Source organism: Enhydra lutris, unplaced genomic scaffold (genome assembly GCF_002288905.1).
Source record: "Enhydra lutris kenyoni isolate GAN:26980312 unplaced genomic scaffold, ASM228890v2 scaffoldscaffold42, whole genome shotgun sequence".
Taxonomy (NCBI): domain Eukaryota; kingdom Metazoa; phylum Chordata; class Mammalia; order Carnivora; family Mustelidae; genus Enhydra; species Enhydra lutris.
Genome location: NW_019154126.1, coordinates 1,987,790 through 2,131,968, shown reverse-complemented (window position 1 = coordinate 2,131,968; position 144,179 = coordinate 1,987,790). Strand labels below are relative to the sequence as shown.

The following is a 144,179-nucleotide window of genomic DNA, read 5'->3' as shown; positions in this document are numbered from 1 at the left end:
CACCAGGCTCACCCATCCCCCCACCCTTCCCCTTTAAAACCCTCAGTTTGATTCCTGGAGTCCATAATCCCTCATGGTTCATCTTCACCTATGATTCCCCCCTTTCATTTTCTCCTTCCTTCTCTTAAGTCCTCCATGCTATTCCTTAAGTTCCACAAATAAGTGAAACCGTATGATAATTGTCTTTCTCTGTTTGACTTATTTCACTCAGCATAATCTCCTCCAGTTCCACTCATGTTGATACAAATTTTGGGTACTTATCCTTTCTGATGGCGAAGTAATATTTTTTTTAAAAGATTTTATTTATTTGACAGAAAAAGACACAGCAAGAGGGAACACAGCAAATACAGAAGGGGAAGTGGAAGAGGGAGAAGCAGGCTTCCCACCGAGCAGGGAGCCCGATGCGGGGCTCAATCCCAGGACCCTGGGATCATGACCTGAGCCAAAGACAGACGCTTAACAACTGAGCCTCCCAGGCACCCTGGCTGAGTAATATTTCATTGTATATATGGAATCTTCTTGATCCATTTGTCTCTTAAAGGGCATCTTGGCTCCTTCCACAGTTTGGGTATCGTGGACATTGCTGCTATCAACACTGGGCTACATAGGGCCCTTCTTTTCACTACATCTGTATCTTCGGGGTAAATGCCCCTACAGAAAACAAACGGGCAGAAGACATGAACAGACACTTCTCTGAAGAAGACACACAAATGGATAACAGACACATGAAAAAATTTGTAATATTTTTAGAAGACAATGTAGGGTTAGCTTTATAAATTCAGAGTAAGAAAAATTTTTAAAAATAGATAATAAAGAACAATTCATAAAAGACTAAAAAATAAAACTAAGTAAAACTTAAAAAACTTTGGTTCAACAATAGACATCAAAAACAAAGTTGAAAGACACGCTACAGACAGTGACAAGATATTTGTGAAACACATAACTGACAAAGGGCTAATATTCTGAATTTATAAAGACTCCTACTAATCAACCAAAAAAGGAAAAACCATGAAATAATATAAAAATGGTTAACCACTAAAAACAAGCAATTCGCAGAAGAGGAAGCCAAAATGGTCAATACACACAAAAAAAATTATTCTCAATGGTTATCAGGGAATTTCAAATTAAAAAATGGGAGATAACTTCACACCCATTAGATCAGCAAATATTAAAAAGTATGGGAACCTCAAGTGTTAGTAAGAATATGAGACAATGCAAACCCATAAATTATTTGTAGGAATCGAAATTAACATAACTGCTTAGTAGCAGAGTTTGACAGCATCTAGTAAAGTTAGAGAGGCATATATGCTTCAATTCAGCAATTCCATTTCTAGGAATTTACTTGAGTGAAACTCTCCCCCTTATGACTATGAAAATGTACAGGGATGTTTATAGCAGTGGTGTTTTCAATGGCAACAAGTTGAAAATCTTCTTAATTCCCATCTGTAGAAGAACGAATATATTGTAGGATAGCATACAATGGAATATATTAAAAACAGGTAAAATAAATGAACTCAAGATATAGCGAAGTACTGTAATTGGATTTTAAAAACCTAACATTCATGAGGAAAAAAGAATCTATACATTCTACTATCATTTATATAATCCTTGAAAACATGCCAAATGACATTATATGTGTGTGTGTGTGTGTGTGTGTGTGTGTGTGTGTGTGTGCACGTGCACACACGTGCATGCAGAAATATAAAATTTACAAAATCAGGGCAGTGGTTAAATCTGGGAAGGGAAGGAGGGAGGGGAATAGTTACCAGGGAGCTTCAACTCAATCTTCATTTTTTTATTTCTTTTATGAATCAAGCATGGCAAAATCTAACAGAGCCAGGTGTAATGCAATTTTATGTTTTCTGTATCTGTAATATTTGAAATATTATAAAGTAAAACTTAAAATAGTTTCTACATTAGATATGTCTATGAAGAAATTAAGGCTTTCCTCAATTAGTTCTTACTGATAGGGAAACAAAAATAATAAAATCATTTTATCATTTTTTTGCTCACCTCTCTCTTACATCGTGTGGAAATTAATAGCAGACAACACTCTTCTCCCTATGACCTACTTTTTTCTATGTGCTTGTTTCTTTTAAGATGAGAAAACTACATGAAAATAGTTGTCCTCGCTAGGAACGTAATTAGCTGAGGACTGGAGTCCACTGCTATTTCTTTTCTTTTCTTTTTAAGATTTTATTTATTAATTTGAGAGAGACAGCCAGCATTGACAGAGCACGAGCCAGGGGGAGGGGCTGCCAGAGAGGGAGAAGCAGACTCCCTGCTGAGCAGGGAGCCCTATATGGGGCTCAATCCCAGGACCCTGGGATCAACTCCCCTATCGGAAGACAGATGCTCAACCAACAGCGCCTCTCCACTGATATGTCTATACACTGATGCAAATACCCGCCTTTTTAATCTTATTTATTCCCTCAGTTTCCAAACTTGGGGTTCCTCCAGTTGAAAGTAATATTCGTGTGGTACCTTTCTCACTCAAAGGGGTCATTTCTAGCTCAGTAAGGGTGCACGTGATATGGCCACAAATTTGCATGAATCTATTCACAATAAGTTGTAACATTTTGTAATTTCTGTAACAGAACCATTCCTAAATTTAAAAATTAATACCCACTGTCTCTGCACTAATGAAACCCTTTCTCAGTATTTCGTTATCACCATAATGGCTTATATGGTTTATAAGACCCCTTAACTAACAGGGCAGCAACCGGGCAGCCAAGGTGTGGGATGAAATTAGTGGACAGGGGTTCCTGAGAGGCTGCTGGCCTCCTCCCGTGGTCCAACAAGTGAATAACAATGGATACTAGAAACCGGTCTTGTCTCCTGCTTTACGCTTTGAGGACCTCTCAGTACCATCTGGGGCACAATTAGGAATGTGTTTAGTGGCATTTATTAAATGAGACATTGCCCACAAATACTTAAAAGTATCACTAGACCAAATTAATACAAGACAGTCCTGATATCAAATTAAGAAAGTACTTTTTAAAATATGTATATGTCTTAACCCTCTTTTCGGCTCCGTTTTTACGATCTTACAAATTCAATTTGCCTGCTTACTTGTTGAAACAAGTCTCTGAAGAGACTAATACTGTGTGTTCAAAGGATAGATTACTTTTCATTTTCCTTTTTCACATTTTTCCATCCTCTCTGACCAACAGAAAGAGCCTCAGTTAGATAGAGAACCTCTGATTTTTGTGATTAATTTTCTAACCCAATTGGTCATCTTGACTCTTTTCTATGTTACTGAGAATTCACGGTATTTGGAAAGGTGTTTTAAAGGACGCGCTGCTGATACCCTAGGCTTTCATTACCATCTAATATCCTAAATCTCATGGCTTGAGGAGAAAATATCTCTAGAATATAGGTAGAAAGAACAAGAAAATTTCCTAAGGATAGGTAGTTGAGAATCAGCCCAAATCTCAAAGACAAGGATGCCATATAGTAACTTAGAGATACACCATTTGAATAATAGGTAATTGATGACAATAGGGAAATCGTAGAGAAATTGGGACCAGTGATATTATCAACACTTACAGACTCCTTAATGTATTATGTTTAGTAAATCAGCTTAGTCCTGGTACTCAACTCATATTTATGGATTAGTTCTTTCTTCTAACATGTTTAATAGTGATCAATTACATGCTAAATGGTGTTATCATTTATGCATATATGCAGTATATGTGATAATATTATAAAATACACATTTGAATATGAATTTGAAAACATCACTAATTACATTAATTACAGTAAAAATCTAGAAATGATATATAAAATGATGCTACCCCTATGCCTGAGATTTCTTCTACATTTTATCTTTTATCTAAGTTCCAATTTCTTATGTGATTTTTTAAATTATTTTTGTGTTAGAAACAGGGGCCACTGAACTCCACTCTTAATACTTATGTTTACAAGTTGGTGGAAAACACATGTAGAAAAAAATTACTTTTCAAGTCCAGAGCTTCAAAGGGTGCAAAGAAAGGTTTTGGACTTATTTCAAATATGTTCCGATTGTTCCACTATTTTTAAAAGCCTTTACAAATCACCTGTTCGATGTGTCTTCCCCCAACAGCTCAGAGAATGAACAGAACAATGTAATCTAGGTTTAAATTTGGGTTTCTCCTGCTCTTCAGATACTTATGTTTGAGCTTTCTCTTACTGACAAGCTACTTAAAGGGTCAGTGTTACTTTGAGGTTTTATCTATGAGGTTTCTGTCTTTGTGGCTCATTAAGAACATTTCCAAAGATTACAATGTCAATAGCACCTAATTACTGGACTGTGAGAAAGGTCTTCTTGAGTACATAAAATCCGTGTCAGTGCCCCGCACACAATGGGCAGCTCAGATCCCAAATTTTATCACAGTTAAGTAGCAAACAAATTAATAATGTTACCTGGGCTCTCTTGGGATCATTACTACTGTGTCAAAACTGCTTTGAAATTTTGCAGATAGTATCATACCTCATTTTTTATTCCCTTATATTAACAAGGATATATTTGTCTCTCTCTCTCTCTTTTTAGCTATTTATCTCTTTTTCCACATTGCATGAGTGACTCCTTGTTGTTCTCTTTTGAAATTTTTGGATTCAAGCTTGAAATAACAAAAAGTCATTTTTAATCTGCTTAGAAAAGATGTATCCCCTGATACGACATTGTTTGAAGACTCTATTTTACCTTTTATTTCACTGTTTTCAAAATACCTATTGCATATTTTGATACAAATGATCAATTTATTCTTCTACATATGTTGGGAGAAAAATAATTACTGAAGAAGCAGAGGAGAGACCCGTTCTTTTAAATCACTAGACCCTCCTACTGCTGAGGACATTATGACCCTTGCGCGGTGTGGGCTAAAAGGTAGGTCTGCGGGCTTTACTGGGGGGACTTGGGAGTAATAGAATCAATAGCTCAGAGGAAATAGGGGTTAGCTAGGCACATAACATACATCTCACGTAATCCTCCTCACAAAGCTATGAGGGGGGGTCACCATTTCCATTTCCCCAGCGAACGGACTTGAAATAATATCAGTATGTGGTAGAGCTGGGATGGGAACCGAAGTCTGCCAGCCTCCACGACCTCTCTGTTATGTCATGGATTTTCCCCTTGCATGTGGTTGAGAATGGGGCGATATACCATGCATGAGTCTTGGGGGCAAGCCAACATAATCCAGTGGTGACCGGCCAGGGCTCTGGGGCCACACTGTCTGGGCTTGAACTCTGCTGTGTCACCCGTTTGTGGTTTTACCCTCATAGCCCACTAACCCTCTCTGCATCCAACTGTCTTTTCCGCAGACCAGGCGAAAACAAGAGTGCCAACCCCCTCGGGTTTTGTGACGATTAAGGCTAAAACATGGAAGACATTTACAGTAGTGCCTACATCCACTAAATGTTCTCCATACGTGAGTTGTAGAAGAATCTCGTGCGAGAGAGAGAACCTCTCTTATATTCTTTGAGACAACACTAAGGATCCTGTTAGCAGAGAGACTATTCAGTAATACTTAAAATATTAATGTTCTATTTACATATCCTAAAAAATGGAACCGAAAACAATGGTGACTTCAGAGAGTTCGATTTGGGGTCCATCACCATAGTGATCATAGTAATCCCCCGTGCTACAGAAAGAATAGATATTTGTCTATAAATCAGGTACACACTAACCTCGTGGCCAAATGCCTCTTTAATAATGTATTTATGAATTAGTGCTTGAAAATACTAATAATGAATTAAACTATTTCCTAGGGGCCACAAGGGGGTACTCAAGAATGTGAGGTATCTAAGAAAGTTGGGGTGACTTATTTCATGAAGATGATTTGGCCCTTTGAATGTCTAGTGTGTAACCCATCCAGTAGCCATAACCCATGGGTTCATAAGATTCCCTTACTCCCCGAATTAGCACATGTGTAATTCTGCTTTCCTCCTGGCATTCGTGTATTCATTTCTCTTCATTAAAAACAGAAAATTTATTCCTAGTAAATTTTGAATTAACTAAAATCGACTTAACCAGAAACTTTTGTTCACTGGGTTATTCCCCTGCAACACACCCCACCTCCCCCGCCGGACACTACCTTTCTAGGGAACAACATGGTGTGTTGAAGTTGTATCAGAGATTTAGTAAAAGAAATTTCAGGGTTTTGCCCAGAGGCGCTGGGTGTGACCACCGTCACAGACATCTCCTCTACAAAGCGGATTAACATTAACAGATTAACAAAGCCCCCCAGATAGGGCTTTGTGGGGACTGCAAGATTATGGATCATGAAAAAGCATTTACATTTGCTTTTATTTCGTAAGGGGAAGGAGCAGACTAATGAACTATAGGATTTTCAGTAGACAGGGTAGAAGTAACCATCTTTGGCATTTTCAGGGCGGAGGAAAGGGAGTGACGCTTGTTTTGGCGGCCGGGGTGGGGGGGGCTGTACCTCAGGTGACCATCAAGTTTCATCTGTCCTAGTTTGGACCTTTGAAAATGGTTTGCTCGGCTATGGAAAATCAATTCTGGATGCAAAACCCTCCACTGAATCTTTTGGAGTATGGAATGCTGCTGCTAATTAAACTCTCTCATTAAAATGTCAGCCCAACCATAGGTTCCAAATTCAACCATCTAGATATATTTTTTAAAGGTTTTATTTATTTATTTGACAGAGATCACAAGTAGGCAGAGAAGCAGGCAGTTGGGGGCGGGGAGGGGGCGAAGCAGGCTCCCCGCCGAGTAGAGAGCCCAATGCAGGGCTAGATCCCAGGACCCTGAGATCATGACCTGAGCCGAAGGCAGAGGCTTTAACCCACTGAGCCACCCAGGGGCCCCAACCATCTAGATTTTGATGATAAATCATAAGAGTCTCTCTTCTCCTAATACATTACAGTGTTTTAAGAAATCACTTACTGCCTAGGTTAGAATTTCCAACAACTCAACAGATCTAATCTTATTTCTCTACACTTATTTAACTGTTGATACCTTTAAAAAGTTTCCAGAAAAATACTACCTATAACGTAAGCAGTGCAGAAAAAGCTTCTCTGTTGCATGGAAACCCAGAAGAAAGGTTTCTCTCTGCTGAAGCAGCCTAGCCTTTCAGTTTAGGCGCGACCCATATTCAGAAATGCATATTAATGTTCTTGGATTCAGCATATCTGTGTATTGGTTTTATGAACTGGCTGAAAAAAAAAAAAAAAGCCATGCATTCATCCAGAATTCCAAATGCCTCAGGATAACAAAAAGAAGGAGCTGTCAATCTAGACCAAGCACCCATTCTGTGTGTGAACCATTTCTTCCAACAATAAAGGTCCTTACCTTTTGATAAAGGGGAAAAAAATATCTGGTCACTGACTACATCCATGTCTTTGTCCATCTGAAGGCAAAGCAAGAAGTTTCATTACTAAGGATGGAGAGTAGCAACCAATTGAATGTTCAATAGCAAAAAAATAATCTACCTACCAAAGGCGTATGATCACTTCCAGAAGATGTAGAACCTGTTACCAAGTTTGTTTTAGACTGCACAAATAAAGGTTTTAATTTCTGAAAGACACAAAAGGTATGTACTGTGTTATCAAGGGGAGGTGATTATCAAATGGAACGGATGTAGGAGGCTCTCTGGTCCTTTATTAACCAAGATTTGAAAACTAAGCTCCTGATTTATTTGTTTAAATATGGCTAGGGAAATCCTTTCCTTGAAACCCTTGGAATAGACAGATCCCTTCTTTTTGGGGGCTACTCTGAGAGAAAATTCAAGAAAAATGTTTTCAGTGGCTGTTCTGACTCTACCTTTTTCTTTTCTTTTTATTTAAGTACCGTTGACACACAGTGTTGCATTAGTTTCATGAGTATAACTTAGTGATCTGACCAGTTTGCACATTATGCTATGCTCACCCCAAGTACAGCTACCCTCCATACCCTGATTCTACTTCCTGTTAATAATCTCCAGCCCGTTTGGGATTCACAACCCGTCACTGGCCAGGAATCACAGTGTTGTCCCCAACATCTCCTCGTTCCGGGAGGCTAGGGCAGTAGTGGTCCTGATTCCCAGGAACTGAATGGTGAAAGCCCGGGACCATGTCTTTCAGGAGCCCCCGCATGCAAGAATTGTCCCCAGCATCATTTGTTGAAAAGTAAATGACAACAGTAAACATGTGTGGGGGGAAAGGAGGAAACGTACCCTAAGCATGTTTATCAGAAAGAGGCCTGAGGTCCGTTGATATACACTGGAGATGTACGTGAAGTTTTCTGTCTGCAAGGCTTCCGTGTGTGCCTACACGCGTGCACACGGGGCTGTTTGCATGTATTTTTCTATTCTCCGTAGCCCACTCCCACTCTCTTTGTTACCACCCCAAGGAAACGATTTAAATATTTTATGTGTATCTTTAATTTGGATATGTTCCTGCAAAAATACATACTTTTGTGCCTGCCTTTTAATTTCCGCTAGAGGCGTTATGTGCTATCCCATTTGTTGATTCTCTAAAGCATAGCCTTCTGGTATTTTAACATCCTCTAAACTGGGATGCATTTCACAGTAGGTGGACTGGCACAATGTAATTGGCAGCACTTCTCTCCTTTAGAGACTTAGAAAATCTTGAACCAGTGTTAAGCACATTTTAGATTCAAAGTGAAACCCAGTATGCCTTATGTGTTCCCGCTTCTCTTGCTAAATACTAAGTACTATGTGTTTAAGCTCCATCCATTCTGCTATGTATGTAAAATCTAGCACTGCTCAGTACACAGTCACCTGAAGGTTAGGTAAGGTTTTAAGGCAGGAAAATATGAAGGTAAAAAGGAAAATGTTATTAATTAAATTAACATCAGGATTGAGAACCTTTGTTTATGAAAAGATACCAGAACACCATCCAACTGAAAGAAGACATTTACAACACATATAACTGACAAAGGATTAGCTTCCAAACTATATAAAGAATTCCTTGAAAAAATTTTTTATTCATAATAAACTCTTTTTTAAGATTTTATTTATTTATTATGTTCAGTTAGCCAGCATATTGTACATCATTAGTTTTTGATGCTGGTGTTCAACAATTCATTAGTTGTGGAAGCTTGGTGTTTGTTTGTTTAGATTCTACATATAAGAGAGACCACGTGGTATTTGTCTTCCTCTGTCTGACTTATTCACTTAGCACAATGACCTCAAAGTTCATCCATGTTAATTCAAATGGCAATTTTTGTTCTCTTTTATGGCCAAAAAATATTCCTTTGTATATATACACCAAACTTTCTTTACCCATTCATCTATTGATGGGAACTTAGGTTGTTTCTATAACTTGGCTATTTTAAATAATACTACAGTGTCCATGGGGTATAAACATTTTTGAATTAGTGTTTTGGTTATCTTCAGACAAGTACCCAGAAGTGGAATTGCTGGATCATATGGTAGTTCTACTTTTAATCTCTTAAGGAACATAGTATTGTTTTCTGTATTGGTTGCACTAATTTACGTTCCCCCAGTAATGCACAAGGATTCCCTTTTCTCCACATCCTCACCAACATTTATTATTGCTTGTCTTTTTGGTAACAGTCATTCTAACAGATGTGAGTTGATATCTCATTATGGTTTTGATTTGCATTTCCCTGATGATTAATGATTTTGAGCATTTTTAAAAAAGATTTATTTATTTTAGGGACACCTGGGTGACTCAGTTTGTTAAGCATCTGCCTTCAGCTCAGGTCATGATCCCAGGGTCCTGGGCTAGAGTCTTTGCTTGGCAGGGAGCCTGCTTCTCCTTCTGTCTGACACTCTCCCTGCTTGTGCTATCTCTCTCTCTGACAAATAAAGAAATAAAATCTTTTAAAAGATTTATGTATTTCAGAGATAGAGCGTGTATAAGCAGGGGGAGGTGCGGAGGGAGAGGGAGAGAATCTCAAGCAGACTTCCCGCTGAGCATGGAGCCCATCACTGATACCTTGTAGTTTGCAATATGCAGGTCTTTCACATCCTTGGTCAAATTTATTCCTAAGTAGTTTATTCTTTTTGATGTAATCATAAATAGGATTGTTTTCTTAACTTCTCTTTCCAATAGTTCATTATTAGTGTTAAGTAATGCAAGAAATTTTTGCGTGTAGATTTTGTATTACAATTTTTATTAGTTCTAACAGCTTTTTTTAAAAGATTTTATTTATTTATTTGACATAGAGAGACACAGTGAGAGAGGGAATACAAGCAGGAAGAGTGGGAGAGGCAGAAGCAGCCTCTCCGCTGAGCAAGGAGCCCAATGCGGGGCTCGATCCCAGGACCCTGGAATCGTGACCCGAGCTGAAGGCAGATACCCAATGACTGAGCTACCCAGGTACCCCCTAACAGCTTTTTAAAATAGAGTTTTTAGGGTCTTACAAATATTTTATCAAGCCATCTGTAAATAGTGAGAGTTTTATTTCTTCCTCTCCAATTTGTTTGCCTTTTATTTCTTTTTCTTGCCTATTCCTTTCGTTAGGACTTGCAATACTGTGTTGAATAAAATGACAAGAGTGGACATCCTTGTCTTGTTCTTGATCTTAGAGAAAAAGATTTCAGCTTTTCACCATGGAGTATATTAGCTGGGGGCTTGTCATATATGCCTTTTATTATGTTGAGGTACATTCTTTCTATACCTGCTTTGTTGAGAGTTTTTAATCAAAAATGGTTGTTGATTTTCTTCAGAAAAAGGAATGTTTTTTCTACATCTGTTGAGATGATCATATGAGCGTTATCCTTGTGATGTTATCAAACTGATTGATTTGAAGATGTCAAACCATCCTTGCATCCCTGGCATAAATCCCATTGATCATGGTGACTAATCCTTTTAATTACTGAATCTTGTTTGCTAATATTTGGGTGGGAATTTTTGCATCTATGTTCACTAGGGATATTTGGCTTGTAATTTTCTTTTTTTTTTTTTAATGGTATCTTTGTCTGATTTGGTATAAGGGTAATGCTGGCCTCATAAAATGTGTTTGGAAGAGTTCTTCTTCTATTTTTTTGGAAGAGTTTGGGAAGGATTAGTATTGATTCTTCTTGGAATGCTTGGTAGAATTTACCAGTGAAGCCATCCGGTCCTGGGTTTTGTTGTTGTTGGGAGGCTTTTGATTACTGATTCAATATCCTTGCTAGTAATCATTCTGTTCAGATTTTCTATTTCGTTATGATTCAGTCTTGATAGGTTACATAGTTTTAGAAATTCATCTAATTCTTATAGGATTTCTATGAATAAATAAGTAAAAGAGAATTCAGTAGACACAAAAGGCTTAAACTTGAACATAAATTCAAAGAGAAAACGTGAATGGCCAATACACATATGACAAGATGACCACATTTATTAGTAGTGAGATAAATGGGTAAAAAAGTTACACCCCCCCCAAAACCACAAGAAGAAGCCATTACACAATCACAAGACAGACAAAAATTATAGTCTGACCATGTAAGTGGTAGAGACAATGAAGAAAGTAGAAACTTTCATCCATTCCTGGTTAGAGTGTTAATTAGCAAGAATAATTTGGAAAACGATCTGGCTTTACCTTCTATAGCAGAGACTGTTCATCAACCCTCAACACCTATTCTCCTTTATCCTTTGGCATTATTTTCATCGGGTATTTGGCCACCCCGTTTTCTCAGTCTTTTGCAGTTTGATCAGCCCAGTGGGACATGAGTGGAAGTGAGGTCTGCCATTTTAGGTCATATACTTAAGAACTAACATGTTTGCCCTGGACTTCCTCCTCCTGCCATGTATACCCACAGACACGGAATTACTCAGCCTTCTTGGTGTGGATGGGGAAACATCCTAGGAAATGGCAAAGCAATGACTGAAGAAACCTGTGTATCATCATGACTGTGGAATACTTCTCACTCCCCTGCCTGGGGGCTGCTCTTTTCCTCACTGACCTGAGAGAGAGGTAATCTTCAGTCTTATTTAAGGGAGCGTATTTTTGTTGTAGCAATCATATTCGTTCTTCCATAGACTTGAACATACCAATAATTTAGGACCAGCAATTCTATTATTACTATAAAGCCTGGAAAAACTGGGATGCCTGGGTTGCTCACTTGGTTAAGCCATCTCACTCTTGATTTCAGCTCAAGTCATTGTTTCAGTGTCTTGAGATCAAGCCCTGTGTCAGGCTCCACACTGAGTGTGAAGCCTAATTAAGATTCTTTCTCCCCTTCTGCCCCTCCCCACCTGCTCACACTCTCTTTCTCACTCTCTAAAAATAAACAACAAAGCAAAACAAAACAAAAACCCTCGAAAAATTGCTACATATGTTCATCAGGTGAGAATAAAAGAATGTTTGGGGCAATGATGTTCATAATAGCAAAAAAGTGAGATCTAACCCAAAGGCTGATCAGCAGCAGAGTGGGTAAATAGTTGCGGTATAGTCAAGCATTAGAGTACTCTCAGTGGGTCAACTACAACCACAAGCATCGACGTGGATACATGGATGAGTCTTAAAAGCATAATGTTGAAACAATGGAGCAAATCACTGACGAATACTTTTTTTTCAATTATATTCTTTCATTTATAAAAAGTTGAAGAACAGGCAAAAGTCAGCAATATGTTGCTTAGGAAGACAAGCACAAGTGACAAAACTCTCAAGAAGAACATCAGGACGGTGGTCTCTGGGAGGGAATGGAGACAAATGCAATGGGTGGGCTTTTGCAGTTTTATTCTATTTATGGCTTGTGTCCTGGGAACTCAGGTATTCATATGATCGTTATTCTTTAAGTTGCACACATGTATTTTCACTCATCCCTTTTGTGCACATGGTTATTTCACAGCAAACGAAGAAGAAGAAGAAGAAGAAGAAGAAGAAGAAGAAGAAGAAGAAAGGAAAGAAATAAGAAAAGAAAAGAAAAGAAAAGAAAAGAAACCAAAACAATTCAGAGTAAAGACAAAATGGATTCTTTCTTTTTTCTTTTAAGATTTGTTCTTTTTTTTTTTAAAGATATTTATTTATTTATTTGACAGAGACAGAGATCACAAATAGGCAGAGTCAGGCAGAGAGAGGAGGAAGCAGGCTCCCTGCTGAGCAGAAAGCCTGATGTAGGGCTCAATCCCAGGACCCCGGGATCATGAACTGAAGGCAGAGGCTTGAATCCACTGAGCCACCCAGGCGCCCCAAAATGGATTCTTTCATACTGAGCCTTGATACCAAGTTAAAAGTGTAAGAGTATGGAAACTTACACTGGGGATGAACAGGCCAATATAAGCAGATTTGCATATAATCTGAATAGGTTGCTAACTACACAATAACAGATTTAAAATCAGTATTTGAGATGATAATGATTAGACCCAACATGGTACACAATAGAATACTTATATAAAGTAATAGTTCCTAAACTTCAGGTTGTCATAGGACACATACAAATGGTATCACTGGCAGGAGCACGGGGGGAAATGGACAAGGTTGCTCCTGGACTCAGTCAGTGGGATGGGAGTTTCAGGCTACCTCAGTCATGGCCCCATCCCTTCCCCCTAGGGGGCCAAGGAAAATCATGATCTCAGCACTCTTTTTTAAAATTATTATTATTTTTATTTTTTAAAGCAGATTTTATTTATTTGAGAAAAAGAGAGAGATAGCAACAAGTAGGGAGGAGAGGGAGAAGCAGTATCCCTACTGAGCAGGGAGCCCGAGGCAGGGCTCCATCCCAGAACCCCAGGATCATGACCTGAGACTATCTCAGCACTCTTAAAATAAGTTTGGGAAATTCTGATGAGAGGTACAAACTGGAAGGGTTTCCTAAAAATGCCGAGGAAAAGAACAAAGAGAATAGCATTACATTAAAGAGAATGTGTCAGTTATGGAGGACAGAAGACAAATTTTCAACTTGTAATAGTGTTTCTGAAAAAGAAACAAAAACAAATCCTGCCATCGTTAAAAGTATACATAAGAAACTTGTCTAAGTTGAAAAAAAAAGATTTAGATTTATAGATGAGAAAGGTTCATTTTATTCAAGAGAAATTAATAAAATAATGTGGTAACTCATTTCCTGGTGACATCTTTAAATTTCAAGTTTCAAGAAAATAGCTTATAAATATCTACTGGGGGAAGATAAGCCAGGTTAATTAGCAAAAAACAAATACTAATCTGGCTTCAGTCAGGGTGAGGCATAGAGAAGTAAAGATACTGTTCCTTTCACTTAAAAAAAGAAAGATACTCAAAGACAAGATCCAATTTCTAAGAAATAGATCAACATTAGGAACTAAAGAATGGTAAAAGTCATGATTTTTGAAGATTTTATTTATTTATTTGGGAGAGAGAGAGAGCCCAAGGGGTGGGGGATATATTGATTCAATTAAGGCTGAAATGGAACTTGGAGGAACAAAATCATTCATAACCCCCTCTTTATCCAGAGTGGGTGAAGACTCAGACTTGTTTGGTTCATGTTGTTGTAACTGCACAACTGCAATTCGATTTTACATTAAAGTTTACTGTTACAATACAGATAAAGCAAGTAAAATGTGCTTCATAATACATAAGCCAGGAAACAAAGAAAAGAATAAGCAGTCACAAAATAAGGTGACAAAAGCCCCAAACATATCAATTTATGCTGATAAATGCATGTAGTTTCAGTTTTCATATTGAAGGTAAGTGAGCGTCAGGTTAGGTTTAAAGAACTAACATCCAATCTTTGTTATTTCTAAGTTTGCAACTGAAGGCAAGTGACATAGCAGTACACAGTTTGAGCAAAGCTAGCAGCAACATACAGAGAAGACGACGGAATGCGTAACAGAAGTGATAACAGACACATTAGAATTCAAGGCTAACAGGAACCTCACAGGCCATGGGTGGAAGGTGTAATCCGTAGCAAACACACGACAGTGAAAAGCCTCCCTGAGCTGAGTGAGAAAACATAGTAACACAGAATATAAAGCAAAAACTGCAATCATGGTGGGCTTTTACCTGCTAACTGTATCTACTACCTTGCTATAAGGCATAGCCTCAAAATTTAATAAGAAACCTTTGTCATTTACATATTTAGATTAGATATTTGGTAGCTATATGGCTCTTTGGATTCTGAAATAAACCACTGGCTAAAGAGATTCAATCAAAAACCTAGTGGATATTTTTTTTTAAAGATATTGATTTGCTGATGAAACTGAACACCCCAAAACTAAATAATCTGGTTAAAAAATGGGCAAAGACACGAATAGACATTTTTTGAAGAAGATATATAAATAGCTAACAGATAACTGAGAAGATGCTCCACATCACTCATCGTTAGGGAAATACAAGTCAAAACTGTAATGAGATACCACCTCACACCTGTCAGAATAGTCAAAAAAAAAAAAAAAGGGAAGAAAAAGAAAGAAAGGAAGAAATTGATTTGCTGATTCTAAAACATATATGGAAGTACTAAGGATATAGAGTTGCCAAGACAGGGTACCTGGGTGGCTCAGTCAGTTAAGCGTCTGCCTTCAACTCGGGTCATGATCCCAGGGTCCTGGGATTGAGGCCTGCATTGGGCTCCCTTCTCAGTGGGGGTTTGCTGCTCCCTCCGCCCCTCACTCCACTTAGGTGCTCTCTCTCTCTAAGTAAATAAATAAAATCTTAAAAAAAAAAAAAACAATAGAATTGCCACGACAAGCTTGGAGACAAAGAATAAAATGGCAGAACTTACATAACCTGATTTCAAGACTTATTATAAAACTACATTAATTAAGATAATATAGTATTGGATAAAGGACAAATAGACCAATGAGATAAAATAGAGGGCTTAGGAACAGACTCCTATATACATTGTCAATTCCATTAGAATAGAGGAACCACTGAAATGTGAAATTCAATGGGAAAAGAAAGATCAAAATCACATTGTAAGTTTATGAGGAATAGGAGATATAGTCCAGCCACAGAAAACACAATCTCCCACAGAAAAAAAAGGATCTTCCTTAAAATTAAAACTTTCTAAAAAATTTTTTTAATTTCTGACCTTCAAAAGGCACTGCTCTGAAAATGGAAGGAAAAACTACAGAGTGAGAATAAATATTTGCAATATATATGTATGACAAAAGACTCCTATCCAGAATATATAACAAAATGCTATAACTCAATAATAATTAAAAACAGACAGAAAGGGGAGGGAGGGGAATGGGGAGTTATTATTAAATGGGTATACAGTTTCATTTTATTTATTTATTTTAAAATAGTATTGGGGCGCCTGGGTGGCTCAGTGGGTTAAAGCCTCTGCCTCCAGCTCGGGTCATGATCTCAGGGTCCTGGGATCAAGCCCTGCACTGGGCTCTCTGCTCAGCAGGGAGCCTGCTTCCTCCTCTCTCTCTGCCTGCCTCTCTGCCTACTTGTGATCTCTATCTGATAAATAAATAAAATCCTAAAAAAAAAAAAAAAGATTATTTATTTTAGTTGGGGGGGGTGGGCAGTGGGAGAGGGAGAGTCTCGAGCAGACTCCTCACTGACAAAGAGCCTGACGTGGGGCTCCATCTCACAACCCTGAGATCATGACCTGAGCCAAAATCAAGAGTTGGATGCTTAACCACCCAAGAGGACCTTAAGTTTCCTTTTTCTAAGATGAAATGAGTTCTGGAGATTAGTTTCACAACAATATGAATGCACTTAACATTATTAAATTGCACAGTTGAAAACAGTTCAGATGGTAAATTCTAAGTTATATGTATACACCACAATTTATTTAAAAGACTTGGATAATCCCTTTTGGAAAGAAGATCTAAAATTAGCCAATAAGCACAGCAAAAGATATTAACATCATTAATTACTACAGAATGCAATTTTTGAAAACTTCAGTGAGACATTATTTTAGGGTAGCCCACCTTTTTTTTTTTTTTTAATATTTTATTTATTTATTTGACAGACAGAGATCACAAGTAGGCAGAGAGGCAGGCAGAGAGAGAGGAGGAAGCAGGCTCCCTGATGAGCAGAGAGCCAAATGAGGGGCTCGATCCCAGGATCCTGGGATCATGACCTGAGCCGAAGGCAGAGGCTTTAACCCACTGAGCCACCCAGGCGCCCCAGGGTAGCCCCCCTTTAAAAACTGACAATATCATGTCGGTATATGAATATCACGCCGGTGACAATATCATGTCAGGACATAGGAACTCTCTAGCATCTTTGGGGGTACAGTAATGGGATACAATTGCTTTGGAATATAAACTTAAACATTGATATTCTTGCGTCCCAGCTATTCCAGTCCTACCTGAGAGTTATACAAACATATTTCTGGAAATAACTAGTACAAGAATGTTTGTAGCACGTTTTCCCCCCGCCAAAACAGTTCCTAACTGGAAACAGCCCAGGAGTCCATTAAGAGGAGAAGGGAACAATAATTTGTTAATTATTGTTTATCCATACAATAGAATGTTATTCAGCCCAACAGAGAAACAGCTGGTAGGCATGCACATAATAAGGGTCAACCTTTTTTTAAAAAAAGATTTTATTTATTTATTTATTTGACCGAGATCAGAAGTAGGCAGATAGGCAGGCGGAGAGAGAAGAAGGGAAGCAGACTCCCTGCTGAGCAGAGAGCCTGATGTGGTGCTTGATGCGGGGCTTGATCCCAGAACCCTGAGATCATGTCCTGAGCTGGAGGCAGAGGCTTAACCCGCTGAGCCACCCAGGTGACCCAATAAGGGTCAATCTTAAAACACTATACTGAGTTAAGATAAGCCATACATAAAAGAATGAATACTGTATGATTCCAACTGTGTAAGTTTTAAGAGCAGGTAAAACTAATCTGCAGTCATAGAGATCAGAGCAGTATTTGTCTGGCATGAGGATGTGACTAAGGTATTGTCTGGAAAGGGACACCGGAAAATTTCAGGGAGGATGGAAATGTTCTACCCTTTCATTTAGGTGACGGCCGCACAGGGCAAAACACTTAATGATACACTTAATCATTTGTGAACATTCCCATACCCACACCCATATTACCTCAATAGTAAGAAAATACTAACCCTTTTCTTTCATAGCATTTATTCAAATATGTCGTTTAAAGTTTGTGACGTTTCCTCATTAATATCTATTTTTTCTCCTCCGCAATTCAGGCGCTACTCTAATCTCTGCGAGTAAAACAGTTGACAAGACAGACGGTCCGTGCCCTCGTGAAATTTATAGTCTGTAAAGGAAGGAGCCCTATTTGTCACGGGCACTATCTCACAAGCATGGTGCTTGGTGAATGTTTACACTCCGTAAATATTTGCGGAGTGGCGTAGGGAACCAAGGAAAAATTAGTTACCTAAAACTCACTCACTCATCACTCTCCCTTTCCCACCTCTCCACCTCCCACCCCCATCTATTTTTCTTCAATATTTGCTATCCAGTCTGACAAGGGTCTCGAGTGCCTATATACTTGTGGACGTATCAATAAGGGTCATGAGCCTGGAATCCCACAGAAGTAATGGCACATGGACGTATTCTAGGCTGGACGGAGCACTAGCCCTTCTCCACGGGAAGACAGAGCAAGGGCGAGGCAGACATTTTTCTCAAGACAAGGACTAGATCTATTAATGTACCTGCACCGGGGTAAATTTTGAGATTTTAGAACTCTGTTTCATTAAACCTGGCCAGTTCACCTTTGGAACAGACAGTTTTATCAGGTAATCCTAAAAAAAAAAAAAAAAAGCCTGATTTTTGAGTTAGCACAACATTCTCATGGGTCTAATAATATTTTATTTGTCCAGCTGATTAAATATCGGAAATGAGGATTACTCCCGTTGAAACTGTAACCTTCAGTCGGAAGAGGAAAAATCAAAAGGAGAAACAAGACACTAGATAGTCTTATCTATGGAAACCAGTCTGGGAACATTTCAGGAGAGTCAAGTATTAAAAGTTCATTCAGCAAGGTTCAGATTACCAGGTAACTTCGTTAAAAATTAGAAATTATTTCTTGTTATCATACTAACATTCTTAAGTTCTTTCATCTCCTGCAGCAACTTAAAATTTAGAAAATTAAGTCAAAGTAAAAAATGTTGAAAAAAATTTTAAGAGTAATTTTAGATTGGAAGCTTCCTAAAGCAAGAGCCTGGATTTCATATTTCTTGTGCTCTTTCCCGCAAACCTTGTCCCATAATATCTGGCATCACGACAGGAACTCAATGGCATGTATAGCACGTGATTTTTCTTAGTATTTGAAATTTCCTGGATATATTTCTCCACTGGATCTCATTTACCTTTACAACCACAGCTCCCAAATAGAAACATTAAGTAAACAGGTTAAAAAAAATAGTCTATTTTAAAATTGGGCTTTCTCTACAAGTGACTTCTAGTATGAAAATGAATGGCTTGGTACTAGGAAAAGGTGCTTTTGCCTCCTTTTTCCCCTTTGAAAGTGACTGACACTTGGATCTTGAGCTTCGATATTTCCTTTTTATTCCATCTATGCCTACCAGTGGTCAGATTGACAAACGTCCCAGCTAGTGTCACCCCACCTCTGAAATTTTCACTTTGCCTCTATTATAGCGCAACCACATTGCATTGAAAAACCCAAAGAGCTCAGTCTGGTACGAGATGCATCTCTATCTCGTACCAGACTGAGCTCTTTGGGTTCAGGCGCTCAGACCCATGTCTTTAGTATCTAGCAGGATACTTTCTCCAGACAGGGGCTCAATAAATGTTAAATAAGAACAAAAAGACATGTACAAGTAACGAAGAGACAATATCGAAACATTACAGGTACTTACAATATAATTGAAGGACGTGTCAGTAAGCACAGCAAACTGACGAAACAACGTGTGCCTGGTAAACATCTCATCTTTAAGGATGTGAAAACTACAATAAAAGAAATGGTGAAATTAAAATGTATAGAGATCATAAGAGAAAGCAAATTAATATCATATTCATGTGGTTAGGAACTACAGTTTTCATTGTGAAAGGGATACAAGTAAAAAATTTGAAATATTATGAATTTGCTACTTCTTTCATTTTTAGCTATTTTTTAAAGGCTTTATTTTTAAGCAAGCCCTACACCCAGCATGGGGCTTGAATGCACAACCTTGAGATCAAGAGTGGTATGCTCTACTGACTGAGCCAGCCAGCCAGCTCTGCTTTTTTCATTTTTAAAATGACATATTTCCCAGCCCTGAAAAGGCACAGAAGCAATGAATGACAACCCAGTATCAATGAGCATCTTGACCCCAAACTGTGGTTTTGCTTTTTTTTTTTTTAATTTTTTCAAGATTTTATTTACTTGAGAAAGAGAGAGAGAGACAGGAAGACAGAGAGAGAATGACAGCAGAGAAGAGGGAGAGGGAGAAGCAGACTCCCTGCTGAACTCCAAGCTAGATGCAGGGCTCCATCCCAGGACCCTGAGACCATGACCTGAACTGAAGTCAGACGTTTAGCTGACTGAGCCACCCAGGTGCCCCCAAACTGTACCTTTAAAAATATTTCTTCCTAAAAGGAGTCAGGAAATCTTTCAGAAATGGCTGTTTCTAGATCTAAGATGATACATGTCCAAGCTGAGCCTGGAACATTTTATTGTTAAGGGAGTCATCAAAGACTGTACCAAAAGAACACAGTAGTAAACCTTGAGCAATAAACCTTGAGGGAGAGGGCTCCTACTAACTTACAGTTGGAGAAATTGAGCATCAAAAATAATTATTATAATGTAGTCAAACACAAGTATATTAAAAATTTGGGAAATTCGCAGCCTATCCAGATTGCAAATCTTGTTCAAAGTAGGAGATTCACTCTCAGAAAAGCATATTCTGAAGATAAAGTCAAGAGTATGCTGGACAACTTTTGGGTAGCCACTAGCAAGGAACAAAAAAAATCCCAGTGTTCTGTCATATGGAGGGTCTTAGAAGAGAGTGGGTGTGTCTCAGGGGCCAAAACCACAATGAGGTATCATTGCATAACTGCCCCCGCATGACTAAAACCAAAAAGACAGACAATAGCAAGTGTTGGATAGAACACAGAGAAATGGGAGCCCTCATCCATTGGTTGTGTAATTGTAAAGTGGTGCAGCCACTTTGGAAAACAGCTTGGCAGTTCCTCGAAATGTTAAACATAGAATTATCATATGACTTAGCAATTTCTTCCAGTATATGCCTAAGAGAATTAAAAACATATGTTCCACACCAAAACCTGTACATGACTGTTAATAGCAGCATTATATACAGTAACCAAAAATTGGAAGTAATTAAAATGTCTACACATGGAAGAATGGGTAAACAAAATGTAGTATATCCCCCCACAATGGAGTATTATTTGGCAACCAAAAACAATGAACAGATGAACTTGAGAACATTATGCCGAGTGAAAGAAGCTAGTCACAAAAGGTCACATAGCATATGATTCTGTGTAGAAAAGGTCACATAGCATATGATTCTGTGCATATGAAATGTCCAGAACAGGCAAAGTCATAGAGACAGAAAGTAGATTAGTTGCTAATGGCTGGCAGTGATGGCCATGGGGTGTGGTTGCCAATAGATATGGAGTTCCTTTATGGGTTGATGACATGTCCTGATTTAGGAAGTGGTAATTGTTGTCCAACTCTGAATACACTAAAAACCATCCTTTAAAAGGGTGGTACATAAACCATAAGCCAATAAAGTTGTTATACAATAATTTACTATGTGCGCTTAAAAAAATGGAAACTTACAAATAAAGAAGAAAGAAAAAGGCAGAGCAATGATGACTTTAATATCACTATGATGAAGAAAACAGAGCAAAATATTGGTAAAAATAGATAAAAAAGTGGCGAATTTCAGCACAGAATTGGAATCCACTGAAAAAGATGACTAGTCATCTTAGAACTGAAACCATCATATATGATATTAAGAAGTCACTACATGGGCTGAATAGTAGGATGGATTCAGCAGAGCACAGACAGGATTATTCCTCTCAAAGGCAGATCAATAAAAAATACATATATTCAAAGTGAAGCCTATAGAGGAAAGAGTAGGAAACCAGACAGGAGTGTAAGAAACATGTGGGTTGGAGTCAAAAGGCACAACTTACATATAATTAGAATCCTAGAGGAGGAGACATGATAGTTGGTAAGTCTCAGCATGCCTGGTAGAAGCCAGTACTCGATGCACTGGCATCATGAACAGGCTGAGGGAAAAAAACTACTAGCACAGAAAAATTCTACACTCAGAGAAGTTATTCTTCAATCATGAAGGTAAAATAAAGACATTTTCCCACAAAGGAAAGCTGACGGAATTAGTTGCCGGCAAACCTATACGAAAAGAAAAACTAAAGAGAGCTATTGGGACAGGAGGAAGATGATCCCAGATGGAAACACATTGAAAGCAGGAAGAAATAAAAATCTCAAAGAGTAAAAATGTTAATGGAAGTGAATACTGACTACGCCTAGCAATAATTATAATGTTCGATGGTGTTAAACATTTGTATGGAATTAAAATGAAAATGTGGGAGGAGGTTAAATGGAGCTAAAATATTCTAAGGTTCTGGAATTCTTTCTTTTTTCTTTTTCATTGAAATACAATTGATTTGCACTATCCTGTTGGTTTCAGGTGTACAACATGATGACCCTAAGGTTCTAGAATTCTTGAGGAAGTAGTAAATAAATATTTGTAGAAGACTGTGGTAAGCAAAGAATGTGGGTTAAAATTTCAAAAAGAGTAAAGAATGAATAACTAACAAGTCCGTAGAAGAAAATATGGAATAAAAATACGTTGATTAGTCCAAAAAAAAGGTGAAAAGGAGAGAAGAAGAAACAGGTTGGCTAAATAGAAAAAAAAATGTGTTATGTGGTAGATACAAACCCAGGGATACCAGTAATCTCACTAAAAGTAAATCAAGTAGGGCAATAAAAAAATTAGGCTGGCAGTCAGATGAAAAATGCAGCTCTACGCTTCTTACAAGAGACCCATTCAAATATAAAACAAGATAGGTTGAAAGAAAAAAATCTGGGGAAAAAGCACCATGCAGTCTGAATCAATGAAGAGTGATAGAGCTATATTAACACCAGATGAAATAGACATTAAGCAGGAAGCATTTTACAGATAGAGAGGGATGGCTCATAATGATATGTACATATGATAGCTTCATAATAAGATACCAGGATTTAAATTTGTAGGTATCCAGCAATGAAGCCATAATATATTTAAAGCAAAAACTGACAGAACTGAAAAAGAAATAGATAAATCTATAAGCACAGTGGAAAACTTAATACTCCTGTCTTAATAGTCAGAACTGTAGCAAAAATTTAAGGATTAAAAGATACAAAAAATACAATGGTTAAACTTGGCCTAATTGAAATATATAAAACACTGTACCCAGTGAAAGAATTCCTCTTCTTTCTAAGTGTACATGAATCAGTTTTCCAAAATCAACAATATGCTGAGCAGAAAACAAGTATCAAAAATTTTAGCAGATTGAAATAATTCAGAGTAGGTTCTCTGAGCCCAGTAGACTTAATCTAGAAACACAATTAGGCAATCTTCAACTACCCGGAAATAAAACATATCACTTCTAAATAACCCATGGATCAAAGAGAAAATAAAATCAAATTTGAAAATGTTTTCTACTGAACAATAGAATGTAACGTTGCAATTTGTGGGATGCAACTGAAGCAGGAGGACTGAAGCAGGGCTTAGAGGACAGTGTATAGGCTGAAATGTTTGTAGTATAAGAAAAAAATCTGAAAACCAATGATCTCAGCTTTCTTTTCAGGAAGGATAACAAATCATACTCAAAGGAAGTAGAAGGAAGAAAACAATGAAGATAAGAACAGAAACTAATGAAAACAAAAATATGAGAAAAATTCAACAAAGGAAAAATGATTTCTTTGAAATAAATAATAAATCTGTGACTGCACAGTTAGTATCCGTCCCACACCATGACACGGTACGCGGGATTACACACTGTCTCTGTTGTATATCACCTTGAATGAGTGTTTGCTGATGCAACCACACAAGAGAGATGATGGGTTATGTCCCGGCATTATGTCCCAATTAGTCAATTAAGTGAGAAAACATATAGAAAGTAGGTAATCATACTTGCTGCTATTCCAAATGTTTAGATAACAACTTAAAGTCTGCCTAGACCAACATGATGAAATGAACATAGACCATCTTGATGAACAGCAAATCAACTGGAAGTAAAACTGAGACATTCTTGTAAACGGTCATTGAAATATGGGATGAATCCCACTGGGACAGAGGGAAGGGTAAACATTAAGGATCAGAGTGATCCTTAATCACTCTGGGGCGCCTGGGTGGCTCATTTGGTGTATCAAGCCCCAGAAGGAATCCTGCTACCGGCTCCCTGGCGGGGGTCTGCTTGCCCCTCTCTCTCTCTGCCCACAACCCCCCCCCCTGCTCATTCTCTCTCTCTCTCTCTGTCTCTCTCTTTCTCTCAAATAAATAAATAAAATTTTATTAAAAAAAAAAAAAACTGAACCCCACAGAAATAAGTCAGGGAAAGAGAGTCCTAGTTTCAGAGAGAGTCCACAATCCATGTTTGGGGAAATTAAATTCAGTGCCTGTTTAAGCCCGTTTCAGTCTCCTGTTTCTCACCTGTGTCTATATTCTGCTCTTAGAGTACCTGTATGAGGTAGTTAGAGCAAGAATTAAGATGCACGTTTTTCAGAGCACAGAGCGTTACCAGCATAGACCTGAAGCACAAGCAAGAGTGCAAAGCAGAACATTTTACCAAAAGGAGGAGATCTTTCTCTCACCACCTGGTGGTACTCCTGCTAGCACGAGGATTCTCCATGTCCCCCCTGGGATTACTTCAGGGTGATGTATGCAGCAACGTATAGGATTTTATGTTTTTTCTCCCTCTCATATGCCCTCACGGTCATAGTGTATGCTTATGGGGTGCTGTGCAAATGTAAGGCATTATTGTCCCATGAAGTCCTGTGTGAGTCTTGTGCTTGACCTCTGACATCAGATCAACCATGAATCCATCCTGTCCTGAATGCTCCTTGATTGGGAGAAAATCTTAAAATGGAACTTCCAACGTGTGATAAGAGAAGAGAATCTGGGAGACATTATGGCCAGAATATAGATGTTTTAAATTAACATGTTAGGACAAGGGGAAAAAATAGGCATTTTCTCTACTTGGTGTTACTTTTAGCCTTTCCAGAATTTTACAGTAGTCACTTACTCCACTTTTAAAAAGACAAAGGTGACATAGGGAAGATAAAATGATTATGTGAGCGAAGGACAGATCTGAGAATTTAAGGAATTGGTACTGTTTTGTCTGTGAAAGGATAGAGGATCCAGTATATAGAACAATTTTACAAAGAAGATCTAGACCAGTTAAATATTATCATGTACAAATGAACAGGAAACTGTTTTAATAGCCCCATGAAGGAAGATGACTAGGTAGGTCTGATTAAGCCAGAAACCAAGAACAGGTTGTCTGTCCTGTTGATCCTTTAAAACTGAAATACAGAGTTGGGGGAATGAAATAGAATCTTCCATCATTTTTTCTTTGAAGCGACTTTGACAACTCTTCTATTTTAAGCCAATTACTTTGCATTTCTTGTTAAAGGTGGATGCTGGCATTCCATATTAATTAATATACACAGAAAAAATGCAAGGCTCCCAATCACCTTAAAAGATGATTAGTCACATTTTTATAAATAGAATTTATATATATCCCCACATACCTATTCCTGAGAATATAGAACTTCTTTTCCCAGTTTTTGTTTATCTGTTCTGATTCTTTCTTAAATCTGTAATAGATTTATAGATGGTTAAATGTTGTATTAGCCACACATGAACAATTATGCTTCATTATTACTAGTACCTTTCTGTCTTCTTTTTCTCATTTTCTAAATCAGCCTTTAGTATTTGTATTTGCTTCTCCAAAACACGTGTGTCTTCAGCCTTTCAATAGAAAATGCATCACCAAGTGAATGAAATGAATAATATATTCTGCTTCTCCATAAATCTGAAAAGCTATTTCTATTACATAGCATGCATAGTCTACCTATCAAAAAGAATTTGAGGGAATAGTGAGTTACGTTTACTTGCAAATCCCCATAAATTATAAGAATTAAAGATCCATCCTCCATGTCTTGTAAGTGATTCTTCAAAGGCAGCTGGTTCTAAACAATATTATAAAACAATCAAAACGTATCTTCATCATGCCTCCCCCTACCAGGTATCCCTTTTTCTAAATTTTGTTTTCCCTCTCTCACTGTGACCTCTCCAGCTCATTAAAGGCAGGAGCTGCTTCAGTTACTCTATTTATTTCCTTCCTTCCTTCCCTCCTTCCTCTCCTTTCTTTCTCTCTCCTTCCTTCCTTCCTTCCTTCCTTCCTTTTTCTTACCAAAACTGTTCTCAGGAAAGGATCTGATCAAATCAATCCCATGAGAGCTTTATGACATCCATTTCTCAGGACTGTTTATATTTTACAAGGGGACAAAGTTTAGGAAAAGGAATGAATCTCTAACAGTGGAATTGGAGGCATATCATGAATGAGAGAGATTTCTTTGGATCCAACGGAGACGTACTCCAGAATCAGACTACAGTGGGAATCAGGTCCTTTGTCTCTTCATAAGACTGACTCTCGGTGTAGCTTTCAAAGTCATTGCCACTTTTGCAGAATAGCCAGCATCAATATAAACAGTAAGCATGTTAGTAGTAATGGTCATATTAATCAATAATATACCTTAGCCACTGGCAATTTCACCTTTTCTTCTTGCACCGCAGCTGGTTTTGCGTGCTTCACCTGGTGTGAAAATAAACCAACGTAAATATAACATTTCAAATCAGTGCATAAAGATGTGGTTTTTCTGCAGCTTAGAGACAGGCAACTGAGCCTTAGAATATGCAAACCATAGTCCCACAGGGGTCTTCTCGGCCTTCTCTTGTACGAAGTCCAGGGCTTTTGTACATTGCCTTTACAACTGCATAATCACAGCCCATCAGGCCATTAAGACCGACTTTCCTACTACTATCTTTTCAAAGTACATTCTCTGCACTCATATTGGCCAAATTTTACTATTATAGTTTTTTAAAAATGAAGCGGTCAGTTATTATTCAGTGAAGTCAAAAGCTTTAAGAAGACTTTATTTTAAATGATGATTATAATGACTTTTCACCACTGTTATCTCTCTGATGATAGGAGCACATGACGGCGAGAAGACATACTGAATATAAAAATCTGCTTGGTTAGCTATCTCTGGGTTCCTACACAAAAGACAGAAGAAGGGACTCCTTATTACTACCACTACCTCTCGGGTGGGTTCTGTAACCCAAAAGACCTTGAATCTGTTGCCTGCCTTGGTGAGGTGGGCCCCACCCAGGAAGGTGTAGAGCCAGGTCCAGAACTAGAGAGTTCTGCAGAATAAAGTAAAAGGAGAGCTAGCTCCCCTTGAGTAATTAGAAAGACTGGGAAGAGAGAAAGACCAGACAAGGCCACAAGGCTTGGTGGTGTTAGAACTTAGAGATAGCTCCCCTTGAGTAATTAGAAGGACTGGGAAGAGAGAAAGAGAGAGAGAGAGAGAGAGAGAGAGAGAGAGAGGGAGGCCAGGCAAGGCCACAAGGCTTGGTGTGGTAATGTCGCCAGTGACCAGTTCCAGGGGTGATGGCCACTATTCAATTTGAAATGGCATCTTGCTGATGCCTGGTCACTGTCCCCTCCCTTCTTCAATCTCCCCAAATTTACATATACAAAAAGGTCCTGAGAGTGGGTTTTTTTAGTAGACATCACAGAATTGGACGGAATTCAAGGTCTGATTAAACAAAATGGCAAGCAGAGCACAGTGAAACTTGGGAACTGACTTAGTTCTATGGAAGAAGGAGCCAGACATGGAGACAACCACCAGAAGATGCTATGGGCATCTGTGGAAAGCCTGGGACATGCTCCAGGCTGCCACAAAGCACAGAAGGTGGGTTTGAACCAATTTTATTTATATCTGAAGGAACAGAGGGAACACAGCTGACATCAACTGCCACAAATAAAGAAACAAGATTTGCAGTAACAGCCATAAAAGCTATAGTTTATTGAGTGCCGATTCTGTGCCAGGCACTTCGCATATATTATTGTTTATTTCTATACACCACCCTATTGACTTATTCATATTACTTTAGTTTATTTTAAAGATTTTATATATATATTTGAGAGAGAGCACGCGCATGCTCAAATGGAGACAAGGAGCAGAGGGGGAGGAAGAGGGAGAGAATTTCAAGGATACTCCATGCTGAGCATGAGCCCCAGTAGGGGCTCAATCCTATGACCCTGATATCAGGACCTGAGCCGAAATCAAAAGTTTGCCTTCAACCAACTGAGCCACCCAGACGCCCCTTGTATTACTTTAGAGTTTTTGTAATAGATAATACATGCATTTTTTAAACAAACTGCAAATAGCATTCACGAACCTGAAACTCTCACTTCCCAGAAGCCAAAGTTTTGTTTGCTCATTGTGTTTTGTTTTCATTTTTCTCATCATTATTGTAAATAAATAAAAGCCCTTATTGATTTGGGCTTCTCCACAAATAAAGATTAAGAATTTAAAGCATTCACATTACCTTCCACCTTCTATATCTCCCTCAGATGCCTTTTTTTTTTTTTAATTTGTAAATGTTTAGCTCATATCATAGTTGCCTTTATTATCATTTCAAAATATATAAACTTCTATATTTTGATTTATTAACTCCCTGCTGTGAAAGATGGGAAGTTTATTTAATCTTTTGTCCCCCCTAACACTCTTCTCTCTCAACCTCCCAGTTTTTGGAAGCCATGTTATTTTTACGTTGTTAATGTCTATAGGATTTTTCTTTTTTTTTTTTTTTAAGATTTTATTTATTTGAGAGAGAGAGAGAGAGAGTGAGAGAGAGCATGAGCGAGGAGACGGTCAGAGGGAGAAGCAGACTCCCCATGGAGCTGGGAGCCCGATTCAGGACTCAATCCCAGGACTCTGGGATCATGACCTGAGCTGAAGGCAGTTGCTTAATCAACTGAGCCACCCAGGTGCCCTATAGGATTTTTCTTAAACTATAATTAGATACCCCACACTTTGTCTACAGCCTGATTCTAAAAAGTGAAATGTGTTTCTGCAGCTATTACTTACCGTAGGACCAAGAAGTATAATTGGCTCCACAGGGAAGACTGTAAATGAACCTGTAACTAAGCTTTGCTACTGAAAGGAGGCTCTTCCCAGTGTGCTCTAATGTTACAACTTTTCATTTTCTAGCTCCCCTTCCTTCTGAGTCACACTGACTTTCTCCTTCCTCTTGCATCCTTATCATCCTGCATATTGGATTCTCTCTACGTTCTTGAATAATTTTTTTAAACAGGTTCCACGTATAGTAAACTTTTTGATTTTCACACATTCAAAAATATCTTTATTTCTCTTACATACTCAGTTGAGACTTTAGTTTGGATATAAGAATTAGGATTTGAAATTTTTTTCCTTTTGAAAACTTTGTTTCATTTTCTTGTAGCAACCAGTGATGCCAATGAGAAAATTAGTTTCCTCGTTTGTGTTCCATTACAGATAAACTTTTTTTTTCTCTTCTTAATTCTTAGAGACAAAGTTTCACCAGGATGTACCTGATGTTTTCATCAATTCTAAGACATATTTTATGTCCCACTCAATGTTTTAACATTTTTGAAACTGAGATGCCTTATAACTGGTGTGCACATCATAATTTAATAGGCAATAGTTTTGCTCATGGTACCTAAAATAAGGATGTGCCTTACAACCTCTGGCATCTGAGATTTAATGAAATACAACAGATTCTCTGCTTTTCTTTTTAATCCCATTTAGCACTTAATGGGGCTTTCCCATCTGAACCTTAATGTTTCTTCGCTTTAATTTATGGAAATTTTCTTTTATTTCTTTTATTGCTGTCTTACTTCCGTTGTACCTGTCTTGCTTCCTGAAAACTCTATTAGAAAGGTATTAGATCTCTTAGATTCATCCTCCATAGTTTAACTTTTCTCAAAATTTGTCTGCCATTTTACACCATGTTCTAAGAGACTTTGTTCACTTAACCTTCCAGATTTTTTTTTTTAAAGATTGATTGGCTGATTGATTTAAAAGAGAGATTGCGTGGTGGAAAGGACAGAGGGAAAGGGAGAGAGAGAATCTTAAGCTGACTTGGTGCTAAGCAAGCAACCCAATGTGGAGTTCAATATCACAACCCTGAGATCATGATGGGGCCAGAATTAAGAGTCAGACACTTAACCAACTGAACCACCATTCTTCCAGATTATTATCTGGGTCTTCAGCTGTGTCAGTCTTATTATTCAGCCCTGCCCATTGCTGTTTTGTTGTTGTTATTGTTGTTACTTTCAAGAAATTATTCTTTTCCTTATACTATTCCTTTCCCATAGCTGCCTGTCCCTCCTTCATGGAGAAGTTTCTCATGAATGTTTCCCCAAATATATTTATTTTAAAAATGTCTTTTTTGTTCATTCCCTGAATTAACCATATTTCTTATGGAGCCAATGGCTGTTTGTTCTCTTTGTTCTTTCACTCACTAAATATTTGCTGAATTCTTACTTTGTGACAGGAAGCATTCCAGGAACTAAAGGTACAACAGAAAACAGGACAGGGTTGAAGCAGAAGGGACATATTTGAGAGGCATTTTGAAAGAGGCAGAACTTAGGGCACTCTGAGTGAGAAGGCACCTGCCTAGAATTTCTTATTTGGGCAACTAGATGGACAATGGTATCATTCACTAAGACAAGGAAAAAAAAAACAATTTTGCATGCTAGTATTCTTTTCTTATTTAATGAAGAAGAATTTGGTAATTTTGGATTCAGATACTTAGAGTTTGAGAAACCCAGGGCACATTCAAATGATGACATATAATAGGCAACAGAGACAAGGGCCTGGAATTTGGGAGCAGGGTTAATCCTAGACATAGAATTTGGAGTCACCAATATTTTAGTTGAAGCTGAACACTTAGACAAGACCATTCATAAAATTTCAAAGAGAGTAAAGCAGAAGGTCAGGGATGAAGCCTGTGTCCAGGTGTAGCTGACCTACAGTTCTGATTTATCCTTGGCTGATAGGGAATTTTCAAACCTGGAACCCTAACCCATCGCTCTTACCTTAGTTCTCAAAACTCTAACTCCTATTCCATCAGTCCTCACAGTCCTGGAGAGCCCTTTGGGGCCCTAGAACTACCCAAATAAATGCTCCTTTACTTGTTGACATGCTATCTCAAACTCCCTAGAAGAAACCACCAACTACTGCTACGGACCATGACTCAGTCTTCCCGTGGCTCATGTGACAGGAAGCTAAACAAAAACAAAGCCTAAGATACAGGAACACTAACAAAAACCAAAAACCAAAAGTGTTTGTTATCGTTAGCCTTCCATGGATTCAAAACCGTGAAGATGACCAAAGTGAGAGGCGTGCACTTTTTAGAATCTTTCCACTTCTTTGTTCTCAAAGGGCACAATCCCCTGGAACCCCCTCTCTCCCTCAGGCACAAGGAGTACAGAGCATGTTCACTGCCATTTGGTTAACAATGGATGGAGGAAATCACTGGGGTTAAGAATTCCAAGCTTTGGAGGGCACTTGCCAGTATGCTAATGGAGAAAAAATTAACCCAAATTTTAAAAAGTAATCCACAAAAAGTTAGGAAAGCAATCTGGTAAAAGAAAATAAGTTCCCATGTAGAAAGACCTTGTATTTATTTACTTCACTATATCCAAAGTCATATCCATAATTGAAAGTTTATCAAAAAGACTCTGTTTATATTCACATATAGTAAAAACGAGTTCCAATTTTTCAAGGCTCCCTTTTCCTGCCTCTCACATAATGACCAACTCTTTAATAACTAAAGATAAGACTGTTGCTATACCATATCTTCTATAAAGCAAATAATTATTCAATCTCTCCAAAAGACAATACTCCTGCAAGGACTAAGATAGCTTCTCTTTTCATTAAAAAAAAAAAAAAAAAAAAGCACCACATGTAGACTAGAGTGTTTGCTCTCCAGTCTAAGTTGAACTTTCAACTCTACTAGAGCATGTTATATTGAATCCTGGCTCTGTGCACATTAAACCGTCATTTTGTTTTGTCAGCTGCTGACATTCCACTTTCTCTGGAATACGCATGCTGGTCTTTATGTGGCTGCTTCATTGACAGGTGCAAACATTGGACTGCTAAACAACAGATAGAGGTGAAAATGAATGGTAATATTAATAGAAAAGCAGATAACTTCCTAAGTAGGAAAATGTAAATTGAATAATTATAAAAATAACCAAAATTGTGATTAGAAATAATTTGTTATAAGTGGTTCTCATTTTCTGTTGAATTTATATATATAAAATCAAAAAATCATAAAATTAAGAAATCAGGTTCATTTATAACAGAGATTATAATTCTTAAGTTTGTTCTTCATTTTTAGCACTGCAAACATGTTAAAAACATGCTAACTTTCTAAATTAGGAATCAACAGCAAGGTTTGTAATAACAGAAGATGTGAAATTTTGTTTATTAATCGCCATTAGATTAACCATATTTCTTATCAGATACACTTTCTCCTTTTCTTGTCCATGAAGGAGTCATTATATTCTCTTCTTTCTGCTAATTTCCACCAATATCCCTCTTCTGAAACTTTGGCCATCCTTTGTGGGCTTTCCTCCCTCCTAAACTCTCTCTCCTTTAAGCCATTAAATATATTACTATCAAAACAACCTTTCTATCTCATCATGAAGAAAGATCATCTTCTGCCCCTAAAATTTCATTAATCTTAACTTTTACATTAACATTCCTTTTTTTTTTTTTAACCCAAACACCTATTTTTTAAACACTAGTATGTCCCAGTGCATGCTGGTTGGTAGAGGAGTGGGGGGAATGACAAGCCCATGAAAAGAGGAGAACCAGTCTGTGTGCTGACAATTTGGAGAAAAGAAACTGGGGAATTAGGAATATTGAAATAAAATATGAGACTGTATGCAAGCTAGCATTAATCATTGAATAGGCCAAAAGTAAAAATAAAACATTTATCTACATATATCACCGTGAATTTTCTTCTAACAACATTGTTAAGCTAGGGAATTCTCTCAAAAATAGGACAAGTCTTCATTGGATGCAGCCCAAGGCTCATTTGATGTGCCTCAAGGGGCCACTTCCTGTCTGCCAGGGGGCCTTCAGACATCTTGGCAGATGATGGGGGGCTACAAAGCCCTACAGAATCCAGGCCGATCCAGGCTGTATGCAAATCTCAGTTCAAAAGTTTCTGTGGATGGGGCCTCCTCCCCTGGCTCTAGATCATCCTAGACTTTACATATAAACCTCCTATCAAACTAATCTTAAAAATTTGTACTCAAAACTCTTCCATGTTGGAAATGTCTCAACTAAAGATGATGAAGCCCTTGATTATAATAGCCAAAGAATAGAAACAATATCTCTGGAAGGCCCTCTTAAATTGACAGAAGTTGGTTTAGTAAATTATGCAAGCTCCATGGAGTAAAATACCGTATGAAATTTATTATATACATTGAATGGTGTATGTGCAAATCTGCATCAAGATTTGTCTGAAAGGATGGTCACAAGGAGTTTTTAATAATTACCTCTGGGTGGCAGGATTCTTCTTTACTTTCTTCTTTGACATTTCTTTATTGAGAAAATTTGCTATAAGTATGAATATTTTATTTAAAAAAAATTCAGATTTCTGGCATCCCACATAGGATGCCAAAAAAAAAAAAAAAAAAGCCACTGCTATACTAATTACTAGAAAAATCCTGATAGACTACAAAGTCACAGACTTTCTGGGACCCATCAGAGAACCGAGGTCACAACCAGGCAGCATGAATTCCAAAGAGGAGCAAGACCTTCCAATGGGAGATATGATGCATGGTCTCACCTACAGCAGAGGCAGCACCCACTAGTTGCAACACAAGCAGGTAAGAAAAACAAGCTAAAATGTATGGAACCACTGAAAAGCAAGAATGGTTAACAGAGCAGTTTGAACTAGCTGGGGGGACATATTATAAGGGGAGTTCACACTCATCCTCAGCTTTTTATCCCGTCTCCTACCAGATGATCAGGAGGGTTATTGAGGGCAGGGCAAAGACACTTGTTAATGGTGCAGGCTTCAGGAAGGGACCAGCGGACGCTAAGAGAAAAGTACCTTCCCTGAGATAGAAGGAAAAGTCTTAAGTCCCTGGGAGAGGGGAAACAAACTCTCTGACCAGTCAGACTCAAAGAAGGTGATCAGTGGAGAAGTGTAAGGCACCAAGTCCCACCCACTTCTCCCAGAACTTTCCTTCCTAGGAAAGAAAAACTTTCAGCTGCTGGGGAGGGCAGCAAAGCTTCTTGCTTCCAGGGCATTGGCGAAGGCATATTATGGTAAGGGGAAAAAAACAAAAGCAACATTTTCCTTCCCTGGTAAGCAATTGTCTTGGGCCTTGGAGTCTGTAATAATACCAAGTGGAGGTTTCTACTGTTGCAGGAGGGACAGGAAACTCCTGCCCAAGGTCAGCTTTAGATACAGGCAGAGGTAGAGCACCACAGGCAGGAAGGGCAGGAGTCCTGAGAAAGCCCACCTCTAAGGCCCAGGAACACAGCACTCCCCAAAGGCTGGTCTGAAATAGAACAAGAGAGAACCCTCTTTTTTTTTTTTTTTTTTTTTTTTTTTTAAGTTTTTATTTATTTATTTGACAGACAGAGATCACAAGTAGGCAGAGAGGCAGGCAGAGAGAGAGGAAGAAGCAGGCTCCCTGCTGAGCAGAGAGCCAGATGCGGGGCTCGATCCCAGGACCCCGGGATCATGACCTGAGCCGAAAGCAGAGGCTTTAACCCACTGAGCCACCCAGGCGCCCCAAGAGAGACCCTCTTTTCCTCACTTATGGATTACCAAGGAAGAGCTGCCTACTACTGAGGGAGGGATAGGAACCTAGAGAAAGACTTCCTCTGTGGCACAAGTGGACAATTCTGCAAAGTCAAGGGAGGAGCAGCTCACAGAGAAAAGCATTCTGTTCCTCTCACTCCCACTCCAAGCACATACCCACTGCAAAAGGAGTATCGTGGCCTCAGTCCTTTAAGAAGAACTACAGCAACCACCAAACTCAACTCAATTCAACTTGTAGCTAGATTGGCTCAACTCGTTACCATAACAACCTGATATAAAAAGAGGAATGCCCTTTCCAGATGTGAATACTATTTACTTCCATTTCTACTAGTCTACACAGGATGTTTGGTATTTAATCAAAAATTATGAGACAGAAAAAAGGCAAGGAATAAAGAACCTGTTGTCAGGAGACAAAGCGATCAATGGAACCAGGTTCAAAGATGACCCAGATCTTGGAACTATCAAATGGGGACTTTAAAATAACTATAAATAACTATAATTAAAATGTTAAAAAAGCTGGGAGAAAAGGTTAACAACATGGATGATAATAAATAATGAATTTCAGAAGAATGATGAAAAATATATATAAAGAGTTAAATGGAAATCCTAGAAATGAAAAAGACAACACTAAAAATGAAGAATTTGGGCCCCTGGGTGTCTCAGATGGTTAAGCAGCTGCCTTTGGCTCAGGTCCTGGGATTGAGTCCTGCATCGGGCTCCCTGCTCCTTGGGGAGCCTGTTTCTCCCTCTGCTTCTGGCTCTCTTTCATGAATAAATAAATAAAATATCTAAAAAATGAAAAAAAAATGAAGAATTTCTCTGATGACTCATCAGTTTGAAGGTAGGACAAAAGAAATTCCCCTAACTAAAACATAAAGAGGAAAAAAATAGTTCAAAATTGAGGGGCATATGGGTGGCTCAGTGGGTTAAGCCTCTGCCTTTGGCTCAGGTCATGATCTCAGGGTCCTGGAATTGAGCCCTACACTGGGCTCTCTGCTCAGCGGGGAGCTTGTTTCCCCCTCTCTCTCTGCCTACCTCTCTGCCTACTTATCATTTCTCTCTCTGTCAAATAAATAAATAAAATCTTTTGAAAAAAATATTGATGAGCAGAACATCCAAGAGTTGTGGGACAGTATCAGTCTAACATATGCATAACTGGAGTCTTAAGAGGAGAAGAGGGAGAGAGTAGGGCAAAAGAGATAATTGGAGATAATGGTCAGAAATTAAATGAAAGACATCAAATCACAAATTCAAGAAGCTCAATCAAGGGACAGAGAGAGAATGCATTGCTAGCAGACCTGTGCTCTAAGAGCTGTAAAAGGAAGTTCTTCAGGAAGAGGGACTATGATACCAGATGGAAACTTAGATCACTTAGATCTACATTAAGAAATGAAAGCTCCAGCGGGATGCCTGGCTGGCTCAGTTGATAGAGCATGCAACTCTTGATCTCAGGGTTGTGAGTTCAGGCCACACATTGGGTGTGGAGCCTACTTTAAAGAAAGACTAAGAAAAGAAAGGCCCAGAAATGGTGTAAGTGTCAAATCTCCTGTTACAAATTATATATTTTTTATATGAAAATATATTAAACTTTACAATTTTTAAAGGATACAACATGCGAGGAATTCCAAGGACTGTATTTTTGATGGAAACATTAGAAAGGGTTATCCAGGGGCATTTGAAGCAAGATGAATGGACAGTTATGAGTTTCATAATGACTTTTTGTAGAGCACTTAAGAAACACTATCTCTGCCACTGAGACTAAGCTATGTGGTAGGAAATTGTCAAAGGTTCCTAAAAATTTCAGTGACTTCTAATTGCTCTCCTATCAATCAGTTATTTAGGTGCTTCAGTCTGAAATCTTTTTGTTGTTGTTGCTTTCCTAATACTTATTGTCCTAGCTCTTCCAATGGTTGTACAAAAATCTAAAACTATATATTAAAGTCTTTCTAATCTTAACATAAGCAATTAACTTAAAAAATATGTTCATGCCTTATTTCATGTAAACCAACAGAAATATTATGTATCTTAACCAGATACATAATATCTGGGCTGTCCAGGCTCATGCCAATCAATTCTGTTGGCCGGAGGAGAGCGTGGATGGCTCCCCTGGTTAAGCAGCAACTCTTGGTTTCAGCTCAGGGCATGATCTTGGGGTTCTGGAATCGAGCCCCATGTCAGGCTCTGTGCTCAGTGGGAAGTCTGCTTGAGGATTCTCTCTCTCTCTGCCTGCACCTACCCTGCTCATGCACTCTTCCTTTCTCTCTCTAAAATAAATAAATCTTTAAAAAAATTTCTGGTGGCATAAAACTGAATATTCACTCACCATATGTATACTTTTAACAAATGGATTCACTGAACTCCATAACACTTCATGGCATTTGTTGTAGGTAACTACATATTATATTATATTATATTATATTATATTATATTATATTATTCATGTATATGAGTATACATGAATATGTATATATGTGTGTATATATATATATATATTCATATATCTAACAGAGGGATGGATCCCACATTGAAACTGGTGAAGGAGATCCTTTGCAATATCTTTAAAACTCTAAATAAAATTGTACCTTGATTCCCTAATAAAATTGCATAACCTAACAATCCTTAAGAACTCTTTGGGTTTGACAGCGGATATCGTCCTCAATGGGGAAAAGCTGACAGCCTTTCCTTTGAGATCAGGAACATGACAAGGATGTCCACTCTCACCACGTTGTTCAACATAGTACTGGAAGTCCTGGCAACAGCGATTAGACAACAAAAAGAAATAAAAGGTATTGAAATTGGCAAAGAAGAAGTCAAATTCTCTCTCTTCGCAGATGGCATGACACTTTATATGGAAAACCCAAAAGACTCCACCCCCAAACTGCTAGAACTCATACAGCAATTCAGTAATGTGGCAGGATACAAAATCAATGCACAGAAATCAGTTGCTTTCTTATACACTAACAATGACAATATAGAAAGGGAAATTAGAGAATTGATTCCATTTACTATAGCACCAAGAACCATAAGATAGCTGGGAATAAACCTAACCAAAGAAGTAAAGGATCTGTACTCAAGTAACTACAGGACACTCGTGAAAGAAATTAAAGAAGACACAAAAAGATGGAAGAGCATTCCATGCTCATGGAATAAATAAACATTGGAAGAATAAACATTGTTAAAATGTCTACACTGCCTAGAACAATCTATACTTTCAATGCCATCCCAATCAAAATTCTACTGGCATTTTTCAAAGAGCTGGAACAAACAAATCTAAAATTTGTATGGAACCAGAAGAGACCCCGAATTGCTAAGGAAATGTTGAAAAAGAAAAACAAAACTGGGGACATCACGTTGTCTGATTTCAAGTTTACTATGAAGCTGTGATCACCAAGACAGCATGGTACTGCCACGAAAACAGACACAGAGGCCAGTGGAACAGAGTAGAGAGCCCAGATACAGACCCTCAACTCTATGGTCAAAAAATCTTTGACAAAGCAGGAAAAAATATATAGTGGAAAAAAGACGGTCTCTTCAATAAATGGTGCTGGGAAAATTGGACAGCTATGTGTAGAAGCATGAAACTCGACCATTCTCTTATACCATACACAAAGATAAACTCGAAATGGATAAAAGACCTCAATGTGAGGCAGGAATCTATCGAAATCCTAGAGGAGAACATAGGCAGTAACCCCTTCGATATCAGCCACAGCAACTTCTTTCAAGACATGTCTCCAGAGGCAAAGGAAATAAAAGTGAAAATGAACTTTTGGGACTTCATCAAAGCTTCTGCACAGCAAAGGAAACAGTCAGCAAGACAGAGAGGCAACCCATGGAATGGGAGAAGATATTTGCAAATGACACTACAGACAAAGGGCTGATATCCAAGATCTTTAAAGAACTCCTCAAACTCAACACTCATAACACAGATAATCACGTTAAAAAATGGGCAGAAGACATGAGCAGACACTTCTCCAAAGAAGACATACAGACATATGAAAAAATGTTCATCATCATTAGCCATCGGGGAGATTCAAATCAAAACCACCTTGAGATACCACCTTACACTGGTTAGAATGGCCAAAATTAACAAGACAGTAAACAACAAGTGTTAGAGAGGACGTGGAGAAAGGGGAACCCTCTTACACTGTTGGTGGGAATGCAAGCTGGTGCAGCCACTTTGGAAAATAGTGTGGAGATTTCTTAAGAAATTAAAAACAGTGCTATCCTATGACCCTGCAATCGCACTACTGGGTATTTACCCCAAAGATACAGATGTAGTGATAAGAAGGGCCACCTGTACCCCAATGTTTATAGCAGCAATGGCCACAGTCACTAAACTGTGGAAAGAACCAAGGTGCCCTTCAACGGACTAATGGATAAGGAAGATGTGGTCCATATACACTATGGAGTATTATGCCTCCATCAGAAAGCATGAATACCCAACTTTTGTATCAACACGGATGGGACTGGAGGAGATTATGCTGAGTGAAATAAGTCAAGCAGAGAGAGTCAATTATCATATGGTTTCACTTACTTGTGGAGCATAAGGAATAACACAGAGGACATGGGGAGATGGAAAGGAGAAGTGAGTTGGGGGAAATCGGAGGCGGAGACAAACCATGAGACACTGTGGACTCTAAGAAACAAACTGAGGGTTTTGGAGGGGAGGGGGGTAAGGGGTTGGTTGAGCCTGGTGGCGGGTATTAGGGAGGGCATGTATTGCATGGAGCACTGGGTGTGGTGCATAAACAATGAGTTATGGATCACTGAAAAAACCCATAGCTGAAACCCAAGCAAATGGAAATAAAGCAACACCGTGCAGTGAGGGGGGGGGCAAGATGGCTGCTCTGTGGGCACCTGAATGTCACACTTCTGTTACCTCCAGGGTGATATATTACATGTGGTCAGGACCTAGCAACTGCCCCTGGCTGAGAGTAACTAGGGAAGAACAGAAATTGATACCAATCTCAAATTTATCTTTTCCTGATTCCCACAACTGTATCTTAGGTCCTGAATTTATACTGAAGTATCAACAAACTACAAATAAAATGCTATCACCTTTCCCCAAGAACACTACAAGAAGACAAAACATAAAACCTATTATGTGATTCTTAATAAAAAACATTTTTCATTTGTGCAACAAATACTGAATATGACTTTCACTAAAATATTTTCACTTCCAAATACACTGAAAATATTTATCATCGAACTACCCAGAATAAGCTACTATAGAAAGCAAAAGCCACCGTTCAGTTGACTTCTAAATATAATATCACTCAGCTTGCCAGTTTTGGTCTCTGAGAGCAGAATCTAAAGATGAATTATTTTTAGTGGTAAATGAAGAATTTGATTTTGAAATAAATAAGTAGAGTGTATGATTTTAATAATCTCTACATTTTAAAGTTTTTTGATAAAAGAAAGATCTAGTACAGTAAGGAAAATTCTTCTGTGTCAACAAAATCTATCAAAACACAGTGAGTATCCTTTGGCAACCTCCAAGACCGCGCACATGCACAGGAGATCTTTTCTCTGTATTAAACAGCCACCCAGTGTGGCCAGATACACAAGGAGCCAAATGCTGGCTTTCCCATACTGCTCTGCAGAACTCCTAACTGCTTTACCAAGCAAGGTTAAAAAGTTAGAGTTAACCAGAGTTAAAAAGTACAAAATAAGGAAAAAATAAACAGATTTTATTATTTTCTCCCCTGATGATGTTCATTTTAAACTTAATGTGCAATTTAATCAAATAAGAAGGTTGCCTAGGAGAGCAATGATCAGTTTCGGGAATAAAGATTTTTTTTTTTCCCTCACCTACCTAGCCTATAATACAAGAGATCTAGAACAATCATTCTCTATCCTATACTAACATTTTTTTATTAAGTTACTAGCTTGCAAGGTGAATAAGATAATTGCAAAACTATTGCAAAAAATATTTCACCTGACAATTTTTAAATGTTAAAAAGAAGAATCATGTTCTAGAGTTTTCACTGAAGTCTTATGCTGTATAAATTGCTTTGTATTAGCTGAACTTTAAGAATGGGAACATGATTGGCTTGTCCATGTCCCACTTCCCACACAGAGGGTCCTGATGCTTTCTGCAGATCTAAGCACACACCATATGTTCTGTCAGCATAGACCAGGTTACCCCGTGCAAGCCCAGAAGTTACTGGGTGCAACCTTAATTAACTAATTATCCAAGGAGGGGGAGGGGCAAAAGCCCTGGGAATCCAATCTAACCTTGTTATGTGAAACCTTAGTATCTGAAATGTTTCCCAGATATCAAAAAATAAACTTTACACAAAACGCTGTACAAATACAAATTTCATGTTGTGAAATCTTTCATAAATAGAAATCAAACAGCGATGTTCCTAGCATGCTTTTCAGACTGGCTAAACACTCAGTTTATCACTGTGTACCCCACTGTGGGAAGCACGTGTGCCGTTCCCACCGAATGACACAGATTTCAAAAAATAAGTATGATTAATTAGATAAGATAAATGACTGATGTAAAAAGTTCCTTCGGCAAGCTCTCTGTTTGGTCATTTACATGTGTTAATGTTACAAAGCCCTTTAAAGACAGTTTTTAAGAAGTCCTGTTACCTCACTATAATGAAAGATGTAAAAGAGAAAAGGAGGAAAATTAAAGTCAATGTGCATAATAGATCAGGTTAGTCTGCAGTGAGGACTGTACCACATGGAAAGGTGAAACGGGATTCTTACCATCAAATTGTGAACTACAAAAGTTCATATGATAGTAATGGTAGTGAACTAGAAAAAGATATTTCACTTTAAAATTGAGTCAATTAATATAAATATGTAAACACCAGCTGACGTCACCTCCCCCCCCACCGACCCCTGGTCTAATTTTTACTTATGGTTACACATTAACTTTTGAGTCTCTCCAGCCAACAAGACATACTGTTAGGCTTTGGCAACATCAAAATAACAATCAGTACAGTTAGAAGGAGAGACTATGGCCCTGACATCGCACTGAACTGAGGCTCCTGGGCGATCCTGTCTGCCCACATCTCTCCTTCCCCGCGTGTATTCTGTGGGGGAGAACAAGTGGTTATTTCCGCCCCTCATGCCTGTGAACTTGGAAGCTCCATCTCGACTGGAAATTGAGGACCCTGTTGTTTCTTATCTGCAACTGCAGGGTTTAGTTAGGGCCTTAGGCTTGCGGCAGGGACCAGGGCAGCTCCTCCTGCTGCGGTCCTGGGGTTAGAGGTTCCTATCGACCCTGCTTGGCAGTCCTCCTGCCATCTTCTTGAAGCCTCAGACCACAGACTCTGCCCACCCCCCACCATCAAAGGACTTGATTTCATGGCAGTCAATGGAGCCTTCTGGAACAGGACACAGCCTCGACCGCATGCTTCCTAAGTCCAAGGCTTAGACTAGAGCCCTTACCCAGTCTGGCTGATCTATCCTCTCAGGTCAGCCGCCAACATTGCATACTCGGGCATGGGGCTGGGGTGTTGGTTTGCTTGTTTGTTTTTTGTGAGCAAAAAACAAAACAAAAAAACAAACTCCATAAACACACACACAAAAAAACAAATAAACACAAACTTCCCAAGAACTGCATGCTAAACATCTCATTTCAGCAGTGTCCACACGCTAAGCCGACACTGAGTTGAACAATACCGAACTATTTCTTAACGTGCTCTTTTATACAAACCAGTAGTACTGCCTTGGGTCCAGTAAAGGCAATTCTGATTATTTGGCGAGGGGGATGGTGGATTAGGAGAGTAACAGCACATCATTCACGCACATCTGTCCCTGTTGGTGTGAGTTAATCCATTTGTCAACTTAGAATACTACAGGAGCAAAAGGACTGTACAGCTGCATGTTCTTCAGTGCATTTTCAGTAAGCTTCGGACAGGTATTGGGCAAGTACGGACTTAGAATTATATGCCCAAGACTGTGCTTGGAATGTGGCTTTTCTAGCTTGCTAATTTAATAGAGACCCACTGAGCCTTAGCAACTAAGCTAAATAAAGGACCACGTTGAGGATAATGGTGGCATCCTCTTGGGCAGTCAAGGGATCCAATGAGAACACAATGATGTAGAAAGAGCAGCCAGACCCTCCCGCCCAGAGTAGTAGGGAGCATCCTGTGTAGGAGACCATCAGCCTTGCTCATGTGGGACGTGAGCTTGCAACAGTGCTAAGGGGACAGTGAGTGGCCCCTGTGTGGACGCAGGTGTAGTCACAGAAGCCGTTCTTACCAAAGGCTGCTCTTCCTTTGCAGATTTCTTTGGAGTCTTAACTTTCTTGGTCTTCATAGTCACTGATGTACTGATGGTGGGTGAGTGTGGTCTTGAACCGGCTCTAGGTCTGGATGGAATCCTGGGCTGTGAGGGCCACGGGGACAGGGAAGTCTCTTTCCCTTTGACTAATCTCAGGCTCTGGCACACAAAAAAGAAATGGCTTGGTGATTCTCACTTCATTCTTCAGATTTGTGTCCCTTTCTTTTCCTCCCGTGAACTGGCATCGCAGGGTCAAATTTTCAGTCCCAAAGGGCATGGATCTGGTCTTTTTCCCAGTCCCACACTCCCTTTTGGCCTGATTCAGTGTGCAGGCTGGGTCTGTTTTTCCTCTCCTCCCGCTGATGCCACTGCATCAAGAAAAACATACCAACAGATTAGTGTTTTCTGGAAGCACCTGGAAAGGTGGGAGTGTTGAGGAGTAGGGTAATGGGACAGCTTGAGGTCTGTATTCTATTTGTAAGAAGCTAGGAGAATAGAAGGTGGGAGTGAAGGGACAGGAATGTGAAGAGATAGGGCATGAGCCTAAGTCTCCGTGTACCAGGACACTTTTCCCATTCCTTCAGCCAGGTTTGCGTTCTTGTTGGCTTATACCCCTCTCACTGAGCTCAGCCATCAGGCTGCTGGGCTCCCATCCACACTTTAAAGCATGTTCTCCTTCAAACTCAGATCTTGGAAAGTGAAAAGTCTCAGTAGGGTATATATACCTTCTTCAACCCAGATGTCAAAATAAGGCTCACACAGAATAAAAGAAGAAAAAAGAATTTAAATTTAAATGCAAACCTTGCTGCCTACACTGCCCAACTTCTTCCTTGTTTCCATGTCCTCCTTCTGTTTATTAATCTATGAAATTGAAGGTGCATATCATTTGTTATCATTTGCAAAGATTAGTTAAAAAGAATTTTCTATAACACTTCCTCGAGCAATGAAAGAATAGAATTGTAAACCACTTAACTGCTAACACTATTATGAGAACATAAGTTATAATGGTGCATATGAATTAGAAAAGTAATTTGTACCCAGAAAAAGCACTTAAAAGAGGTGAACAGAAAGAAAGCTGTAAATGTTTAAAGTCATTAGCATTTGTTCATTGCTTTAAGCATAATAGAGATTATAGAGAAACATAGATTGTTTGTTTTTGTGGTAATAATTTGTTCCATATATTATTATGATAGCTATAAATACCCAGTCTTATAAAAGTTTTGGAAAAATTTCAGATAATTCAATATCCAGAATTCAATAATGTAATGATGAAATTTTGATTTAAAGAATCAGTTCTAGTTTCCAGGCATAAAAGGCTTTTTATGATATATATATATAATTGAGATATAACCAACACAGAATATTATATTAGTTTCAGGTCTATAACATAATAATTCAAAATTTGTATATATTGCAAAATGATGGCCACAATGAAGCTAGCTAATATCCACTACCACACAGTTATAATTTTTTCTTGTGGTAGAAACTTTGGAGATTTACTCTCTTAGCAACTTTCAAATGTATAATAAGGTATTATTAACTATGGTCATCATGTTGTACATTACATTCCTGTGACTTATTTATTTTATAGCTGGAAATTTGTACCACCTTCACCCATTTCACCCACTTCCCATCCTACCTTTGGAAACCACCAATTCATTCTCTATAAGTTCATGTTTTCATTTTTTTACATTCCACATGTAAGTGAGATTATACAGTATTTGTCTTCCTCTGACTCACTTCACTTCGTATCATTTCCTTAAGATCCATCCATCTTGTTGCAAGAAGCAAAAAATGTATTATTAATGCATGCTTCAATATTATCAAGCTTTTTTTTTTTTTAAAGATTTTATTTATTTGACAGACAGAGATCACAAGTAGGCAGAGAGGCAGGCAGAGAGAGAGGAAGGGAAGCAGGCTCCCTGCTGAGCAGAGAGCCCGATGCGGGGCTCGATCCCAGGACCCTGAGATCATGACCTGAGCCGAAGGCAGAGGCTTTAACCCACTGAGCCACCCAGGCGCCCCTATCAAGCTTTTTTTATCATGTGAATCTATGACTAATGCCAGGGATTCTAATTCTGGCTAACTTATGCAATTAAACAATGATGAGATACACCTCTAATCATTAATCTCACTGGTATAACTATTTTCAAAAATATTCCTCATCTACAGATAGAGCAGAATTCAATAGAAAGCAGGTCTGCCTCACCTCTTGAAATCTTGAGGACTGTGGGGATAGTAACTGATGTCCATGAAGCATTGCATTTGGGAAGAACTGGACAGGGCTGTTAACATCAAGGAGAAGTGCGAAGCTTCTATTCTACTTTAAATGCAATGGAACACCAATGAATAATTTTAAGTGTTGGGGGGTATGTGTGCGACATAATATTTATTGTATGAAGTCATAATTTGAGGGGAGTCATGTTTCTGGTCATGGCTGAGTAGCTCCTATGAAACCAACCCTCCCACAGATAACAACTATAAACTCTGGAAAAAACCTATGTAAAACAAAATTACCTGAAGAAAATGGCTTTTAACTTAACAGAAGTGCCAAGACTGTCTAAAACTATGATGGAAAACCTGCAGCCTTTCAGGGTTGCTGAAGACATAGTTCAGGGCAATCATCGCCAATGAAAGTCCCAAGGCAAGGAAATCCCAAGGAAAGCCAGACTACAGAGCCCCCAACTTTGTGTGCAAATTTTGCCCAAATCTCCGGCAGATGGCTGAATCATGCTTGGCCGTGAAAATAAAGCTCAAAGGTTGAATTAAGATTTGAGCTGCCATCCACTGCATGTGAGGCAGGGCTTGCAGTCTGAATCCAAGTTAATTACCTGATTTTTTTTTTTTTTAAGTAGGCTCCATGCCCAACATGGAGCCCAATGCAGGGCTTGAACTCATGACCCTGAGATCAAGAGCCAGATGCTTAACCAACTGAGCCACCCAGGCATTCTTAATTGGCTGATTTTAAAAAAATAACACATAATGTTCATAATGCCTGTAAAATCCAAAAATGTTCAAAATACAGTTTTATGTTGCTGATCTATTCTTGTGCAAAAAGACTATTAACATGGACTGATGCTGAGATGGTAGCTCAAAAATAGTGGAATGAGGTCTCTGAAAAGTGCTGAAAGAATAAAAGAAAAACAAACACTGTTAACTTGGAATTCTGTACCGACAGAATAATATTTTTCAAGATTGAAGTATCTGGAAGCTACTTTCAGATAAAGGAAAAACAGAAGGGTTGCATCCCTAGCAGTTCTGACCTACGAGAAACATTAAAGGAAGCTCCTCAGACGAAGAAAAATGATCCCAGGGAGAACTTCCCAACTCTAGGAAGGAATGTAGAGCATCAGAAATGGTCAAGATGTAAGACTATATTGTCTTAATTTCTTTCAAATACATACAATTGCTTAAAGCAAAAAATGTAATATTGATGTAAATAAAACAACTTTAATTTGAAGAATGAAGAAATAAATCTATATAAACAAAATATATATTTCAATGTTTCTATATTTCAAGTGAAACTGCCGAAATTAATTCTAAGTAAACTACAAAAAGTTAAAGATGTAAATTATAATTGCTAGAGAAACCACGAAAAGATAGACAAAAAGCCAAAATAATAATAAATAAATTGGGGACACCTGGGTGGCTCATTCAGTGGAGCATCTGCCTTTGGCTCAGGTCATGATCCTAGAGTCCTGGGATCAAGCCCCGTATCAGGCTCCCTGCTCAGTGGGAGTCTGCTTCTCCCTCTTCCTCCACTCCTCTCCCTGCTCCTTCTCTCTCTCTCTCACTCTCTCTCAAATAAATAAATAAAATCTCTTTTAAAAGATAATAAAATATATTGGAATTCTAAAATATATTAAAAGGACAGCCAAAAAAAAAGAGAGAGAGAGAGAGAGAGAGAGAGAATAGAGGAAAGAACAATGGAAAATCCAAAGGGGAAATATAGAAAATAAATTTAAAAAATGGTAGACCTAAATCTAACCCTATCAATAATAACACTGAGCGTTGATAAAGTGAACAGACTAGATAAAATGAAGAAACAGGAAGAATGTATAAAACAGCAAGACCCGGGCGCCTGGGTGGCTCAGTGGGTTAAGCTGCTGCCTTCGGCTCAGGTCATGATCTCAGGGTCCTGGGATCGAGCCCCGCATCGGGCTCTCTGCTCAGCGGGGAGCCTGCTTCCTCCTCTCTCTCTGCCTGCCTCTCTGCCTACTTGTGATCTGTCAAATAAATAAAATCTTTAAAAAAAAAAACCAAAAAAAACACAAAAAAACAGCAAGACCCAATTATTTACTGTCTATAACATAAGCACTTTAAGTATAAATACACAGAGAGGTTGAAAATACATGTATTGGAAAAAATGCAATGCAAACATAAGAAGATTGGAGGTACTACATTTATACATAACATGTATAGTACACTTCAGGATAGAGAATTACTAGAGATAAAGAGGGACATTTTATAATGATTAAAGGGTCAATTCATGGGAAGACATAATACTTATAAATGCAAATGCACCTATTAACAGAGCTTTAAAACACATGGGTGGGGGGGGGCGCACCTGGATGGCTCAGGTCATGATCTCAGGGCCCTGGGATCAAGCCCTGCATCGGGCTCTCTGCTCTGCAGGGAGCCTGCTTCCTCCTCTCTCTCTGCCTGCCTCTCTGCCTACCTGTGATCTCTGTCAAATAAATAAATAAAATCTTAAAAATAAAGTTAAACACATAAAGTAAAAATTGGCAAAATTATATAGAGAGACAAATAATACCCCTCTGTCAGGGATTGAAAGAAATAAACAAAAAAGTCAAAAACATAGGTGACTTAAAAAACACTATTACTACCTTGATCTAATTGATAACAACTGCATGAACTTCAGATTATAAATTATTTTCAAGTAGACATAGTATGGTCCCATGATAGACTATATGCTGTTTAGTCATACAATAACTGCTAAAAATTTTATAAAAATTTAAATCCTACAGAGGATGTTCTCTGATCACAATGAAGTAAACTACAAATCAATAACAAAAATACATCTAGGAAAATCACTAATATTTATAAATTAAACAATACATTTCTAAATCACAGGGAAAATCAGAAAATATGCCAAACTGAATGAAATACCAGGATACCAAAATGTGTAGGATGCTGCTCAGAGGGAGATTAATAGCTTTAAATGCTCAATTAAAAATAATGAAAGGCCTGAGATAAATGACCTCAAGTTCCACCCTAAGAAGGTTACAAAAAAAAAAAAAAAAGAGAGAAAGAGCAAAGTAAACAAAAAGTAAATAGAGGGGAGAAAAGGACAAAAATCAGGGCAGATATCAATGAAATAAAAAGAAAAAAATAGAGAAAATAGAGCCAAAACGATTTCTTGAAAAGATCAGCAAAACCCCAAACTAGACTGATCAAGAACATAATTTACTAATATCAGGAATAAAAGAGGATTCATGATTTCAGATCCTATAGATACTAGAGGGATAATAAGAGAATGTTATAGAAAACCTCATACCAACAAATACATGATTAAGTGGAAAAATTGAATAATACAAGAAAACAAAATGACATAGAAAATGTGAATAGCTCTATAGCTATTAAAGAAAATAAACCCACTATCAAAAACTTTTGCATAGGGGCGCCTGGGTGGCTCAGTGGATTAGAGCCTCTGCCTTCAGCTCAGGTCATGATCTCAGGGTCCTGGGATCAAGCCCTGCATCAGGCTCTCAGCTCAGCGGCGAGCCTGCTTCCCCACCCCAACCCCACCTGCCTCTCTGCCTACTTGTGATCTCTGTCTGTCAAATAAATAAATAAAATCTTAAAAAAAAAAAAAAACTTTCGCATAAAGAAAACTCTAGGCTCAGAGAGTTTCAATGGTGAAGTCTTCAAACATTTAAGAAATAACAGAAATCTTTTTACTAACACCACTAAAATTGTTTTCAGAAGATAGAGAAGACATATTTCTCAAGTCATTTTATGAAGCCAGCATAACACCAAAACCCAAAAAACAGACATACACCCAAAGAAAGAACATTTAGAGATCAATGTCCCTTATGAACAAAGATTCAAAAGTCCTCAACATACTACTAACAAATTGAATGCAGCACCGTATAAAATGTAGGAAAGGTCATAACAAAGAGGGTTTTATCTCAAGAATGCAAAACTGCTTCAACAATCACAAACCAAAGTATTACACCAGATTACAGGATAAAGAGGAAAAAATATTGTCATTTCAATAGCTGCGGAAAAAAAGCATTTGACAAAATTCAACAGCCGTTCATGAAAGACGCTCTCAGAAAACTAGGAATAAAAGGAAACTTCCTCAACCTGACAGATGACTGCCATGAGAAACTTAGAGCCAAATCATACTTAATGATGACATACTAAAGTTTGCCCCCTCTAAGTCTAGGAAAGAGTCAAGAACGCCTCTTCTCACCACTTTACATAACACTATATTGCAAGTCCTAAACATAATTATAAAACATTAAAGAGGGCGTCTGGGTGGCTAGATCGGTTAAGCATCTGCCTTTGGCTCAGGTCATGATCTCGGGGTCCTAGAATTAAACCCCACATCCCTTCTGCTTGTCCCTCTCTCTCTGCCCCTCCCTACAACTCGTGCTCTTTCTCTCTCTCAGATAAATAAAATCTTAAAAAAAAAAAAAGCACTAAAAAGAAATAAGAGGTACAAAGATCAGAAACAAAGTAAAACTGTCTATTTACAGAAGACCTGATTGCTTACATATCAATAATCTACAGATTGTTTACATTTGAAGGAATCTGTGAAACTATTATTGAAACTATTAAGTGAACCTAACAAGGTTGGAGAATACAAAGTTATTGCATGCGAGACAGAGCTTGCACTTTGAATCCAAGTTAATTACCTGATTTTTTTTTTTTAAGTAGGCTCCACGCCCAACATGGAGCCCAGCACAGGGCTTGAACTCATGACCCTGAGATCAAGACCTGAGCTGAGATCTAGAGCCAGATGCTTAACCGACTGAGCCACCAGGGCATCCCTAATTGGCTAATTTTTAAAAATTATAAAATCGATTGTATTTTTATATACCAGTACCAAACAATTGGAAATAAAACCTAAAAACAACTCTATTTCAAATAGCATCAAAAATGATAAAATACGGGTGCCTGGGTGGCTCAGTGGGTTGAAGCCTCTGCCTTCCGCTCAGGTCATGATCCTGGGGTCCTGGGATCGAGCCCCGCATCAGGCTCTCTGCTCAGTGGTGAGCCTGCTTCCTCCTCTCTCTCTGCCTGCCTCTCTGCCTACTTGTGATCTCTGTCAAATAAATAAAATCTTTAAAAAAAATGATAAAATACTTGGGAATAAATTTAACAAAAGATGTGCAAAAACATCTACATGGAAGAGGACAACATACTGCTAACAAAAACTAAGAAAAACCTCAACAGAGATGTGTACTATGCTTGTGGGTGGGATAATTCAGTCTAGTAGACGTTCATATGTCATGATCTCGGGGTCCTAGAATTAAACCCCACATCCCTTCTGCTTGTAATTCTCCTCAAATTTATCTGTAAATATATACCAGAATCCTAATCATAAGACACACTTACTTTTTTTTTTAAGTGGACAAGTTTTTTCTAAAATGTGTACGAAAATACAGAGAATTTAGAATTTTTGAAATGACTGAAAAAGAACAAAGGCAGAGGACTTACTGTTAACTTGTTTTCAAGACCTATTATAAAGCCACAGAAATTAACATAGTGTAACATAGTGTAGTACCAACTTAAGGGTCAACAAATCATTACAACAGAATAGAGAAGCCCAGAATATATCTGGCTGATTTTCAACAAAGTTTCCAGAGCAATCAATCCGATGGAGGGAAAAAGTTTTCAATAAACATTGCTGGAACAAGTGGATATCTAACTGGGAAAAAATATGACATTTGACCCTTATGCCACACCTTCCACCAAAACTGATTTAATATAGTTCATACACCTGGGGTGCCTGGGTGGCTCAGTTGGTTACGGTGCCAGGTCTTGATTTAGGCTCAGGTCATGATCTCAGGGTCCAGGGATGGAGCCCTGTCTCTGTCTCCTTGCTCAGCGGGAGTCGGCTTGAGGAGTCTCTTTCCCTCTCTCTCTGCCCCTCCCCACACTTGCTCTCTCTCTTTTTCTCTGTCTCAAATAAATAAATACATCTTTAAAAATATACATAGATCATACATCTAAAGATGAGGTGTCTTGGGTTTTTTTTAAGAAGAAAACATACAAGAATATCTTCTTGACTTCAGGGTAGGCAAGGTTTCTAACCATACATAAAGCAATATCCATAAAGGAAAATAACTGATAAATTAGGCTTTAAGACAAAAAAAATCTTTTCCTACCAAAACATACTGTTAAGCAAATGGACAGAAAAGCCATAACTGGGGAGAAAATATTTAAAAACATATATCTGGCAAAAGACTGGTATCCAAGATACAATTTCTGTAATGTATGTTTAGTTTTGAAGAACCTCTCTAGTTACCTAGTTTCTCTGCGCTTTCTCACTAATAATAATAAAAAAAAACCCTCAATGTTTTAAAAATGGAATTTTACTTTGAAATACTTGCAGATTCTCATGCAATGAGCATGAGAATGCAGCAAGATTGTATAATACTCTTTACCTTCTTTCCCCTAATGTTAACATCTTATAAAACTGTAGTACACTATCACGACCAGGATATGGACATTGATACAACCCATTAATCTTACTGAGATTTCCCTAGTATGCATTTGTATGTGTCAGTCATAGCACCTGCGTAGGATTGTCTGTCCACCACCACAGTGAACATATAGCATCTTTGCCGTCATCTGCTGCCCTTTTGTAACACCCCACCTCCCTTGCTGTGCCCCTCTCCTCATCCCCAACCCTGGCAACCACTAATTTGCTCTCCATTTCTAAAACGTTATCCTCTCAAAAGTGTTATATAACTGTATTGTACACCTGTAACACTCTATGTTAAATATACTGGAATTTTGTTCTAGAAATGAATCAAACGATGTGTAGCCTTTTGGAATCGCTTTTTTCATTCTGCATAATGCCTCTGAGATTCATCCAAGTTGGTGCTGTACCATTAGTTCATTCCTTTTTGTTGCTCAACAGTATTCTGAGTATGGGTACCCCACAGTTTAACCCTCCACACGTTTAAGGATACATAGGTTGCTTTCCGGTTTTGACTACTGTGAATAAAGCTATTTTGAACATTTGGGCGCAGTTTTTTTGGTTTGTGTTTTTATTTCTCTGGGAAAATGCCCAAGAGTTCAATTGCTGGGTTATATTGTAATTGCATGTTTAGTTTTTAAAGAAACCATCAAACTGCTTTCCTAGTTATCCAGTTTCTCTCCATCTTGCCAGGTTTTAGTGTTGTCACCACTTTTTAAAAATTTTAATCAGTCTGATAGGTCTATAGTGATATGTCAGAGTGGTTTTATTTTGTATTTCCCCTGGTTCCTAATATTGAACATTTTTTCATGTGCCTCTTCAATAAAATGTCTGATCATGTCCTTTGCTCTTTTTCTAGTTGGATTTTTTTTTTCTATTGTTGAGTTTTGAGAGGTCTTTATTTACCTAGGTGGTTAGTCTTTTGTGAGATATGTGGTTTGCAAATCTTTTCTCTAAGTCTGTAGCTTGTCTTTCACCTGCTTCATGGTGCTTTCATGGAGAAAAGCTTTTAATTTTGATGAGGTCTCTTATGGACTGAATCTTTGTGTCCCTGCAAAATTCACATGAGGAATCCTTGATGTGATAGTCTTAGAAAGTGGAGCCTGTGGGAAGTAATTAAATTTAGATTAGATCATAAGAGTATTATACCCTCATGATGGGATTGATCCCCTTATAAGAAGAGGGAGACAGTATTCCTCAAGAAATTAAAAATAGAACTTCCCTATGACCCTGCAATTGCACTACTGGGTATTTACCCCAAAGATACAGATGTAGTGAAAAGAAGGGCCATCTGTACCCCAATGTTTATAGCAGCAATGGCCACGGTCGCCAAACTGTGGAAAGAACCAAGATGCCCTTCAACGGACGAATGGATAAGGAAGATGTGGTCCATATACACTATGGAGTATTATGCCTCCATCAGAAAGGATGAATACCCAACTTTTGTAGCAACATGGACAGGACTGGAAGAGATGATGCTGAGTGAAATAAGTCAAGCAGAGAGAGTCAATTATCATATGGTTTCACTTATTTGTGGAGCATAACAAATAGCATGGAGGACATGGGGAGTTAGGAGAAGGCAGTTGGGGGAAATTGGAAGGGGAGGTGAACCATGAGAGACTATGGACTCTGAAAAACAATCTGAAGGGTTTGAAGAGGTGGGGGGGGTGGGAGGTTGGGGGAACCAGGTGGTGGGTATTAGAGAGGGCACGGATTGCATGGAGCACTGGGTGTGGTACAAAAACAATGAATACTGTTATGCTGAAAATAAATTAAAAAAATGATTAAAAAAAAAAAAGAAGAGGGAGAGAGTGAGCTAGATGGCTCTAACTCTTGCTCTCTCAGTCTTCCCCTCCTTCCCCACCTACTGAACACTTTACATGTACCACTGAAGAAAGGCCAAGCGAGTACACTGGGAGAAAATGTCCGCAATCCAGGAAGCAGGCTCTCACTAAACAGTTTCAATCTGCTGGCCTCTTGGTCTTGAACTTCCCAGCCTCCAGAACTGAAAGAAATAAATGCTTGTTGCTTAAGCCACATGATCTGTGTATTTTGTTATACCAGCCTGTGTATATTAAGATAGTGGACAGAGTCCAATCTATCAATCTTTCCTTCTATGAATTGTGCTTTTGGTATCAAGACTAAGAACTCTTTGCTTAACCTTAGATCCCAAAGATTTTCTCTTCTTTTTCCCCCAGATGTTTATGGTTTTATATTTTTCATTTAAGTCTATGATCCATTTTGAGTTATTCTTTGTGGTAGATAATGTTTACATGAGGTCCATTTTTGGAGGCTACAGATGTCCAATTACTCTTGCATCAAATGTTGAAAAGGCTATCCCTCCACCAGTAGACTGCTTCTGCATTTACGTCAAAAAAAAATCAGTTGAACATATTTGTGTGGATCTACTTCTGGGTTCACTGTTCTGTTCCATTCATGGGTCTAGACCTCTACAAATACCATAGTTCTTTGATTACTATAGCTATATAAGAAAACTTAGTATCAGGTAAAGTGAATCCTTAGAATTTATTCTTCTTTTTCAAGATCGTTTTAGGTATTCTAGGGCTTTACCTTTAGAATTAAATTGTCTATGTCAGCAAAAAAACTTAGCTGGGATTTTGATAGAATGCATTAAACTAGAGCTCAATTTGGGGGAGAACTGACATCTTTACTACGTTGGGTTGTCCAATCCACGAACACAGTATGTCATTTATTTGAGTCTTTGATTTCTTTCATTAGCATTTTGTAATTACCAACATAAAGAACCTAAACATGTTTGGTTAGCTTTATATCTATTTATGTTTCCTTTGGAGCAAGCACAAATCACACTGTACTTTTAAATTTTGTTTTCATATGTTCATTCCTAACACACAGAAAGGCAGTTGATTTTTAGAAGGAAAATATTCAGTCTTTCATCGAGTCTGATGTAGGATAAAGGATATTTTTTGGCACATGCTCTCCATCAAGTTGAGGAAGTTCCTTTCTTTTCCTAGATTGCTGAGTTTTTTTCATGAATGGGTGTTGGACTTTTTTCAAGTGGTTTTTCTCCATCAATTGACATGACCGTGTGCTTGTCTTTATTAGCCTGTTCTTATGAATTTTATTGATTTATTTTCAAAGGTTGAACTAGATTTTCATATCATGAGTAAATCCCAATTGGTCATAATATATAATTTTTATACATAGCAGGCCTCAATTTGTTATTTTTTGAGTATTTTTGCACCTAAAATCATGCAGGATATTGCTTTAGTTTTCTTTTTTGCCTTCTGTCTCTGTACGGTTTTGGTATCATGGTAATACTAGCCTCATATAATGCACTGGAAAGTGATTCTGCCTCTTCTAATTTTCTGAAATATATTGTGTAAAACTGGTAATTCTTTAATGTCTGTAAGATTCTCTAGTGAAACTAGCTAGACATTCTGCAAATTCATTTTTCAGGAGCTTTTAAATTACAAATTCAATTTTTATGGTTTTATTACTTTTAAGATGATCTATTTCATCTTGATTGAATTTTGGTAGTTACTGGTTTTTGAGGAATTGCTCCATTTTTTTTCCAGAGTTGTGAAATTCATGAGCATAAAGTTGTTTGTAGTTTTCCCAATTATTCTTTTTCTTTTATTTTTTCAGTGTTCCAAGATTCATTGTTTATGCACCACATCCAGTGGTCCATGCAATACGTGCCCTCCTTAATAATACCCACCATCAGGCCCTCCCAACCCCCACCCCCTCCCCTCCAAAACCCTCAGTTTGTTGCTCAGAGTCCACAGTCTCTCATGGTTCCTTTCCCCCTCTGATTCCCCCAACTCACTTTTCTCCTTCACCCAATGTCTCCTTTGTTATTCCTTGTGCTCCACAAGTAAGTGAAACCATATGATAATTGACTCTCTCTGCTTGACTTATTTCACTCAGCATAATCTCCTCCAGTCCTGTCTATGTCAATACAAAAGTTGGGTATTCATCCTTTCCAATTATTCTTTTAAAGATGATAAGTTCTATAGTGATATCTTATTTCATTCTTGAAGTTGGAGATTTGTATGTTTTACCCATCTCTTTCCATATTTATTAGTCATGCTAGAGGTTTGTCAATTTTATTGTTTTATTTTCAAAAAACAGATTTTTGTTGATTTCCTCTGTTGTTTTCCTATTTTCTATTCCATTTATTTCTGCTATAATTGTTATTATTCCCTTCCTTTCTGGTTGATTTGGGTTTATTTTGCTCTTCTGTTTCTAATTTCTTGAGGTAGAAACTTCGATTATTGATTTGAGACCTTCCTCTTCTCTCTTGTAAGCATTTGGAGCAATATTTCCTTCTCAGCACTGATTTAGCTGTATCTCATATATTTGATATGTTTTATGTTTCAATCTGCTTTAGGTACTTAAAAAATTGTACTGAGACTTCCCCTTAACTCTGCCTATTCCCAGTTTGCTGAGAGTTTTCATCATAAATATATATTGGACTTTCTCATGTTTTTCCTAAATCTATCTGCTCTCTCGCTCCAACATTTTACATTTTTCCCATATAAAAAATCCCCTTCTGCACCTTATTCTAGAAATTCTGTGGTTTTAGCTATTACATTTACGTCTGTGGTCCATTTGAGTTAAATTTTACATGAGATGTGAGGTAAGAGTTGAGATTCATTTTTGATTTATAACTAACCAAGAGTTCCAGTACCCTTTTTTGAAAAGATCATCCTTTCCTGCTTAAATTGGCTTGGTACCTTTGTCAGAAATCAATTCACCATATATGTTCCACTAGGTTTATTTCTGGGGTCTCTATTCCATTCCACCAATATATACGTTTATCCTTATGCCAACATCATTGTACCTTGACTACTATGCCTCTAGAATAAGTCTTGAGAGCAGGTTGTGTGAGTCCTTCGGCTTTGTTCTTTTTCAAAATTATTTTAGCTATGGAAGGTCCATGAATTTCCATATAAATTTTAGAGGAGGTTGTTGGTTCAAAAAACAAGCCTGCTAGGATTTTGACTGGGATTGTGTTGAATCTATAAATCATTCTGGAGATAACTGGGAGTTTATATCTTCTAAATAATGAACATGCTATGTTTCTCCTTCTATTTAAGTCTTTAATTTCTCTCAGGAGTGTTTGTATAGTTTTGTAGAGATTTTGTCAAATTTATCCATAAGCATTTCATATTTTTATGCTATTATAGTGGTGTTTTTAAACATTTTCATTTTTGATTGTTTATTGCTTGTATACAGAGAAACACTGTTTTCGTATCTTAATCTTTGTGACTTCGATAAATTCACTTATTAATTCTAGTGGCTTTTTTGTAGATTCTTTAGGATTTCCTATATAGATGATCAAGTCATCCGGGAGTAAAAATAGTTCTACTTCTTCCTTTTTAATCTGGATAACATTTATTTCTTTTTCTTACATTTTTATACTGGTTGAGATCTAAAATAATGTTGAATAGAGATGATAAGAGCAGAAATTCTTTTTTTTAATTATGTTCAGTTAGCCAACATGTAGTACATCATTAGTTTTTGATGTAGCATTCAAAGATTCATTAGTTGTATATAATACTCAGAAGAGCAGAAATTCTTATCTCATTCCTAGCGTTAGCCTTCAGCCTTTTCCCATGAAACATGACAGTAGTTTAAAATGTTTTGTAGATACTCATTATAAGCTCTATTCCTATTTCACTGAGATTTTTTTTCTTTTTTTTCTTAAGTTGGGTCCACACCCAATGTCTAGCCCAATATGGTGCCTGAACTCACGATCCTGAGATCAAGTCCTGGACGGAGATCAAGAGTGGGACTATTAACCAACTGCACCACCCAGGAGCTTCTCGCTAAGAGTTTTATCACAAATGTATATTGGACTCTCTCAAATGCTTTTTCTACATTTATCTGTCTTCTGGCTCATACATTTTACACTTTTACCCATACGCAAAACACATTCATAATCACCCAAGCCTCTAAAAATCCCATTCTGTTACAGTGTCAGCATGAAGCCAAGATCTCATTGTCTAAATCTGGTCCAGGTGCAGCTAACCCTCCTTGAGAACAGTCTATCTTGACCTGAAGACGCAGGAACTAAAGAGATGATTATCCAACCCCTACAGTCAACATACCATAGTGGGACATAGGATAACCTCTAGAGACCCTCTCCTTCCAAAAAAGGAGAGTGGGAGGCATATAACAACGACCAATCCATAGTATTTTTTGTTTCTCACACATGGTTCCTTATTTCCTGCTAAGTTACTTTTGGTTTACATTCACCCCACAGAAAAGGTCACTGGTTCTTAGCCTAGTATGGGAGTTCACTACTCACCACCTCTTCACACACACACACACACACACACACACACACACACACACACACACTGTAGCATGCCCAGCACTGTGACTTCTGTTTCTGGTTTGCCCAGACTGGTGAATGCCCTAAGAGAAAGCTCAGTTTGGAATGTTAAGTTCTCCCTAATATTTCTCCCTTGACATTTGATTTTACTTGGTAATCCCTCTCTTGTCAATTCTTTGGTGCTTTATGTATAAAGATGTTTATACTATTTCATCTAAATTTTTTTGTTCCCTTTATTCTGGGAGTTGGTTGGACTGCCTAACTTATTTGCTAGTTTACCCCACTAATCAGTACCAGTGTGTGTAATGGAAAAAGTTTAGGCCCTCTTTCCCAAAGAGTTTGAATTTTCCCTCAGAATCCTCTTACTACATTGGAGTTGATACACAGAATCATGTCGGCTCTTGGAGGAACTTTCAGGTTTCTAACTACCAGGGGCCAACCATTCTGGTTTGCCTGACTGGGGGGTTTCTAGATACAAGACTCTCTGCGTTAAGCCTGGAGAAGTTCTGGTCATATCAGAGCAGGTCACCCTCTCAGCTATGACTCAGCTATAACATCACTAAATGTAGGTGTGAGTAACCCACTCTCTTTTCTCAGAGGAGGAAAGGAACCATCACACTTTCCAGTGACCCCACAGCTCCTTAATCTATCCCCTGCCTGTTAGTTGACCAGTGAGATGGCTCAGCTGGACTGAAGTAAGTTCTCTGGGAGACTTGATACTGACAGCATTGGTGCCACTTCCTTGAGCTCAAGTCTGAGTGATCTTAAGAAGGCATTTACCTGGCCAGGAAGCTTCTAGAACAAAGATGCACTAGATGGAACTGGTACCCTTTCCTACCTCCACAATAAATGTAAAATGTGGTATGGAGCTCGGGTTCTTCTCCTGCAGCACATTCCATGATTCATCCTGCCAGCCTAGGCCAACGTCACCTTGCAGTGGAGGAATAAAAGACCAAGGCAGAGTGTCCTCTCTTCATTTTCTTCTTGTAAATTGTTCCTAGTGAACTTTATACGTATACCATATATGCTAGTGGTACTTAAGGCTCTTTCCCCTGTACAACATCTAGGATTACTATAGCACAACACTGGGTATTCCCCACAGTGAACATTTACTGCAACTACTACTCAGTGACAGATAAATGACAATTTCCTCTAACAGAAATTTGGAGCTTTCTGTCTGAACTCAGCACTAATGGCTTGTGTTCATTGCAATGTATTAGTGTAACATTCTGACAGAGAGGTGTCAAGGGGGAGAATCAGGGACTAAATGAATTAAATAGAAACAAAGGAAATAGGATCAGGACTAGAAGAGAACAAAGATATTTCCCTTAGCCACATCTGGCTAAGAGTTTTTTCTTATTAAAGAGAGCAGCAGATCTCAGTGGATGGTGCAAGGATCCATGGGGTTCCCAAAATCTTTAGGGCTTTTGCAACGTCATTATTATTTTCCTAACATGACAAAGATAATTTTTCACTCTCCTGTTCTCACCAGTACACAGTGGAGTTTTCCAGAGGCTCTGTGATATTTACCCTGATAGAATGAATGCAGAGGCAGATACAAGGATCCAGCTGTATTCTAGTCAGACATATTCAAGAAGTTTGCAAAAATGTAAGGCAATGCCACTCTTACTAAACCTTTATTGTTTTGGAAAATATTTTTGTAGATAATGCTATTTATTTTTAGCATGTAAGAGATTATTATTGTTATTTTCAAATGAACTAATAAATAATTTGATTGTGTTTTAATTTCACAGGCAGTAAATATTAGCTGATAAAACCAATCTAAACCAAATTTCCTTAGAGGCCTCAATAATTTTTAAGAGTGGAAAGGGATCCGGAGACCAGAAAGTTTGAGAACCACTGGAACAAAACCTATAAATTAATACTGGAGAGTACACTGTAGTTAGTTCCTGTATTGTGTAATTGTGTCACGTGTGTATTAACAGTATTACCTGCTTATGAAACTATATGTAGTTCATGCCATAGTGTGGGTTAAGTCATTTTCAACTAACCATTTTTAAAACTCATTCCTTCATTTGCTCATAACAAATATTTGAGTTTCTACTCTGTGGCAGCCACCATGGTAGGTTTTGGGGGTACAACTGTGAACAAGATGCACTTCCTGATTTCAAGTAGCTCACCAGATGGAAATAGCAGATCAGTCAACAGGTCCTCTCCACAGAGCATGAGGAGAGCCATGAAAGGGGGACTGTGTGAGGGTGGGTAGCTGCTCCTGTCTAGGGGAGTAAGAGGGAGCAGTTCCCAGAGGTGTTATCTGACCTCTGACCTGAGGGACAAACCAGAGCTAACCAAGGAAGGTCACTTTAGGAAGAGGGAACCACACAGAAGAAACAGTGCTCTGAGACATCTGGTAATACACCTCTTGATTATAAGTGGACAGATGTGACAAATGTGCCTGCTGATTTCACTGGGGATGAATTGTGGCACAGGCCTGAAGGCTTCATTGTGGTAGATTTAGAGTGACATTGGCTCAAGGGAACTTTTCCTTTCACAAGGTTTGCCCTCTGCCCTGTGACTTAGAAGTAGATCGTGAAGGCTGAGCAGGGCGACCAGAAGTCCAGGACTGCGTGGAACAAACACATTTCCTGACTGGTGGGCAGGAACTTATGGACAGTGAGTCAGGAACTGCATGGATAGTAGAATGTGCTCTGTGGTCTGCCAAGTATATGGGGATGCAGTCACCTTGAGTCACTACTCAGGTTGCGTTTGTCTTCATTCATTGCCATGATTCCCGGAGCTATAATGTAAATGCAGTTTCCCACAGATCACTGAAAGCATCCCCCAGGTTTCAAAGTAGTTCTCTATCCTATGGCAGCAACAGCTGGGAAACTGTAGATTCTACCTGTGGAACACACAACAGAACAGTAACAGTACCTGTGAGGGGAGCCTGGGTGGCTCAGTCATTTGGGCGTCTGACTCTCGACTTCAGCTCAGGTCATGATCTCAAGGTTGTGAGATCCAGCCCCTGTGGGGCGCACTGCTGGGCATGGAGCCTCCTTAAGATCTCTCTCTCCCTCTCCCCTTGCCCTTCCCCCCATTTGCACACTCACTCTCTCTCTCTCTAAAAAAACAAAATTTAAAAATGGAGAACAGTGGTAATGAGAACTGATGTAATAACCTAAATTTTATCAAATACATAAGCCTATGCAAAGAAATTCAGTCAAATATTTTATTATAGTAAATATCTGGGCCACTAAAGTACTGGTTTGCTAGTTGAATGACCAACACTGCCACATTACCTGAAACAGGCCTAGACAGACCCGAGGCATGACTCCAAGGGAATTCGGGCAACAGGGAACCCAGTTATGGGATCAAGGCCAACTGCAGCAGTAACTCGGTGCTATGCCCCCAGAATGAGGGGTTACAGCAACCTTTGTAGCTCCTTTCCATCTTAATTCTAGATTGTCCCTAGAGCCAAATACACTGGGATGAAACAGATAAAAAATTAGTTAATAAAATTAAGAGTTCAGTTATAGTACTTTTCTGATGAGAACACTTTTTTTTTTTAAACAAAGGAGGTGAATGATCTGTATACTGAAAACTACAAACCACTGATGAAAGACATTGAAGAAGAATAATGGAAATAAATGGAAAGATATCTCATGTTCATGGACTGGAAGAATTAACATTGTTAAAAGGGCTGTACTACTCAAAGCCAATGCAATCCCTATTAAAATTCCACTTTTTACAGATGGTGCTTTTTACCAAGGTAGAAAAAATTCTAAAATTTATATGGAACCACAAAAGACCACCCCCCGCCAAAGAAACAAACAAACAACAAAAAAACCAAGCAATCTGAGAAAGAAGAACAAATCTGAAGACATCACACTTTATGATTTCAAACTATATTATAAAGCTATAGTAATCAAAACAATATTAGCATAAAGACAGCTGGGGTACTAGCATAAAGACAGACACATAGACCAAATGAATAGTCAACTAATATTTGACAAAGGAGCCAAGGACACTCAATAAAGTAGACAGTCTCTTCAATAAATGGTTCTGGCAAAATTGCACCTTCACATGTCAAAGAATGAAACTAGACCCCTATCTTATGTCACTCTTAAAAATTAACTCAAAATAAATTACAGACTTAAATATAAGGCCTGAAGTCATAAAACTCCTTGAAGAAAAAATAAGAGAAAATCTGCTTGACATAGGGCTCAGCAGTGATTTTTTTTGGATATGACAACTAACGCACAAATAACAAAATAAAAAATAAACAAGTGAGACTACATCGCATTCAAGAACTTCCGCACAGCGAAACAATAAACAAAACAAAACAGCAACGTATGGAATGGCAGAAAACATTTGGAAATCATATATCTGGTAAGGGATTAATATTCAAAATATATAGAAATCTCATAAAACTCCATGGCCAAAAAAAATTAAAAACAACAACAACAAATAATCCAATTAAAAATCAGCAGATGATCGAGACACCGGGGTGGCTGGGCGGTTGAGTGTCTGACTCCTTGTTTCAGCAGGTCATGATCTTGGGTTTATGGGTTCGAGCCCCATGTCCAGCTTCCTGCTCAGTCTAGAGTCTGTTTGTCCCTCCCTGCACTCATGTGCATATGTGCACATGTGTGTGCATGCTTTCTCTTTTTAATAAATAAGCAAAAATCTTTAAAAAAATGGGCAGATGATCTAAGTAGACATTTTTAGAAGAAGATATTCAAATGGCCAACCGGTACATGTAAAGCTATTCAGCATTGTTAATCATCAGGGAAATGCAAATCAAAACCATTGATGAGCTATCGCCTTATACTGGGCAGAATGGCTATCATTAAAGATAATAAGGGTGGGCAAAAATGTGGAGAAAATGGAGTGCTTGTGCCCTGCTGGTGGGAATGTCAATTGGCTCAGCCACTATGGAAAACAGTATGGCGTTTCCTCAAAAAGATTAAAAATAGAATTACCATATGACCCAGCCATTCTACTTCTGACCATTTATCTGAAGGAAGCAAAATCACCATCTCAAAAAGCTCTCTACAGCCCCAAGGTCACTGCAACCATTGTTATTCACAATGGCCAAAAGGAAACGACCTAAGTGTCCATTAACAGATGATGGATGGAGAAAATGTGGTGTATCTATAATGGAATAGTACTTGGCCATAAAAAAGAAGGAAATCGTACGATTTGTGACAACATGGCTGGGTCTTGAGGACATTAAGTTAAAATAAATCAGAGGAAGACAAATACCATACCATCACTCATATGTGGAATCTAAAACACCGAACTTAAAGCAACTGATTGGTGATTGCCAGGGGTGGGATGTGGAGTGAGGTCGGCAAAATGGATGAAGGTGATCACAACACATAAACTTCTCATCATAATAAATGTCCTAGGAATATAATACACAACATGGTGACTATAGTTAAGAATACTGTATTGTGTATTTGAGAAATTGCTAAGAGAGCAAATCTCAGACATTCTTATCACAAGAAAACAAATTTTCTAACTACGCGTGGTGAGGGATATTAACTAGATTTTCTGTGGTGATCACTTTACAGTATATGCATATATCAAATCATTTTGTTGTACACCTAGAGCCAATACAATGTTCTGGGCAATCACATCTCAATTTTTAAAACGGATAAATGAAAGCCACTACACATAGAAATCACAGGAAGATACAAAATTATTCCCCTCAAGCCAATCGCAGGATAGCATCACTCCAAATTTCATGGCTTACTTACACTTACTGAGACCAGAAAATAAACTGCATTGGAAAACAATAATAGACAAGCATGAACAAAATCCCTTCCGTGAGAAAGTTGTACATTTCTATAAAATAACTGCATCCACTCCACCTAGTCTCCCACTTCTCCATCTAGATGCAATCATCAGTCCAGAAACCTTCATTTCTGGAAAAAAGTACCGTGGCAAGAAACAAAGAAAACCCAAGACAGCCGCAGAGCCAGCCTCCTCCTGAGTTAGCAACTGAATGCCTTGGTAGGAGGGAGGGGGCGCCCAATGGTGACCTTGCTGGGCCCAAAGGTCTGCCATGGAGAGTTGGTCATGAGAAGAACCTTAAGCAGACTCCCTGTCGGGAAATCACGATCCCCTAAACCAATTCTGAGCATGCCCAAGGCTCCTGTGCAGCAGGGCGGGTGGGAGGGGGCGAGGTTTGTGATGCAAGATCTTGCTGCTTGGCAACAAGTGAGGTGCTCCACAAACTTCTAAACAACAAAATAAAACGTGATTGGTTCCCCTGTGGGCAATGTAATAGTTAACAGTTAACAGCTTACGGTGTAAATAACGAGGCCAAGTAGGACTATGGGTTCTGTTCACAGTATCGGTACTCAAGGGAATCGGATTATTTCTCTGACGCTGTTAACAAAGTGACAATATGACATTTGCTTCCCATTCTATAAAAACATTTTCAATTTTAATGACAATGTGCACATTTAGTTTGTTCAGAGAAGCAATTCCTAGACTTCAGAAAAATGACAGAAGCGGGTGAGGAGAGATGAAATCGAACAACTATATACTCAAATAATGGAGGCGATTTTTATAGGTCTGGTATCTAAAAGTAAAGAGTTCAAAATAATGTTATTTTTCAGCACATGGTTTCTGTGAACAGCTAACCATAATTTTTTTCCTTGCCTGCATTCCCAAGTTGGTTTCATAGAAGGCTTTATTGTCGTCCCGGAGCATTGTCTTGCATTAATTTCTATGACAAGGAACCCAAAACACATGGTGCTGAGAGTAACAAAACAGAGTTAGGGAAACAGTCATGACTTGGCACAAAGTGTGACAAGCTGTAAAAAAGGGAATGTTTCAATATCTGAAGTGGTGTTGACTTCCTATGAACAACCTTTTCTCTTCTAAACAGTATCATATTCTTTTCAAGCACATTTGGAACGCAAGTCAAGCTGTGTTTTATTTTTGATTATAATAAACACAGTCAGTTTCCTGTAACAAAGACGTACTAGTGGTGACCAGTTGAAAGCCAAAGTACACCAACATAAGCTGGGCGGGGGGTGAGGTGGCGGGGACTGGGGGGTGGGTAGTCAACAGATAAAATAAAAGAGCAGCCGTCTGGAAAGTTCTCTTAAAAGAACATAAAAAGGCAGTGTTTTCTTATGAGACTAACACAGAATGCCAAAATATCTAGCTGGGCTCTTTTTTTGTTGTTGTCACTTATGGCAATTTGTAACTAAAAATAGCAAATCCTTCAAAATAGTGGGCTCTCCTATTTTGTGTGTGTGTGTGTGTGTGTGTGTGTGTGTGTGTGTGTGTGTGTGTGTTTTAATCACCATTATAAAACTCAAAATCTCTGGACAGTGCTTTAAATGGTAACACGATTTCTTTTGGAAGATTCCTCTATGGAGCAGCTTACTACGTTTATCATAGCACTAATCAAACTGTTGTCTTACAATGATCATTTTAAAATGTTTATAGAAATAGGGGAAGGGGATGAAGAGGTACAAACTTCCAGTTTTAAAATAAATAAGTCACAGGGTTGCAAAGTACAGCATGGGAAATAGTGTCAATAATACCGTCCCAACGTCGTACGGTGACCACACTTAAGATGGTGAGCATAGCTGAATGTATGGAATCATCCGCCGAATCACTATGTTGCACAATTGAAACTAATATAACATCGTGTCTCAACTATGCTTCAATTTAAAAAGCTTATAATTAGGCATGCACTTAGATTGACCAAGGGGAAACCATGGTTTATAGATAAAGTTTATAAAGCTTTCATGATTAAATTGAATTCCTGATCTCAAATTCATTAGGAAATAATGTAAATCACCTTACCATTTCTTGAACTAATGCTTTTTCATAATCAAGCTCACACAGTAATCTGTCTCTACCATCAAACAGCTAAAAGAGAAGAATATTACATTTTGATTAAAGAAAAGAACAGAACGCCTAAAATTCCTCCTCAGTAGAATTTAGCAACACATATTTTGATTTTAAACAGGAGAAAAGGGGATTCCAATACGATTTAGAAAATTTAAATGTCTGTAGATTATCATGTAACAATAATATATTATGATATAATTACTGTATTTTTACTAGAAAAGCAAACAATATACACACAGGAAATGCCAATTTATTTACAGTCTTCCTCACACTACCCGAACAAAATGTGCATCGATATATATATATATATATATATTATATATATATATAATATATATTATATATATATATAATATATATATATATAATAAAGTAAGTAGAGACTGTCAAGAAGAGCAATTGTGCTTTTTCTTTATAGGACCCATTTCTTTTATTTTAGTTTTTTGTGTTCTGTTTCTGTGCACATCAGATTCTCTTCATGCCAGCTGAAAACAACCATCAAAGAGCAGACACTCTACTCCTATGACTTGCCTCACTGTCTTCAATGATTATTTACCATTTGTGTATATTTATACTACATTACATTATATACACTGATATAATATAACTGATATATATCATGATATGTATTATCAATGATATATATCATATATTATGTATTACATATCAGTTACATAATATATATGTGCATATATGTATATGACATATAATATATATCAGTGATATATTATATACATATATTGTATGTCAGTTATATATGCTGATAAACTTCAAACCTTGGTTCTGACATCCACTCAATTAATTCATATATTCATCATTTAATACACATGAATGGAACACCTTTTGGATGCCAGGAGGTCTGTGTTCGTCTACGGAGTTACAGAAATGAAGTAGAACAGAAACTGTCCTCTGGAGCATCTACAGTATGGTAGGAGAGCAACGTGAAAAATGACCATAATACATAAGAAAATATGTTAATAAGCCATATTTTCAGGTGGTTAAAAAGCATGAAGATCCACATATCCCAGCAACCACATTATAATCAGATCAAGTGACCAACCAGGTATAAAGTAGAAAGGAGAGAGTAGAGATTGACCCTCAATTTCTCATCTGTTCTTGGGATTGATGAACAATCAAAGTCATTCACTTAAGTGGGGGAAAACAGCAGAATCCAGATTCAAGGTGTAATGAGTTCAAGTTTTGACAGTGAGTTTGATGCATATGTAAGGAATTTTTCAGCAAACATTTTTTAAGTCTGATGATTAAGAATATAAACAAGACAGTTCCCGACTGTAAGAGAGCAAAGAGTCCCAGGTACGCAGGGCCACAGAGAGAACTCCTAATTACCATAGGAAATGGATGGGGACTGTTGAAGTGCGTGTAACATTGAAATTAAAGATGAAAACAGAGTTGAAACTAGAGATAGGGTGTTCAGGGTAATCACAAAGCAGGAGAGGAAGTTTGGAAGTCACTGGTAAGCAAGCGTGCCAGTTATGGGAGAGGCTGACGTTAGCTAGAGAGAAAATGAGGAAGACCAAGGATAAACAGAGTTCCCAAGAATGGCATTCAAGTGGAAAATGGAGGAGAAGAAGCCACTGACAGATATTGCTTAGGAAGGAATGAAGAATCGTGTGACAAATCAGAAGTGAACATTGCTGCAGAAGAGTCTATGACACAGCCAGTAGTCCTGTCACATATGGCAGATAATTCAGGAAGGAAAAAATCTAAGAAGGATCAAAGGCAATATGAATCTCACTGTGACCTTATCTACAGGAAAAACTAGCATCGGGGGAATGAAAAGGGGACTGGTAAACACAGATTTCTTTTAAATAGTATTTGAAGTACAGTAAATGGCAATGGGTTAGGTGTGATTAAGGTCAATGGATAGCACCAAGATGATGGTTTCACCATGTCTTAGGCTAGAGGGAAATTTTAAAAGGCATAAGAGTGAAAGGGGCTGATGAAGAAAGTTCCAGAAGAGAAGGAAGAGATGATTCAGGGAATAGATGGAAGGATGAGTCAGGGCAAAGAAGAATGATCCTGTTTGGATCAAAACAAGTAAAGGTAAGGCTAGGTAAGATAAGGCACAGAGGAAGAGAACGCAGAGGGGAAAAAAAAATCCAAGTGTTCGCCATGTTTTCTGTGAATTGGAAAGTACCATGGAGGATGGAATATGGAAATTAAGAAAAGTAGTGGTAAGATTAGAAGAGCTGTAGGGGATAGTAGGAAAGGGTGTTAATTAGATCCAAGTAAAATGATAGACAGAGAGAGGGTGCATCCACTCTGGGTTAAAACCCCATACACTTGGAAATGCCACCAGCAGGTAAGGATTGACCCATCTCCACGGGAGCAGGGCTGAAGAACAGTGGGGACTGGCTAGACAGGAGCCTCTGAAGGAACACAGCGGTATAGTTGATAAGGTGGGAGGGTTGATGGCAGGGTTAGGGGAAGTAATGGAATGAGGTGGAAGGAAAGGAAAAGATTCTGTTTTGAATCATCATACCTTGGTCTGAAAAGGAGTGTCACCAAATTTTCACTGGGTGTCAAAGACCATTAACCCCAATCCTTCCTGCCTCTTAGATTACTCTTCTCAGTGACCTCTTCTGCTCTATGTCTCCACTCTCGTTCGTCTTTCCATTGGCATCATTCAAAAATATTCTAGTTTCTTCTTTAAAAAATTTCCTCCCTCAGCCTCACGTCCCTCTCCAACTACTCCCCTACTTCTCCCTGACCATCCACAGCCCAACTTCCAGAGAGCTGCCCACGCTCACTGTCTCCACTTCTGCATTCACCCAGCTTCTCACCTGCTCCTACAGTTCCAGGAAAATCACTCTCATTAATATCACGGGGGTCACTCTGTTGCCAGACTAATTGCCTAATCTTCCCTTTTGAGCCTTTAGCATGGCTGGTGGCAGGACACACTGCAAAGGAAATTCCCCCTTGCTTTGCTTCCAGGATGTCCCCTCTCTGGCTTTCCGCATTGCCTGTTCTCATCTTCACTCAAATGCTCACCAGCCTTAACTTCTCTTTTACCTCTCCTGCTTCAACCATATCAATGACTGTAGAGTTTACTGCCTAAACATCCCTAGAATTCATCCTTCCCAGTCATCCCCAGCATCACTGTCCTCTTTCTGTTTCAGATTATACTTTCCCTGGCTTATCCAAGTAACCTCTTAACCGGTCTCTCTGGTTCTAGATTTTCCTTCCTCCCACTCATTTTCATTCTGAGACATGAATCCAATCCTTCCCCAACATTTAAAGGTCCCCCATGGCCTCAGAAGGCAATGCAAATCCCTTGGCATGATTAATAATCCCTGCCACGAGCACTGCTTCTTGACACCCCTGACTCTCACATACCCTCAGCTGTAGGCAATCACATGCACTTACTTCCCTTCTGCATGTTTCTGACCCTTCCCACCTCCCATGTCCCCTTCCTGGCTTATTAGAACCACTCTTCTGGGAGTCAGCTCAGACTCCTTCCTCCAACCTTCCTGGACCCCTTAAAATCCACGCTGGGCTCCCCCACGTGGCCCAGAGCAATCTGTACTCAGTCTCCACTGCCCTGCCTCCTGATGCTGACCACACCCCGGGCTGTCATCTCTGACTTCTGGCTGACTCCCTCCCAGAAGGATTCGTATTATGGCCATGGCTGGAATACAGATTCAGCTGTTATTAGATTATTGGAATTTTAACATGAAAGTTACTGAATATCATAATAGACAGTGCTTTAAGCCCTGGTGGGTGGCAAGAGATCAACTTAACCAGCTACAGGCCATTTTCCAACTTCGTTTTCACTGAATCCAGGGATAAACAAGACAACGTGTGTCTTATTCAGGGGCTTCTGAGCTGCTCACCCCTTCCCCCTCTTCCTGCCCCAAGACAAATGCTCATACATGGCTCACTGGATTCCTACCTCATGCTTCAGCCATATCAAATCACAAAAAAGTCCACAAACACATCTCACACTTACGCATTCACGCTCTGAACCCAGCGCTTCTACCCTCCTACCTACCTGGAAAGATCAGCTCCACTGAAGGAGTGTGAAATAGGTGTGGAACTGTGTGTGAAGCCTTTCTAGAACCTTCCAGGTAAAGCTAGACATCTTTTCTCTATGTACATACTTCCATTACAGTCCACGTCACACAGCCCTAGGATTTTTGTCTCTTGCTCTAGATTTAATCTGCTCTACAGCAGGGCTGTGTGTGTGTGTGTGTGTGTGTGTGTGTGATTTTTGTATCTCAACAGTAGCTTAATGCCTGGCACTAAAAGGCATTTAATAAACATTACTGAATTAATTGATTTAGTGGAGGATATTGGAAACCAAACCAGTAAATATCAGCTCGCATTTGTTCAACAACTCCTGACGTGCTTTCCAATCGGCAAAGCACTTGGACGCGCATTATCTCATTCTACCCTCACAGTAAGCCTGTGAGAGACAGGAAGAAGGATAAGGCACTGGCCCAAGGGACCACAGTGGCGGAAATGGAAGAGGAAACCAAGGTTCAAGAGTCTTTCTGCTCAATACCAAATTGTGCCTGTATTCAATGTTTCTGTGGTGGTCCAGTACATATAAAGAAAAAAAGAAAAGAGAAAGGATTTAAGAAATGATCAATCAGGCTAGGAATCTGCTATATTTGCCTAGAAGAGAGTTGTGAATTAAAAATATGGTATAAGATATATATATATATATATATATATATATGTATATATTTTGAATTTTATAGTAGCCTTGTTAAAAAAAAGTAAGAGAAATTAATTTTAATAATATATTCTTATCCAAATACTCATTCAAAATATTATCATCTCAATGTGTAATAATCAATATTAAAAAGCATTGCTGAGATATTTCACTTAAATGCAGTCTTTGAAACCCAGTGTGTACTTCTCACATACAGCATATCTCAATGTGGGGGCTAAAACTTCATCAGAAATACCCGATCTGTATTTAGATTGCATAAAGTTTACAGAAGAAAAAGCAGATTCACATACCAAGTTATTTAAAATATACATAAAGGTTTCCCAATAAACTGAAACAAGTATCAGTTTTCAATAAATTTAAATTAAAAAATTAAAATGAAATACAATTAAAAACTGAGTTCTTCAGTTGTACCAGATACAATTCATATGTTCAACTAGACACACGGGGCTACCACTGGCTGGTGCAGACCTAAGGAAGCTGAGGATGCATTTAACTGAAATCTTTACGCTCACACAGGGTATAACTCGTCATTCGAAGGGGTATGTTTCTTTCTAATTAGTGGTTTCCTAGTCAGATTTTTTGCTTTAATTTCTTGTGCTCCTTGCAGAGAATAGTAAGGTTCCACAACTCATCTCTACCAGTGACAGGATAGACTGAACACTTCTAGAAACATTTAAACCTTCCTTGGAGGCTAAGTGACACCGGAAAGCTGGGACTACCTTTTCAGTTGTCGACATTGATGTCAAGAAGGCTAAACTTGTCTGTCCACAGACTCTTGTTTTCTCTGCGAGGATGGGACTCCTGCTGTCTCCACTGCAAACAGGGGGAAGTGCAAGAAAATGAACTTGCTCCTCAAACCCCTGTGATGGGTCTGGTTTTCAGAGAAATCATCCCCCATCTCTGACCCTTCGGGGTAACCAAGTTTTTAAAAAATAGTTTGTAGGGGCGCCTGGGTGGTTCAGTGGGTTAGGCCTCTGCCTTCAGCTCAGGTCATGATCTCAGGGTCTTGGGATCGAGCCCCACATCGGGCTCTCTGCTTGGCGGTGAGCCTGTTTCCCCCTCTCTCTGCCTGCCTCTCTGCCTCCTTGTGATCTCTCTCTCTCTGTGTCAAATAAATAAATAAAATCTTAAAAAAAAATAATAGTTTGTAAGAGTAATTTTACTGAAAACCCAAGAATACCCTGAACTGTAAAATCAGCTTGAAGTTTGGACCCAAACTTAGGCACAGGTGGCTGTTCGCTGGAAACACAGCTAGTGCCTCTGCAGGAATGAATGTTTCATTAAAACTGAATGTTATCCAGTTTCAGTTAATTTTCATTTTCAAACTGGCACTCGATTTGGTGAGAACATTGATGTTTATTTGGAATAAGTCAGGGATGTAAATACACATTTTCACCTGTAAATTTCCTGAGCTCTAAATGCATTCTCATTCTATGAATCACTCTGAGAGCATCTGCCCGTGTGCACCAAGCACTGTGCTCAGCACTGGGAATATTCCAGAAATGGAGATGTTACCATCTCTGCCCTCGTGAGGCTAGCAGTGCGGCAGGGAAGATGGCCCTTCACTGAAAATGTGCTGATAGCTAGGATGGGATGCTATCACAGAGAGTTAAGAAAGCCCAAAGCAGGGGAGCCCGACCTGTGCTGGAGGGCGGGACTGCTGTGGTCCTCCTGCCTTGGATGCCTTGGGAGACCTTGACCTTGCTGACACCAAAAGAAATCCTGTTCAAAATGCAGATTCCCTGCATAGCATAAGCTCAGTTCAAGTGCAAACACAAAAATGAACATGAAGCCCCATCTGGGCTGAAAATAAGATTGCTCGTTCTTAATAATAGAATTCTCCCACAAGCACATCTTCGGACCCCTGGTGTCATATTACTTTCCAGTTCCTTACAGTCAACAAGGTAGACACTCAGTTATCCCAAAGAAAAGAACCATCTGTACATTAATTCATTTTCAAGGCAGAATCCTTATTGATTACCAGAGACCTTACCCAAATCACAAGAGAGATTAAATACGGAAATGGACTTCTCTCCACACCCCAAGACAAGCGGGACACAGTGTGATCTCACTCATTGTGCCGGGATTTCAATGTAAAAGAGTCGTTCGTCAATGTAAAAAGTTACAGTACCTTTTGAATAGTTCTATGATTCTTTTCTACCTTCTCTTTCAGAGTTATAATTTCATCTTCTGTAAACAAAAGGAAAGAGAGGCCAACCATGAAATTACAAGCTTACGGCGCTGTATTCAAGCTCCCTGCTTCAGGGCAGGCTGCACACTGCTGGCAGGCATGGTGGACACAAGTCCTAGCAGGACTGTGACCTTCACAACTGCCCTTGACATTCACAGCCTTCTTCCTGCTGTTCAGAAGGCTGGTCAGATAGGGATTAAGAACTAAGTTCAAGATCCAAGTGTGGCTGAGGGCTGAAAGCTTTTGATCGATACTAGCAATGGACATTTTTGCTGTTAGTCACAGCCAATGCAAAGTGTTTTAGCAGGTGGCACTTTGTGACTCAACTACCAAAGCCTGAAAAAGCGGTATCACACCACATTAGAAGGGAAATGAAACTACACTGGTATGGTATATTTTATAGTCAATGGATACTGTAATCTATCTGATTTCATCAATATTTTGCTGTTAAGTGTTTTTTTTTTTTAATTGCTTCTTCATTGCTTTTCATCCCTGCAGGTAAGGGGAACATCATGTAAGTAACAGAAATACAAAGATAACAGTAGGCGAAAAAAATACTTTAAAACACATGATTTAAATGGAACTTTTACCAACGCTTATGGTATGTAAAAAAGGGGAGTATGAGGCATACGCATGACGATTTGTACTTTAATTTGTCCAAAATTGAAGATCATTCCATAGTAAATAGTGCCATATTTTCCTGAAGGGCCAACTCAGTTCCTCCACAAAGCATACCCCAATCTGTGTGCTTGAGTACTTAAAGGTTACAAATTTTAGATAAGCAAGCATGTGAAACAGGAATCAGCAAAAGTTTCTTTCCTTTATAATATTTCTAAGTGAAATAGAGCACTGCTTAGTACATTTTTCAAAGGTCAGCGCTCAACTTGGGTGGGGGGGAGTGGAAAACACCTTGATTTAGAATGGCACAAGAATATAACCACAAATAAACCGTCTTTCCCAAGCAAGGAATGCCATCTTCAATGAAAACCAAAGATGGCTATCAAGCCGATCTTGTACACGTAAATAACCAAGCAAACGGATGTTCGGTGAAGATGACTGCCACCACGGACTTCATGAAGTGTCCGATGCATAGGTTTTTCTCAAAAACGACTGTAAAAGGTTACCTAGTACTGAATTTTCCTTTAGGTTGAGTCTGATCGCTTCTTCGAGCTCTGCAATGATCTGCAGCATTCTCTCGTTTGCCACTTTGTACTCCAGATTTTCCCTCTCTAGCATCGTCTCTCTGGCAAAAGCGTCCTGAAAGATGGGGAGATCCGCGTCTCTAAGCAGAGAGCCAAGCATTTAAATATGCAACACAAGACAATAGAGATGCAGAAGAGCTATCATATAATTTTCTGAATTCTATTACACACTTATAATATGAATAGTAAAAAGGAAGGAGATTAAATAGAGCTCGCTGGGAGAAAGGCCGCAGTACAGTCTGTACAAAGACCACAGCACATGGGGACATTTTATTGACAGGAATAATGCATATCATACTGTTTGTGTGCCCTCATCATTCAGGTCAATTCATTATGGAGGCTGCGCCCGGGGAGGCAGCTGGGGCCTCTCCACCCACACTTCCCTCTGTGTGTGTCTGAAGCGCTGTCCGCCTGTAACTAGGCAGGCTGGGGGGACCGGGACGGGCAGCGCCAGGGGGTGGCAAAGTGCGCGGCTAAGGAGGGGGGCTTGTTGCCTTTGTGGCATTTCCCAGTGTCGGCGCTGCCAGTGTCATGAGGAGCACATCACATGTCAAAGCGGTGACGTGTTCAGGCTGGGAGCCGCATGGAGCCCATCAGGCGCGCGGATATCCACACAGTTGGTTTTCGGCTTGGTAGAGGAGCCACCCAGAGGCAATTCATATTCTGAACATTAACGTGGCTTTGCATGCCTGTCACACTGGGGACTGTGCAGGCGTTTAATGCTATTGAAGACTTCGGTTTAAATCTCTATGCAAACAGCGATTACCTTGTAAGAAGGTTTCAGGATAACTTACAACAAAGGACTTTAAAGTTATAGTTTTAGTAAAGCAAACTCATTTACATTTTTATTATGTGCGTCTTTTGTTTAAATCTTGCCATGTCCATTATTATGGGAGAGGCTTTTTCTTACGCAATAGAAGCTTATTGGGACAGCTACTCTTCCTTTCTTCTTCTTCTTCTTGTCTGTTTCAAAGCTATTGAAAAACATCTGAATATACTCTCGCTTATGGCTGTCTGGATTTTACTGCCACACTTTTTTTTTTTTTTAATTAAGATGTAATGGACTGGGGAAGCTGGTGCAGAACTTTTTACTTCCTGATGGTAAAATATTAAACGATCACGCGACCTCAAAATATTAAGGAGCACGCTAAAAAGTCATTATATTATTATGTTAAAAGAAATAGAAGGTTCTATATGCCTTGCTTCAGAATTCATATAGTTAACAGAAGTGCTTTCGAACGTTGAAGTAATCTTCAGACCAATTATAATGTATTCTTTTCGCCGCAATGCCATGATTGCCAATACACAAAAATAAGATCTCTCAAAAACAGAATCTTCACTCCCAATATACTGGGTTCCTTTCAGAATTGTATTTTTATTTAAATTTAGAGAGATCCAAAAGTAAATTATTAAAATGTTTTACTCTGTGATCATAATGGCTCAGAAGGAAAACGAGTGGCTACAATTTCTGCAGTACATTTAATAAAGCCAGTACCTTCAACAGAAAGCTGCCTACTAATGAAGTTAGTCACATCAGAGTTAATTTTTAAAACGACGCTAAGTTTTGCACTAAACCAATACAAATCTTCGTGATTTTGACCCACCACTTCATTTACATTATTTGAGCCCAACTCATTCTTAATTGATGAGAACTGACAAATCTAATAGTTAATAAACAGCACTGTTGGAATAAAGGAAGAACCCCAGTCATTAATTTCTAGTCCCACACAGTTCAATTTGAAACCATCACAGAATGTACTTATAGACTAAAAAGGGATTTTTAAACAAACGAACAAACAAACAAATAAACAAGCAATATTTGTCTCCAAAGTCTTAAGCATACATTTCCTAACTAACATAATAAGAATATCCTATGACAGGAGCCCTCATTATCATAAACTAAACAAGACCTATTTGAATTAATCACACGAAGCATAAAATGTGTAAGTGGTGGCAGCTATTTCCTCGGTGCGTTTTCCAAAACTCTCGTATAAAAGCAGGAAACAAGGAAAACACAATCAACTGGACGGTTTTCCTCTTCATATCCATCTACACAGACCCCGTCCTTGTGAGGTTAATCTTTAGCTCTGTCCCCACCATCTGTCAGCTGCAGGAACTGCAGGTAATTAACTATTCAGACTCCCCCAGCAATGAGGACACTCATTAGCAAAATGAACAAAGGGATAGTTCTGGGCTGCCACGGTCATCTGTTACACTCTGAGTGGCAGGTTTTGTGGTGGTGTTCCTTCTACCATCTGCCCACACCACTAGTTTTTGGCTTATTTAAACCATGAGACTTCTCTAAAATAAACTGCGTTAATAAACCGAGGTTAAAAAGGAGGGAGATCATTAAAAGGTGGTTAACTACATGTAGCTATTTAAAGCGGCATTGTAGCTGCAGAGAGATCGTGTGGGATCCACGATCGTTCTGGAATTTTAAATTTCTAAAGGAACCTGACAAAGTTTTCCTATCACGTTGTGAAAACGAGGACTTCTGGCGGTGGCTTAGGCGCCATTCACCAGACGGGGCACGATCCCTGTTCCCTGGTTTCGGAATCCTAAACAGGTCGCGAAAGAATCATTTTCGAACGCTTGGTGTACGGTAGAGCCTTGTTACTCAAAGTGTGGTCCACAGCCCCGGCCTCACCCAGGAGCGTATGGGAAACGCAGCATCTCAGGCCCCGGCCCAGACCTAGTGTCAGAACCCGTGTCTTCACTGCAGCCACGGGGAATCCACAGGCACAATAAAGGGTGAGGAGCCCTGTGCAGAGCCCGCATGTGCCTCTCAGCAGTCTCCCTTCTGCCTTATTGGTATCGCAATTCCGCAGGCTCCCCGGTGCTTGGACATCTCAATTTGCTGCTGGGGCTTGCAGTAGGCTTCTGATGCGTGCCCACGCTGCCTGACAGTCGTGGAGAGGAGCAGGTGCTCTCCCAGTGAGTGACAGCCAGGCAAGTGGCGCACTGGGGCGGTGCAGCCCTGCAGAGCCGCCACTCTTGACGGACAGCTCTGTTTCAGAGCTGTCAGCCGCAAACAGTTACTTTCCCTTCTGGGGGGTGGGGCGGGGAAGAGGGTGATGATTGCCCAGGTCATTTATGGGAGAGTAAGGGGGGAAAAATGAAGTCTTTTCAAAACGGACAACTCCGATCGCTATTAAAATGCATGGGCACGTGTGCGGACATAGACATGCACACGGGCGCATGCGCTCTGACAGGCCAGCCTCCGGGAGCGAGCCTCCAGGGGACTGATCACCGGACAGCACCGCAACCAGAGAGCCACAGGGACAGATGGGTACGTCACGACGGTTTCCTACAGAGCTGAACTGGAAATGACGCTCAGTCCTTGAGTGACGGTGCTCGGGAGGGATATTCGACATCAAGCCTGGAGAGATGAGGCTTCTATAACTTGAAGAGCTCCCTTTCCTGATTTCCATTTTGTTATAAATCTGATTTAAGCTCGCTGTCTATTAAAGTTTTCCTTTGCGATCACATTCTCATCAGATTTTTCTCGAAAACCATTCTAGAGAGAGATATTGTGACTACCTATTAACTGTAAAGCTATTCATGTAATTGGACTGTCGGTAAGAATGAACTAGAGTGTTTCCCTACTGCTTATTCAGCTTGCTGATTTCGAGTGGTTTCAAGTTCTCTCCACCGCAACTTTGAAGTTCTCCAATTCGTTCTCCGAATTGGGATTTCCAAATCTAATAGATGCTTGGTGGCTCAAGCTTTTTTTTTTTTTTAACCACCAGAGGGAGCAGTTGTATAAGATGAAAATTCAAATTAAAAAAAAGATCTCTTCCAGAACCTCCATGGCGTGGAGTTTTAGGAAATCTTAGATGATTAAAAAAAAAAAAAAAAAAGTATCCTCTATAAGTTTACTTTGTATAACTCATGATCTGTTTTGCGGCCTTCATGTCCATGTTCCTGAAATGCACGCCAGTCCCAGACCGCTCTACCTTGCCCTTAATCAAGGTGGGAGACTGGCACCATACATTTTATTGGGGTCCCCGGGAGCTGGGTGAAATGTATACTCCTATTTAATCAGGAGTATCTCAACTCCCTCAGATCTTAAGGTGTTTACAGAAATTGTGATGTGGTCTCCCTGGGGACAAATTATAGTGGAATGACCAGGGTGTTCAGGACGCCCTCCTGAGCCAGGGAACACCCTACTGATACAAGAGCAGCATGGAGCCCCCCACTTCCCTTGTCCTTGCGAAGCCACTACCCATCTTCATCCTCAGAGAGAGGATGTCAAAGGGAACAATGGCCAGGTTGAGGATACTTAGAGATATAAGCATTACAAGACGGACCTCATGGATTAGTGTCAGGAGCTCAGTTACCGAATCGGGGTTGGTCTGAACAGGTCCTGAGGTCTGAGGTCTGTTCAGAGCATTTCACAGAACGTAAACTAGTCAGTCACAGGGACTTGTGTTATTTCCTCGTAATGATAACTGGGATTTACATACTCAGCTTTCCTCAAAGAACTCAAAGCAATTCACGTTCAATACAACAGGCATCCTTCTCACAACTATTTCTTTTAGCTAGGCGGGTACCTGCGCATGTCACAAATGGGAAATAAATGGACCAACATCACCCTGCCCTTCTGGGCTGGATATCTTTGATCAAGACAGGATTAAAAGCCAAAAACTATTATAGTTGTTTTAGTCCTTTCTATTAAATTATTGTCTCCAAAACATAAGGCTGGATTTAGACCCAGGAAAAGGTTAAAGTAAGCGTGAAAACTGGAAATGCCTCTTCCATAGCAATCAGAACATGTAAAAAGGGTATTTAATTTTATTAGATCTATGCTATCAACAGTTAATATTATATTACTTAGGAGATACTCAGGTTTTTTTAAGAACATAAATAATTCTAATAGATTATACAAACTAAACACTTCTTCACCAATTAGTAAACAAAATCCTTCAGGATGAGACAAGTGAATTCCTTATCTCTTCTAAACTTGGAGTTGTAAATAAGATTACTAGTGTGAGATTTAGGTAAACTGTCGATTGTTCTTAAAGGGACTGGCAACGTGTAAGTGTTTCCTCCTAGTGTTGACATTTGGATATATAATTCTTCAGACCTTTTCTGTGCATATCTATGCATGTGTCAATATTTACATGGATATGTATATACCTATAATAATAATAATATACATACATTATAATAGTATAATATTAGAGTCTATTTTATATATACCTACCAACTAGTTAATTTGGAAAATTACGACCTTGACATCTTATTGTAGAGCATAGAGCTCCACATTCTTTTGTGGGCTTCAGGTTTCAGCCGGGACCTGGTTCCCATGCGATCTTCACCATGTACTAGCTGTGTGCCTGGGAAGAGTAACTTAATCACCCTGTCTCTGCTTCCTCCTCCGTAAACTGAGCCAGGAGATGAGAAGAGGTACCACTGATGAGGCACGTGGTGCCTGCCAGTTGGCATTCAAAAGACCGTTATTCCTCTGGCCTCTCTTCTAGCCTCTCCGACTCAATCAGCTTCTTGATCTTAGAATCTAATAATAAAGACTCTTCTGTGGCTCTGAACTGTGGCTGGGCCACAGCCAGTGGCTCAAAGCTGACTTGAGATGAAAACGAATTCACTTTCAGTGTCCACACTTTCCAGAGCCCTTAAAATTCTCCTCCTTGACAGGAGTTAAGCCTCTCCTTGCTCTCTCCTTCCATTTCTGTTCCCACCCGTCCTTTTGTCCAAGTAGTAAACCACCTTCTGGCTTCCTCTGAAGCAGGCGAACTAGGGGAAAACCCTTCAAGAATGTTCCTTAAAGGTCCTCCTGTTCTATGGCATTTCCTGGAAGCCTCTGACATGGAGAGATCGCTAAACAGCAAAACGGGGCTGGAGTCTTCAAAATTAAAACAAAAGTCTACATGCTCTTCTAGAGTAGGACAATTTCTGCAGTGGGAAATAGGTTATTTTATTTCTATTATAAATAAAAATTGAGAACAATCGTATGGCTCCTATTAATGATGATGGGTTTTCTGGACTATGTCTTGAGGAGAAAAGGGTTGGACTGGCTGATGTTGTGGAGAGATACCCAAGATATACCACTTGTATTTCCTTTACCCTTGACCCAAACTTTTGGAAAGTTATAACTTTATGTATATATATTAAAGTAAATTATTCATTGCTTTGAAACTTACAAATTTTTGAAGTCTAGACTCTTCGTATTGATCTAGTTCTTCTCTTAATTCCTTAATAACTTCTTCTCTGTCCTTCAGTTTTTTTAACAAAACACTCATTTTGATGCTAGTTGATTCATGCACAAAAGCCTCTTCTTCCACCTCAAAGAATTGCTAGGGGGGAAAGCAGGATTAAAAATCAGACACTAAGCAAGCACCATCAGAAACTAGTTCATGTTTTATTTAAGCAACAGTCTTGTAAGTTATTTGATTTTTGTAACTTGCACACAATTTTCAGGAAATAACTATATTTATATTGAATGATATGCTAAAGTGCCACAGAATATAGCACATTATGCTCCTATAAAACACAAAGCACAATGGGGTACTCTAACTGCATGGGCCACGCAAGTAATCACAGTAAACCTTAATTGTAAATTCACAGCATGGTTGTGAATGTCCTACTTGGATCTCGCCCTAGAAAGGAAGATAACAAAAATTTGAATATGTAAAAACAGAAGTAAGTTTCAATGGTGCAACTAATTCCCCCAGTGGTTTGGTATGGAGATGTGGAGATAAGTACCGTATCATTCCTTTTTTCCACAGAAAAGCTTTGCAGACCATTAATCTAGACGGACTAGGCTTCATTTGAAAACTTAGGAAACTGAGACCAAAGCAGAGGAAGATGCATTAAAATAGAATTTTTTTTTCCATGCAAAGTTTTGGATAATGAACCACTAGGTGTAAGAAAGTAAACTTCAGGGTCTATATGCATAACCATTCTAAAATAATGTAATTCTAACATATCATTCAGTTCTCTCCGCATGAACAAAAATATGGTTATTTTTTTTCTTAAAAGAAATCGAATAAACTTTTTTGATAACACTGATCAAATAGAAATTAAATGAAAAAAATACACTCTCAAATTGGTTTTAAATGAATTTGTATATTAGTTGATACTGTATATCACATAGGGTATTGCCTCTATTTTAATTCATTTCACATTTAATTCATTTGGCTCTGTCCGTTAAGCTATGACTCTTGATTTCTACTGAGTCATAATCTCAGGGTGGTGAGATCGAGTCCCACATCAGGCTCTGTACAGGGCACAGAGCCTGCCTGGCATTCCTTCTCCCTCTTCCTCTGCCCCTCCCCTACTCACCCTCTCTCTCTCTCTCTCTTAAAAAAAGATTTAATTCATTTGACCTTATACCATTAGCATCCCCCATGTCATTAACATTTTACATAAGAGTAATTACTGATGGTTATACCACATTCTGCTCTATAGAAATGCCATTTTATATATATATATATGTATATATATATATACTTTTTTTTTATGTTTTTTACCATACCGTGTCTTTATACCTACACCTCTGTCCACACTTCTGATCTTTTTTCTTGGCATAGATCCTTAGAAGTAGAATTCCTGGCCGGAGCATGCAAATGTTTTAATGGTCTTGATTCACTTTACGAATTTATTTTCGAAAAGATTGTGTGGTTTATATTCTACCTTGAGGATGAGGATGTTTGTTTTACTACATTCCCTGAATCACTGTATATTTTCTGAGTCTTACTATGACAATATATGAACACAGTATTTTCTTTTTGTTTTAATCAGCATGTTCACAGCCTTTTTAAATTTATTTTTTATTTTTAAAAATTTTTGTTTACTTACTTGAGACAGAGAAAGCAAGAGACAATGCATGAGCGGGGGTGGGTGGGTGCGGTGCAGAGGGAGAAGGAGAAGCACTCTCCCTGCTAAACCAGGGAGCCAGAAGAGGGGCTCCATCCTGGGACCCTGGGATCATGACCTGAGCCGAAGACAGATGCTTAACCAATGTACTCAGCCAGGCACCCCTGAATCAGCATGTTTTGATCACCATTCAAAGTGATTTTTTTTCATATGATATTATTTATGATATATGTTTTGAAAACACTCAATTCTAATTATATGCCCTTTTACTGAGAACTCAAAATAGTTTTAGAACTTCCATTGATCTCTTTAGTAGTTTTACAGATTAGCTTTCCTATTTCCATTTGCTAGTGTAGAAGTGCTTCCCCATTTGCACTCAGTGCTCTGCAGAACCGGGTCACGACACCAGACAGGGAAGAAACGCTTCCAAAATGAATGCTGTTACTCACTTACTTCTGGCATATAAAACTCGTTTTCAACCCTAATGTGTAAAATCATATTGTCCATTTCGAACTCTTTTGAGAATTACAGCATGATTCTGGTTTTATGTGTTCACTGCTAACATATTTGAGCACATGCACATACAAGGAACGTAGTAAAACCTAATCACATCTGCTAATACACCTAATATTCTATTTCAAAGTTAGAGTTACAGACTAAAATTGTTCCCTGATGTATGATGAACACTGGTCAGCTGAGGAGAGTATGAGACCAAAGGAGAACTGAGAGTCAAGCTAGGAGCAGAACACTGATGGGCCTATGTTGCAGTACTGTAAAAATCAGCATATGATTCTGCAGTACAGTGGGAAAGAGTAAAAGCAAAACAATCCACATGACAGTTCCAGCTTTTTAAATGGAGTGACGTCAAAGAACAGGGTTGACCGTGTAGAGCAGGATCGCTTGCGTCGGCAAACCAGCTCTCACTTAGTGCCCTGGGCCTCAGTCTTACTATCTGTAAAATGGGATTAATAGCAGTACCTAAAGTGTGCTCTGAGAATTAAGTAAGACAATTCACCTAAACCATTTTGTGTCTACAACACAATCGGTTCCCTGTGTTAGCCTCTAGCATTTGACTTCTGTTCTGTCTTGTCGTTCAAACCCAGATGCCACTAGCCCTGGGAAGCCTTGGCACCCCATCTGCCCACCTGCCCTCCACTGCTGTGTTCTTTCTGTATCTTGTCAACATCCCTCATGGGTCACTTCATCTATTATTTGCTTATTTGTTCACTAATTTTTTATGTTCTGAAAATGATGGATTTTACCTTTTTTTAATTTTTAAGATTTTATTTATTTATTTGACAGAGAGAGAGAGAGAGAGAGCGAGCTCACAAGTAGGCAGAGAGACAGGCAGAGAGAGAGCAGGAAGCAGGCTCCCTGCTGAGCAGAGAGCCCCATGCAGGGCTCGATCCCAGGACTCTGGGATCACTACCTGAGCCGAAGAAGGCAGAGGCTTAACCCACTGAGCCACCCAGGCGCTCCGGATTTTACTTTTAAAGACTTATTTATTCACTTATTTTTAAAGAGAGAGAGTGGGAGGGGGAGGGACAGAGAGAGAGGGAGAGAATCTCAAGCAGGTTCCTCGCTGGGCAGAGCCTCACACGGGATTCAGTCTCAGACCCTGAGATCATGACCTGAGCCGAAACCAAGAGTCAGAGGCTTAACCAACTGAGCCACCCAGGCGCCCCTATTTTACTTTTAAGAGTCACCAAAATAAAGATGCTTCCGACAAGCTGGCCAAGTCCTCCCCACTGTAACGTGAGCGAGCCTGCCTTTAGGGAGGGCTCGGTCCCTCCAGACTTCAGGGCAGGGAGGGTCATGCCGTTCCTTGGAAGAACGAGAAGTTTTACTTCTGACATTTCATAAAATAACTGTAAGGCCCAAACACATTGGATTCATGTCTCTTCACCTCCAGGAATGTTTCTGATGTTCGACCAATGTTTATTGAACGAGCTGGACTCACGAGGGGATGAAGCGGAAGGCCCTTGTGTTTTTCTTCACCACCCCTCAAATCTGGTCTCCCGTCTCATGTTTCTTACCTCTTACAAGAACCCTCTGGAAAATGCCACAGCTTTTTTTTTTTTTTAAACTCTTAAATAATAACAACAAAACTGGATAAAGGAAAGAAAGATAGGAAGAAAGCAAAAGCCATAAATGAAAGATTGAATAAATGAATGAATAAAATGCCCCATATCTCAGTCCAGCCTCCTCTTACCCATCAAGATTCCTGTCCTCCCCAGCTGTGGCCTCCCTTGGACATGGCATCCTGTGATGGAGGAGAGGAGCTGAAACTGGCTGTCTTTCCAAGTACCCAGAAATTTGACCAAACACCAGTCTAGATGTTGCTGTGGAAGTATTTTTTCCCCCCTTTGGTGAGATTATTAAAATCGATAGACCGAGTAAAGCAGATTACCCTCCATTACGTCGATGGGCCTCATCCCATCACTTGAAGGTCTTTGGAGAAAGACTGAGGTCCGGGAGCGAGGGGGAATTTTGTCAGCAGACTGGTTCGGATTTGAGCTGCAACGTCAACGCTTCCCGAGATCTCTGGTCTGCTGGTCTACCTTGCAGATTTCAAGCTTGCCAGGCCCCCATCATGGTGTGAGCCAATGCCTTGAAATCGGTGTCTGTCTTTTCCTCTCTCCTGCTCTCTGTACACACTAGTTCTGTTTCTCTGGAGAATCCTGACTAATATAATATCTACATCTAAATACCATAAACTCATACCGACACCTCGAGTTCCAACCCAACACCATGACATTCATTACAGCCTCTCATCTCTGCATAGCATCATCCCCCTGGCAGCAGGGAAGCTGGCTCCCAAAAGGCTTGACACACTGATGTGTTTGCTCGGTTCTCCCATCATGGAACCCATTTCCTGACCACACTGTGCCACCAAGAGCCGCCTCTGATGCAGGCAATGGGACAGGAAAGGCAGAAGCACGTCTCTGGTCTCTTCATTCACAATGGCAAGAAAACTTTATTTTGGATTTTAATTCCTTTGGTCCCGTAAGAAGAATTAATATTTGTATTTTAATTTTTCCTTCAGTATTTGAAAGTCAGGAAGAGTTGGTATTCAAACTTCTGGCATAACCATTGGCTTTGTATTATTAGAATAATTTTATGATGCCATTTGGTCTCGCAGGCAAAACCTCTTGATCAATAATATTGAACAACACAGCTGGATATAATCTGGGGTGAGAAACAGACCAGAAAGTGAGTTCTTAGTATTAGATACAGAGTGACCTTGCTGTTCAAGGTAAATCATGCACTCCTCTAACCGGTTACCAATTCTCCCAAGGCACCAGCATCAGGATCCCCAGAGAAGGGCTGGGTATTGGGGGAATGCATCATAAAGGTGGGAGCAGAGTTTTCTTCTCCCCAGGGCTCAGATACACAGCTAACTGATCATGGGCTAAATGATGAAGTTCAATGTATTTAAAAAAAAAAAAAAAGCAGGAAAGAAAAATCCGGGAAATCTTGTTTCCTTCCATGTGAAGTAACACCCTCCACTGAGTTCTGACCTTGGAAGAGGAAACTTGATCACATTTGGGGCATCCCCATACTCCCCCCTTTCTCTTTGGGGCCAACACTGCAGGAATGCGTGCTCTGTCCTGGCAGGAAGAGACCCGCCCAGCCCAGTGCTGGCCTCTGACGGAGTCAAGTCTGCCAAGCCCTGAGAGTTAGCGCTAGGCAGGCAGCTTTCTCAGGAAAGCAGATGATCTCCATCTGCCGGCGCCCTGACTTTCTTTTTCAACTTGTCCACAACCTGGGTGGGGAAGAGCGGTATTATCACGCATCATAAACACTGCAATAATATTTATCTTTCAAGGTGGCAAATCCATGCATGTCACGAAAACTGCTGAGAATTCTACAATGATTCTTGGATGTCTTCAACATAAAGTACTAATTCCTTGGGCTCACTTCCTGCATCCCTTCTCACCACCCTCTCCAGTCCCCTGTCCTCCAGCCTCACCACACTACCTGTAGCTCCCCCACTGCCTTACCCCTGAATGCCTCTGTTCTGTGAAATGGGCCCGTCTCTGGTTCCTCTCATCCCTCCCAAATAGTCAACTTGCCAAATAGTCACAATCCTTCAAGGCTTAGCTCAGGAATCACCTCATCCCGAAAAGCTCTCTTAACTACTCTGAACTCCCCCGGAAGACTTGGGCACCCATCGGGGCAAACCTCAATTATGGATCATAATTGCTGAGTATTCTTTCCTCTTTCTTCTTTTTCTTTTTTCCCTTTTCTTTTCTTTTCCTTCCTTCCTTCCCTTTCCTTTCTTTTTCTCTCTCTCCCTCCCTCCTTCCCTTTCTTTTTCTTCCTTCCTTCCTCCCTCCCTTCCCTCCCCTTCACCTTCCCTTTTCTCCTTCCTTTCTCCCTCTCTGTTTCTCTTTCTCTCTCTCTCCCCCTCCTTCCAAAGACTATATTTATTTATTTCAGTGGGAGAAATAGCTAGGGATAGAGAGAACACAAGCAGGGGGATGGGAAAGAGGAGAAGTGGACTCCCCGATGAGCAGAGAGCCTAAAGCCGGACTCAATCCCAGGACGCTGGGATCCAGACCTGAGTCAAACTCAGGTGCTTAGAAGGCAGACGTTTAAGCGACTGAGCCACCCTAGCGCCCTTTTACTTTCTTTCTGACCTCTTGTGGCCACTAGATTATGAACAACTTGAGTGCCAGGACTGCTTTTGTCTCTGCTACAAAATCAGACAATGCATAGATGACTCAGCAACCGAGTACAACAAACAGTTCAAGTCCATGACATCATGCACTGCCATGTTCGAGGACCTTTCCACTGAGAACCATGATCTGTCTCGAGTACGATGGCATAAATCAAGTTCTTCAGCACCTTTCTTGGTTATGTTCAGGCCCTCTATTCAGAGAACGTTCATTGACTATCCATGACGCGTCAGGCTCTCTGCTAGGACCAGAGTACGAAGACGAATACAGCTTAGTCCCGGTCCATGGGAACAAAGATTCTAGAGCACAGACCAATCCACAAGTGGGTAATTGTGATATAATTCAGCATGTTGATTCTCTGGGAAAGAAAGAGCATTCCAGCAAGAAGGAACCTTCTGGGAAAATTCCAGGGAGGTGACTAGTAACTTGAGGCACGCAGAGGGAGGCAGGTGATAGCAAGTATTTCAGGATTGGTAAATTTTTCACCAAGAAGTGGAAGGAGATAAGAGTGGAGAAATGCAAGGGTCTTTCTGGGCCCTGCTAAAGGCTTAGACATCATCCTACAGTTCTGGAGAAGGTGCTGAAAGGTTTCAAAAGGGGGCAGGATGTGAAGGGATTTATGTTTTTGAAGAACCAGTCACTTGTCCGGGGAGACACAGAAGTACGGAGACCAGATGGGAAGCAAGCTGACTGCCTGACCTAGTTCTTTCTGTGGAAGAACTTAAAAAAAGATGGACTTAGGAAGTAAAAAAGTGGCAGAATTTGATGACTCACTGAAAACTAGGGTGTATTTTGTATCTCTGCCTTGTCACAAACACACAGCTTTACCACAAACTTACTGGCTTAAAATGCACATGCATTCTCTTAGTTTTTGTGGGGCGGGAATCCAGGAACGGCTTGGGTGGGTTCCCCTGCTGCCATCCAAGTGTCCTTTGGGTCTTGGTGGAGGCTTAACTGGGAAAGGATTTTGCTTTCACGTTCACTCAGGTGGTTCACTCAGGATTCATGTCCCTGCGCCTGGAGGACCAAGGGCTTTAGTTTCCCACTGTCAGCCAGAGGCTGCCCTCGTTGGAGGCTGCCTGCCATTCTTTACCTCCAAATGTTGGGGCTCCCCAACATGACCTCTTGCTTCTCCAAGCCAGCAAAGGAGAGAGAGAGAGAGACTCAGCAAGACGGGAGCTACACTCTTAGGAGATAGAATCATCCGGCACCTTGGCTGTAAGCTGTGGTTAGAGGCAAGGCCCACATCCCACCCACTCTCAAGGAGGTGAGGAGGGTGATGACACAGGTGTGAACCCCGGAGGCCAGACTGTGGCGTCCAGCACAAGGAGTGACCGCTAGCTTCCCAGACCAGCTGGACTGTGCCACTGACATCTGAGACCAGGAGACTCGGGGTGCGGTGCGGGAGTGAGGGGGAAGATACGTTGTAAGCTTTGTGTCGTGGTTGAGTCTGCGGGGACTTATTTTGTAACTCATGTAACTCATAAACTTATTTTGTAACTCTTCATGTTAGTTTTTTTCCCATTTCACCAGACAGTTTTCTCTCCCACCCTCTCCTCAGCATAAAGCCTCCTTTAGGCCATTGACCGTCCTCCAGAGAAGACGTTCCTCCCTGTCTGAGGAGATGCACCCTGCCCTGGGCAGAGTCCCATCTTCGTTTCCTAAGTCAGAGTCCAGAGAATTTAATCCCCTCCAAATACTAAAATGTTGGTATTTCATTGCACAATACTGTTAGTAGGACTTTAAAAAAATCTGAAATGAGGGGCACCTGGGTGGCTTAGTGGGTTAAGCCTCTGCCTTCGGCTCAGGTCATGATCTCGGGGTCCTGGGATTGAGCCCCATGTTGGGCTCTCTGCTCAGGGGGGAGCCTGCTTCCCCCTCTCTCTCTGCCTGCCTCTCTGCCTACTTGTGATCTCTGTCTGTCAAATAAATAAAATCTTAAAAAAAAATCTGAAATGAAAATCACTTAACCACCAAACAGTATTTGCTGCATTAAAATTTGGGACCTAAAATTAGTGCCCTCATTAGATAATGGTTCTTCGACACGTCTCCCACCTTCAAGAGCCGTTAAGAACATGCCAGTTGACAAAGCAAGGCTTCTATTGAGAGAATAAATGCTTTCCCAGTTCAAAGACTTTTAAAAACAATGTTAACATTTTATCATTTTAACAAATGCATATTTAACAGCCTTGAAATGGGTTTGGGTAATTCTGCATCAAATCTTCATCTATATTTGACTAAGTAAAGAAGAGGACAAACCGGAGATGCTTTTCTTGGAACAAACACTTGCTATCCATAAAAGGCTTGCAGTCCTGCAAAACAGACAACGCACTGTTTGCAATGATCTCTTCGCAGTCAGCAAAGAAGAGATGTGATTATGTGATGGGGAAGTTAACTTACAACAGTTTTCCATTCACCCCGTTAAAGATAATCAGACAATTTACCTGGGAAGGTAAAAAACTTGGCGCAGAAATTGTCTCTGGCTTAAATGATGAAACAATTGACGCTTTTTTTTTTTTTTAAACATCATGTTTTGTTTTGTTTTTAAAGACTGATTACATATTCTTCTATCTTTTGTAGTATAGCTTATATTTTGAGCTACACATATTCTATCTGCTAATAGTTTATTTTAAAGGTTTTATTTATTTATTTGAGAAAGAGAGAGTGAGTATGAGAGAGAGAGAAAGAGAGAGAGAGAATAGGAGCAGGGGGAGAGGCAGAAGGAGAGGGAGAAGCAGACTCCCCGCTGAGCAAGGAGACAGAAGTGGGGCTCGATCTCAGGACCCTGAGATCATGACCTGAGCTGAAAGCAGACACTCAACTGACTGAGCCACCCAGGTGCCCCTATGTTAGAACTATGTTTTTAATGTTGACATTTTATGCATTTTTGTTTTTGTTGTTTTTCTTCAGGTTCATTACATGTGTATCTGAAATGTAGCATATATTTGGCTCACTACTTAAGAAATGTCTATGAGTGGCGGTGGCGGGGGGAGTCGAGGAAGATGGTTAAAGGGCAGAAACTTCCAGCTGTAGGATAAATAAGCGCTGGGGATGTAATGTACAACGTGAGGACTGTAGTTAACACCACCATACGGTATATGCGGATGTTGCTAATAGATCCTAAAAGTTCTCATCACAAGGGAGAAAAAAGTTTATAACTATATGAGGAGATGTATGTTAATGAAACTTATTGTGGTAATTGATTTGAAATATACACAGGTCACACCTTAAACTCATGGAGAGCTGCAGGTCAATTACATCTCTGTAGAACTAGAAGACCTGTGACTTCTAAAATACCTTAAAATAAATACTAAAATAAATAAGTTAATTAAGTAAAATGGCATCCTTTGTATTTTATGGAAAATATATGTAAAAAAATGAGGAACCTGAGGTCTGCTTTAGGCCACCGTGGCCGGGCACGAGACTGAGGGGAACTAACTTCCTTTTGTGTTCCAAGGGGTTTGACTTTTCTCACAGTCACCAGGGAAACACTCCTGGTGGTTCTCATTACATGTTTATCCTGCCTGTTATGAGGGGGCTAGGAAACTACAGAACATTTTAAGGCAGCGAGCAGGACGCTGAGGAGTCTGGAACTTTCTTCCTGTGAGGACCCATTAAGGAGTTAGGGGCTTAGCCCGAGTGGAGAAGGCATGGATGTCAGTGTTTTCTCCAACCATGTGAGAACACGTGGAAGAGGAGCGTTCACTGCATTCACCTTTCCTTCAGAATGCCAATGATAGCTGAACCGAGAAGGAAGTCACTGAAATAAAAGCTTAGATATAAAAGTTTGCATTTTTCTGTAATCTACCGGAATTAAACTTGTCTTTTTTGTCTTTCCAGAGAAATCAAATAAATCATGACGCAGCACAGGGAGCACTCTGCCCAGTGCCAAGCCCATAGCAGATCACTCAGTACGTGATAACGGCTTTCATTATCATTAATTATCAGCCTAGAGAAAATGGGGACTTTCCCCAAGCATCTTCACGTATGTTTCTGTAACTAATGCCCATCACCACCTAAGACAAAAGAATAACCATGGGCCCAGGCTACGTTAGGTTCCAGCAGAGACCATCTATACAGAACGTGGCTCTCTCTACAGCCCTGGGTCCTTTTCTCAACATAAACATCTCTCCGTACCTCCCCCTCTCCTCCAACCCATCCCAGAAAACAGAAACCGCATCCCATCACAGAAAACAACACTCATTAAGAAGGTAATGACTTCATTCCATAGCCCTCTGTTGGTAAAGGAAACAGTGGTGCATTGATTTAAGGAAATGAAATTCCAATTATTATAATCCCAGCACTCTGAGGGTGTGAATGTGCCCAATGCTTTTGAACGACAGGAAGTTTTCTCTTCCCCTACTGTATCACCCACAGAGCATCTTCTGCTTGAAGAACCCTGCGAGAACACACCAGCATTGATTCTGTACATACTTACAGGGCCTGCTGGGCACAGTTCTGGGCTTCACAAATTTCCCCGTGTGTAAGAAAATCCTCACCGTCTCATGGAGATGGAGAAGAATAGAGCTTCATAGTCTCTAAAATTCTCTTTAAAAGACCTGGGAGACCATCATCTGAAAAGGCATCCGAGTTCATGCAGTGAGGCCCAGGAAGTGAGCACATGCCAAACGGGAAAGCAAAATTAAACGATCTTCCATGCCAAAGAGTCTGAACTGAGAGTCGCCTTCACCGGGCTCTCACTCTTCATTTGAACTTCACCTTGATGCTTTTTTGCAAAGAAGCCTTTTTTAGTCTGAGTCAGATTCTTCAGCTTCAGAAAGGTCACAGGACTCTCCTCTTTGCCAGGAGCTACGTCCATCACATGGAGTATGAAGCTGGTTATTGGCCTCCTTGACGCATTCGTGCCAAAAGACTCTGTCCCCAACCCATTTCTCTTCTTACAGTTTGCACTAATTCTTATACTTGATGAGGCAAAGAAACAACTAGCCCTTCCCTACTCAGGGAAGAGGAACAGGCTCTATCCCATGCAAGCCTCTGTGAGGGGACCTGATTAACCCAGACAACTGTGCTAGGGTCAGAGAGGAACCCAGCCTTAGGACTTAGTTCACCTGTTTCATTCAATCTAGCCTGATTTTTCTTATGTTAATCTCTGGAGCCCTGATCCCCATTTGTCTTGTGTACACCTAACATCCAACATCTAGTCCCTCTGGCTTTATTAACCCTTTACTGACCTACTTTTCTGATATAATTTTAGCCTTCCCCACAAGCATATATTCTATATTTATTTGCTCACCCTATACACTAAGACTGTAGGCAATTACATTTCTACCAACAGCCCATCTCAAAAGACTAATTAGTCTTACTCTCCTTCCATCCATCTGCTCCAAATTATTCCAAACAAAAAGCCATTATTATACTTAATTATGAGTTACTGATGGATTTCTATCAAATTCAGCAATGACAAAAGAATGATCACTATCTTATTACTTAATATCATTCTGCAATGTCTGTCTAGTGTAAAAGACAGAGAGAGACACCACTGAGAAATTAAGACATGAATATTGTCATTTTCCGTGAGTAGATATTTGTGCTTAGAGGATACAAATGAATCAACTAAGAACTATTAAAATGTCTGATCAAAGTTGAACTTAAGACTTGAAATCATAAAACTGTTAGAAGAAAATATAGGCAGTAAGTTCCCTGACATTGGTCCTGGTGATGATGTTTTGGATTAACACTGAAAGCAAAGGCAAAATTAAACAAATGAGAGTACAACAAACTAAAAAGCTTTTGAATAGCAAAGAAAACCATCAAATGAAATGAAAAGACAACATACTGAATGGGAGAAAATATTTGCAAATCATATATCTAATAAGGGATTGATACTATATATATATATATAAAACTCATATAACTCAATAACAAAAAAATCCTATTAAAAATGGACAGAGGATGTCAATAGAAATTTTTCTAAAGAAAACATACAAATGGCCAACAGGTGCATGAAACATCATTAATCCTCAGGGAAATGTAAATCAAACTCAAACTATCAGCACACACCTGTTAGAATGGCTGGTATCAAAAAGATAAGAAATAACAAGTGTTGGTGAGGATGTGGAAGGAAAGGGAACACTTGCGCCCTGTTGGTGGGAATGCAAACTGGTGCAGACACTGCGGAAAACAGTATGGAGGTTCCTCAAAAAATTAAAATTAGAACTATAGTATGATCCAGCAATTCCGCTTCTGGGTATTTATGTGAAAGAAACAAAATCATTCATTCAAAAAGATATCTGCACCCTAATATTCATTATAGCATTATATATAATAGCCAAGACATAGAAATAATTTAAGTGTCCATTGATACATGAATGGATAAAGAAAATGTGAGATATATATATATATAACAAATACCATTATACAACATATAAATATATATTTATATTACATATAATAAATGCTATATATAGTATTATATGTTACATATATTATATATATAAAACAAAATACTCTTCAGACGTGAAAAAGAATAAAATCTTACCATTTGCAAAAACATGGATGGACTTTGAGGGCATTACGGTTAATATAAAGAAAAAGAGAAAAACAAATATAAAAATAATATAAAGAAAAGAGAAAAATAAATTCCATGAGTTCGCTTATATGTAGAATCTTAAAAACAAAGGAGGGGTGCCTGGCTGGCTTAGTTGGTAAAGCATGTGACTTTTAATCTTGGGGTTATGGGCTCGAGCCCCACAGTGGGTGTGGAGATTACTTTAAAATAAAATGTTTAAAAAAGAAAGGCAAAGAGGGGTGCCTGGGTGGCTCAGTCATTAAATGTCTTCAGCTCCTCTCGTGATCCCAGTCTCCTGGAATGGAGTCCCGCATGGCATCATCACACCCCATCAGGCTCTGTGCTGGGGCGAGGGAGGGGGGACGGCTTCTCCCTCTGCCTGCCACTCCCCCTGCGTGTGCTCTCTCACTCTCTCTCCATCTCTGACAAATAAATAAATAAAATCTTAAAAAGAAAAAAAAAAAGAAAGGCAAAGAAAACTGAACTCGTAGATACAGAGAATGGATTGGTGGTTGCCAGAGACAAGGTGTAGGGAATGGGTGAAATGGGTGAAGAGGGTCAAAAGGTACAAACTTCCAGTTATAAAATAAATTAAGTCTTGAGGAAGTAAGGTACAGCACGGCGACTATAGTACACAGTACTCTATTGTGTATTTGAAAGTTGCTAAGAGAAAAAAGACTTATAAGTTCCCACAACAAGAAAAAAGTTCTAACTATGTGGTGATAGATGTTAACTAGACTTACTGAGGTGATCATTTCACAATACATGCAAATATTAAATCATGTTGCACACCTGAAACTAATATAATGTTATGCTGAGTATAATTCAATTAAAAAAAAGAGAGAGAGAGAGAGATCTGATGATCCCACATTTGGAAATCTATCAACAAAGTGGTTGGATACAATATTTATGGAAATCAAAGGTCTCACATCAAAAGATTTTGGTGTGAAGAAATCAATCACAAAACAGCACAGATTGTACTCCCATTTCTGTGAAATGTTCAGAATAGGTACATCTGTAGGGACAGAAAGTAGACTAGCGGTTGCCAGGGGTTTGGAGTGGGGGCGGGGTAAAAGGGGAAGGGAAGAATCGGGAGGGACTGCTAATGGGTACAAGCTTTCTTTCAGAGGTAATGAAAATGTTTTAAAATTAGATTATGGTGATGGCTGCACAACTCTGTAAATATACTATAAACCAGTTAACTGTATGCTTTAAATGAGTGAATTTTATGCAATATAAATTATACCTTTAAAGCTGGCACCTGGCTGGCTCAGCAGAATAAGCTACTCTTGATCTCAGGGTCATGAGTTTGAGCCCCATGTTGGGTGTAGACATCACTTAAATAAATAAATAACTTAAAAAAAATCAAAGGATTCCATGTATACCAAAATACTCTTGAAATATGACAAAAAAGATTCCATATTCTAAGGACATAAAATATAATACTTAGGAATGACTTAGTTGTATGAAAAAGAAATATAACCCACATAAGTAAAATTATGAAACTTCATTGAGATATATAAAATACGATATAAATGAATCAAGAGGTATTCTTTTTTTTTTTTTTTTAAGATTTTATTTATTTATTTGACAGAGAGAGATCACAAGCAGGCAGAGAGGCAGGTAGAGAGAAAGAAGAGGAAGCAGGCTCCCTGCTGAGCAGAGAGCCCGATGCGGGGCTCGATCTCAGGACCCTGAGATCATGACCTGAGCCGAAGGCAGCGGCTTAACCCACTGAGCCACCCAGGCGCCCCAAGAGGTATTCTTGAATAGGAAGACAGAATATTATAAACATACAAATTTCTTTCAAAATTTATGAATAATTTTCCAATCCATTCAATTTTAATAAAAATGCCAAAGGGGGCCTTTTTGAGGCAACAGTAAACAAAATTCTAAAGTTTACCTGGAAGAATAAAAAAGGAATGGAAAAACTGCTTGTTGATTCAAAAACTAGTGACAATCTCCTTGACTTTTTCAAGGATTTTATAAGCTCCTAAATCCCTTTATTGAATCTATCTGGGGGCGCCGGGGAGGCTCAGACATTAAGCGTCTGCCTTCGGCTGGGTCATGATCCCAGGGTCCTGGGATCCAGCCCCGCATCATTGGGATCCTTGCTCGGCAGGAAGCCTGCTTCTCCCTCTCCCACTCCCCCTGCTTGTATTTTTCTTTCTCACTGTTCGCTGTGTCTCTCTGTCAAATAAAATCTTAAAAAAAAAAAAAAAAAATCCCTATGTGTTTGAAATACCTAGAGAAATTTGTTTTCTTACCTGAGTCTAAGCTCCCACATTTCCCAAACCAAACACAGCTAAATAAGATGTAAGTTTTAGAAAAATCTTTTCTTTTGTCTCAAATGAAGTATGATAATATCATGCGAGAGATTGTTTCAAAAGTTAAAGAGATTTAAAACGTGTTCCATAGCTGAAAAGGGACTTGGTACCTGTATCCTCAATTGGCCTCCAGAGGGCAGCAGAGTCATTTATCCCTTAACCAAAGCTACCTCTCAAAGCAAGTGTTTCTTTGGTTATTGTGGTTTGTTGTCTTGTTTTGTTTTGTTTTGTTTTGTTTTCAGCACTTTTTTGTGTTTTTTCTTAGGACGGAGCCCCAACAAACTGGGTGGCCACGATGAGGCAGGCTGTCTGAGGTTATGATCAAAGCAATGACAACAACCAAAGGGAAGATTCAAATAATCACTCTTATACCATTAAAGCAATTCTTTTATTATATAAACCAACTACAATTAACACACTGATGCCTAAGTATATTGAACCAGAATATGTTTATGAAAAACTGGTGACTAGAATGCATTTAATCATTTCAGGGCTTTCTACTTTTAGAAGTACAAGAAGGATATATAAAGAGTGATAGTCACTTATTCTGCCACACTTTTTAAAGGTTTATTTATTTATTTTTAGTAATCTCTGTGCTCAACGAGGGGCTGGAACTCATGACCCCCCAGGTCAAGAGTTGCATACTCTTCCAACTGATCCAGCCAGGTGCCCCATTTTGCCATATTTTTTGAGCATTTGATACACATTAGATGTATCTCAGTGTCCCAGAAATTGTTGAAGACACAAAAGATTAGGAAAGCATGTTCAAAAAAAAAAATCATGGGATTCTGCCTTAATCTTCCACTACAAACAACAAAAACTCTGGATAAGGTAGGTGAAATGCATCTTACAAGCTGACAGAGAAATGGGTACTTAGGTTCAAAGCAAGTGAATGCAGAAATGCGGAGAGCTGTGTAGCACACTGAAGCTGGCCTTCCCCCCAGGCACTGCCAACACGTGAACTTGGGTTTACATCTCTTTGTCCCACACAGAGAAGAGACATCCCCTCCAACCTCCTCAAAGTGGTAATTCTAATTCTAAATAATAGGAGGCCTCCTCGTTAAGGTTGAGACACCAAAGGGCCACTCCTTCAGTGTAAGAACAAACCAGAACTACCTTGAACTGTGCACCCCTCCCCACCCCACTCCAAGTGAAACTGCCTTCTGTCTGCAAAGTTGGCTCTGACTACAGAGAGGGGAAAAGCATTTCTTCTGACTTTTATGAGCACAAGATGAAAGATGTCCTACACAGCTTCTGACCCAAAGTCATACATCTGGGTGGTCTAAAGTGCCTCAAGCTAAAGTCAGATTAAAGTGGTCACAGATCCAGGAATCCCACAGAAGCAAACACAAATCTCTACAGAAACTGACTTCTGTTCTAGGCCTCAAGGAATTCCCACAGAAATATGAGTTCACAGTCAAAAATCATAAAACCCAAAAGTCTCTCACGTGACTGAAAGCCAGCACTTACCAGACACTCAAAGATGGAAATGGTGAAACACAGAATATAAATCAAGTATAGTTAAATATATTTATAGAAATAACAGGACTAAAATTATAAGCAATTAGCAAGAGCCATAAACAATAACCAATAACCGAGCATAGAATGTCAAATAGAATTTCTAGTCACAAAAAATACTACAAATAATATTCAAAAACTCAATGAAATGGATAAAATAGTAATAAAAAGTGGGTTTAAAAATATGGGATTATATTTTTTATATGAGAACAATGAGGGGAAAGGGGCTAGAGAATGAGTTAATGCCGAATGACTTCTTCAGTCCTGCGCTATGAAACCTCTGTTGAAGACTAGAATGACTGTGTTCAGAGAGTTGTGGGCTGGTGAGCAGGACCAGAGAGCTGGAGAAGTGGGGAGGGGGCTGCACCTGGAGAGGTCGTGGAAGCTTCGAGCCCCTGCCCTGTACCTTGTGTTAGCATCTGAAGGGGAGCAGAATTTTCCACCCCAAAATACATCTCTTCGTCTCTTCGGCATAAGGATTATTTTAGGCCGATTACTTTCAAAAGAACAGCAGACACTGAAGAAGCTTTGAACACTGAGAATTTACTCTTCTGTCAGAGACTTGTCAGAGACAAGAGACTGTTGGAGACACAAGACACAGAAGAGACTCCAATGGGGAAAATCTTCATTTGTAAGGGTGTTCCCTTCCCTGTACCAGAAAGAGGGTGACTAAAACTTGAGAAACGAGAAAGGAGAAATGCTTATCAATGGATAAGGCAAGGACTTCAATCTGCATAACAGTAAACGTAACTTTGTTTACTGGGCTTTGCCTGGTGATTTCCCATAACTGGCTCCTCCCCACCCAACATCTTCTTTTGTCTTTAGCTGGAGATGGTATTTAAGGGGGTGGCTTGGGCCAGTTTGTGGAGTTAGTGTTCCTGGGTCCTTCCCATGTATATGGTAGGTGTGTGTATTATTAAATTTGTTTTTTTTTTTTTTTTCCTGTTAATCTGTCATTTACTGGGGAGGAAGGTGGGGCTCAGCTAAAAACCTAGATGGGAAGAAGGAAAATAAGTTTTGCTCCCTTACAAATCTCTTCTGTTGGGCTTTTTGGGTTGTATCCATTGTAATGAACCCGTAGCAGTAATAAGTTGCTTTGTTGAGTTCTCGGGGTCCTAGGAAATCATCAAACCTTGGTGGGAGGGGGCCAGGTGGGGAATACCAAATTTATAGCCAGTTGGTCAGAAGTACTGGGACTTGAAACTGGCATCTGAAAAGGGGCAGTCTTGAGGGATGGAGCCCTTTACGTGGGGTGGCGGGGAGATTGGGGGGGGCTGGTTTGCCTCAGCTATGCATTGTTGGTGCCAGAGTTGAATCAAATTTTTGGACAATCCAGAATATGCCACTTGGGCATGATAATTTCAAAGGCCACTGAGGAACAGGAGGGGCAGGAAAAGCCCTAAAAATAGCATAATACTCCTTTTGTAAAGGAAAATTACATTTATAAGGAAATTTTCCATTTGTAAAGGTGTCTCCCTCTTCCATATGTGGAGGAGGACTCTTAGCAGCTCTTATGAATGGAGAAGACACTGACTTGAATCTGTATAATGAATCTTACTGAACTTGTTGACCATACTTTCCCTAGTCACCTTCCTGTAACTTACCTCCCTAGTGCCCAAATAACTTTTCTTTTGTTTAGCCTCTTCTCCAACTCTGTTGCCCTCTGGGATGGCATATAAGCCCCCAAATTCTGGCTGCCTCCTTAAACCACATTTCTTTGTGAACTTGAATGTATAGCACTTAATTAAATCTGTTTTTCTCTCCTGTTAATTTGTCTTTTATCAGTTTGATTTTTGCATTGTGCTCATTGAAACTTTTAAGATAGAGGAAAAAGTGTTTCCTCCTCTATGACATCCTGTTGGAGTCAAGTAGCTAGAAAAGACTGTATATTTAGTGTTGGGAGGAAAAAAATTCTTAACTATAGGAAAATATGCATTTCCCCCCAAAATGGTCTATAGGTTTTAGTGCAAACCCAATACAATTTTCAGTGAGTTTATTTATACAGTATAGCACTAAATACATTAGTAGCGTATATGGAAGGACAAAAAGCAAAGATTATTCAGGCCATTTCTGTAGAAGAAAAGAAAATGAGATAGCTTATCTAATACCAAATACCTAAAATTACGTATCCGTTTCAATGGTATTTGTCCACAAGGCAGGGTAATCTAACTAATGGAACAGAACAAAATACCCCAAATCTGGCTACACACATGGAATCCTAACATGTGACAGATTATTTTCAATACATTATTTCAATACATTATTTTTTGACCTTTCAGTTATCCTTACGGGGAAAAATGAATCCTGGCTTTTCAGACCAATACTAAAAATCAACTCCAGTGGATCAAAGACCTGAGTGTAAAAGGCAATAATATAAAAATTTTAGAAGACTTTAAGACGTAGGAGCATTTTAAAAACAAAACATAGAATGTGAAAACAATGAGGAAAGGAGTAAAGACTGACTACATGACCATAAAAAAAATTGAGGGGGGGCAGAATTTCATCAAAAACACCATAAAAAGAGTGGGAAGACAAAGAGCTGAGAAGACGACAAATAAAAGATGAGTACCCATAACATGTTTTTGTTTGTTTGTTTTAGAATTTATTTATTTGACAGAGAGAGATCACAAGTAGGCAGAGAGGTAGGCAGAGAGAGAGAGAGGAGGAAGCAGGCTCCCCGCTGAGTAGAGTCCGATGCGGGACTCAATCCCAGGACCCTGAGATCACGACCTGAGCCGAAGGCAGAGGCTTAACCCACTGAGCCATCCAGGCGCCCCCATAACATGTTTTTTAAAAACTGAAAATTAATAAAGGGAAATCTCAGTAGAATGGTCAGGAGGTTGCTCAGGCAGCTCACACACAGCACCATCGTGACCACCAATTGCAAATCCAAAAGGAAGAGGTAGACCTTGGAAGTGGATACTACTTCACTATCAGGCAGGAAGAAGGAAGGCTTCCTCCTCCTCCCTGTGCCTGCCCCCCCAAAAAACAGTCCAGCCCATGACAGTCACAACTCAGCCGCTAAAAAGCCACTATCCTTTGAACTCTCGCTTTACTCCAATGGGCTTTTTGTTTCTAAAAGTCTCCCCAACTTCCCAGTTTCCTCTATAAAAGAGCATTCTTCTCCTTTGTTGGGTGGATTTGCCTATGGTTTTCCCATAACTTGCTTGTCCCGCGTTGCCATTCTCTGCTATTCCCAAATAAACCCCATCTTTGTCTGGTAAAATAAGTGGCAGTTTGATTTTTAAGTTTAACAAAACACTCTTATTAATTAGAGAAAACAAATAACAACAACAAAAAAAAGAACCTAAACAGGCACTTCACAGAATAAGAAATCTGAATAATCAATACGCATAGGGAAAAGTCATTAATCTTATTAATAATCAAGGGAACTCAGATTGAAAACACAACGAGATACAGTTTCATGTCCACTAAGGTCAACAAAAACTAAAATGTCTGAAGAAATCAAGTCTCCGTGAAGAAGCAGAGTAACAAATATTTTTACATACTGCTGAAGGGAATGTCTTTTATTACACTTAGTTTAGAAGACTCTGGCATTTTCTAGTAAATAGGAAATTACAATTCTACTCTTAGGAATATACTTTAAGAGCACTCTTGTACATGTACGCATGAGATGGTATAAGAACTTTAACAAATCAAAACTGCAATTACAGCAAATAGTACTACCGTGACAGATAAGAATATTGGGGAATAATAATGCAGTGACAATGAACAGGGGCTAGGTATACATATCAAGAAGGATGAGTCCCAGAAACGTAAATTCAGTACAAAAGTCAAGAAGAACACATACATGCAATATTATTTTGTATATATGTTTATATATTTGTTATATAAATACATATATGAAAAGTTCAAAATGGAAGATTCGATAATTCATTTGGAATTATAAATTTAAGTGCAAATAAAAATGGAGGGATTACTAAGCACAAAATTCATGATTATGGTTCTCTTTGGGCATGGATGGCAGTAGAGATGGGTCTGGGGAAGGGTATACATAGGATATCAAACACACTGGTAATGTCTTTTTCCTTAAATACAGCAGTTGTTACATGGGTATTTGGTTGTACCATGATTTCTTTTGCAATTATATTTTATAAATATTCTTTTGTTCCTATTAAAAATTTAATAAAGGAAATTTATTTAAAGATTTATTTATTTGAAAAAGAGAGAAAGAGAGCATGCATAAGCAGGGGGAGGGACAAAAGTAGAGGGAGACAGAATCCTGAAATAGACTCCCCCTGAACATGAGGCCCGACACAGGGCTCCAGGGCTCGATTCCAGGACCCTGAGATCATGACCTGAGCTGAAATCTAGAGTCAGCCGCTTAACAGACTGAGCGACCCAGGTGCCCCTAATAAAGGCAATTTAAAAATGATAAATTATTATATAGTCAGGTAGTTTACATCAAATTTTGCAAACTAGATATTTGTATGTAAGAAGTTAATGTCTGCCAGTTAAAAAAGACCCAACCATGTGTACAAAACAGATTAAAACATCAAAACATAAAAATGTGGAATTTTTTTCTAATGCAGAATATTTTCCAATTTTCTCTTTTCTCTCTCTTACTTCCTCCACCTTCTTTCAGATTCAGCCTGTGGTCACGTCTCTGCCTTCATTAGGAAGACAGAAGCCAGCCTAGAGCTCGTTGCCAAATCTTTAAGTTGCCTATAGCTGTCTGTGTACTTCATTCTCCCTTCTTGGGTTGGTTTGCTAGAGCGGCTACAGCACAGCTCCAAAGGCTGAGGGGCTTAAGCAAAAGAAATTTTTCTCAAAATATTAGAGACTGAAAGTTTGAGATCAAGGTGTCAGCAGAGTTGGTTTCTGCTGAGTTCTCTCCGTGGCTTGCAGATGGCCACCTTCTCCCTATGTCCTCACAGAATATTCCCTCTGTATGTGCCTGTGTCCCAATCTCCTGTTCTTATAAGGACACCAGTCAAACTGGAAAAGAGTCCACTTATATGACCTCACAGATCCACTCATGGTTTTTTCAAAGGCCTTACCTCCAAACACAGTCACATTCTGAGGTGTTGGAAGCTAGGACTTCAACTCTGAATTTTGGAGGGACACAATTCAGCTCATAACACTCCTTTTTAAAAAGATTTACTTATTTTAGGGGGAAGAGCAGAGGGAGAAGGAGAGAGAGAATCTCAAGCAAACTCCCCAATGAGCACAGAGCCTGATGTGGGGCCGAAACTCATGACCATGAGATCACGACCTGAGCTGAAATCAAGAGTAGGATGATTTACCAACTGAACCACTCAGGAGCTCCCAGCCCATACACTTCTGTACAATGATGGAGAATCCCTGTTGCCCTTAAGAACAATCCTTCCACTTATGCAGTGGATCCCCTCTGCTCTGGCCTTCTCCAGTACTCCCTCCTGCACCTTATTTTCTGTCTTTTACATTATCGATTTATCCCTCAGTTCTGGACCTTTCCCATCTGCATATATGCATTTTCTAGTATCCCTTCTTTTAAAAAAATGTCCCTTGACCCTAACTTCTCACTCTAGCCTTCCAGTTATGGCCCCATCCCTTTATTCCCTTTCTCAATGTCCTCAGTCCACATTGGATCTTCTACCCATTCCTACTGAATGTCTGCCCCTATCGCTCCACTATAATGTTTTTCCTGGGATCCGCAGGGATGCCAGTGTTAATATTGCCAATGTCAGTTTTTGACTCTCAGCTAACTCAAGTCTCAGTGTGTTTGATACCACTGGCCATCCTTCTTGAAACCTTCTCTTCTCTTGATCTCTGTGACACTGCATTCCCCTGCTTTTTCTACTGCCTCTCCAACAACCCCTCATTTGTCCTAACCTCATATAAATACACTTTCTCCCTGGGTGATCTCATCTAGTCCTATGGCTTTAAATATATTTCGGTGATGACTCTCAGACACATATCTCTAACCTGTTTCTCCATAGACCTCTAAACTCACACATTCAACTAATTGCCAGATATTACCACTAAGACATCTAATTCATTCATTTGTTCAGCAAGTACTTCTAATTGCCGACTTTGTGTTGGTTAATATTGTAGGTGCTTGGGATACATAAGTGAAAGGTATAAACCAAGAACTCTACTCTTGTGAAGCCTACTTTGAACAGGATCCACTCCCTGAGTTCACAATACTCTTCTTTCACAAGACTCCTCCAATCACTAATGTGAACTGGGCTTCCAGCTGTTCAAGTAAAAAAGCTAGGAGCTACCTAGGATTTCTCCTTTTTTTTTTTTTTAAAGTTTTATTTATTCACTTGACAGACAGAGGTCATAAGTAGGCAGAGAGGCAGGCAGAGAGAGAGGTAGAAGCGGGCTCCCCGCCCAGCAGAGAGCCCGATGCAGGGCTCAATCCCAGGACCTGGGATCATGACCTGAGCCGAAGGTAGAGGCTTTAACCCACTGAGCCACCCAGGCGCCCCATGGATTTCTCCCTTTTGTTCCTCTTCCACATTGGCAAACCTTATTGGTTCTACCTCTAAAATATATCCCAAATTCATCCACTTCATTCTATTTCCATTGCTCCCATCCTATTCCAAACCACCACCATCACCTGACTGTAACAGCCTCCCACTGTTCTTATTCCCACTCTTGCCTTCCTGTCATGTATTCTCTTTACAGCAACCTTAGTAATCTTGAAAAAATACATGTCAGACATAAACAGATACCTCTACACATTCACAAAAAGAGTTAAAATCTAAAAGAGCGATAGAACTAATGAAGAGTGCGGAGCAGCTGGAACACTTCCATGTCTCTGAAGGGAGTCAAAATTGGTGTAACTTAGAAAAACAGTAGAAACCTTAGAAAACAGCATCCACTAACACCGAAAATGCTCTTACTCTGTGGTTTAGCAATTCTATTTAGGCATATGCCCCAAGAAATGCATACATACGTGCATTAAAAGATACGTGGGGTGGCTGGGTGGCTCAGTTAGGTGAGCATCTAACTCTTGGTTTCAGGTTGGGTTTGATCTTGGGGTCATGAGATCGAGCTCCATGTCGGGCTCTGAGCTCAGTGGGGAGTCTGCTTGAGATTCTCTCTCCCTCTCCCTCTGCCCCTCCTGCTGATGCCCTCTCTCTATGTACATACATACATAATAAGAGATATGTACAAGAGGGGCACCTGGCTGGCTCAGTTGTAGAGCACATAACTCTTGATCTTGGAGTTATAAGCTTGAGCCCCATATTGGGTGTAGAGATTATGTAAAAAAAAAAAAAAACTTAAAAAAAAAGATATGTACGAGAACATTTATACAACAGAATACTATACAGCAATGAGAAAGAACAAAGTATTGCCATGTACAAATACTGCTGTGTGCAACAATATGGATAAATCTTACAAATGTCATGTCCAACAATAAAAGTCAGACATAAAGAAGCAAGTGTTGTATGGCTTTATTTACATTAAAATCCAAACATAAGCAAAACAAACCCTCTGACAGAAGTCAGATCATGGTAACCTTTGGAGAGGTAGAGGTGCCATAATATCCTAATTCTTGATCTAAATAATGATTACTTGGGTATGTTCCTCTTTTTAAGAAAAATTTGAATTGTACATTTATAATCTGTGTACTTTTATGTGTGTAAATTACACTGCAAGTAGAAGTTTACTTTTTAAAAGCCCTGCCAATAAGCCATTCTTGTCAAGGTATAAATTTGAATTTGATTCTAATCATGATTTTAGAGTTAAATTCTAATTTATGAGAAATATGGAAAACAGAGGAACAAATGGCACATTCCCTTGAGGAAGCAAACTAACAGATACAGAATGTGTGACATTTTGAAAGAAAACTCCCTTAATTATTGTAAAAGTCAATGTCAAGGAAAAGAAAGAAAAAAGAGAAAGGGTAGGGAAAAAAAAGAAATGTATTACAACTGGAATGATACTTCTTTTCACTACTAAGTGACACATGTTATAAAAAAATGGAAGCATGACCGTTATAAAAGTACAAAAACTTTAAAGTGTTTCTTTTTCTCCCTCATTCTCCAGACATTCCATATGGTCTCCAATATTGTATTGTTCAGTCACTTTTTTTTTTTTTAAGATTTATTTATTTGTCAGAGAGAGAGGGAGAGAGAGCGAGCACAGGCAGACAGAATGGCAGGCAGAGGCAGAGGGAGAAGCAGGCTCCCCGCCAAGCAAGGAGCCCGATGTGGGACTCGATCCCAGGACGCTGGGATCATGACCTGAGCCGAAGGCAGCTGCTTAACCAACTGAGCCACCCAGGCGTCCCGAGTCACATTTTTTTCAATTAAAATGTATCTTGGAAATGCCTTCATAGTAATACATATGAATTTACCTTAGTTTGAATGGGTATTTTCTATCATTTATGTCATTAAGTAGTATGATTCCATTATTTTCTATTAAAAACTAGTTAACAATATATGTATTTTTATCCCCTTAAATTGGGATTACTAGGTCAAAATAAATGTACATTTAAATTTTTTTTAGAATTTGCTAAATTTTCTTCCAGATGGGTGGTACCAATTTATGCTTCCACAATATATGTGTTTACTCATTAACCCACACCTTGCCAAAAGTAGGTAATATCAATCTTTAAATTCCTGCCAATTGGATAGATGAAAATAGTATTTTTTGCTTCATTTGCATTTGTTTGATTTTTAATAAGGTTAAACATTTTTTGTAAGTCTGTTGGCCATTTGGATATTTTTATTTATTTAGAGAGAGAGAGCATGAGGGAGAGGGAGGAGGAAAGAATCTCACGCAGATTCCCCGCTGAGCACAGAGCCTGATGCAGGGCTCAAATTCTTACCACTCTGAGATCATGACCCAAGCTGAGATCACCAGTCAGATGCTTAATTTACTGAGCCACCTAGGTGCTCCTATTCAGCATTATCTCAATGATCGGTAGGAGCTCTCAATACATCAGGAATATTAATACATTATTTGCATATTTTATTTGCACAGATTTCCGAGTTCTTCATTTTTCTTCAAACTATTTTTACTTTCTTTTGTTGTAAAAAGTTTTTCATTTTATATCTATTTTTATTTTCCTTTATGGCTGTGGAAAGATTCATGCTCAGAAAGCCCTTCCCCATTAATTTGTTCCTGTGTTTATTGTCTCAACACAGGCTTATCCAGCCCCTGCTACGTGCCTCTAGGTATGAAGCCAAGATGGCGGCTCTCCCAAAGCAGAGAGTCTAGTGGGGTGAATCAGAACTCTCAAAGGTAAATAAACATGCACAGGACAATCTTAGACAACTGCTCTGAAGGCCACAGAATGGGGTGATGGAATAGGGACAGACAGGCCTGCAAGGTCTGTCCTTGAGTGGTGGTGATAACAGGACGCCTGAGGAGGCACACTTGAGCTGCAATATGAAGATGGAGACCAGAGGGTTCCAGGGATTAGCCCCAAGGCTGGAATGTATTTGGTAAGTTTGAGGGTCTGAAAGCTGCAGCAGAATGAACCTGGGGAGCCAAGGGGGCCTGGGTCACCAAAGGGCAGGAAGGCATAGACCAAGCAAGAGAGCTCAGACTCCATCTTGAACTCTAAGAAAGAGGACTAAAGGACATTTTTCAAACATGTCTACTTTTTATGATGAAACATACACCAAAGTAGAGAAAATTATAATAGTCCATTACACAGTTATCAACCCATTCTGTGCTTGTGTATTTTTATGGGAATCCTAGACATCTTGTCTTTGACCCCTACATACTTACTTCCCAGTTCATCTCTAATAACTAAGGGTTTCTTTATTTTCTCATGTAATCATATTGCCACCAACACACTAACAAAAACAACAGTTTCTTAATATCATTTAATATCTAGTCCATAGTAAAATTTTTCTAATTATCTCGAAACTTTTTTTTCCTAACAGTTCGTTTGTTCAAAGCAGGATCCTAACTAGCCCCACATAATGCATTTAGTGAGATGTCTCTTGAAATTCTTTTAATCTAGGGCAGAACATCATTCCTTTTGTCCCTCCCCTCCACTAGCCAACATTCTCCCTTCAACTACAGATAGTAGCTCATCTTCTTTCCTTCCCTCTTTCTCATTCTTTCTTCTATTTTTCTCCAATAAATATTTATTAAAATCCAAGCACTGCACTGGGCACTGAGGAGACTCTCCATGGTTCCTGTCTTCCTAGAGGGAAATCTGTGTCTCCATTTCCCCAACGCGTTTTAATGCCCTTACAGGAGTATCCACCTAGAAGGGTACAGAGGCACCTCTCTTTCTTCTGCTCAGAAAATTCAAGCATTTCCCATTTTCTGTGGAACAACTGTAGAGAAACAGATGGGAACTGGACTCCCAGCTCTACCACCGACCAGCTCTGTGGTCTTGGGCAAGTTGCTTAATGTCACCTTGGCTCAGTTTCCTAAGTTAGCCAATGAGGATACTACTGCCCACCTCAAATGTTTACTTCATGGGGCTGAACCAGGCAAAAGATACTTGGACTTCATCTCTGGATACCACATTTTGGATGAGCTGGATAGCATAGGCACTTCCATAGTGGCATAATTTACACCTTATAATTAGCAAGAGCGCCAAGTAAGAATACACGGCTGTAACGTGGCTCTTGTTCTTACCACCACTCTCTGTGCCACATTAGAAATTGAGGAATTGTGGTGGGGTCCTGGTTCTTGCTACTTGCTCATGTGAAGACCAAATAAAACAATATATCTAAACTCCCTGCACAAAGAAAGCAGTCAATAAAGCATAGCTCTTTCACGGTTATTAATAAAAGCATAAAGATAAAATAAAATCAAATGTACCTGTGCAAACTTTCATGAATTCTCCTAAGTTACTCGGTTTCACAGAATATTGCTGGGAAATCTATGGCTAATGCAACCCAGGAACTGAATTTTTAATTTAATCTCAATTTCAATTTTAATAGCCACCTATGGGTACTGGCTACCATGTGGGGCGGTGCAACAGTCAGCAATCTGACCAGGTCCTATTTGTCTTTTCACATGCTACTATAAGTGGGAAGCCAATTTGCCTAAAGTTTTGCCTATCCAACATCACTCCTTTAGGTACCCAAACCTCTCTTTTCCATATAGTTAAATACTTTCCTTGATAGTACTTCCTGGGATGGGCATGTCACTCTGGCTTGGCTTGCAGTGGAGGGTGGGGGACAATAACTAGGCCAGATTGGTCAGGGTCAGTCTTGAGACTCTTGTAGGAACTATTCAGAAAGAGATGCTCTGCCTAAGGTTGTTCTCATGTGAAGAGAACCTGCCTGGAAATCAAACCATCAGAGAAAGTAGAAGCAGGATATGGACAAGATAAGATTATTTGATAAGACTATTTGAGCACCTAGATCCAGCTTCTCCTGAAGTCCTTACTATCACTATACGTTACAGTTACATGAACCAATACATTCTTTTAACTGATGTCCGTGTGAATTAGGTATCATTTGCCACTGAAAACATCCTGACTAACAGACACTATGCTGTCTACCTAGAAACCCTTTGTACTTCTTGTCTACCAACTGAGAATTTACTTTAAAGCATAGCACAAATATCACCTTCTCTGTGAAGCCTTCCCAAAGCATGAAAGCAGACCTAACTGCTCCCTTTGTGGTGTTTCCATATCTCCTTTTATATGTTTATCTCTGCAATAAACAAAGTACATCATGGCCAAGTTTGTAATTCACCCCTATTCATCTCTCATTCATCTTTGTAATGTCAGTATTCACCATATCTCAAGCACGCAGTACTCACTCAACATGTGTTCAGTTAAACTGAAGATGAATTTCTTCTACTTTAAGATATTACAGCCTAATATTTTATGTAGTTTGTTGCTGCCTTTATCTATTAAGATAAGTATGTTTACTATGTTGAAACATAGGAAATTGCTGATACTTCGCATTTTGGGAGACAAAAGTGGCAATTTCCTATGGTTCAACGTAACAGATACAGGCGGTTATCATAGCTCTCTTAAGGGCACTTTCCCATACCTGCAGTCAGTGGTCAGAAAGCTACCGGTCTAAGTACTAAGAGAATTAAGGGAGCACAACAAATGACCAGCGCCAAGGAGCGTCACAACCATGTGAAACGTTCGTTGAGTTGGCAGACACTCAGACGGCACTTACCTTGTTGCAGGCATCACTGTAAGTGCTTCACAGGGATCGGTTCATTCCATCCTCATTCCACCCTCATAACAAGCCCGTGAGGGGGGCACTATAATGATCCTCATTTGACAGATGACAAAACTGAGGCAGAGAGGTTCAATCTTTCGCCTAAGGTCACATAACGATAAAGTGACCGAGCCAGGACTCTAACCCAAGTAGTCAGACTCCAGCCAGGGTCCTGGTTCTAAAGCATGCATGATGGTAACTGTCGAACCCGGATGCCATGGGGTCCTGGCAGAACTACTAGAGCGGTCGTCTGTCCAACAACGGCAATGTGGAAGTTGCTTATTGATGTGAGTGCAAGGGAGCCGTGCCAGCTGTCTATTTACTGCTGCATGATACGTCTCCCCAACCTTAGCGCCATAAAACCACAACGGTTTATCATGCTCTCGAGCTCCGTGGGGCGAGGAATTAAGACCAGCCCAAGGGGATGTCTTGTCTCTCCTCTGTAATGCCTGGGACCTCAGATGGAAAAAGAAAATGGCTGGGGGCTGGATGCCTTGAAAGCTGAGCTCAGCTGAGCCTCCGGACCCAGTACCCACAGGTAGATACTCCAAACAGCTTGAGCTTCTCACAACACAGCGGCTGGATTCAGAGAGGGTGAATCCAGAAAGCAAAGGTTCCAAGAGGATGAGAATGAAGCTGCAAAGCTTCTTTAGACCTAGTCTCTGAACGGGTGCAATGGCCCCTTGTATACCCAGGAGCAAGGCACCAAGGCCAGCCCCGATTCAAGGAGGGGGAATTAGGCTCCACCTTGGTGTGGGAGAGGAGCGAGGTAACGTGGCAGGGGAGAAAGACAGAGTCACCGCCCTTGTGGGAACACATCTGGCACCGAGTCACAGAGATTGTTGTCACAGCAGTAGGTTCTGGAATATTTTCAGCTGGAAATTACTGAACTGGTGGCTTAAACGTGAAGAAGGGTATTATCTCATGAAATGAAAGGGCCAGAGGCAGGACTGGGCCAGAGTTATTGAGTTGCTCCGTGATGTTCCTCAAGGACCCCGGTGCTTTCCATCTTTCTGCTCTGCTGCCTTTAGCATGTCCGAAGTGCCTCAGTCCTTGGCTACAGATTGGCTGCCGCAATTCCAAGCATCAGGAGACAACAATGTCAAAGAAAGAAAGGAGGATATTTCTTCCTGAAAGGCTTGTTACATGACAAAGAATAACCTCCTCCCCAAACCTCACAGCCAACTTAGTTTCAGGTCACACTGGTCAGGCACCTGACTTTGTCTATGTTCGCGCCATATCTGGAAAGGAAGCAGGGAGGGGCGGCTGGGTGGCTCAGTCGGTTCAGTGTCTGCCTTCGGCTCAGGTCCTCATCTGAGGGTCCTGGGATATACCCCACATAGAGCTCCCTGCTTCTCCCTCTCCCTCTCCCTCTCCCACTCCCACAATTGCAGAGCTGTGAATCAGACAGACAACATCCCTGCCCTCATAAGGCTTACAGCCTGGCATGGAACAGAACATGTAACCGGCAATTACATAACTAAATACAAATGGGATAAATGCTCTGAAAAGAAGTATGCAACCAATGAACACTTTGCCATAATTAAAAAGTATTTCTGCCCAGAAGTTTAACAAAATGAAAGGCAAGATTACAGTTAGCAAAGGAAGCACTTGGTTCTACAAACCCTAAAAGGAAATCATTGAAAACTATGCATGTTCCCATTGTTTAGGAAAGTGAAGTCCCATGTCTGGCAGATAGATGTATCCTCATCAGTAGAAAAGATACTCCACCAAGGGTAAGAGACCATTCATGGGGAGTTAAAACAATCGCAATGAACTCACTGGGACTATCTGACCTTCTATCCAACCGCATGCTCACCAAACAGACTTCGGTTTACTTCCTCACTTACCCAGACACCAGACTGGAATTTTCCAGTCTCTGCAAATTGATACCTGTCACAATAAAGTGTTATTTTGGTCAATTTAATGTGAGTGTGAATAGTTTTAGGCCTGATCCCTTTTCAGTGACCTGAAAACTGGGCAGACAGATCTTCAAAACCAAAAACACAGACTGGGAACCCCCAGTGAGCCCCACTCTGTATTCACAGGGTGGGAAGCTGGCCTTACCCATGACAGCACCAAAAACCCACCTTGTACATTCCTTTGATAACAGCTATGGCATCAGCCAACTGCTGATTGTAGCATTTTCTTATGGTGTCCTCATTCTGCAAACCAAAAATAAGTACAGTGAGCACCATACTGTATTTCCAGATATGATTCTCGCACCCTATGAGGGACCCCGTATAAAACCAAGATTCAGATCATCACAAATCTTGTGAAAAATCCAATTTATAATCATTTCTCCTGCACTACAGCTATTACACTGCATTCAATCTTTTTTTAAAAAGATTTGTTGGGGTGCCTGGGTGGCTCAGTGGGTTAAGCCTCTGCTTTTGGCTCGGGTCATGATCTCAGGGTCCTGGGATCAAGCCCCGCATCGGGCTCTCTGCTCAGTGGGAAGTCTGCTTCCCCCTCTCTCTCCGCCTGCCTCTCTGCCTATTTGTGATCTCTCTCTCTCTGTGTGTCTAATAAATAAATAAAACCTTAAAAAAAAGATTTGTTAATTTATTTTTGAGAGAAAGAGCACAGATGAGAAACTGCACATATGTGAGCAGGGGGAGGGGAAGAAGGAGAAGGAGAGAGAGACTCTCAAGCAGACTCTACACTGACCACAGAGCCCAATGCAGGACTCGATCTTGTGACCCTGAGATCATGACCTGAGCTGAAATCAAGAGCCAGCCACCCAACCGACTGAGCCAGCAAGGTGTCCCATGCTGCATTCGATTTTTACTTATACTTAACTGTAGGCAATAGAGAGCTCAAATGGATAAAATAAATACAGATAATTTGAGCATTTTATTTCACTTTATATATTTAAGTCTTTCTACTATCTTCCTAGAGCTGCTTTTAAAAATAGTAAAACCTATTTGTAATTCATATCCTCTCCTGGTCCTTGTACCTTTCAAATGGGATATGCTCATAAAAAGAAATCTAGGGGTGCCTGGGTGGCTCAGTGGGTTAAGCCTCTGCCTTCTACTCAGGTCACCATCTCAAGGTCCTGGGATCGAGCCCAGCATGGAGTTCTCTGCTTGGCGGGGAATCTGCTTCCTCCTCTCTCTCTGCCTGCCTCTCTGCCTACCTGTGATCTCTCTCTCTGTCAAAAAAATAAATAAAATCTTAAGGAAAAAAAAAAATCTAGAGCCCCCTAGCCATAAACCAGAGTCATTTTCTGATTAATCCTATCAGTTGACCATTGTTTTGGATAAGAATGAAAGACAGTACATCAAAAAACCCCCACAAACCTTGATTCTGATTTCAGTTCTGATTCCAGCATGGACTGCAAACAACGATTAGGTTTTAGAGTCAGACAGAATTGGATTTCAATATCATTGTGCCACTTTCAATCTGCCTGACCTGAAGCAGGTTACTTAACCTTGGCATGTCAGTTTCCTTATCTGTAGATCAGGGATAACTGGGTTTCATTTAAGCATTGTTGAGGGACTTATGGAGGAAACACATTTAAAAGGCTTAGTGTGGTTCCCAGAATGGGAGGGTCCATAGAAGAGGGGGGGTTTGTTTTGTTTTATAACTGAGGAGGAGCAGTAGTTGTTCTTAATGCCAGACAAATATGTTAACCTGACCAAAGACTTTAGGAAATTTCTTGAAGCAGCACAGTTTTCAAGCCTTGGGCTCCTACAGAGATAATAAGCACAAATAATATCCTATAAAATTGTGCTTAAGAGCCAGATCTTAAGCATCAAACTGTCTGGCCAGGAAAATAAACTCTGTCGTTTAACTGGTGGCCTTAAGCAAGTTAATTAAACTTCCTGGGCCTCAATTTCCTCATCTGTGAGAGAGGGATAATAATCACACCTACTTCATGGGGTTAGTGTGAGGATTAGGTGAAATTATATACAGAGTACTTACAAAGTTCCTGACACAAAGTAAAGTTACTATATGGATTAGCTCTTATATGAGACACAACATATGCAAATTAAACTGCCCTCATGAGTTGCTAAATTCAAAACTGTAGTACATACCAATCTAAGCACAAGATCAATCCACATATAGAACAAAGGAAATGAAAGAACATGTACCTCTTGATAATGTTTTTCAATTGTTAGGATCCTGTCATGTAGAGCAGTGAAGAGATTAAAAGACTCTTCTTTAAGACGGTCCTCAAATTTCAACTGAAGCAATTCTTTGAGGAACCCAAAATCCACTTGAAGGGATCTAATAATCTGAAATTGGAAAAACGTACATTATTGAAGAGAGTAAGGGCACTCTGTGTGAAGGTTCTAGTACATTGCCTGGTTCTGGGTTTAGAGAAGCAAATTTTGCCACCCTAAGACATGTCTCTTTGGCATATTGATTATTTTAGACTGATTATTTTTAAGAAACTGCAAACACAGGTGAAGCTCCAAAACTGAGTAGAAGTTACCCTCTCATAAGAGACATTTACATTTAGAAGGGAAATCTCCACTTGTAAGGGTGCCTCCCTAGCTATACCAGCAAGAGGGGGATGACTTAAAATCTCTAGAAAGTCCTATGCTGATTTAAGTCTACATAACCATATGCATAAACAATAAACCTTGCTTATTGTGCTTTTCCTCAGAACCTCCCATAACTGCTCCCCTCCTCCCCCAACATCTTCTTTTGTCTTTAGTTGAAAGTAGTAATTAAGGCCATTTCAGAGATTTATACATGTGAGAGACCGTTTTCCTCGGTCTCTCATATGTATTCAGGAGGTATACATGTTACTAAGTTTTTTTCTCCTGTTAATCTGTCTCTTGTCAATTTGAATCTTAGACCAGCTATAAGAATGTTCAAAGGTAAAGAAAAATTTTTTTCCTCCCCAACATGGGCCTATGACCTGAATGTAGTCAGGGGCCTGCCCTGCCTTTTAAGAACACCTCTGGAATATGATGTACATTGGAGAACCCCAGTTAATCTGCTAAATTAACATATGCTAATGGAGTAAGGGAGAGAAGGTTCCTGGTGGTTTCTTCCCATGCAGAATAAAATATCTGGGCTAACAACAACACTTTATCATACCTCAAAAGGTATAGTCTAAGATGTGGATATTATATCAGAATAGATAGGCAAAAATCAACATTTGTTGTGAATTTACTAGCCAAGCACTTTAATATATAACCAGCATGTTGACTAAGAATCATTTCTGATCACCAAAACATACAATGTATTTTTGTCTTCCACCATCTATTTAAAATGTATTCACTAGGCAATCTTCCCCTGAATGGGAACTTTAGTCAATTCCATGACTTTTCTGCTCATTCTTGGGAATATAAATCCTACTGTCACTCCAAACACAGCCTCAAGGTAGAATTTAGAATATTATTACCATGAGTTAAGCACATTCAAAATAAGACTGGGTGATCACTGCTACTCCTTCCTCAGGCCCTATGAATATAGAACTCTTTTTTTTTTCCTCCTTCCTACTGTTGGGGTCCTCTGTCCTTTTAGATCATTCTATTGGATAGTGCCCAGAATGACCCCATGACGAGGCACTTACTCTCTCTCTCTCTTCCTCTTTCATAGGCCACATGTTGTTACTGGGAAACAATCATACATTCCTCACCCCAACAACCCTGGAAATATAGAATGATCCCAACTTAGCCACTTCATCTTCTTAGCTTCTTTAAGTACAGGTCAGCACCAGGCCGCTATGTTTTCCAAAAGCAGCAAACATACTTCAGGTTCCATAAAGCCTGCCTTACTAGCTTTGAGTTGAGGAGGATTGCTTCTGGTAACTCTTATATAAAGAGCAGAGCAATAATGCTTTCTTGATCACCTCAGTAATTTTTCCTCTTCACCTCCTGACTCCTTTATTTTGATTATCCTTGACTATTTCAAAAGCCAAGAGTCATTGATCTAACGCAACATTCCTTTTGCAAATCCTGCAAATGGAACCTAACTCAAACTCACTTTGAAATTTGAGACCTGGTGTACTGGCATCCTGGAAAGAATCTCATTTTAGTATCCTGAAACTACAGCAAACATTTTATTTTGCAGATGAGGATAATAAGACTTCCAGTGGTTAAGTGATTATCTAATCCAATATCATAGGACTAGAAATGGAAGGCCCAGGTTTGAATAGTTATAACTATTTTTTATACCATGTGGTCAACTCATGAAGGGTACTATGTTTAGAAATTATTTTTAAAAATATTTGAAAACAAGTGAAATCTTAAGGAATTCCTTAATTTCCAGGAACAGGCAGAGATGACTTTGCCTTTAGAAGACCCAGTCGTGTGTGGACTGCATGTTCTGAGGAACGGAGGCAGAGAAATCCTGTGTGGTCAAACAAACTCCACTGGAAGCGAGACTCCCACAGAACTATAAACTCTAGATAAAATATGAGCAAAACACAATCATTATTCTGGAGAATAAACAGAAGCAGGAGATTCTGGAGGGGATTCAAAAGTCGGAGGAAGGAACTGATGCAGGGTGAGATGCCTGCTTGAGCAGCTGAGTTGAATGACCTCACAAGGCAGCCAAACCTCAACTAGAAATCGTTGGCCTTTATGGTCTGAGTAGTAAAAAGACAGAGCAATCACACATACTGAATGTAATTGTGTGGGGTTCCTAAAAAGAAAAGAACCAAAGAGAAGGAGTGAAAAGTCTGTATATGAACTCAGAACAAACCTCAACATAACCCTTAAACACACATACATGGAAGAGACTGCAAGCAGCCCAATGAGATTTGGGCTGTCAACCAAGAAACATTTATAGTTGGAATCCAAACAAGTTTGTTATGTGCTAAAACAAAGATATCAACAGTCTTCGGGGGAATATATACATAAATATCAGAAGTTAGGACATAACATTCACAGTACCCAAGGTTTAATTCAAAATATCTGATTAAAAAAAAAAGAACAGGAAAATGTGATTCAGTCCCCCCAAAAAAGATCATTGAGACCAAAACCAATATTACCCAAATGTTGGAATTATTAGGCAATGATTTTAAAGCAGCTATTTTAACTATGCAGAATGAAGTCAAGAACATTTAAACTTATAACAAATGGGGAAAAAATAGGCAGTATCAGCAGAGAAATAGAAACTACAATAAAGAAAACAAGCAGAAATTCAAGAGTTGAAAACTAAAATGTCTGAAGTTAAAAATTCACTGGAGTAGTTTAATAGAAGAATAAAGATGACGGGGCACCTGGGTGGCTCAGGTGGTTAAGTGTTTGCCTTCAGCTCAGGTCTTTGTCTCCAGGTCCTGGGATCGAGTCCTATGTCAGGCTCCCCACTCAGAGGGGAGTCTGCTTCTACCTCTGCCTCTTCCCACTGCTTGTGCTCTCTCCCTCTGTCTCTCTCAAACAAATAAATAAAATCTTTAAAAAAAAAAGAATAATGATGACAAAGGGGAAGAGTGTATGAACTTGAAGATAAATCAGTAGAACAAAAGAGAGAAAATAATTTCTAAAAATTTTAAAAGTGAACAGAAATTGGGGATATGTAAGTCCATACTCAGAGGTATTAACATGCAAGTAACTAGAGTTGCAGAAGGAGATGATACAAAAAGTAGGGTAGGAAAAAAATGCTTGAAGATATAATACCAAAAAGCTCCCAAATATGATAAAAAAAATAAAGATTCAAGATGCTAAACAAACCTCATGCAAGATAAATACATATGAATCACACCTAGGTACATAATAATTCAACTGTTAAAAATCAAAGATAAGGGGAGCGCCTGGGTGGCTCAGTGGGTTAAGCCGCTGCCTTTGGCTCAGGTCATGATCTCAGGTTCCTGGGATCGAGTCCCGCGTTGGGCTCTCTGCTCAGCAGGGAGCCTGCTTCCCTCTCTCTCTCTCTCTCTGCCTGCCTCTCTGCCTACTTGTGAACTCTGTCTGTCAAAAAAAAAAAAAAATCAAAGATAAAAAGAAAATCTTTTTTCTTCTTAAGTACGCCTACACAAAACATGGGGCTCAAACTCATGACCTCAAGAGCAAGAGTGGCATGCTTTACTGACTGAGAAAACCAGACACCCCCAAAAGAAAATCTTGAAAGCAGTCAGGAAAGAAAACAAGTACATACAGGGGAATAACTTTTGGAATGATTAAACTTTTCTTATTAGAAACCAAGGAGGTCAGAAGAGCAATACTATAGCAAAAAGAAAAAAAAATACTTATCAATCTAGAATCCCATATCAATATAACATTTTAAATAAGGAAAACTATGAGAACTCATTGCCTAAATTGAGAATTGTTAAAGAATCAGACTAAAAAGAACTATTATAGACTGGAAAGTTAGATTTTCAGAAAAACATGAGGAACATTGGAAATAGTATATATCCAGGTAAAAGACTGGTTTTTCTTCTTATTAGCGTAAGATGTATAAGAATGTTTAAAGCAAACATTATAAGCTGTGTGTATAATGTATGTAGATATAATACATACAATAACCATGGCGTAAGGGACAGGGGAGGGCGGTAAACAGATACATACAATTTCAAGGGTGTTATATGTTATGTGAGGTTGTACAATACTAACACTAAGTAGACCATGCTCTTTGCTGAAAGAAGAATCAAGGGATCTTTAGGAAGAACGAAAATTAAACTCAAAAGTAATAAGAGATACAGGAAGTAATGGTGAGAAAGAAATTAGCAAATGTGAGCAAATCAAAACAAATATTAAGTGTATAAAATAATGATATGAATAGATAACTGCAAAAAATATTAGGAAAAAAGGTAGAACTGACATACTTGAGAATAATAACATGTAAGATGGGGGGTGATTACAGATAAAAGTAAGTTTCTTGCATTGTTTGACAGAAATTAGAAATTCTGGCTACGTCCACACACTGTAAAACCAAGTGCACATGTTCAAACTGGAGGCAACCATTAAAAGAATAAAGATAACATGATTCAGCACATATTCCATGGAGCACTGGGTGTGGTGCATAAACAGTGACTCTTAGAACACTGAAAAAATAAAATTAAATTTAAAAAAATAGATAGATAGATAACATGATTCACTTAATTCCCAATAGAGGAGAGAATAGGAACTAAAGAAAGTTGATCAATCCAAAGAAAAGTAGGGAGGGAGAAAAAAAGAAGTATTAAAGAAGAAGGTAAGAGAAATTACAAAATAAGTTGGCAGAAAAATAAAAATAGATTAGTAATCACAACTAATATTAAGAGAATAAACTAGCTATTGGAAAAGATTATAAGATTGGGTGCTTTTTAAACCTACTATCTATAATCTGTAAAGGAAATACCAAGGATGCAACACAGAAATGAGGTCAGTGTAAGGACAGGAAAGATTTATCAGGCAAACACTATGCCAAAGAATGTTGGTATAAGGATATTAGTATTGAACAGAATGGCAAAATAAATACATTTACATACATATATATGGACATGTACATATATACACTTACATATATATACATTCTGAACTATTTGAATGAATGCAGATTATTTTTAATTTCCCATATCCAGGGAACAATGACAAAGACTGACCTCACACAAAGCCTCAGTGTAAGTTGCAGACACCAAATAATTTGTCTCACAAAGAGTTTTCACCGATAACAAAAGACTGACTTTAAAAATCAACAACATAACAATAACTGAAAAGCATACTTGGAAAATGTTAGAGCATTTCAATATAATACTAATCAATATTAAAAGCAATAACTAATAAAAATAATTAGTATTATGAATACTAACAAAATGCTACATTTCCAAATTTGTGGGGTGAAGGTAAAGAAGTATTTTGGGGGAAATACAAGACTGTAAATGCTTATAAAAGAAAAGAGGGGCCACAGAAATGATGCACTGTAGGCACTGGGAGCTGACAACCCACTATCCAAACCCATGATCCATTACATTGGTTCTTCCTTACTGAGAGGACTGGGACTTTGGACAGAACTACGTCTAACTAAATTGCTCACTACTCTAGAACTCCTTCCTGTTGAGGTGGTCAAGTGATATAGTTAGGGCCAATGATCAATAAACTGGGGTTTTCTATGGAAAGTTCCTGCTTTCCTACCATGGTCACCACCTCCCCCTTTACTTCTCTCATAGTCTCCTTCCTGTGTGAAATGCAGATGGAGGCTGGGAGCGGAGCAGCCATCTTGCTACTCTGAGGTCAGAAAAATGAAAGCAAAAGCCACGCACTAATAATGGAGATTTAGAAAGATAAAACAAGTCTGGCACATAGAGGACAACAGAGAGCTACTGCCCCAACTACAGATGCCTATTTCTAAGTGACTTTGTATTTGATTAAACCAATATAGTTATATTTCCTAAAAATAGAATTGTATGACATCCTAATTGATACTGAGCTCCAACTCAAGGAATCAGAAAAAGGAAAACAAAGTGAAACCAAAATAGTAGAATAAATTAAAAAATAAAGATAGGAAATTTATGAACTAGAAATAAAGATATGAGTGAGGATTAATACATCTACATAGCATCAGTGTTCTAGGCACAGAAATAAGGAAAGGAAGTGAGGGAGGGAGGGAGCGAGGAAAGAAGGATGGGAGGAAGGGAGAAGAGAAAGAGGAAGTAAAGCAGCAGAAGGCAAGTGCACGTAAACCATTTCTTAAAGAAGGTTCTCCAAAGCTGCCACATAATATTTCCATCCAATTCTACTGCCCAGAACTTAGCCATTTGGACATGACCAGCTGCAAGAAAATAAAGTTACAAAACTTTTCTGAAGGTATTATTAGAAAAGGCAACAAACTGGCAAGTATGTAAGAAAAGAGACGCTTCCAGAAGTTACTGGTGGGGGTGTAAATTGGTAGAATCTCTGCGCAGAGCAATTTGGCAATATCCCTCAAAATGACTAATGCATACATCCTCTGACTCAGAAATTCCACTTCTAAGTTTATGCCACAGACTGGATGGCCTCTGAGCATGTACAGAATTCTTTATCACAGTAGAAGATTTGAAACAACCAAAATGCCCATTAATAGGGAGAGGGCTAAATAAACGAAGCACATTTTATTACAGGATATACTTGTGAAAATGACAAGGAAACTACCAATACGGACTGATATTCAAGTTACGCTGTTCAGTGAAGAAACAGAAACAAAGTACACAAGAGTATTTATAGTAGTATGCTATCCCATGTGACAGTTTTATTGATTAGGGGTTTTAATAACTCTTGATATCTGAGGTATATGAAATGTTCTATTTCTTTACAGTCAAAAAATATCCAGAGGAAATATGGTAGACAGTCAAGATTTGACAAAGCTGTATGCTGGGCAACACAGTGATTCACTATATGACTCTCCACATTTTTCTACAATCCAAAAATATTTCATAATTTCTAAAGTACCATAAATAGAAAATGTTCACAGATATCAAAAAATTCCAAAGAGAGTAACAACATATTTCACTAAACCAGTTAATACATATAAGCATGATATAAATACAAGCAGTAGTTGATACAAATTATTTTTTAAAAACATGACTGTCATCCAATTCAGCTTGTGAATTTAAAAATTTTTAGTCATTTCAGTTCTGTGAAGGAAAGAGACATCAAGGCAAACAATACCCAAAATAATCTCAGAAGTTTGAAAATAAATTCAGATTTACCCGTATTAGCTTTTCTGTAGATGAGCTCAACTCTTTTAAGGGCAGAATTTCGCTGGAATCTGTCTGCGTAGCATGGTCTGTGCAGAAAAAGCCAACCTTCAAATCATCTGAAATAGTAAGTCTGGAAAAAAAATGGAGAGTAAAAGTGCTTTATAGAATAGCCATTTCCTTTAAAATATGTGTTATTGCACAGATTTTTGTGTAAATCATATTCTATTTAAAGATTCAAAGGGACTGGTAAAATGAGGAAAGCTCAGATTGGCTGCTTATGATCTGGGGTTTTCCCTTCCAATTCCCTGCCCTGGGGCATATTGCTCTGAAACTCATCTTATTTCCATTTTCTGAGATATGATCAATTTGAGCCTCCTTTTAATATCCTTCTACTGGTTTACCTGGGCTACTGCTCAGAGCCATTATAGGTTATGCATGGGCATATCAAGCAAAAATACTTTAAGGTAGTGGTTCTCAAAGTGTGGCCTGAGGACCCCTGGGGTTCCAGGATCCTCCTCCAGGGAACCCACAAGGTCAAAATTATTTTCATAACGGTATTAATATTTTATTTGCCTTTTCCACTATCGTGCTCTCACAAATGTTCAGGGCAGTTTTCTAGGAGCGACAGGTTATGACATGAATTGTAGAAGCAGATACGAGAATTCAGCTATCATGCATTAAGTCAGGTGTCATAAAGATGTACAAACATATAAAGCAATGACACTATACTCATTGGAGTTTTTGTTTTGAAAAATATACTTCACTTTCTTTTAAATGTTATTTACATTCACATAGAATTGGTTTACCATCTCTCTCTCTCTCTCTCTCTCAAATAAATAAAATCTTTTTTTTAAAAGATTTTATTTATTTATTTGACAGACAGAGATCACAAGTAGGCAGAGAGGCAGGCAGAGAGAGGAGGAAGCAGGTTCCCTGCTGAGCAGAGAGCCCGTTGCGGGGCTCGATCCCAGGACCCTGAGATCATGACCTGAGCCGAAGGCAGAGGCTTCAACCCACTGAGCCACCCAGGTGCCCCTCAAATAAATAAAATCTTAAAAAAATAAAAAAGAATTAGCAGATTTTCAGTGCAGGCTCTGAAGACAGAGTGTGCTTCTCTCTTCCCTTGTCTGCTGATCAGCTGGACCAGAACCTGATGGGAGCACCCCATGCAACCCTTTCTCTCCTTTTTATTTGCTGGCAGAGTCTCAGGTTTACGTCCCACAGAATTCAGGGCAGGGTGATCCTATTCCAAGTGCCAAGAGTAACTCTTGTCTGGTCTCAGCCCACCAGAAAAATCCCACTCTTCTGGGTAGATTGTTTCAGCGGTGGATATGGAACTTGGTTCTGGCAAGAATGGCATGAGGAAAGATCTTTGGGGGGGCTTGGGGTAAAGCTTTTCATGCTCCTACACAGGGGCATTGGAGGAGAGTTTTCCTCTGTGACTCTGAACATTGTCATGTGTGAAAGTGATGCCAAGAAGTGCCACAGCCATCTGGTGACCACAAGTAGTGCCACAGCCATCTGGTGACCACAAGTGGGGCCAGCCAAAGGGCAAAGCCAGTACATAGATGATGAGCTTTAAAACAAACAAAAATACAGAAATAATTTTGACTAACAACTTTGTTTAGCTATTGACTCAACTAGCTCTAAAACCTGTCATACCTCTGGCCTTCCTGCAATGTCATATAATAAATGCACCAACGTGAGAGCTTCTGTCGATCAGAGCTAAAAGCATGCCGATACCCTAGCTATGTGACATTGTGTAAATTATGTAACCTCTCTGTGCCTTAGTTTCCTCTTGTGAAAAACAAGAGTCCCTATTTCATAGATATTGTCAGGATTATTGTGTTGATATCTAGAAGTACTTGGAATGATGCATGTCACATAGTAAGTCCTCAAGAAATGCTAACTTTTGTCGGTGCTGGGGAGGTAGTTGTCACTTTCAACTACGGTGTTCTGAAGTATCATCATTTTTTCATCATGTTTGTAAAAAACTATTGAAGTATAGTCATATTCAACCAAGAAAGACTAAGTTTAAATTTATATTAATGTTTAACACTTAATATAATGATTTTCGATTAGCCCCACTCAGTTTTCAACTAATCTTCTATACATTCATCAATATCAACCCCTTAACAGAGCTCATCAGTAGAGTTATCCAACGGGCAGGGAACAGCAGTAACGTTGTATATATCTCAGTTTCAACTAATATTTTTGGTGCTTTTCCACAGAAAATTCTATTTTAGATTTGCTCTAATTTCATTTTAGGAGCCTACATTTTTTTTTTTTTTTCTCACTATCAGACTACTGTTGGAAGAGGCAATCTCCTTAGACCCCGAGTGGCCCTGCACATTCCTTCTGCATATGCCAAGAATGCAAAATCCTGACCATTCTTTACACAGGCCATTCTCAGAATTGTGTTTGCATTGAGCAACCTTCAAGGATGAGGTAATGCCTTTCTACTGCCAAGAAGCAGGCTGGTACTCTTTACTATGAAAGTGGGGAGCTCAGGGATCCCTTCCTTTAATGCAACACTCTGAGTGTATACGTATCCATGACGGGTCTTTGATGTCACCCTCGTGGCACTGAGATGCATGGCAAATCAACACAAATGAATACGAAGGTCTGGATAGTGTTTCTGCGATGATGATAAAATCTTTTGTTTTTGACCCAGGAGTCTTGGGTCTTCTGCTAACGGCCATGAGACAAGCAAACTTGTTAGCTTATATGTAGGGTAACATCTCACACACTACAGAGTCTTGACCCACAAAGTCCTCTCAATAAATTGTATTGAATTTTTAATTTTAATTTTTTTAAAGCTTTTTACTTATTTAAGTGATCTCTACACCCAATATGGGGCTCAAACTCACGACCCCAAGATCAAGAGCTGTTAGCTCTTCTAAGCCAGCCAGGCACCCCCATATCGAATTTTTTTAAGACTAAGATATAGTAATTAACTAGAAAGATCGTCAACATTTAAAGCTTTGATTTGTAACCATTTTCAAAAATCATGTGTGAAAACTACCACTAAATTATAATTTATGTTAAAAATAAGTATGATAATGGAGTACACTATAGAAATGGATGAATCATATGACCAGTTATAATAAAAGTTTTAAAACATATGTTTTAAAGCAGTTTATAAGAAATAAGAGAAAACCAATTTGTAAGTGGTGATTACATAAAATTTCAGGGAAAATGTTTTTGATACCTTCAAACGACGGCAACTATTCTTTCTTTCTTTATTTATTTGACAGACAGAGATTACAAGTAGGCAGAGAGGCAGACAGAGAGAGAGGAGGAAGCAGGCTCCCCGCCGAGAAGAGAGCCTGACACGGGGCTCCATCCCAGGACCCTAGGATCATGACCCGAGCCAAAGGCAGAGGCTTCAACCCACTGAGCCACCCAGGCGCCTTGGATGACAACTATTATTGATAACAAATTGTACATGTCGCAGGTTTTTTTCCTAGAACACGTTTTACAGAAATTCTTTTTATACATTTGGAAAATCTTTTAAAACACAACATAAAAATAAAAATCATTATATTTTCAAACAAGTATCTCACAAAATATAGACAATAAACATTTCCTAAAATTACTACAAGCCTCCAAATTTTTGTCTTTTTAATCTATCGTTCCCATGGTCCCTAAAGGTATCTTACTAACACTCAGGATGTTTTACTATCCTGCTATAAAGACTTTGATAGCCTTCCCTGTCCAAGACAACTAAATTCAGTCTGCTTATTCTGACCTCCAAAATATGGGTGCAAACTACTTGTCTGAGCTTCGTGCATTTAACAAAGAATAACTGAGTATCTAACGTTTGCCAGGCACTGTTTCTGGCACCAAAGATAACAGGAGTGGACAAGTCCAAGTTTTTGTTCTCACGGAACTTACATGCTAAAGGGAGAGACAACCAGTAAGCAAGTAAACAAAAATACATTATATATTCTGAAGCAGTGGTAAACTCCCCTCTCATTACATATGCCTGATGTACCATACTCACCTATTAAATGTTCTCAAAATATATCTATACCTGGGCAGTACCCTCAACCTAAGATACAGTCTTCCCACAGTTCCACTTATTAAAGTCATACATAGGCACTTTCTTTTCCATTTTCCTATTCCATCCTTGCCTTTCCCTTGCCAGAGTGGAGAAATCAGCATGGGGTCAATGACATGAGTGAATTTCTCCATGGTGAGAAAGGTTGAGAGCCATGAAGAGGAAAAGGCCAATGGGCTAGTAGCCAAGAATGTTGTAGGGTAATGTCACAAACAGGAGCAGTAGCACAGAGCCAGCATGACTGGGAGATGGGGTACGTAAATGTAATAAACGTAAAAAAGAAAAAAAAATGAGGAAAATAGAGCATCAGCAGTTGGCAATCACCAGCGAGGTGACTCATTAAGGTGGGAGTCATCAATAACAGGTAAGGCTGGTCAGTGGAATTTTGATTAAGAAAAGGAAACTTTTTCAAGAAATTAAAAATAGGATACTTTATATACTAGCAATCCCATTTCTGGGTATATATCCAAAGGAAATTAAGTCATTATCTCAATATTTACAACCCCAGGTTCATTGAAACATTATTCAAAATAGCCAAGGCAGGGGCACCTAGGTGGATCAGTGGGTTAAAGCCTCTGCCTTTGGCTCAGGTCATGATCCCAGGGTCCTGGGATTGAGTCCCGTATCAGGCTCACTGCTCAGCAGGGACCCTGGTTCCCCCTCTCAGCCTGCCTCTCTACTTGTGATCTGTGTCAAATAAATAAATAAAATCCTTAAAAAAAATAGCCAAGGCATGGAAATAACCCAAGTGCTCATTAATGGATAAATGGGTAAAGAAAATGTAATGTTTATATACAATGGAATATTCTTCCACCTTAAAAAAAGGAAGGAAATCCTGCCATTTGTGACAACATAGATGAACACCAAGGGCATTATACTAAGTAAAATAAGTTAGACAGAGGAAAATAAATATTGTATTGTCTCATTTATAGAGAGAGTTTAAAAAACCCAAACTCACAAAAACAGAGAATTGATTGGTGGTTGCAGAGGCTGAGAAATGGGGAAATGGGGAGGTGTTGGTCAAAGGGTACTGGGAGCAACGTATAGCACATTTGTGTGCGCTACTTCAACCCATTTTCCAAGTCACAGGTAAGGCTGCCAGTTTTTCTGGGAGCCTGGAATAAAAGAAATCTAGAGTAGTACAAGCTGTTCTTCCACTCGGCATTGTGATCCAGCAGATAATGGCACTATTTGTCTATGACAAATAGAGGAATTATCTGTGATCTTCTGGCAAACGCCACTAAGAAAATCATAGCAGAGATGTCTAGGATTTTCGAGCAGATCTTCTGCCTTCTTGTATAGATCACTATCATCCTTTTGAAAAACAGACCTGGCTTGCTATTGAGCCTGGAAAAGACTGAATGCCTGAACGTGAGTCATCAGGCCTGAGTTTCCCATGATAAACTGGGTTTTATCTGACCCACCAAACCATAAAATTGGGCATGAGCAGCTTTAGTCTCATAAGATGGAAGTGACATAAGACACCAGGCTCAAGCAGAAGGAAAGACATTTCCAGGAGCCCTTAGCCCCTGCTCCATTGCCTCTTCCCCCTGAATCCATAGGTACAGCCTCATGGGAAGTTTCTGTCTGATCAGTTGACTGAGGAAGGAAAGACTCAGGCCTGGTTAACAGGAGGTACTGTCGTCCGAAGGGGGATACCTACAGTCCCACAGCCCCGCTCAGAGGTGACCCTGAAGGACAGCCGTGAAGGAAAATCCTTCCTCTGAAGAGAATTAAAGTGGTACATTCACCTGTTTACTTTTCTGAATGAGAGCTCGCCAGAATTGTGTCTCTGTATTAATTTATGCACTGTTGATAAAATTTTAAGTGGATAATGGCCAGGAACTTGGAAGGAAGAAGACTGAGAGACTGGTGACAAGAAAGTCTGGGGAAGAGTTCTGCGGGGCACAGGTTAGGGGCGCCTGGGTGGCTTTGTTGAAGCGTCTAACTCAAGTTTTGGCTCAGGTCAAGATCTTAGGGTCCTGAGATTAAGCCCCACGTCGGGCTCTGGTGCTCAGTGCAGAGTCGGCTTGAGAGTCTCTCTCTCCCTTTGCCCCTCCCCCCCACTCATGCTCTCTAAATAAATAAATAAAGTTTTTTAAAAAATAAAAGAGTGGGCACAGGCTATAAAGATACTTGTGCTCCATTTGGAAACTCACCAAAGGGCATCCATCACAGAGAAAGTGTTCAGTGATGAAGCAGGTCAAGTGAGACACTCTGGATAGCAGTTAGTTTCTGCAACCATCCCAGGGCTCGCTCAGTGGCCCTTGAACGAAATGGCAATGGCGGCAGGGATGGAGTTCAACAACGCGGACTTCACCTCACCAAGTCTGTCCTGGCTGCGGCAAGCACTGAATGCCTCAGCCAACAACAGAGATCAACAGTGAGTCCCTAATATGCCAGTATTTACCAGTGGGGATAGCCAGCCACCTGGTGGCCGCCTGGTAACACTAAACCTCTGTCATCAGCCTCCCCGGGGTAGACGTATGTATTCTATGGCGATATCTACATATGGATATGACTAGCGATATGGATTTGTATTCCCCGACCATAATGCATCTGCCAGAACCACCATCCATTGCAAAATGCCTTATCCACCATCGTGACATCGTGCACATCTTCACTTCTGGAAAAAGTGCTCATTTCATAGCAAAAGAAGTGCAGCAATGGGGCTCATGCCCTTGGAGATGATGGGTCTTATCACATATCCCATCACCCAGTACGGGCTGGCCCCTCAAAGCTTACTGAGGATTTAATTATGGCAGTTGTGAGACAGATCCATGAAAAGATGTGTTTCTGTCTTACAGGATGCAGTTATGCTTTGAATCAGTATGGGCTGCTGTCTCTCCCACGGCTACAGGTCTGTCCAGGAACCCACAGACAGAAGTGGAGGTGGCTCCTCTCTCTCTTATACCTAATAACCAGCTCCCAGAAGTATTGCTTCCTGTCCCAGCAACTTTATGATCTGCTGGCTTGGAGGTCTTAGTTCTCAGGGGAAGAATGTTTTCATGCAGAAATACAATAGTTCCATTGAATTAAATGAGATTTAATTGAACTGATAGTTCACCACCTGGTAGTCCTTTGGCCATTGAACCAGAAGGCAGAGAATGGGGTCTGGCTGAAGTGATTGATTCTGAGTATGAAGGAGCAAGTGGGTTGTCGGTATACAACGGAGTCAGCGAACACTATGTCTGGAACCCAGGGGATTCTCTGGGGTGCTTCTTTGCATTTCCATACTTGTCATAAGCATGCTGTGGAGACGCACACATGAGTTGTGTCTTTCCACAATGTCAGCGTTAGTCAATCATAAAGCAAAGTTAAATCACAATTGTTTAAAAGATTTTATTTATTTATTTGACAGACAGAGATCACAAGTAGGCAGAGAGGCAGGCAGAGAGAGAGGAGGAAGCAGTCTCCCTGCTGAACAGAGAGCCCAATGCAGGGCTCGATCCCAGGACCCTGAGATCATGACCTGAGCCGAAGGCAGAGGCTTAACCCACTGAGCCACCCCGTACCCCTAAATCACAATTATAAAGCAGGTTCAGGATTCTAGACTCAATGACATTTCACCCTGTCATCAAACTTGGCTGCCTACAGAGCACACAAAGCAGGACAGAAGACAAGCCACATGACAAACAGGATTAGAAAGGCTTAGGAAATTAAGGACCCAAACATGAAGTCAGTCTATGGGCGTGCGGTTGAGATGACGTCCGGATCTGGTCTGGGTCAGCTCCCGGCACTCACTGCCTCTGATGTTCAAGCAGGGAAGGTTCTCGGTTCTGTCTGGAGATCCATCAGGCACAGCCTTTGGTGGCAGTTACCTTTTTTAAGTGGTCGGACACAGAGGGGCCTGAAGAGTCCCACGGTGTTCTGGCAGAATCCTTCCCTGCGTAAAGGGACTGAATTGGGTGTGGGTCTCCGCAGGCCTCTGGCGTCAGCTGACGTGGGTCCTGGCGCTGTCTCCCAGCTGCACTACTTTGTCTGTCTGCATCACTGCTTGACAGAGGCCCGCCTGACGTGAGAGACTCCATTTTGCTCTCTACATTGCCACAGGGGAGCAGAATTTGCCACCCTCAAATATACCTCTTTGGCAGAAGGACTGTCTTGAGGTAGGTATTTCAAAGGACCAGCACGCATAGGAGAAGCTCTGAAAACACAGTAGAAGTCACCCTTTTGTAAGGGATGCGTACATTTATAAGGGGTATCTCCATGTGTTTGTCTCCCCCGCTGAACCAGGAAAAGAGGACCACTCCATCTCCAGAAATTGAACAAGGACTTCAATGTGCATAACAACAGCGCCCACCTTTTCCTGGGCTTTGCTTGACAACCTCCCATAATGGCTCCCCCGTCACCTTCCGACACTGTCTTTGCCTTTAGGTGGAGATGATATGAAAAGTGGTAGCTTGGGCCATTTCGGGGAGTTACTAAATGTTCCTAGGTATCTTACATGTATACAGGAGGTATACATGTTATTAAACTTCTCTTTGTTTTTCTCCTGTTAATCTTTTATTACAGGGAGTCTCAGCCAAGAACCTGAAGGGTAGAGGGAACATTTTTAAATTTATTTTTAAAGATTTTTTTAAAATTTATTTGACAGACAGAGAGAACAAGTACAGAGAGCGGCAGGCAGAGAGAGAGGAGGAAGCAGGCTCCCTGCTGAGCAGAGAGCCCGATGATGCCCCAGGACCCTGGGATCATGACCCGAGCCGGAGGCAGAGGCCTTAACCCACTGAGCCACCCAGGCACCCCTAAAGATTTTATTTTTAAGTAATCTCTACACCTAACCTGGGGCTTGAACTCACAACCCCGAGATCAAGAGTTGTAGGCTCCACTGATGGAGTCAGCCAGGCGCCCAAGGAGGGTTATTTTTGAGAACACAGAACCTTCAGGAATGAAGATTTGGATCTCCCAGCTGGGTGAGGAACCTTAGTCTGCCTGTATCTTTCAGCCGCTCAACAAGCCACCCGGTGGCCCAGCTCCGGCCAGTACCCTCTGACAAGTTTCTCAACCACCAGCCGAGTCCTCTTCCAAGACGTCTTGATCTCTGCCTTGGGTGGCAGTGGGATGGAGGGGGAGTGAGGGTCTTCTGAGTTCTTACTTCCTTTCTTGTTTACTCTTCTCCTGCCTTGGGGATCACAGCTCCATTCTGCGTTTGCTATTACAAGACCACAAAGAGTCCTTTACTGCCTTTTACTAGTTAAAAATGCTTCTTCTTCTTCGTTTTTTTCCCCAATACTTCTTAATATTTAATAAGGAACAGGAAATATTTCCCCATTCACATACTGGTGAGGTTTCTGGCTCCGGTCTAGATCCTGAGTGCTAGATCATCATCATAAATACAAACAGTCACTTAACCTGTTTCCTTATATTCTACAACACTGCACATTTAACAGACCTCACGCTTCATTCCTCCTTGTCTACAAATGCAATCCTTTAGCCTCCCCAATGCCAAGCAACTCCTTTTAACTATACAACTTCATCTTTCTTTAAGCTTGAACATGTATGTTCTTTATTTTCCATTTTAGGCAAAAAATCTATTGTGGGCAGTAGGTTTAGGGAATGTGGGTAGCTATTATGAATATATAATGTTACATGTCAATTACATATCAATAAAGCTGGAAAAAATAAGTTAAAAGTGTAAGAAAACCACCCCAAATACATATATTTTCAGGATATGATTTAAAACTTGGAATAATGTTTTTAGTTATTCCTAATATAGTATCCTAATATTATAACATTACAATATTTTAAAATCAAATCCAAAAATGTGATAGATACCTCCTACAGAATTAATTATATTAAGCGTTATTTGTTGAGTGCTTAACTTGTCCCATGTGGTTTGTTAAGATATATGCACTAACACACGCATTTTCCCTTCAGGTCATCCTCCCAATAATCTCATAAGAGAGAGACTGACTTTCTTGTTTCAAAGATACAGAGCTCGAGGTTTGAAGAGAGGAAAGAACTCTTCTAAAATCATAAGCCTGGGGGCGCCTGGGTGGCTCAGTGGGTTAAAGCCTCTGCCTTCGGCTCAGGTCATGATCCCAGGGTCCTGGGATCGAGCCCCGCATCAGGCTCTCTGCTCAGTGGAGAGCCTGCTTCCTCCTCTCTCTCTGTCTGCCTCTCCGCTTACTTGTGATATCTCTCTCTCTGTCAAATAAATAAAATAAAATCTTTAAAAAAATAAAAAAATTAAAAAAAAAATAAAATCATAAGCCTGAAGGGACAGATCCCAATTCTCCATCCCTAGGGAGAAAAGGCTCATGGCTCTAAGTTCCCTTGAGTCTTAAATTTTGTATAGCTGACTCAGAAAGATCTGGCTCATTCAGAATCTAAGTGAGACATGAAGGTTCATTCTTCAGTTTCCCGTCAAATTCCAAATGTCTCTGATTTTAAATGGCAACCTCCTTGCCTAGAATGAAACCCACATCACAACAAATTAGCTAAGTGGCTCCTACACAGGCCTTATTTATAGTCCCGGCAATTCGATTTCTGAATAATGGCTTGTTATGCATAAAATACAGTCTTGGAAAGATGACAATTATGTTTTTTGAATAAACTAGATAGGAAATTAACATGTAAATTTAGCACAGAAAACAGATCCATGAATATTTATTAATAGAATGCAATGACACTTCTCACTGGATCCCAGAGTAATCTATCCTAACAAATGCTTATTAACGAATTAGAGAAAATGGTATTAGGTGTGCTAAACTTTCGCTATGGTGTACTGTTCAATTTTAAATAAGGAAAACACTGCTTCCCTCTTTTCCTCTTCAAAGAAGACACGTCTCTTTGTCACTCCCACTTCCTAGGTGATCTCACCAAGCCCTCCACCCCTACAACCTTCTTTGTGCTAATTACTCCCAATTTGATACAGCCAGTCTGGACCTCTCTTCTGAACATCCGACTTGAAGGGTAGCAGAATATGGCACCCCAAAATATGCCTCTTTGGCACAAGGATTATTTTGAACTAATTATTTTGAGAACTGCAGACACAGGAGTAGTTCTGCAAACAAAGTAGAAGTTACTCCTTTGGAAGAGAAATTTACATTAATGAAGGATAGCCCCATTTGTAAGTGTCTCCCTCTATACCAGGAAGAAAAGGATGAGTAAATCACAGGAGAATCTTATCAATAAAGAAGGAACCAATTAAAATCTGCATAACAGCCCTACTTCTGTTTACTGCGCTTTTCCTGGCAACTTTCCATAACTCACCCCCCCTCAACCCAATCCCCATCCTTTGTCTTTAGGTGATGGTATTTAAAGGGGTGGCTTGGGCCATTTTGGGAGTTACTCTGTTTTCCTGGTTATCTCCTATGATTACAAGAGGCATACATGCTATTAAACTTCTATTTTATTCTTCTCCTATTAATCTGTCTTTTATAATGATGTTGATCTCATCCAAGAACCTACAAGGGCAAAGCAAAAATTATTTCTACCCCATCTCCTAACCGGTGTCCCTGTTTCTGCCCTTATCTTCATTATAACTTATTATCAAAACAGCAGCCAGAGTAATCCTGTTGAAAGATTCATTCTATCAAATCATTCGTCTGCACAATCCCCCCTCATGGCTTCCCATCTTTGATAGTATGATTTATAATAAGAAATAAATATTTTGGTCTTCATCCACAGTTCCTGCCTCAAAGCTCCCAAGAATCTTGGAATTTCCTAAATGACCTGAGCAATGGGATCATCTCTTGTTATATTTGGTATTTTGTCCTCAGTTCCTGAAATAGTCTCTGTGGAAAAAGGTGAACTGTGGGTCTTTTGTAATTCATACCATACTCCTTTGAACCAGGGCTGAGTCCATGTTAAATGGGGGGACTTTCGGAAAGCCCCTAAGGATGGAGTCTGGTTGCCAGGGAAACCAACCACAATTAGAGGGTGGGACCAGTCAGTCCCACTCCTACATCCACCTCTGGAGGGGAAGGAGGTTAGACCCAATCACCAAAAGCCAATGATTTCATCAATTTGGCCTATGTAATGAAGCTTCCATAAAAACCTCTGAACTACAAGTTTCATCGAGCTTCTTGGTGGGTGAAGCAGAACACATCCGGGACCCAGGAGGGTGGCACACTCCAAGCTCCCTGGGGACAGAAGCTTCTGTGCTCCAGACCCTTCAAGACCGCACCCTAAGAATCTCTTTGTCTGGCCTTTCATTTGTATCCTTTAATATTCTTTGTAATAAACTAGTCACCTGTAGGTAAACTGGTTTTCTGAGTTCTATGAGTGGCTCCAGGAAATTAACTGAACCCACAGCAGGGGTTATAGGAAACTTTCACTTCAGGCCGAATGGTCAGAAGCACAGGTAACAACCTTGACTTGCAATTGCCATCTGAAGGGGGGTGGGCAGTCTTATAGGACTGGGCCCTTCACCTGTGCTATGTGACGCCGTCTCTAGGTAGCAGAGTGTCAGAATTGAGTTAAACTGTGGGACAGCTAGTCAGTGACATTGCCTGGCATGGTCCCCTTACTTCTCACCTCTCCTCTACTGTCCCCTTCTCCCTGGGCTCCAGCCACACGGGGCTCCTTGCTGGGCCTGCGACACCCGGGCCCACCCCTTCCTGCTTCCTGTTCTTTGGCTGGAACACTTCATTCCCTGATACATCAGAATGGTTCCTCCGTCAAGCCTGCAGGTCCTCACCCCAACATCATCTCTGAGAAGCTTTCCTGGGCCACAGTATCTAAAATTACAATCCACTTCCCTGCCCCGCACACCAGTGCCTCTGCTCCCTCCCCGCTGTTCCTTCCTTAGCACGTACCACTAACTTCTTTATTACATGCTTTGCTTGCTTATCATTGGTTTCCTGACTAGAATGTAAACTTGACAAAGGCGGGCCTTCAGAGGGTTTGTAGATCGCTGCTTGCCCAGTGCCAAACTCTGCCTGAAACCCAGGACTGCAGTCCCTACTCCAGCCTCTCCTGCCTCCCAGACACCAGCACAGCCCCCTCTAGCACTGTGGGGGAAGAGAAATTAACACTGGCATCAGTGGGTCCTTTGTTCAGGCACTGCCCATTCACTGAGCACCTGGCACCCTCATTCTGTCCACTGGGCGTAGCCGGTGTGTTCTGCTGCTGAGCTCCACACCAGGCAAGGCCCAGGAATCCAAGGCAGGAAGTCATTGCTATCAGTAAACAAGCAGAACAGGTTAGACACTGTGCCCCTGTTGTTATTATGGGCCGCTGCCAATAATGTGCTTTCCACAACCACCAATCCTAGGTCTACCCTGATCTATTTTCACAAACGCACCCCCTTCCGCTGAGCAGCACGGTCTCCCTGGGTCAGTCCCCACCACACGGCCAGTACCACCCTGGTCCTTTCTTCTCACTCTGGAGCCTCAGGGTGCCGGGTTTGCCTCCAAACCAGCCTACCTGGCACCATGGAGCCCTTGACTTAGGGAATTCGAAGTGCTTGCACAGTAGCTGACCTAGTGCTGGCCACTTACTGATTTTAACAAGTTTCTGGAAGGAAAAACACATTTTCCCAGACACATCAACTCTACATTATCCAAACAGACAAATGTGGGCAGAGGGGAGCAAAGGATGATGAGAGCAAGGAAATGTAAAGAAAGGATCAAGGGGCACCTGGGTGGCTCAGTGGGTTAAAGCCTTTGGCTCGGGTCATGATCCCAAGGTCCTGAGATCCCAAGGTCCTGAGATCCCAAGCCCCACATCAGGCTCTCTGCTCAGCGGGGAGCCTGCTTCCGCCTCTCTCTCTGCCTGCCTCTCTGCCTACTTGTGATCTCTGTCTGTCAAATACATAAAATCTTTTAAAAAAGAAAGAAAGAAAGGAAGGAAGGAAGGAAGGAAGGAAGGAAGGAAGGAAGGATGGATGGATGGATGGATCAAGGTGATGTTGGCCAACACCTAGAGGGTACTATGTGTACATATATATGGCGCTCTTGCAAACAAGTTACACGGATGCACTCATTTCAGGTTCTCTGAACTATGAAGTAGCACCGTCCACCGCCCTCACGGCTGTCTCCTCATGAGGTAACTGCGACAGAAGTTTTTAAGGAACTCGCCCGACTCAGGGGCCCTGGAGAGGGTCGCAGGATTTGAACCCAGGCACTGTGGCTCCAGAGTCCCCGTTCTCAGTTTATGTGAATACACTTAAGAAATCAAACCAGCCGGCCTGCGGGCCTGGAGCGCGGGAGGGAGTCGCGAGAAAGTGGCGCGGGGCGCGTAGTGCCGCGGGGGGCGGGCGGACCCGAAGGAAGGGGAGGTGGCGCTGCGGGGGGCGCGGCGGCTGTCTCGGGTCACCTGGGGCTGAACCGGAATTGTTCAATAGTCGACTCGAGGGTTTCGAGGATCTTCCGGCACTCCCGGGTCTCGGGCGTGTCGTCCTCGCTCTCCATCGAAGCCCGGGGCTGGCGGCTGGGGCCGTGGACCTCCCGCGCAGCTGCGGGCTCGCGGGAGTTTCGAGTCCAGAACCCGGCGTCCGTTGCCATGGCGACCCCGGGGGGAGGGGCGGGCGGAGCGCGGGAAGCGGCGGGCGGCGGCGGCGGACAGAACGTGGCCAGCTCCCACGGCCCGCCGGCCTCAGCGCTGCCGGACGAGGCGCTCTCTGTCCCGGACGCCCATGGGCCAGGCCGCCGCTGAAATGTCCCCAAGAAAGCTGGACTCGTCTAGACACCCCTGCGAAGTCCCTCCTTGCCCCAGGCTCTCCTCACCTTGTGTTCTCTGGGGCCTCTGCGCTCAGCCTCCTGCCAGGCCGGCGCGCTCACTGGGCTCCTGAGAGTCAACCTTTGCACGCGAGCACCCCTCCCCGCGCCGGGACCCTCGTCTTCCCGGCCTTGCGGCCCTCGCTGGAGGGCAGCCTCGGGGAGGAGGAGGAACAGCGCCCCCTGGTAATAACCTTCCATGCTTAGGACATAACGAGCCTTCGCCCCAGAGCAATGCCAGACTAAGAAGGAAGCGGGCGCCCTGGTGAATTGCCTACACCTGCCCCTCGACCACAGACGTAGGCGCTTCATGGACCAAAAAAAAAAAAAAAAAAAATCTTTGCAGAGATTAAACGTCCTACATCTCTATTTAATATTGAAGGTCAGAACTCAGGCGTTAAGTTTAAAACTCTACAGGGTAGTGTGGAATTTATTTTTACAAAGTTTCTACAATAACAAACTGCGTAATAATGAAACGGTTGTTCAAATTATGTATCATGTATCTTTTCTAACATCGGTATGTCATTTGCTGCATTTGCTGTTTTAGGGCTAAGTATACCCCATTTCTACTTCAATATATGAAAAGACAGAAGATTTTCTCTCATGTGAAAATGAAGTTAGTTTGATATTGGAAGCTCAGAATATAAAAAGAAAGTTACTGTAGCATTAACATAACTCTTATATTGAAAGACAAAATGAAGGTCCCAAACGGAAAAAAAAAATGTAACCAATACCAAAGTTCTGTTTTCCTTTGAGAAGATGGAGAAGAAAAAGTTACTTTTACTCCACATAGATTTTTGTTTTCAAAACCTAACTTCTAAGTCTCTTGAGGGACATTTTACCATATAATCAAAAAGTATTTTAAAAGAGAGAAATGTATGAATCTATAATAACTTATCTTTTCTTAAGTGATTTTTTCTTACCACAATGCATATAAAATTTTTTAAATAAAGAGATAAATTCCAAGGTAAAATTAAAAACCTAATTTGGTTAGGACCAGGCCAAGGTAGTAAAAAAAAAAAAAACAGTGATAAGCTGTTGGCTGTTTCATTAATGCAGTTGGAAATGTATATTTTGAAACTGAAGAGGGAGGTTCCACCAAGACTTCATGAGTCATTGGTCAGCTCTGTGCTGCCTTTGTTGACTGATATAGACTGCATAGTTACACCATCCCACAAAAACATGAACTGAACAAAACCTCTTTGTTTGAAGCCTTGCTATAGCATATCGCAGAGTTTCAGATTTCAGTGTCTAGGAGACCAAGTTATGAGCATGACTGTTTTTGAAACTATTAACTACGTAACACTTCCCTTGTTGTCAGTTACCTACACTTACCTCTCAGGTGTTCTGTCTTATGAAATTGTTCATTTCAAATCATATTCTCACCTATAACAACTGGGTTAGGCACTGTCAAACCATCTGTCGTACTAAATCCAGGCTCCTTGTATCACATGATGAATTAATTGACAGTTTTTAGTGGAAAGCTCATGAGCTCTGGAGTAAACATTTAAAGAAAGAAAGAAAGACTCCCCTGAAATTTAGTTGCTTTAGAACATTGGGCAAGTTATTTAACATTTCAGAGCCTCTTTTTTCTCACCAGTAAAAACTGGATAATGAACTTTTCTCAGGGTGCTTGGCAGTAATCTATAAAGGGGGAAAAGCACACAGCTCGTGTAAGACACAAGACAAATACTAACCAGGCCTTCAAGGAGTGTGTTCCTCCTTTCTAAACCACAACTAAGGAATACACCATTTAAAGTCTTCCATTTCTTAAAAGTTGAAAGTCTCATAAGCTAAAATAATTTTTACTTTTTAAATTAACAGGATTTATGGCACAATTTAAAATATTCAACTGCCCCTTTGAAACAAGTATAAATATAATGTATATTTATATTGAAAAGATCACCTACCAATTATTAAAAGTGATAACATCTCAGATTAAATAGCATGAGGATTTGATTAGGAGTCAAGTGCTGACTCTGAACATAGTAATTTATATATTCCAGATGGATATTATCAGTCCTATAGTCTAATAAAAGCCAAGAGGTTTGAGGTTAGGTTTGTAATTTAAATTCTTTCTGGAGTCCTCATATGTAAAGTGCTTATTTTTCTTTTATCACCAGCTGTAATCTATGATTATGTGGTGCAGGCTCTGTTAGGTAAACTTGTTTTATGTTCTGCTCCATCCATAACCAAAGTTCTTAAATAAAGGGTTGGGAAAGGAAATAGCAAGGTCTTTAGCCAGGACAATATTATGCGACTAAATCCTGTACGGAAAAACTCCTGAGACTAGAGCATTTTCATGTCTTAAATTTTGCTGCCATGACATAACATATCCACTCTCGTAAAAATCCATCAGTAAGTGTTTGTCACGTGGCTAACGCCGAAAACCAAGATGGAAGGCACGGTGGGAGTCTGGGCAGGAGCAGTCTTGATGTGGAATTTGGATCTTGCTGCCAAATGTCCTTGAGCACTGCGGTAGAGGATATCTTCTATGTGGAGCTAGTCCAGATGTTTAAAAGGGAGAAGAGTAAAAAATGTGAAGAAAATGGTAGCGCTTTGCCATCTGCAGAAGTGAGTCCCCCTGTGAGAAGATTTGTGACCCTGCTGCTGAGGGAAATTCAGGAAATCTCTCTGTCTCGTCAACAGACTGTGGACAATCTGCATACTTGGAACATAACCTAGCAAGTCTGCAAGGCATGCATTGCAATAGGCAGTGAGTGGTTTGGGAAAGGTAGAGGCCTGATGGAGAGTAAGGAAAGGGCAATTACCATAGTTCATGCAATCTAAGATTTCACCCAAAGATGATAAAGATGCGGATCTTAGAATCGGTGACATAAATAATAAGAATTTATGAGACAAAGACCTCTACTGGGGGCTCCATTTCATCAGACCACGGAGGGATTTACTGTCATGAGGAGTAGAACATTTATCAGACTGCCGTAAATTACCTACATAAGACCATGTAGTGCTCTGTTCTTTTTTCCAGGGCCACAAGATAATTCAGATTCTCGGGTACACGGATTCACAAAAAGGATTAAATGTAGACAGCGAACGTGTGGTTTTGGTTAGCGTGAGTATTCCCTATATCCTGACCTAAGTGAACTGATAAGATACAGTATTTAGACCTTCCACAGGAGGACTCGACTCGTTTCCCCAAAACGAACCACCAGGTGAGGCTTTGCCTGGATGCTTAGCTTGGCTCTCCCACTAGTGCTCCTGGTAACGCAACACTAACACCCCTCATTGTCTTTACGTTCAAACTCTATCTGAGAAATGTGGTAATTTCTAACATTCTAATTCTAATTCTAATCTAACATTTCTAACATTCTAATTTAGCAATTTTGAGGACTCATGGGGATATAGGACATAGGCAAATACAGTAGTGTGAAATTCGGGTTTGTTATCATTATGCCTGTTTATTTACCTAGAAATGTTTCAGTGTGCTCTCAGAGGGACGTGTGTGACGTGGGTTCTGCTATACCAAGGTCCTGATCAAAAGTGCACAGTCAAGGGGTTTAGTCAGTTAAGCATAGTGGCTTAGTCAGTTAAGCCTCTGCCTTCTGCTCAGGTCATGATCTCAGGGTCCTGGGCTGGAGTCTCGCATTGGGCTCCCTGCTCAGCGGGGAGTCTGCTTCTCCCTCTCCCTGCTAATGCACTCTCTCTCTCAAATAAATAAATAAAATCTTAAAAAAAAGAAAAAGGAGTGCACAGTCCAGGAATGATATCCCCACTGTTGCTCAAGTCAGGAAGTCCACACTTCAGAAGGGACTACTGCAAGCCCTTCTGTTAACTGTTCTAGATCAACGAGCCACCACTATGCTTGTTAATGTACTGAATATCAGCAGAGGGTTTTTACTGGGGAATGGCGTGGCCTATTGACTAGTACAGTAGCTGTTAAAAGTGGGCTCGAATTGGTGAATTTAAAGATCTCCAAGATACGTAGGTCAGCCAAAATAGTTCAGAATTCCTCCCACTTTCCAGGAACAGTCTGCAAGAGTCTTCTGGAAGCTGGAACTTAAACCCTGAGGGATGGGGCTTTGAGCTTGATCCCCTGCCAGTCTTCTGTCCAGCCTTTGCTTTTTGTAATGGCCTGATGCCTACTAACAGGACATGGGATCTCGCTTGAAGGGAATCATTCATGCTGCTGGTAGTTCACCTGAAAGTATAGAAAGGTAGGCTTCTGGAGACCTCCACAAACAGGCTGCATAAATTGTTTGGGGTCTGCTTGCATGGGAGGGATTTAAAAATAAATGTGGGAGACTGGCTTTCAGTATAAGCGGAGAGCAAGGTGTTGGGGACACAGCTAGTCTTTACCTTCGTCAAACTTCCTTAAAAAATACAGCATCAGTGCAAAGAATTGCCTGTGACCAAACTAGGTCAGTTATCTAGGAAGCCAGAAGAAAGAATAAAAGCTTCTTTAATGTAACTGATTTTGATATGTAAGATCTGTATCTGTTTAATTCAACCTTGTGTTCCCAGCCCAACCTAGGGCCACCCACGTAGTAAATGTTCAATACATATTTGTCAAATGAATCAGTGGTGGAGAAATTCTGAATAAGTTTCTTCAAAGAGCGATTCCTAAAACATTGTGCATCTCAGAGGTGGGCATTAGAGAATTAGGCAGGAAAATACTGTTAGCTGCTATTTCTAGGTGGGGAGAGATTAATTCAAGCTGCCAATCTTGATGGCTGCAGGAAATCCTACACCCCATGGTAGTGGGAGAAGATGTTTGGGCCAGAGAGACCTGCTCATCTGCTATGTCATTCTTTATGAAGAAGGAAACTCCCATGATAAATGTATAAATGAAGAGAAGGGAAGGTTTTCAAGGTAATTTCCCTCAGGAAATTCTAGGTCTAGGCTCAAGCCACCAATGGAAAACATTGACCCAATAAGGAAAGATTGTTCTTGACTATATGGCTAATTTTATAGGTCAACTTGGCTGGACCACAGTGCCCAGACATATGGTTAAATATTATTCTAGGTGTTTCTGTGGTGGTGTTTTTTGGATGAGAGTAATATTGAAATTGGTAGATTTTGAAAAAAAATATTATCCTCCATAATATGGTTGGGCCTCATCCAATCAGTTGAAGGCCTGACTAGAATGAAAGACTGTCTTCTCTTGAGCAAAAAGGATCCTGCAGCAGTTGCCCTTTGGACTTGAACGGCAGCATCAGCTCTTCCTTGGATCTCCATCTTGCCTGCCCACCTTGAAGATTTTAGACTTGGCAGCCTCCATAATCGTGTGAACTAATTCCCTGAAATAAATCTATCTGTACATTATATACGGTCATCTTGCTTGTTCTGTTTCTCTGGAGAACTCTGACTAACACAGTGACCACTGAAAAATTCATAAATTAATCAAAGGATACCCTTATATTCTTTGCAGCACTTAATATCAATAATAGTGAAAGTGATGGTTAGTTTTATAAGTCAATTGGACTGGGCTAAGGGATGCTCAGATAGCTGGTAAAACATTATTTCTGGATATGTCTTTGCAGGTGTTTCTGGAAGAGATTAGCATTCGAATCAGTAGACTGAGTGAAGAAAATCCCAGTTACCAATGTGAGTGGATATCACCCAATCTGCTGAGGGCCTGTGTAGAACACAATGGTGGAGGAAGGGCTACTTTGCTTTCTGCTTGAGGTGGGACATATATCTTCTCCTGCCCTCAGACATTGATGCTTTTGGTTCCCTGGCCTTTGGACTTGGACAGAGACTTAGACCAGGGTCTCCTGGTTCTCAGACCTCCAGATGTGGGCTGGAACCACATCACTGGTTTTTCTGGGCCTCTAGCCTGCAAACAATAGGTTGTAAGACGTCTTAGTCTCCATCATCACATGAACCAATCCCTCATAATAAATCTTTCTTATTGATTCTGTTTCTCTGGAGAACTCTGACGAATACAGCAAATATATTTATTTATAAGACTGAGGAAAAAAAAAAAAAAAGACTGAGGAAAATAATCATCACAAGTCCAATATTTACCGAATGCTTGCTATGTGTCAGGAAAATTTCTAAGCATTTAACACATCACTTTAATGAGCTGTAATTTAAAAAGGAGAAGATGGAGACACCAAGAGGGTGATTTACTTGTCCAAGTTCACGGTTTGAAGGGGTGAAAGTAGGATCTGAACACAGACAGTCTTGTTCCAGAACTTACGTGCTTAATTGTTACGCAAGGAGCAAATTATTTCCATTCTTCACACAATGTTCATTCTTGCAATAGCCCATGAGGTACCTCTCAAGCTGTCAAGCACATATTAGCCACTTAATTATGTATCTGAGTTGTTGGGGTTGCTGTAGAGAATCAAACACATTAACCCCCTGTATTACTGGAGACCGGTTATAAGAGAAATTCCCCTTTGTGAGATATTCACGAGAACAGGAAATCAAGCAAAAGATATGTGTGTCTAAAGAGGCTACAAGGGATGCCTGGGTGGCTCAGTTGGTTAAGCAGCTGCCTTCAGCTCGGGTCATGATCCCGGCATCCTAGGATTGAGTACCACATCGGGCTCCTTGCTTGGCAGGGAGCCTACTTCTCCCTCTGCCTCTGCCTGCCACTCTGTTTTCCTGTGCTCACTCTCACTCCTCTCTCTCTGACAAATAAATAAATAAAATCTTAAAAAAAAAGAAAAACTTAAAGAGGCTACAAAGTTCATGCCTAAATCTTAATTGCTTTACTCCTAGGAAAGTTTCTTAACCTGTTACTTAGACCCTATATAGCCTTATGTATAATTCCAACAGAGCTGCAAATCTGCTTTCTGTCTCTTCAGCCAATAAAAGTGGGGAAACAGGCTACTAAAGATGATCACCACATTGACAGCTGACACAAGGGCATTGAACGTCTAAAAAATTCCACAACAAAAATTCAGATAACGTGAGAGGTTTAGGTCATTGTGAGGAGCAAATAGACCTCCACTTGTCACTGGCCCTGAGGATATCACTATAAAATAACTAAGGTTCCCAGTAATGCCCATGAATCATTGATTATGTTTAATGCCACTATGCTGAACACACTCTCTCTAAAAGGCAGATGTGTGCATAAAGCAGTGTTTTAATTCTAAAAGTTATTCTAGGGGCGCCCGGGTGGCTCAGTTGGTTAGGGGGCTGCCTTCGGCTCGGGTCATGATCCCAGGGTCCTGGCATCGAGCCCTGCATTGGGCTCCCTGCTCAGCAGGGAGCCTGCTTCTCTCTCTCCCTCTGCCTGCCGCTCTGCTTACTTGTGGTCTCTATCTCTCTGTCAAATAAATAAATAAATTCTTTAAAAAAAAAAAGAAGTCATTCTAGCTGAATTCATTCTCTGAGATGGTTAGATGTAAGTGAAATTTCATTTTATGCCTTAAACAAAAGGTGACATTTCTTTGTAACTTGCATGAGATGCTGTGTGTTGTTGTAATGTCAGAGTTTTCAGAGCTGAAGGGACCTTAGAAATAGTAAACTTTAGTCCAGTCACTCAAGGGCATTTAGGTAGCTAGACTATATATATATAGCTCCATCTAGGATTTCATTTCCTTTTGGCTTTTTTTTTTTTAATTAAAAATTTTTTTCACTCAAACTACCAACTCCACAGAGTTAGCAGGGAATTCTGCTCCACACCACTATGTAGGGATCCAGTTGATAGAAACTTCTTTTTATTGGGACATCTGGGTGGCTCGGTTAGTTGCTCATCCAACACTTGGTTTCAGCTCAGGTCATGATCTCAGGGTCCTGGGATCCAGGCCCACATGGGGCTCTGCACTCAGCAGGGAGTCTGCTTGAGGATTCTCTTTCTCTCTCTGCCCTTCCCCTGCTTGCTCGCTCTCTTGCTCTCTCTAAAAACAAAACAAAACAACAACAACAACAACAAAAACAACAATGAAGAGAAGGAAGGAGAAAGAATCAAGAGCTGACAATTAAACACATTGACCCCTTCCACCCGCTCCACTGATGAGAAAGAGTCACATAGCTCTACGGTCTGCAAAGAGGACTAGAAAAGCTATTCTTGCAAGCGCTCAGGAAGTGGAAGGAAACTGACATCAGTGAACACTAGTAATATCTACCAGTATTCTTTCCATGATATCACCCTTCTTAAGCAATTTTGCAAGTTTCAAGGTAGTGATGGGGATAATAACACGGATGGGGACAATGGTAATGATAGCTGATATCTGCACAGGTCATTAAGGTCCAGAGAATGCTTCTCTCATTTATATTATTAACTCAACCTTGTGCAATAACATCATCTTCCTTTTTCACATGAGAAAATCAGGCTCAAAGAAAGTCCAGTTGAATGGAACGATTTGCTTAGGAACATATACATGAGTCTTTAGGAGAGGAAATACTGCCAGTCTAGTCAGAGCAGAAGAAGACCTGTGAGAAAGGTGGGATTTCAATGTTAATCTCATTCTGTGGTAGTGTTTTTGGATGAGATTAACATTGAAATTTGTAGATTTTGAATAAAACATATTATTCTCCATAATATAGGTGGGCCTCATCCAATTAGTTGAAGGCCTGAATAGAACAAAAGACTGCCTTCTCTTGAGCAAAAGGGAGTTCTAATCAGTTAGGATTTTAGGAGCATAGGTAGCTAAATGAGAACAACAGACCCAATCGCACAACAAGTATTTAGTATTAAGTTTTAAGTATTAGTATTAAGTTAGTCATAGGACACGGGTGGTTAAAAAATAAACTAATAAAAAGTCACAGGACAGAGGAAAGGTGTGATCTGGAAACGTATACATTATTGAAAAAGACAAAACTAATATGTAAATGATACATGTTCTTTTTTTTTTTTTTCTAAAGATTTATTTGTCAGAGAGAGAAAAAGAGAGAAAGGTAATGCTCACAAGCAAGGGGAGTTGGCAGGCAGACAGAGAAACCCAATGTGGTACTCGATCCCAGAGCCCTGGGATCATGACCTGAGCTGAAGGCAGATGCTTAACGAACTGAGCCACTCAGGTGTCCCATGATACATGTTCTTGTAAAATGGTCTATAACAAAGTGATACTTTGTACAGTGAAGACTCCAAAAAATATAGGAAAT

General features: G+C 39.9%; 1 protein-coding gene across 1 annotated transcript; it reads right to left on the bottom strand.

The window, feature by feature from the left end:
- Positions 1-43,187: 43,187 nt before the first annotated feature.
- Positions 43,188-123,762, bottom strand: LOC111155510 (chromosome unknown C10orf67 homolog; the record flags this gene model as incomplete). Its single annotated transcript, XM_022515683.1, has 9 exons — positions 43,188-43,295; positions 65,721-65,786; positions 72,599-72,657; positions 73,783-73,915; positions 80,022-80,174; positions 110,959-111,033; positions 112,966-113,109; positions 120,438-120,558; positions 123,746-123,762. Coding segments are annotated over 9 exons (876 nt in total), but the record flags the coding sequence as incomplete, so codon positions are not given.
- Positions 123,763-144,179: the final 20,417 nt, after the last annotated feature.